We start from the raw sequence: 144,179 nt of genomic DNA, 5'->3' as shown, positions 1-144,179 counted from the left end.
GGTAGAGGCAAGCACCCAGAGACTGGAGCTGACAGGTACTTGCAGGCTCTTACCCCAAAGAAAGAAGCTAGACTTATTCAGGGGTGAGGATATCCTGCATCCTGTGTAGACCATGCACTTAGGAAATCACTGCATCAAGACCTGTGGCATCAGGGAACTGACACTTGCATGTTGCAACTTAGCTGTGTATTGTACTCCAGTGGCTTTTACCAAAACTGCTGTAGATTTATTAGGTTAGGTTACATTCTCCAATGTCTCATGTTGGTATTGTTTGTCATCTATAAGTGTAAAACTTAACTTTGTATTATATTAATTAGCTTCAATGATATTTTGGTCTTTGTTGCTCTAGAGTCAATTCATGTTAAAAGCAACTCAACATTAGCCTGTGACTTATTTATAAATATTGTAAATTTGTTTAGGTAGGAATTTAAGTTGGGAGTGTGTAGGTCTCAGTATTTTTAAGTTTAAGGGAAAAATTTTCTATCAAAACTTGGAATTTTTGGATTAACGTGCTCTTAGGGCTTGAGTTTTAAACCCATTCCTGCATGTGTGTTTAAATGGGGAACAATTAAAAAACTAAAATAAATAAATAATTAAATAAGAAAAATAACGTAACTAGTTTTAAACAAAAATTATGAATCATGCAAAGAAATTGGAAAGTATGGCCAATACAAAACAAATAGTCAATTGATACTGTCTGCAAGGAGTTCAGATTTTGGAATTACAAGACAAAAATTTTATTTTCTAATTTTTAAACAGATTTTATTTATTTGCCAGAGAGAGAGAGAGAGAGAGAGAACACAGCAAGGGGAGTGGCAGGCAGAGGGAGAAGTAGGCTCCTTACTGAGCAAGAAGCCTGATGCAGGACTTGATCCCAGGACCCTCGGATCATGACATGAGCTGAAGGCAGATACTTAACTGACTGAACCATCCAGGCATTCCCAAGATAAAAACGTTAAAACATCTATTATAAATATGCTTAATGAACTGAAGAAAACTGTGTTTAAAGGATTAAAGAAAAATGAGAATATCCCACCATATAAAAATGTTCAATAAAGTGATATAATGGGGGAAAAAAAGACCAAATAAAAGTTCTGGAGAGAAACATTCAATAACTGAAATTAAATAGCCACTAAAAAAGGTCAACAACTAATTTGAACTGGTGGGGAAGAAAATCAGTGAACTTGAAGATGGGTCAAACTGAGATTATCTAATCTGAGGGACTAAAAAAAAAAAATGAGGAAAAAATAAACAAAATGTAAGAGTCCACTGAAACACCAAGCGCACCAGGATGTATGAAAGGAGCAGAAAGAACATTTCAAAAAATAAATACCAAATGGCTCCCAAATTTAAAGAAAAAGAGTAATATGCTTATCCAAGAAGCAATGAATTTCAACTATAGTAAACTAAAAAAGATTCACACAGTCACATCAAAGTCAAACTGTCAAATGCCAGACTTTTCAAAAGAATATTGAAAGCAGTAGAACACCCCTAAAACCCAAATAATCCATTTAAAAAATGGGTAGAAGAAATGAACAGATATTTCTCCAAAAAAGACATTCAGATAGCCAACAGACACATGAAAACATCTCTTAACATTAGGAAAATGCAAATCAAAACTACAATGATACATCACCTCACACCTGTCATAACAGCTAAAATCAACAATGCAAGAAACAAGTGTTGGTGAATGTGGAGAAAAAGGAACTCTCTTGCACTGTTGGTGGGAATGCAAACTGGTGAAGCCACTGTGGAAAGCCGAATACACAATCCTCAAAAAGTTAAGAATAGCTATCCTGTGATCCAAACACTATATTGGGTATTTGATCTATATTGGGATCCATATTGGATCCATATAAGATCCAATATGATCTCATTATTGGGTATTTACCCCTAAATATAAAAACTCAAATTCAAAGGATACATGAACCTCTATGTTTACAGTAGCATTATTTACCATAGCCAAATTATGGAAGCACCTCGTGTCTATTGACTGACAAATAGATAAAGAAAATGTGGTATATATACACAATGGACTATTATTCAGCCATAAAAAAGAATGAAACCAAAATAAAAAAATTTATTTAAAAAAAAAAAAAAAGAAAGAAACCCTGCCATTTGCAATGGCATGGATGGATCTAGAGGTATACAGCTAAGCAAAACAAATCAGTTAGAGAAAGACAAATACCATATGATTTCACTCAAATGTGGAATTTAAGAAACAAGCAATCATAAAGGAGCAAAGAAAAAAAAAAGAGAGAGAGAGAGAAACAAAGAAACAGACTCTTAGCTATAGAGAACAAATTGATGGCTACCAGAGGGATGGATAAAACAGGTGTTGGGGATTAAGGAGTGTACTTACCATGCTGAACACTGGGTGACATAGAGAATTGTTTAATTATTATATTGTACACCTGAAATTAATGTAACTCTGCATACTAACTATATTGGAATTAAAATAAAACAAGACAAAATAAAATAATAAAATAAAATAAAAAGAAAGCAGTAGAACAAAATTACTCATGAGGGAATCCTCGTTTAGATTAACTGCTGACTTCTCATCAAACACCATGAAAGCCATCCAGCAATGGAATAACATATTGAAAGTGTTGAAAGGAAAATGCTGTCAACCAATAATTCTAAGTCCATAAAAACTATCTTTCAAAAATTAAGGTGAAATTAAGATCATCCCAGACAAACAAAAACTGATAAGCTGTCACTAGCAAGCCAGGCATATAATAAATACTAAGAGGAAACCATGAGGCCAAAATGAAAGGGAAGTATAGAGAGTATGTCAAATCCACACAAAGAAGTAAAAAGCACTGCTAAAGGTCACTACATGAAGAAATATACAGTGTAAATATATTTGGCTTATAAATCTTTTCCTCTCCAATTTTATTCAAAACATAACTCCATAGAGCAATAATTGTAAAATTGTTTTGAGGGGCTTAAAATTGATGGCCTTAAAAGGATATAATATCTATGAAAACGTTAGCACAAATGCATGGGGAGATAATATAGCCATACTAGGGCAACGTCTTTGTATACAACTGAAATTAAGTTGGTACTAAGGTGAACTAAAATGATTTGAGTTAAAATATAATTATAATCCAAGGGTGATCACTAAGGAAATAATTTAAAAGTGACACAAAAATATATAGGGGCTAAGCTGGTAGAATTGACAACACCTACTTAATACCAAAGAAACCAGTAACACAGTAATAAAGAAAAAATAAAGATACAGAAATGTAGAAAAAAAAGAGTCATAGAATGGTAAATGGTGTAGTAAGAAGCTCTAGGAATCTATCCCTTCAGCAAAACAACTACCGAAATGATAAAAACTGTCAAAATCAAGGACTTTGGAAATCTGCTCTAGTTGAAAACTTGAAGTCAGCAGTGGATCACTGATGAAGAAAGAGGCTGTCAAATATTGGTAAATGTTTATGCTTAGGATAGTGTTTATCATCTCCCAGTCCCAGCCCTGCAGTTGCCAGTCATCAAGACAGTAATCCATATCCAGCTGTGACTTGTTAGTTCCAGAAAAGCTTTGTCGTCTGAAACTTTAGGTTTATATTTTGATCTGATTGGATGCTTACATAAGAAACAGCACAGTGGGTGATCATTTCAAATACAGACAGAAGTGATTCCCCCTGTCTAAAGAATTAAAGGAAGAGATCACTTGTATTTTCCTTTTGGGTACAGGTATTTAAGGAAACCTCTGTAAGGCCACTGGCTAAACATCTAGATAACAGAGCAGAGACATCATGATTACACATGACAAAGAATACAACACTTGCAAATAGTTTGCAAAGTCACCTTTTAAAGAAACAACAATTTTGCTTATCATGGCGAACAACTGAACTCCCTGGACAAGGGGAGAATCTGATTTCCAGGGTCAGCACATTATGCTAGTCAATATGTCCAGTTAACAACAAGAACAACAAATTACAAAACATTCAAAGAAAGAAAAGCATGGTTTACTCAAAGGAAAAAGAAAAAATGATAGAAATCATCTCAGAGGAAGGTTGGACATTGAACTTGATGACACAAACACTCTGTCTTAAATATGCTCAAAGACCTGAAGGAGATAATGAACAAATAAAAGATATCAGACAACAGTGTATGGGTGAGTAGTGAATATCAATGAAGAGAAAAAATATATATATAAAGAGAACCAGATAGAAATACTGCATCTGAAAAATGAAATAGTTAAAATAAAAAATTCTCTAGAGCAGCTTAGTACCAGATTCTGATACGAAGAAAGAATCTGAGAACTTGAAGACAGAATAATTAAAATTAGCCATTCAGAGGAGAAATAAAACAGATTAAGGGGGGTGTACAGAGACCAAGGCATGTGTGGGACACCCATAAGGTTAACAATATACATATATGGGAGTCTGAGAAGAGAGAAGAAAAGACGACAGAAAAATTTGAAGACCCAAATTCCCAATTATGATGGATGTAAGTCTACACATCCAAGAAGCTCAACAAATTACAAACAGGATAAATAGATTCACATTAAGACACTCTATTTCAAACTACTGAAAGACAAAACCAAAGACAGAATCTTAAAAGCAGAAGGGAAGCAGCAAATAATTGGGGTACCTCGGTTGCTCAAGGAAGCATCCCATTCTTGGTTTGGGCTCAGGTCATGATTTCAGGGTCAGGAGATCAAATCCCATGCTGGGCTCCATGCTGAGCACAGAGTATGTCTGATATTCTCTCTCTTCCCTTGGCCCTCCCCCTTTCTCTAAATAAGAAATAAATCTTTAAAAAGAAGCAACTCATCATGGTACAAGGAATCCTCAAGAAGAACAGCCAGTTTCTCATCAGAGACTATGGAGGCAAGAAAGTAGGAGAATGAGGGTGCCTGGGTGGCTCAGTTGGTTGTGTCTGCCTTCAGCTCAGGTCCTGATCCCAGGATCCTGGGATCAAGCCCTATATTGGACTTTCTGCTTAATAGGGAGCCTGCTTCTCCCTCTCCTGCTCCCCCTGCTTGTGCTCTCTCTCTCTCTTTTAAAGTAATAAATAAAATCTTAAAAAAAAAAAGTAGGGTGATATATTTAAAACAAGCTGAAAATTTTTTAAAAAATCTGTCAACCAAGAAATCTATATCTGTTAAAACTACTCTTCAAAGATAAAGGAAAAAATAAGACAGTCTCACAATAACAAAAGCTAAGAGGGGCTGTCATTATCAGAGTCACCCTACCAAAAAAAAAAAAAATGCTAAAGGGAGTCCTTCTGGCTGAGATGAAAGGACACTAGAGGGTAACTCCAAGTCATTCAAAGAAATAATGATCACTGGTGAAGGTAATTACACTGGTAAACATAAAAGCAAGTATTATTGTTTTCTAGTTTCAAAGCCCTCTTTTTATACCCTATAAGATAGAAAAGGCAAACGCATAAAAGATGAATTACAAATCTATATAAATAGATGTAATTTGTGACAATAACAACACAAAAGAGGGATCAGACCTGAATAGGAGAAGCCTTCATGTATATTTTGAAGCTAAATTGGTATCAGTTCAAACTAGATTATTGTAAAGTTAGCATTTTATCTTTGCCCACATTAACCACTAGGAAAATAACGAAGAAATATGTATAGACACTGAAAACTAAATAAAGAAAGAATCAAAATTCTATATCACATGCACACACATATACAACTCAAACACAAACACAGGCATTATTAGAAAGAAGTGAGGAACTGTATGATGACTAACATAACATAATAAAAAAATAGGAAAAAAAAGAAAAGTGAGGAAGAAAAAAGGTATAAAACATATAGAAATAAATAGTAAAATTGTAGAAGTCCTTCATTGTCAATAATCACTTTAAATTTAAATGTACTAAAGTCAAAATTAAGACAGATTTGTCATAGCATATCAATAGAAAATTATCCAAGTATATGATGCATGGACAAGACTCATTTTAAATACATAGACACAAATATGTTGAAAGTGCAAAGATGGAAAAAAAATATCCCATGCAAATCACAGCCAAGAGAGCTGGATGTTTATACTAATATCAGACAAAATGGACTTTAAATAAAAAGCTGTTACAAGAGACTGAGGGACATTATATATTAATAAAGAGATAATTCATCAAAAAATATAAACATACATGCACCAAACAACAGAGCTTCAAAATATATGAAACAAAAATAGACAAAATTGGAGGGAGAAAATAGTTCTTTATTTCAATATACCACTTTCAATAATGGATTGAACATCTAGACAGATCAGTGAGGAAAAGAAGGACTTGAAGAACACTGTAATAAACTAAACTTAACAGATATACATAGTAGTCTCCATCCAACTTCAGCATACACATTCTTCTCAGAAACACATAGAACCTTCTTCAGGTTAGACCATGCAAGTATATAAAATAATTCTCAATAAAATTCTAAATTAAATCTATAAAATATCTTAAAACACAACAGAAATGCTACATATCAATAACAGAAGGAAAACTGTAGAATTCAGAACTATGGGGAAAGTAAATACACTTTTTTCTTTTTTTTAAGATTTTATTTATTTATTTGACAGAGAGAGAGATCACAAGTAGGCAGAGAAGCAGTCAGAGAGAGAGGGGGAAGCAGGCTCCCCGCCAAGCAGAGAGCCCAATGTGGGGTTTGATCCCAGGACCCTGGGATCATGACCTGAGCTGAAGGCAGAGGTTTAACCCACTGAGCCACCGAGGCGCCCCAGTAAATACACTCTTTTATAAAAAATTTTTAAAAATTTTTTATTAACATATAATGTATTATTAGCCCCAGGGGTACGGGTCTGTGAATCGCCAGGTTTACACACTTCACAGCACTCACCATGGCACATACCTTCCAAGTAAATACACTCTTAAACAACAAATAAGTCAAAGAAAAAATTACTGTGGAGATTAGAAAATAGTTTGAGATGAATTAAAATGAATAAAAATTTCAAAACTTAAATATGAAGCCAAAGTGGGGCCAGAGGGAAATTTATGTCTAAAAATTCTTATATTAAAAATAAATTTAAATAAATAAATAAATATCTCAAATCAACAACTTAAGCCAACACCTCAAGTGATCAGAAAAGAGAGGAACAAACTAAACCTAAAGCCAGTAGAAAGAATAAAGTAATAAAAATCAGACAGAGATAAATGAAATAGAAAATAGAAAAAGAAAATGACTTAAACCAAAAGTTGGTTCTTTGAAAATAACAATAAAATCAACAAATCTTTACCTATGCTAAGAAAAATGAAGGAAGATGCAAATAACTGAAGTTAGAAATGAAAGTGGAGACATTACCACCAACTTTAAAGAAATTAAAAGGATTTTGAAAGAATACTATAAATAATAATACACCAACACTTAGATAATCTAGATAAAATGGACGAATTCCTAGAATACACAAATCACCAAAACTGACTCAGAAGAAATAGAAAATCTCAATAGACTTATTATAAGACATTGAACCAGTAATCAAAAATCTTCTAAAAAAGAAAAGTCCAGGAGTAGATAGCTTCACTACTGAATTGTACCAATCATTTAAAGGAGAAAAAAAAAAAAACACAGAAAATTAACACCAATCCTATTCAAACTCCTACCAAAACTTAATGAGAAAAACAGAAGATTAAAATTATTAAAATTAGGAATAATTAAAGGTATTTCTCTAATGACCAGACAGAAATAAGAGACTATTAAAGGGAAATACAAAACTACACATGAGATACCACCTCACGTCTGTCAGAATGGATAAAATTAACAATACAGGAAACAATTGGTGTCAGCAAGGATGCAGAAGAGGAACCTCTTATTCTGTTGGTGGGAATGCTAGCTGGTACACCCACTCTGGAAAACAGTGTGGAATTTCCCGAAAAAGTTAAAAATAGAACTACCCTATGACCCACCAACTGCACTACTGGGTACTTGCCTAAAGGATACAAAAGTACTGATTTGAAGGGACACATGCACCCAGATGTTTATAGCAGCATTATCAACAATAGCCAAATTATTGCAAAAGCCCAAATGCCCATCGACTGGTGAATGGATAAAGAAGGTGTGGCATATATATGTTATATATAATATATATAATGTATTATACAAGTAACATATATAATATAAATATATATAATGTATATACATATACATATATGTATATATTTATATATTTATACTTATATATAAGTGTATATATATAAGTATATATATACTATATATACTCATATATATTTATACTTATATATTTATACTTATATATAATATATATAAATATATTATGCTTCTACAAATAATATATATGCAAAATGGAGTATTACTTGGCCATCACAATGAATGAAATCTTGCCATTTGCAACAACATGGATGGAGCTAGAGTGCATTATGTTAAGCAAAATAAGTCAGAGAAAGACAATACCAGGTGATTTCACTCATATGTGGAATTTAAGAAACAAAACGGATGAACATAGGGAAGAAAAAAATGAGAAAGGGAGTCAAACCATAAGAGGCTATTAACTATAGTCTCAGGATTGCTGGAGGGGAGTGGACAGGGAATGGGCTCAGCTGGTCATGGGTGTTAATAAAGGCAGTTGTTTTGATGAGCACTGGGTGTTATGTGTAAGTTATATGAATTACTATATTCTACCCCTGAAACCAATATTACACTATATGTTAACTAACTAGAATTTAAATAAAAACTTGAAAATAAAAAAAAGCGAAAAAGAGAAATACTATGAACTACAAGCCAACATATTTCTAGAAAGAACCAAACCATCAAAACCGACTAAAAAAGAAGTGGAAAATCTGAATAGACCTATTATAAGTAGAGATGGAATTAGTAGTTTAAAAAACTTACAAAGAAAACCCCAGGTCCAACTAACTTAAGTACTAAAAAGAAGTACCTAAGAACTATAATCAGTCTGCCACTGTCTTACCCTGGTACAAACAAAAAACAGTATCTATTACAAATATAGATGAAAAATCCACAGCAAAATACTAGGAAACTAAATTCAGCAACACATAATGAAGTTTTATACAACATTACCAAGCAGGAGTTATCCAAGGAATGCAAGGCTAACTAATACCGAAAAAGCAATGCTATATATCATACTGATATGATTAAAATAAAAATCACAAAGTTATCTCAGTAGACACAGGGAAAGCATCTGACAAAATTCAATGCCCATTCATAAAATGCTTATAAAAATGTTCAACAAAATAGGAATAGAAGGAAACTTTTTTTAACCTGATGAAAGGGCATTATTTAAAACTCTCAGCTAATATCATACTTAATGTTGAAAGAGTGAATTATTTTCCCCTATGATCAGAAGCAAGAAATGTCCTTTATCAGGGAAGTACATTCTTGCCACTTCTACTGTACATTATAACAAAGGTTCTAGTTAGGGCAACAACAACAACAAAAATGAAAGGCATCCATATTGGAAAGGAAGAAACAAAATCATCTTGTCTCACAGATGACATGATTTTGTATAAACACACACACACACACACACACACGATCAAAAGTAATAAAGAAATTCAGCAAGATTGTAAGATCAATATTCAAAAACAACTGTCTTTCTGTGCACTAAATAACATGACAAAATAACAAAATAAACAAAATAACATGAAATTGGAAAATTGGAAAATCAATTCCATTCACAATAGGATCAAAAACACTTAACAATAAGAATAAATTTTAACAAAACAAGTGTTAAGACTTGTACACGGGAAACTACAAAACATTGTTGAATAAAACTAAACAAAACAAATGAAAGACATGCTCATGGGTTGTTAAGGTGATAGCACTCTTGAAATTGATACACAGATTCAAAAAAGTCCTTATGAAAATCCTAGCTAGCTTGTTTACAGAAATTCACAATCTGATTCTAAACTTCATAGGGAAATGCAAGGGACCCAGAATAGTCAAAATAATCTTTAAAATTAAGAATAAATTTGGGATACTCACACCTCTCAATTTAAAACTTTCTATAAAGTTACAGATTTCCAGAAGGCATGGTACTGATGAGACAAACACAAATATATATATTTATATATATATGAATAGAATTGAGAGTAAAAGTAAACCAAGATACCTATGGTAAACTTAATTTCAATAGGAAAGCCACAACACCCAATGGGATAAAACAGTCTTTTGAACAAGTGGTGATTGAATAGCTATTCACATATAAAGAAATAAATTGGGACCCCTACCTCACACCATATACAAAACAATGAACTCAAATGCATAATACACAAAAATGAAATAGAATTATAAAATTCTTAGAAGAAAGGTTAAAAATAAATCCCCATAAACCTGGGTTAGGTAGAGATTCCTTAGAAATGACACCAAAAGCACAAGTGACAAAAGAAAAAAATAGATAATATAGACTTCATAAAAATTAAGGACTTTTGTGTATTGAAAGACAGCATCAAGAAATTGTAAATAATCCACTGAATAATAAAAATGAATGTAAAACACATATCTGATAAACTATATGTACCTAGTATATAGAAAGGACTCTTATTACTCAATAATAAAAATAACTCAATTAATAAACAAAGAATTTAGATAGATATTTCTCTAAAAAAGATACACAAATGGCCAATGAGCTAATGACAAGATGGGATATATCATTATTCATTAGGGAAATGCAAATCAAAACCATAACAAAATATACTTCAAATCCACTGGGATGACTTAAAAAAAAAGGGGGGGGGGAAGTCAGATAAGCAAGTGTTGGGTAGCATGTGGATAAATTAGAAGCTTTATACATTGATGGTGCGATTATGAAATGCTACAGCTACTTAGAAAAAGAGTTTGGAAAACCTTAAATTTACTAAAGATACTTACCATATGACCCAACTTATCTTAAGTATATACCTCAGTAATAAAAACATACAGCCACAAAAAAAATTGTACTCAAATGTTCATAACCACAATATTCATAATAGCCCCAAAGTAGGAACACAGATTTCCACCAACTGATAAACGGATAAGTAAAATGTGGTATATTTACACTATACAATGATTTTTGGCAAAGGAATAAAAAGCAATAATGAGTCTTGTTTTGGCTTTTTTAATAGTAGGTTTTTTAATATAGCCATCCTGATGCAAGTGAGGTGGTATTTCATTTTGCTCTTGATTTGCACTTCCTTAATGATGTGATATTGAGTATTTTTTCATATTCACATATCTTCTTTGGATAAATATCTATTTAAGTCCTTCACTCAAGTTTGAATTGATTTATTTGGCTTTATGCTGTCGAGTTTTAGGAATTCTCTACATATTCTGGATATTAAGCTCTTAGAGAGATGACTTGCAAATATATTTATAACTTTTAAGTGTGTTGTCTTTGTACTCTGTTGATAGTATCTTTTGATATATCAATTTTTTAAATTTTCAGAAAGCCTAACATGTCTATTTCTTATTTGATATCCATGCCTTTAGTGTGTCATATCCCAGGAATCACTGACAAATCAAATGCTATGAAGCTTTTGATCTACATTTGTAGGTGTTATATTTAGATTCCTTACCTATTTTAAATTTGTAAGTGGTGTTAATTAGGGTCCAATATTTTCTTTTGTATGTAGATATCCAGTTTTCCTGGAATCATTTGTTGAATAGACTAAGTTTTCCCTCATTGAGTGGTCTTGATACTCTTCAAAAATCACTTGGCCATACAACACCAAGACATATTGTAATTGAATCTGCAAAATACAGTGATAAAGAAAAAATCCTGGTGCACCTGGGTGGCTCAACGTTAAGTGTCTGCCTTTGGCTCAAGTCATGATCCCAGGGTCCTGAGATTGAGCCCCATGTCAGGCTCCCTGCTCAGCGGGAACCCTGCTTCTTCCTCTCCCACTCCCCCAGCTTGTATTCCCTCTCTCACCATCTATCAAATAAATAAGTAAAATCTTTTTTAAAAAAAGAAAGAAAGAAAAGAAAAAAATCCTAAGAGTGGTGACAAAAGAAGTCTCTAATTTATAAGGGAAGAACCATAAGGTTAGCTGCATATCTCTCAAGAGAAACTTGTCAAGCCAGAAATGAGTGGCATGATATATTCAATGTGCTGAATGGGAAAAATCTGCAGCCAAGAATATTCTATCCAGCAAAGCTACCATTCAAATACAAGGAGAGATAGAGTTTCATGGACAAGCAAAAACTAAAGGAATTCATGACCACTAAACCAGCCCTGCAAGAAATATTAAAGGAGATTGTCATCACTCACTGAAATAAAGTTTTCAAACACCAATCTGAGGAGCCATGCAGGGGTACCTCTGCAAGGGAGAGCAGCAGCAGCTGAATCCTGCACATAGCTTTTATTTTATTTATTTATTTATTTATTTATTTATTTATTTATCAGCAAAGACAGGTGCCTCCAAGTGTGAGAAAGGAGTACAAAGGATGGCAAATATCTTGAAGCAGGCTTGTATCTTCCCCTACGTGTAGGCATCCAGGGAGTCAGTCATGGGATAAAGGAGAAGTGGCATGTTTGGACTAGCAATCACCAGGTGCAGAAAGGGGGGACTGAGGATCACATTCTTTCATAGCTCCGAACCGATGCCTTGCCCTTGGGGATCATAGGATCCAGCTCCTACCGGGTCATTATGTTCAACAGCCCAAGAACAGGAATGGTGCTGATGTTTCACCTGCTTCTACAGTCACTCCTTGGGGTTTACAATATATTCTCTTAACCTATGCCTTGCCCCAGGAGATCATGGGATCCTGTTCCTAGCAGGCCACTGTGTTCAATAGCCCAAGAACAGGAATACTGCTGACATTTCATCTGCTTCCACAATCACTCCTTAGGGTTTACAATATATTTTCTTTTTTTCTTTTTTTTTAAAATTATTTAATTTTTTATTTGACAGAGAGAGAAATCACAAGTAGGCAGAGAGGCAGGGAGATAAGAAGGGAGAAGCAGGCTCCCTGCTGAGCAGAGAGCCCGACACGGGGCTCGATCCCAGGACCCGGGATCATGACCTGAGCCGAAGGCAGAGGCCTAACCCACTGAGCCACCCAGGTGCCCCTACAATATATTTTCTAAGAATAACTCCACAGGAGAATTTTGAGTAGAAAGGAAAAACCAAAAGTGACAAAGACTAGAAAAGAACAGAGAAAATCTCCAGAAACAACAACAAAACAAGTAATAAAATGGCACTAAATACATATCTATCAATAATTACTCTGAAAGTAAATGTAGTAAATGCTCCAATCAAATGACACAAGGTATCAGAATGGATTAAAAAAAAATCTATATGCTGCCTCTAAGAGATTCATTTTAGACCTAAAGACAGTTGCAGATTGAAAGTGAGGGAATGGAGGGATGCCTGGGTTGCTTTGCCTTCAGCTCAGGTTATGATCCCAGTGTCCTGGGATCAAGTCCCACATTGGGTGTCCTGCCCAGTGGGGAGCACACATCTTTCTTTGTCTGCTGTTACCCTTGTTTGTGCTCTCTCTCTCTGACAAATAAATACAATCTCGGAAAAAAAAAAAAAGTGAGGCAATGGAGAAATATGTATCATGCAAATGGACATCCACCTGGAGTAGCAATACTTAGACAAACTAGGTTTTAAAGCAAAGACTGACAAGAGATGAAGAAGGATACTACATCATAATAAAGGGGACTATCCAACAATATCTAATAATTGTAAATAATTATGCCCCCAACTTGGGAGCACCTGAATATATAAATCAATTAATAACAAACTTAAAGAAATTCATTAATAATAATACAATAATGGTAGGGGACTTTAATACCCCACTTAAAGCAATGGACAGATTATCTAAGCAGAAAATCAATAAGAAACAATGGCTTTGAATGACACACTGGACCAGATGGACTTAATAGATATATTTAGAACATTTCATTCTAAAGCAGCAAAATATACATTATTTTCAAGTGCACATGGGAGATTCTCCAGAATAGACTGCACGCTAGTTCACAAATGAGGCCTCAACAAATATAAAAAGATTGAGATCATATCATAAATATTTTCTGACCAGCATGCTATGAAACTTGAAGTCAACCACAAGAAAATTTGGAAAGACCACGAATATATGGAGGTTACATAATATGCTACTAAACGATGAATGGGTCAGCCAGGAGCTCAAAGAAGAAGAAAAAAATTACAGGGAAACAAATGAAAATGAAAACAAATGATATAGAAACAAAAACACCAGTAGAAAAGATCAATGAAATTAGGAGCTGGTTCTTTGAAAAAATTAATAAAATTAATAACCTCCTAGCCAAATTTATCAAAAAGAGAAAGGGCCCAAATAAATCAAATCACAAATTAGAGAGAAGAAACAACCATGAACGCTAAATCAAAAACTAATGATGTACCATATGCTGGCTAATTGAATTTAAATTAAAAACAACAAACTACACAGAAATATAAACAATTATAAGATAATTTTATGAGAAACCATATGCCAACAAGTTGGACAAACTGAAAGAGATGGATAAATTCCTAGAAACATGTAAATTACCAAAAGGGAAATAGGAAGAAATAGCAACTTGAGCAGACTGATAAGAAGCAAAAAAGATCAAATCAGTAATCAAAAATCTGCAAACAAAAGCCCAGAGCCAGATGGCTTCAAAGGAGATTTCTACCAAACATTGAAAGAAGACTTAACCCAAAAGACTCCACCTCCAAACTACTAGAACTCATACAGCAATTCAGTAATGTAGCAGGATACAAAGTCAATGTCCAGAAATCAGTGGCTTTCTTATACACTAACAATGAAAATTCAGAAAGGCAAATTAGAGAATCGATTCCATTTACTATAGCACCAAAAACCATAAGATACCTCGGAATAAACCTAACCAAAGAGGTTAAAGATCTGTACTCGAGGAACTACAGAACACTCCTAAAAGAAATTGAAGAAGACACAAAAAGATGGAAGACCATTCCATGCTCTTGGATGGGAAGAATAAACATCGTTAAAATGTCTATACTGCCCAGAGCAATCTATACTTTTAATGCCATTCCAATCAAAATTCCACCAGTATTTTTCAAAGAGCTGGAGCAAATAATACTAAAATTTGTATGGAATCAGAAGAGACCCCGAATTGCTAAGGAAATGTTGAAAAACAAAAATAAAACTGGTGGCATCACGTTACCTGATTTCAAGCTTTACTACAAAGCTGTGATCACCAAGACAGCATGGTACTGGCATAAAAACAGACACATGGACCAGTGGAACAGAGTAGAGAGCCCAGATATGGACCCTCAACTCTATGGTCAAATAATCTTTGACAAAACAGGAAAAAATATCCAGTGGAAAAAAGACAGTCTCTTCAATAAATGGTGCTGGGAAAACTGGACAGCTATATGTAGAAGAATGAAACTTGACCATTCTCTTACACCGTACACAAAGATAAACTCGAAATGGATAAAAGACCTCAACGTGAGACAGGAATCCATCAGAATCCTCGAGGAGAACATAGGGAGTAACCTCTTTGATATCAGCCATAGCAACTTCTTTCAAGATATGTCTCCAAAGGTGAAGGAAATAAAGGCAAAGATGAACTTCTGGGACTTCATCAAGATAAAAAGCTTCTGCACAGCAAAAGAAACAGTCATCAAAACAAAGAGGCAACCCACGGAATGGGAGAAGATATTTGCAAATGACAGTACAGATAAAAGGTTGATATCCAGGATCTATAAAGAACTCCTCAAACTCAACACACACAAAACAGATAATCATATTAAAAAATGGGCAGAAGATATGAACAGACACTTCTCCAATGAAGACATACAAATGGCTACCAGACACATGAAAAAATGTTCATCATCACTAGCCATCAGGGAGATTCAAATCAAAACCACATTGAGATACCACCTTACACCAGTTAGAATGGCCAAAATTAGCAAGACAGGAAACAACGTGTGTTGGAGAGGATGTGGAGAAAGGGGAACCCTCTTACACTGTTGGTGGGAATGCAAACTGGTGCAGCCACTTTGGAGAACAGTGTGGAGATTCCTCAGGAAATTAAAAATAGAGCTTCCCTATGACCCTGCAATTGCACTGCTGGGTATTTACCCCAAAGATACAGATGTAGTGAAAAGAAGGGCCATCTGTACCCCAATGTTTATAGCAGCAATGGCCACGGTCGCCAAACTGTGGAAAGAACCAAGATGCCCTTCAACGGATGAATGGATAAGGAAGATGTGGTCCATATACACTATGGAGTATTATGCCTCCATCAGAAAGGACGAATACCCAACTTTTGTAGCAACATGGACAGGACTGGAAGAGATTATGCTGAGTGAAATAAGTCAAACAGAGAAAGTCAAGTATCATATGGTTTCACTTATTGGTGGAGCATATCAAATAATATAGAGGACAAGGGTAGATGGAGAGGAGAAGGGAGTTGAGGGAAATTGGAAGGGGAGGTGAACCATGAGAGACTATGGACTCTGAAAAACAACCTGAGGGTTTTGAAGGGGCGAGGTGGGAGGGTGGGGGAACCAGGTGGTGGGTATTAGGGAGGGCACAGATTGCATGGAGCACTGGGTGTGGTGAAAAAACAATGAATACTGTTACGCTGAAAATAAATAAAAAATTAAAAAAAAAAAAAAAAAAAAAAAAAAAAAAAAAAGAAGACTTAATATCTATTCTTCTCAAACTATTTCAAAAAATAGAAATGGAAGGAAAATCCAAATTCATTCTATGAGGACAGCATTACCCTGATTCCAAAACCAAAGATTCCACTAAAAGAGAGAACTACAGGCCAATATCCCTGATGAACACGGATGCAAAAATTCTCAATAAAATGCTAGTAAATCTAATCCAATAGTAAATTAAAATAACTACTCACCACAGAGAAGTAGGATTTATTTCTGGGCTGCAAGTGTGGTTCAATAGTCATAAAGCATGATACACCACATAAATAAATGAAAGTATAAAAGCCATATGATCATTTCAATAGATGCAGAAAAAGCATGTGACAAAGTAGGGTTAGAGGGAACATACCACAAGATAATAAAGGCCAGATACAAAAAACCCCACAGTTAATATCCTCAATGGGGAAACACTGAGAGCTTTTCCCCTAAGGTCAGGAACATAATAAGGATGTCCACTCTCACCACTGTTATTTAACATAGTACTGGAAGTCCTAGCCTCAGCAATCAGACAACAAGAAGAAATAAAAGGCAAGGAAGAAGTCAAAATTTCACTTTTTACAGATGACATGATACTCTATATAGAAAATCTGAAAGACTCTACCAAAAAAAATGCTAGAAGTGATACAGGAATTCAGCAAAGTCACAGGATATAAAATCAATGTACAGAAATCTGTTTCTTTTCTATACACTAATAATGAAGTAGCAGAAAGAGAAATCAAGGAATGATCCTATTTATAATTGCACTAAAAACCATAAGATACCTAGGAATAAACCTAACCAAATAGGTAAAGGATCTGTACTCTGAAAACTATAGAACACTTAGGAAAGAAATTGGGGAAGAAACAGAGAAATGCAAAAACATTCCATGCTCATGGATTGGAAGAATAAATATTGTTAAAATGTCTTTAGTAGCTAAAGCAATCTACACATTCAATACAATCACTAACAAAACACCAGTATTTTGTACAGACCTGGAACAAACAATTTAAAATTTGCATGGAACCAGAAAAGACCCCAAATAGCCAAAGTAATGTTATAAAAGCAAAGCAAAGCTGAAGGGATCACAATTCTGGACTTTAAGCTGTATTACAAAGCTATAATCAACAAGACAGCACGGCATTGAAACAAAAACAGACATATAAATCAATGTACACAGAATAGAGAACCCTGAAAGGGATGCTCAACTCATCTTCAACAAAGCAGGCAAGAATATCCAATGGAAAAAAGACAGTCTCTTCAACAAATGGTGTTGGGAAAATTGGATGGTCACATACAGAAGAATGAAACTGGACCACTTTCTTATACCATACACAAAAGTAAATTGAAAATAGATGAAAGACCTAAATGTGAGAGAGAAATCCATCAAAATCTCGGAGAACACATGCAGCAATCTCTTTGACCTAGACCACAGCAACTTCTTACTAGACATGTCTTCAGAAGCAAGGAAATGAAAGCAAAAAACTACTGGGACTTCATCAAGACAAAAAGCTTCTCAGCAAAAGAAACAATCAACAAAGCTAAAGGATGACCTACAAAATGGGAGAAGATATTTGTAAATGACATGCCAGATAAAGGGCTAATATCCAAAGTCTATAAAGAATTTACCAAATTCAACACCACACACACACACACACACACACACACACACACAAACACACAAATCCAGCCAAGAAATTGCACTACTGGGTATTTACCCCAAAGATACAGATGTAGTGAAAAGAAGGGCCATCTGTACCCCAATGTTTATAGCAGTAATGGCCACGGTCGCCAAACTGTGGGAAGAACCAAGATGCCCTTCAATGGACAAATGGATAAAGAAGATGTGGTCCATATACATTATGGAGTATTATGCCTCCATCAGAAAGGATGAATACCCAACTTTTGTATCAACATGAACGGGACTGGAAAAGATTATGCTGAGTGAAATAAGTCAAGCAGAGAGAGTCAATTATCATATGGTTTCACTTACTTGTGGAGCATAAGGAATAACACGGAGGACATGGGGAGATGGAGAGGAGACGGGAGTTGGGGGAAATTGGAGGGGGAGAAGAACCATGAGAGACTGTGGACTCTCAGGAACTAACTGAGGGATTTGGAAGGGTGGGGGTGGGAGGTTGGGGGAGTCAGGTGGTGGGTATTATGGAGGGCACGCATTGCATGGAGCACTGGGTGTGGTGCAAAAACAATGAATTCTTTTACGCTGAAAAGAAATTTTTAAAAATGCAGACAACATGAATAAAATGACAATACAGATAAAGAGCTGATATCAAGGATCTATAAAGAACTCCTCAAACTCAACACACACAAAACAGATAACCATGTCAAAAAATGGGCAGAAGACATGAACAGACACTTCTCCAAAGAAGACATACAAATGGCTAACAGACACATGAAAAAATGTTCATCACTAGCCATCAGGGAGATTCAGATCAAAACCACACTGAGATACCACCTTACATCAGTTAGAATGGCCAAAATTAACATGACAATAAACAACAAGTGTCGGAGAGCATGTGGAGAAAGGGGAACCCTCTTACACTGTTGGTGGGAATGCAAGTTGGTGCAGCCACTTTGGAAAACAGGGTGGAGATTCCTTTAGAAATTAAAAATAGAGCTACCCTATGACCTTGTAATTGCACTACTGGGTATTTACCCCAAAGATACAGATGTGGTGAAAAGAAGGGCCATCTGTATCCCAATGATCATAGCAGCAATGGCCACAGTCGCCAAACTGTGGAAAGAACTAAGATGCCCTTCAACAGACGAATGGATAAAGAAGATGTGATTCATATATACTATGGAGTATTCTGCCTCCATCAGAAAGGATGAATACCCAACTTTTGTATCAACATGGGTGGGACTGGAAAAGATTATGCTGAGTGAAATAAGTCAAGCAGAGAGAGTCAATTATCATATGGTTTCACTTACTTGTGGAGCATAAGGAATAACATGGAGGACATGGGGAGATGGAGAGGAGATGGGAGTTGGGGGAAATTGGAGGGGAGATGAACCATGAGAGACTGTGGACTCTGAGGAACTAACTGAGGGTTTTGGAAGGGTTGGGGGTATTATGGAGGGCAGGTATTGCATGGAGCACTGGGTGTGGTGCATAAACAATGAATTCTGGAACACTGAAAAAAAAATTTTTTTTTAAATTGAAAAAAAAAAATGCACAAGACATGAGTGGACATTTCTCCAAACAAGACATACAAATGGCTAACAGACAAATGAAAAAATGCTCAACATCACTCATCATCAGGGAAATACAAATGAAAATGACAATGAGATACCACACACTGGTCAGAATCTCTAAAATTAACAGCCCAGGAAACAAGAGATGTTGATGAGGATGCAAAGAAAGGGGAACCCTCTCACCCTGTTGGTAAGAATGCAAACTGGTGCAGACACTATGGAAAATAGTATGGAGGTTCCTCAAAAACTTAAAAATAGAGCTACCCAAAGACCCAGCAATTGCACTAGTAGGTATTTACCCAAAGTGAACAAAAAATAGTGATTCAAAGGGGCACATGCACCCTGATGTTTATAGCAGCATTATCAACAATAGTGAAATTATGGAAAGAGACCAGATGTCCATCAATGGATGGATAAAGAAGATGTGGTGTGTACACACACACACACATACACACACAGAGAGAAAGAATGGAATATTACTCAGCCATAAAAAGAATGAAATCTTGCCATTTGTGACAACATGGATAGAGCAGGAGAATATTATGCCAAGCGAAATAGTCAGTCAAAGAAAGACAAATACTGTTTGATTTCACTCATATGTATAATTTAAGAAACAAAACAGATGAACATTGGTGGGGTGGGGGGGGAAGAGAGAGAGAGGCATACCAGCAAACAAACTCTTGACTACAGAGAACAAACTGAGGATTGCTGGAGGGGAGGTTGGTGGGGAGATAGGTTAAGTAGGTGATGTGTACTGTGGAGGGCACTTGTCGTGATGAGCACCCAGTATTGCATGTGTAGTGATAAGTCACTAAATTGTACACCTGAAACTAATATTGCACTGTATTTAAACTAGCTGGAATTTAAATAAAACGTTGGGGAAAAAAATCACTTGGCCATGTCTATCTTTATATAATAAAGATTTATTTCTGTATTCTCCATTCTATTTATAGATCTGTAAGTCTGCATTTATGCCAACCCACACTATTTTGGTTCCTGTAGCTTTGTAGTAAGTTTTATAATCAGGAGGTATGATTCCTCCAGTTGTTTTATTTTTCAGAATTCTTTTGATTATGCAGGGTCAAGAGATTCCACATGAATTGTAGGATATGTTTTTCTGTTTCTGAAAAGAAGTCATTGCAGTTTTGATAAGGATCACATTAAATCTGTAGATAACGTTGTGTAGTACTGACATTTTTACAATATCAAATCTTCCAATCCAGGAACATAGCACGTGTTTCCATTTATTCATGTTTCCTTTCAGCAGTGTTCTGTAGTTTTCATTGTACAAGTTGTCTACCACCCTGGTTAAGTTAATTCCCAATTTTTAAATTCTTTTTCATGCTATTTTAAATAAAATTGTTTTAATTTCCTTTTCAGATTGTTTACTGTTAGCATATTTTTAAAAGGGGTGGGAAGGGTGGAGGGTGAGGGTGAGGGTAAGAGAGAGAGAGAGACAGACAGACAGACAGAAAGAGAATCCCAATCAGACTCCCACTGAGCATGGAGCCCAACCCCGGGCTTGATTTCACGACCCTGAGATCATTACCTGAGCTGAAATCAAGACTCGTAACTGACTAAGCCACCCAGGTGCCCTGACATTGATCAATTTTTGTATGTAGAACCATCTTTGCGTTCCAAGAATAAATTTTAATACTCAGGTTGTCTAATCATTCAAATATGCTGCCAAATTCTGCTTCTTTGTATTTTGTTGAGAATTTTTGCATTGATGTTCGTAATGGATATTGGTTTATAGTTTTCTTGTTTCTCTGGTGTTAAGGGTAATGCTGTCCTTTAGAATAAGTTAGGAAATGTACCCTTCACTTTTTGGAAGGGTTGGCATTAGATTTTCTTTAAGTGCTTGGCAGAATTCACCATGAATCCATTAGGTCCTGGGGTATTCTTTTTTGAAAATGTTTTTATTACTGATACACTCTCATTAGGAGTTTTGGTCTATTCAGATTTTCTATTTCTTTATGATATAGTTTTGGTGCGTTTTGAATTTCTAGGAACTTGTTCATTTTATATAGGTTATTTAATTTGTTGGCATTCAATTATTCATATTACTCACAATCCTGTTTATTTCTCCCATCCAAGTACTAGCTAGGCCCAACCCTGCTTAGCTTCTGAGATCAGATGAGATTGAGTGCATTCAGGGTTGTATGGCTGTAGACTCAATCTTATTTTTTTCTGTAGAATCAATTGGAATGTTCCCACTTCCATTTTTGATTTTAGTAATTTGAATCTTCTCCCCTTTTTCTTTGTCTATCTAGGTAATGGTTTATTAATTTTGCAGACTTTTTCAAAACACCAACTTTCTTTATTAATTGATTTTCTCTATTAGCTTCCTATTTTGCTAATCTCTAATCTCTATATATCATTTTTGCTTTTTTTCTTTTTCTAGTTCATTAAATTATAAATTAGGTTGTTGAAGTACTTTGTAATAATATACTTTATTACATTTTATAATGTAAGCATTTATGACCATAAATTTCCCCTTTAGCACTTCTTTTCCTGTGTCCCTCAAGTTTTGGTGTTTTTTTCTTTGTTTTCATTCATCCCTACATTTTTCAAATTGTCCTTGTGATTTCTTTTGATCCATTTTTTACAAAAATTATGCTGTTAAATTTCCAGAAATTTGCAAATTTTCTAGTTTTCCTTCTGTTATTAATTCCTAATGTCATCCCATTGTGGTCAAAGAAGATATTCTGCATGATGTCAGTCTGTGGTATTCTGTTAAGAAAGCCCTAACAAAATTATACAGATTTTAATCCTAAAAAGTGGGATGTTGCTATAACAAATATCTAAAGAAGTGACTTTGGAACTAATTAATGACTAGAGACTGGAAGACCTCTGAAGAACATGTTAGAAAAAGCCTACACTCTTTTGAAGACACACAATTGGCAGTTATATGGATCTTAAAGGAGCTTCTAAGGAGGCCTTCAGTGGAAATGAGAAATGTGTTGTGCACTGGAGGAAAGGTGATCCTTATTAAAAAGTGACAAAGAACTTGCCTAGATTGTTTTCTAGTGTTTTGTGGAAGGTAGAATTTGTAGGTGATGAAATTGAATATTTAACTAAGGAATCTCTCTATCTCTCTCTCTTTTTTAAGTAGGCTGCATGCCCAGGGTGGAGGCCAATGTGGAGCTCAAACTCACAACCCTGAGATCAAGACCTGAGCTGAGATCAAGAGTTGGATGTTTAACTAAGCCACCCAGGCATCCTTAAGTGAGATTTTTTAAAAAATATTTTAATTTATTTATTTGACAGACAGAGATCACAAGTAGGCAGAGAAGCAGGCAGAGACAGAGGAGGAAGCAGGCTCCCTGCTGAGCAGAGAGCCCGATGTGGGGCTCGATCCCAGGACCCCAAGATCATGACCTGAGCTAAAGGCAGGGGCTTAACCCACTGAGCCACCCAGGCGCCCCCCTAAGTGAGATTTCTAAGCAAAGTGCTGCTAAAGTGGCCAGCTCCTACTTACTACTTATGGTAAAATATCAGAGAGAGAGAATGGACGATGGAGTGGTCATATGTGGCATTTAAAGAAAACAAAAAGAAAAACAAAGCAGAAGAGCATAGAGGAAGGGGGGGGCGGAAATAAGATGAAATCAGAGGGAGACAAACCATGAGACTCTTAACATTTGGAAACACACAGGGTTGCCAGAGGGGAGGGAGGTGGGCTGATGGAGTAGGTAACTAGGTGACAGGCATTAATAAGTAAGGCACATGAAGTAATGAGCACTGGCTATTATATATACAACTGATGAATCACTGAACTCTACCTCTGAAACTAATAATACATTATATGTTAATTCATTGAATTTATAAAATAAAAGAGTAAAATAAAATAATAAAATAAATAAATAAGTGGGGGAAAAAAGATGGAGTTGTCAGGTACCTAGGGGCTCAGTCAGTGAAGCTTCTGACTTGATTTCAGCTTGGATCATGATCTTAGTGTTTGTTACATCAAGCCCCACACAGGCTCTGTGCTGAGTGTGGAGCCAGCTTGAAATTCTCTCTCCATTTCCTGCTCCTCCCCTAAACTTGATAATTTGGATTATTTCCAGCCCAGTCATTTTACAAAAATCAAGAAACCATGTTTTTGAGATAACACTAAGGGTATGGCTAAGTACTCATTTGATAAAGAGATTACAAGTGTTTGTATCCCTCAAAATTTATTTGTATCCCTCAAAATTCAAATGTTGAACCTATTCCCCAATATGGTATTTAGAGGTAGGGCCTTTGAAAGGTGATTAGGTCATGAGGATAGAGCCCTCATAATGGGAGTAGTGCCCTTCTAAAAATGAGACCCAAGAGAGCTCCCTTTCTCCTTCCTCCATGTGAGAATACAGAAAAAAACCAAAACCAAACCATTAACCAGGAAGAGGGCCCTCACCAGACACCAAAAACTGCTGGCACTTCGATTGCTTGGGGCTGTCTGTAGAACTGTGAGATATAATGTGTTATTTATAAACCAAATTTATAGTATTGTTAGAGCAGCCTGAATGGACTAAGACAGGATGTTACTCACAGGTCCAATCAGCAGTCTCAGCAGTAGCTAGGAATAGAGGGATGGAGGTTATACCAGTAGAATATTGCTAGCTTGGACTGAAGGGGACAGAGATGGGAAAAATATAAAGGTAGGCTATCAGACTTATGGGATACTACAGAACTGGATCTCAGAACTATCCATCTGTGAACATATTTTATACTTCAAGAAAAGGGAACAATGACCCTGAAGGTATTCAGAGATCAGTAAGACTGTTAGCTACTATGGGATCCTAAGGCACAGGTCCACAGGTCAAGGCTTTTTTTTCCTCTTGGAGCCTTTGTTTCCTTTTATTCCAGAGGTCAGAGCCATCTCCTGGTTTTCAGTAGGCCAGATTGCTGCCCAGGGCTTCTGTAAAGTCTGTAAAGACTGCCACCCAGGGCCTCAGGGAGAACACACTATCACACTATCAGGCTAAGAAGGTGGGATTACTCCTCAATGGGCCTGCGGCTAGCACTGAGCTAAAGAGGATTAGTCTCCAAGCTTAAAATCTGGTCAAATGTTCCCTCCTAAGTTCAAAGGTTCAAAGGTTCAAACCTTTGAACTTACATGGGACCATGACTCCTTTCTGCATTCTAATTTCTCCCTTTCGAAATGGAAATGTCTAACCTATGTCTCTTCCATCATTGTATTTTGGAAGTAGATAACTTACATTGCTTTCATAGTTTCACAACTGGAGAATTTTGCCTCAGGATGAATCATACATACTTCAAGTCATTTGATTTAGATGATATTTAGTTGAGATTTGGGATTTAGAGTTGATGATGAAATTAGCATGATGAAATTAGATGATGATGGGGTGTTCTGATGAGGATGAATGTATTTTGCATATAAGTACATGAATTTTGGTGGTCCAGAGGGTGGACTGTTAGGGATTGGATTGTGTATTCCCAAAATTTGTATGATGAAGTTTTAATCCCTAATTCCTCAGAGTGAAACTGTCTCAGGAGACAGGGCTTTAAAGAGGTAACTGAGTTACAATGAAGCCATTAGGGTGGCCTCTAATCTAATCTGATTAGTATCCTTATAAGGAAATTTGGGCACATTAAGAGACACATGTGAATGCACACGAGGACATGTGTGAAGACACAACAAGAAGGCAATTATTTGGAAGCCAAACGGATGCCTCAGAGGAAACCAAACCTGCTGACATTTTGATCATGGACCTGTAGGCTCCAGAACTATAAAAAAAAATAAATTTGTTGTGTAAGTCACCAGTGGGTATGACATCTGATTCTGGCACTTATTTCCATTACTCCATGTTGTGTGTCTTTTCATGTGCAGTTTGTCCATTCATATATCTTTTGTGAAGTATTTGTTTAAGTCCTTTGCACATACGAAAAAATCTGGATGGTTCATTTTATTTTTTATTTGTTCATGTTTATATATTCTGCAAAAACATTCTTTGTAAAATATACATACTGTGAATATGTTCACCCAGTCTGTGGTTTGCCTGTTTAGATTCTTAGGTGTTTTTTGAAGAACAGAAATCTTAAATTTTGAAAAAGTCCTCTGTATGATTTCCTTTTATATTTCTAGGGAAATTTTGCCTTCCGCAATGTCGGAAATATATCCTCAAAGGTTTTCATCTAGAACCTTAATGGTTTGGGCTTTTTCCTCTAAGTCCATGAAATACCTCAAAATGTCTATTTAGAACTAGGTAAAGGTTGAGGTCACTATTTTCCATTTGGATGGTGTAGTTTGTAAAATCACAAATCACTTGTTGAAGACTTTCCTTTTTTTTTTTTTAAGATTTTATTTATTTGACAGAGATCACAAGTAGGCAGAGAGGCAGGTCGGGATGGGGGGGTGTAGCGGGTAAGCAGGCTCCCTGCTGAGCAGAGCCCGATGCGGGGCTTGGTCCCAGGACCCTAGGATCATGACCTGAGTGGAAGGCAGAGGCTTTAACCCACTGAACCACCCAGGCACCCCGAAGACTTTCCTTTTGTTTAATTTTCTTGACTCTGGTTGAAAACCAATTGACTATGTAATGTGCGGTCTATCTTAGGACTCTGTTATGTTCCAAGGTATACTTATCTATCCATATGCCAACACTATATTGCCTTATTTTAATTAGAATACAATTTGAAGTTGGATAGTGTAATGTAAGTCCTCCAATTTTTTTAAGATTGGTTTTGCTATTCTAGATGTTGTAAATTTCCAAATCGTATAATCAGCTTGTCAATTTCCTCAAAATGTCCTGCTGGGGTTTTTTAGGGGTTACACTGAATCCATAGATCAAACAGAGATTAGCATCTTAACAATACTGAGTCTTCCAACATAGGAATGTGACATACCTTTCCATTTATTTAGGCATTTCTAAATTATTCACAGCAACTTTTTTACCTTTCAGTATAAAGGTCTCATACATATGTGATTAGATTTGTTCCTAGATATGACTATTTTATGCTTAGATCATATTATTTCAGTTTTCAAGTCTTCATTATTAATATAGAATTGCAGTTAATCATTAATGAACTTGTACCCTGTAACTTTTCTAAATTCACTTATTCATCCAAAATTAGTAGTTTTGAAAACTTCATATAATTTTTGTAAATACACAAATTCTTTCCTTTTTTTTTCTTAATCTTTTTTATTTCTTTTTCTTACCTAGAAGGTAGGGTTTCTATTACAATGTTGAATAGAAGGGGCAAGGACAGATATTTTTGCCTCCTTTCCATTCCAGGGGAAAAGGATTTAATATGAAATCATTAAACATGATATTAGCTGTTACATTTTCATTGATGTCCTTATCGAATGGTAAAAATTCTCTTCTATTTTTGGTTTGCTGGGAGTTTTTGAACTTGAGTGTTTAATTTTGTCAAACTATTCTCATTACTGTCATTTCCCCTTTATGTTAAGTTGGTGAATTATATTGCTGGGATAAACCCACCTTGGTCATGCTATATCATTTTTTTTTCATTGGTAAGTTCTGTTTCCTACTATTTTACATATTTTTGCATCTGTATTCATGAGGGATATTAATCTTTTCTTTTTTCTCATATTTCTCAAGTTTTGTTACTAGAATTATGCTGGCCTCATAAAACAAGGTGAAAGTCCTCTTTATTTCTTTAAAGAGTTTATGTAGAATTCAGTGTTTGTTTTTTTTTAATTCAGTGTTATTTTTAACTGATATATTTAACAAAATTCACCAATAAATTAATCAGGGTTTGGAAGTTTTCTTATTGGAAAAATATGTAATTAAAAATTCAATACTTTAATAAATATGGAAATATTTTTAGATTTTTTTTTCTTCTTGTATTTTTAACAAGCTATGGGTTAAAAGGCAATTTGTCCATTTCATCTGAGTAGTTGAACTTAATGGCATAAAGTTATCCATAATATGCTCTTATTATCTTTAATGTCCAACAAGCTATGTAGTGATACCTTCCTTTTCGTTCTTTATATTAGTATTTGTATTTTCTCTTTTTCACTTGATCAGGTTTTTGTTTGTTTCCTAGGCTGTCATAACAAATTACCATAAACTGAGTGGCTCGAAACCAGAGATTTGATTTCTGGAGGACTGAAATGGAAAATCAAGGCTCCTCTTAAAGGCTCTAGGAGAGGATTATTCCTTACCTCTTAATAGTTTCTGGTTGCTGGCATTCTTTGGTTTGAGGATGCATTACTCCAATCTCTGCCTTTGTCTTCACTTGGCCTTCTGTTTCTATGTCTCTATGGTCTTCTTATAAGGATACCAAATCACCAAATTTAACATGACCTCAGAACTAATTTTTTCTGCAAATATCCTATTTCCCAATAAGGTCACATTCTAAAGTTTTGGATGGACATGACCTTTTGGGAAATGTTACTCAAGCCAGGATATTAATCTTGATAGGTGTTTATCAATTTTTATCATTTTCAAAATCTCACTTTTGTTTTTCTGTGTTTATTTCTAACAACTGTGTGTAAGTTCTCAGTCAATATCATGTCTTCAAACATTTCTTCTGTATCATTCTTTATCTTCACCTTCAGAAACTCAGTTATAAGATTCAAGGCCATTTGATTTTGCCTACAAAACTCAAATACTCTAGGGGGTGCCTGGGTGGCTCAGTGGGTTAAGCCTCTGTCTTCGGCTCGGGTCATGATCTCAGGGTCCTGGGATTGAGCCCCGCATCGGGCTCTCTGCTCAGCAGGGAGCCTGCTTCCTCCCTCTCTCTCTGCCTGCCTCTCTGCCTGCTTCTGATCTCTGTCTGTCAAAATAATAAATAAAATCTTTTAAAAAAAAAACAAACCTCAAATACTCTATACATTTTATTTTCACTCCCTTTTTCTTTTTATTTTCAATTGTCCTGTCTTCCAAGTTTATAAAATCATTTCCTTCTATGTGTAATCCTATCATATTCAGTTCTAGAATTTTCTTTTTTTATTTCCCATAATTTACATGTCTCTGCTGAAATTCCCCATCTCTTCATGTTTACCACCCTTTTTACTACTTCCTTCAGCATTTTTATCATAGTTAATCTACCTCTGATAACTGTAACATCTGGGCAATCTGAGTTTGCTTCTATTGACTGTTTGCTCTCTGGATCAAATTCCTTGCGCCTCTGCGGGTCTTATAATTTCTTGCTGTATGCTGGATATTTTCCATAAAAGAACAATAGAAAATAAAATGAAAATAAATAATAGTTACTGCCACAAAAGGGCATGGCTGTTCCTTTGTCAGGCTCTTAGAGTGGGAAGCTGAGTTAATCTCATCCGTAGTTGAGGTAGAGATGAGCTCTGCAGCTGATTTAGTTTAATTTTAGCACTTGCTTCAAATATTTTAAAAGAAAAGAGTTGCCTTTCAGTGGGGATTGGGATCTGAGCACTGATGAGATCCTGGTGGAATCTTTGTGCTTTTTAGCTAAACTGCCTGATATCCAAACATGGGGACTTCCTCTCTGTACTACATTTCAATAGCATATTTTAGATTTCCTGAAGTATTCTCTTTGTATTCTACTCAGGCTTCCTCAGTAGGTGACTTCTCTCAAAATTACCACGCCTTTTGGAGGACCCAGTTGCTTATACTTACAATGTCTCAGAAATATATTTTTCTTTATTTTAGTTCTGTTCTATGTTCTTATCATCCTAGTAAATGAGTAGTTGACCAAAATTACCAATCTGGCTGGTTGAAAAGAAGTAAGACATACATCATGGATTTACAGAGTTACTTAAGCCAATGTTTACTGAACTTCATTTCACAGTGAGTCTATACAGGACATTGAAGAGATAAGAAAAGTTCTCTTTCTCTTTCACAAATCCACTGAACACTTACAATATATGGCACTATTCTGGCAACATACAATATAATTTAAGTAACTGGGATATGGATAAAAATGGAGCTCCTAAATTATAAAAGATCTCGTTTGATTTCTAAAATCTAAAATTAGAAGTGGACTAGTTCAGGTTCATTTTATCATGTGATTTTTGCCATCTCCTAAAATCTTGCCATCAATATCCATTTAGTGTAAGGAGAAAAAACTGGGTAAGAACATTACCATTTCTCAGAATCTTAATAAAATAATGAACATCCATTTAATTTACATTTCACTGCCTAAAATTCAGTCTCATGCTCATACTTAATTGAAAGGGAAGCTAGGAAATATAGTCTTGCTGTATATTCAGGTCTAAAAAGGAATAGATACACTCAGTTCATAGAACTTACTAATTTGTCAGCTTAAGACCTTCTTTTTTTAAGGATAAACATTCAATACAAAAGTGTTGATTGAATTGAAAAGAAATGTCTTATCTGTTTATCCAAGCTACTGTACTGATGGTGGAGGCAAGGCATATTTTGAGGGAGGGGGTAATTACCTTCCTGTTACTTCAGCCATAAGTGAAGGATAAACACACATTCAAAAATCTCTGCTTATAATCCCCCTTTGAACTTTGTATTTTCATCGCTTCTCGGCCTTTTGGCTAAGATCAAGTGAACTTTGTATTTTCAGCCTCTATTATGCCTAAGGGTTAAGGTTAAATGATGGGATTAAAATAATCTCTTTAATGTGTTAGTGCATATTTTTATTTTTTATTAAATGATGGGATTAAAATAATTTCTTTAATGTGTTAGTGCATATTTTTAAGCCTAATATTCTAGTATGGACCTGTAAATCCAAGTTTCTCCCTATGCCATCCTCCCCATATATAATTTATAAACTTCGATTCTATCAATCCATCTCTCACTACACTGTCGGCCTTCACAACTTGAATTTCAACTTCCCTGATGTATAGGAGTCAGCACTGAATGCTGTTTCTCAGGTGAAGCTGCACCATAATTTTCAGAGGCATGACAGAAATTTTTCATGGTTTGTATCCACATTTTCTTCTAGTGATGCCAGATTTCAACGAATCACTACTTACTGAAATATCTCCCATGTTCACTGCTGCATGATATATGTAAACAGTATTTTATCCCATCTTGTCTTATTAGCCCAGAAGTCTTCAGAAATATTATTTACACAGTCCTATATCTAGCAACTTATTCCTAATTAAGATCTGGTTCCACCATATATCCATTTTTCCTTTAAAAGTGCTCCTTCTTTGTGCTTTAAACTTGTTCTCACTATTTTTTATTTTGGCTACAGAACCTTTTCTTCTAAAATGATAAACCTCGTCAATCTTCAAAGATCCTTTTGGTAAACCTCGTCAATCTTCAAAGATCTTCAAAGATCCTTTTGAGAACCAGTCAACGAGCACCTTCTGGATGAATAATTTGAATATGAATTTTATCTGGGATTTGTAAACCATCCTTTATCTGACCAGGTGGGGATCCAAGTAGAAGCTATCTGATCATTTGCATGACAGAGAGAGAGGGAAAAAAACAGCTTTGATGGATACAGATATCAAAATTATTTTGTGCCTTGTTTTTTTTGGATTGATTTTGTCCTTTAGAGTGGGTTCTACAGAGATCACACCCTGCTCAAAAGACTTAATATCTGCCCACTCGAGACTACTTTTATAAATAATTATAATTTGCTATAAATGAAAATCTAAGAAGCTCTTGACTGCAGTTTGTGGTTACTTATATGAATCATATCTACTGTTATTCACTAATTGCTCAGCCTAATGTATGAACACTAACCTTTGTTTTATGTAAAATACAATTGAAGTAAATATGCCTACAGCTACTTCTCTCATGCAATAGTTATTAAAATCTCATTTCAGAGACTAAGCTTCATGAAACTGTGACAGACCACTTGGCATAGTATTTGGCCTTGTGGCAGGAATCAAGTCCATACCTACAGAAGCACTTGTGCAAAACTTAAGCAATGAAAGCACTTACATGAATTCAGGTTTGTTCCCATTAAAAAGTGGATTCCAAAAGAAAAAAATTTATAAAGACTGTAAGAAATGTATTGAAATGGTTAAACTATTACTTCAAAATCCAATTCTAAAGGAGCTGTTGAGTAATAATGATTATCCAGGGTCCTTGGAAAATGTCTCTTAGAAGAGTGTTCCAAGCAAAACATGGTTTACAATGATTTAGAAAATATGAAAGGCTGGATTTTGTAGATTGCTTGGTGCACGTCGTGTTTCTCTTAAATAAACTAGAAAAAAATCTACAGTGTTGTTGTAGTCCTTTGGTTTTATTTTCTGGGATTAAAAAGAAAGTATAGGCATGTTTTTACATGGTCTTCTTGAAGATATCCTTGAAAATAACTTATCAAATGGCTTTATTCATGTCTCTTGATTATCAGTATTCATCAATATCACTGTCAGCCTTCATTAACTGGTTAAAATTTTCAGAGCAGAATAAGGAACTTTCATGAACATTTCCCCAAATCCCTGAGAATCACAATCATCACAGATACATTTTATCCCTTCATCATAAATCTCTGGAAAGTAGCCGTGTTCGTTCATTGTTAACAGGGCAAGGAGCAGTGTCATAGAGGGTTAATCCATGTAAATTGGCTTCCACTCGTAAAGAAATTTTCTGTAACAGAAAAGAAAATTATATATAGGCTTTTGTTCCTTAAAGACATCTTCAACGTCTTCAACTTTCCATCTTCAAAATGTTCTGAAGAATATTTTTAGGATTGGAGATGTAAATCAATTCTAATGAGTAAAAAGACTGAACAGATGTTGTACTGCCAAAGGTATCATCTGTAGTACCAACAGAGTTAGGAAAACCAAGCTTTTCTACTCAGAAGTTCTTCCTTTTTCTTTGGTTTCTAAAAGGAATTGGTGAAACAAAATGTTGAGGTTGACCTACATAAACATAGGAAGAGTTGATGAAATTGACTTGTTTTACAATCTGATTTTCAAGGCTGAACCCCTTACTAACAACACACTGTTTTCCCAAACACAGAAATGACTTACCTGAGCAGCTCTTCTTATGGCATCCCTGCTTATGAAGTCAATTTTCAAAAATGTTGGAGACTTGACTATAGCATCTTCTTTTATTTCACCTGAGGGAAGTTTGCATAAATATAATGTTGTGTTTTCTTACCTGAAAATCACGGATGTAAGTCAGGAAAAAACCAAAGAAGGAGAAAGACATAGACCATTCTGCTGCAGTGGTGATCATGTGAAGCACGTAACCCTTGAGTGACAATGGAAAAAAAGAATAATTCTTTGAAATTTCATTTGAATGATCTAGAATTTCTCTCAAATAAAAGAACCATAAAACCTGCAAACCAATCTGTCTTCTGAAATTCAAAGGACATGAGATAAACACTAAGGACATATTAATATACTATGGCCTTTTGTCAAAAACTATATATATGTGAGTTTATTAATTGTAACCAACATGCCATACTAATTAAAGATATGAATAAGTGTGTGTACAGAATATATTGATAACACAGAACCCTCTGAACTGTTTTCACAATATTTCTGTAAATATAAAACTGTCTAAAATAACATTTGTTTAAAAACTTAATTCTATTTATCTTTTATAAATAATTCCATATCCAAACTTTCTGGGGGGGGGAATCCTAATTTATTGAACATATCTCAATGTGGTTTTGATTTGAATTTCCCTGATGGCTAATGATGATGAACATATCTCAAGAATTGAAGAAAGGCATTAGGAAAGTCTTCCTAAATGATCTAGCTGTCGTAACTTCATCTAGAGCGAATAAAATTTCCATTTGAAGAACTAAGAACAGGAGAACCTCTACTCTATAATTGGGAAGTTACCGCTTTTCCCGCAGCCATAAGATTCATTAAATGCCACTAAAAATGTTTCAGTAAAAAATACTCATGATAAACTTAGTGTTATTTTTACACTAAAAATAAAGCATTAAATAATAGATAGATTATAACTGAGGGAAACTAGCAAATTATTTCATTCTTTCATTCTTACAAACATGTCCTATCCAGGGCTAATTCTTTAAAAATAATTCAAAATGAAATGCCACTGAGAGGTTTGTGAAAACAGATGAACTTAATTTTGTCATCTAGTTATTATACATCCCTCCTCTTTTTTTCCTCAGGGTCAAAGATGTTATCTCCATTCAGATATCCATTATACTGGAACCTAAATAAAGAGTACGTAATAATAAACTTCTAGATGGTAATTCAGAAAAAAAGTATTCCAATAATAAAAGAGCTCAGATGGGTATGCTGTACATTACATCCATATTTGGAGGAGTCAATTTCTGAGAAAACTCTTTGCCATCACAATTCTCCTTATGTCTTGAAAATGTTCATTGTTGAATTGAGACAGAAAATACTGGTAGTGCTACATAAACTCGATCAGACATAGAAAATAATCCTAATTTAACAAAATGATTACTCTAGAAAAGTATCATTTTTAGTGATGACATGAAAAATACATCAAAATCAACCAAAATAGTAATCTTTAATATAAAACTATGTTTTATAGATTCCAAGTTCTTACTCTGTCCTCAGGGTTCCAATGGAGTTTCTGTACAATATCTGTGCCAAAATTCCCACTGTACAAAAGTGATGAGCAAGTCAGCACTATACAAAAAGTAAGTCAAGGAGAATCTCAGAGAAAACCTGTAGGTTTGTTAGATTCAAAATAAAAATCACTTTAAAGTTCCACAAGGATTACTCATACATTTGTTTCCAAGGTCCAAACCCATTTTCTTAAAGACTCGATATTATATAGTAGTAGTGAAAATTAAAATGTACCCAGAGGATTACTATGAAATGGTTTGCATAGTCAATCCCTCTTTGCTTAGTAAATCAGCAGTACTAGCCTAAGATTCTGCTACATAATTGTTCTCGGGAGGGCATTAACTCATCCTTCATATCTCTGAAGTGAGTATGATCAGGCTGAATTTCATCTTTGTTCCCAGCTCAATTACCGAAATCCTATGTCAAATCTGAATCTCGTCCTTTAATTTAGGGTTAGAAACCCAAGAATCTCCCCCACAAAGTGCCTGCTCACAATATGCCAACAGTGTTCACTTATATTCTGTTATTTAATTCCCTTCCAAGTACAGCTACGTTTTACAGCAAAGGATACTGCTAAATGCACTTACTCCACACCAGATAACCACCAGCAGTCTGATCCAGAAGACTTGTTTGCCATGAATTTTGGGCTGCATTTGGTAGGAAAGGATGGTCTGAACGAACATGTATAATGAGCCCATGCCAAAGGTGAGCACAGCTCCACATACATGTACAATAAAAAAGGCTGTTTTCTGAGAAGTAGAAAGAAGAAATAAATAAGAGAAACTCAAAACATATTGCCAACACAATATTTAAAAGCACAGGCTAGTGATCTCAAAAAAACAGTCACTAAATGGAAAAGCACTATGAATTCCAGAGATTACTTCCTGAAGCAATTCTCTCCCAGAGTACTCTGCAAAAGCCAGAAGATTGCAGTAAACCAGTAGTCACTACTGAAAACATGGCAAGAATTATTCATTTACTAACTGAATAATATGTTTATTTGGGTACCTCTTGTATGTCAAGCACTGTTCTAAGTACTCAGATATATTAGTGGAAAAAACACAAAAATCTGGCCCTCAGAATTTACATTCAAGTGAAGAAGCACAAACAGTTAAGTGGCAAACTTTAGAAATAAGTAAAGTCCATCGTTTGTTAGATGGTAATAAGGGTTACAGAAAAAGGGTAGTGCATGGCAAAGGAGGATCAGGATGGTTGGGAAGCTGGAAGGAGGGTTTCAACTTAAATCTAATTTAAATCTGGGTGCAATTTAAAGGCTCAAAAAATTAAAGCATTCCCTCTTGGTTCTCATCGATTGGTTTTGGATAAATTATACATGAGATTACCGTAAATTCCCAAATTTTCCTCCTTTTTATCAGTATCCATTTACATTTTACTTTTTACTACATGTACCCTCTGCTTAAAAGTGACAACGGTAGCTCTCCAAAAATTCTACAAATGTTTTTGGTTGAACTGCTCTAGTTCTCGAAGCTGATGCAGTCTGTTATTTCGCTTGGTTGAGAAGGCACTGCAGAGCACCTGGCAGAGTGTAGGACGGGGTAACAAGAGGGGAGAGGTTAGGACTTGGTCCCTTCTTTCACAACTGCCTGTGCTAATTCACAAACATAGCACCCAGTTTTCTTAGTTGAAGCTATAGTAAGTAAAAGGTAATAATGTTTTTGCCAAAGCCATTGGTTTTCTTTTGGAGAGGAAGGGCTATTTTGATTCAGTTTGTGGTGTTCTAACTGGCAATAAGTTACGAGTACTGGGAAGAGAAAAAAATGCATTGCTATTACCACTTTGGGTAACAATGAAAAAAAACTTCAGTACCCATAAAACAATACAAAATGGTATTATCTTCTTTTGGGAATTTATCTATACATACGATTAAAGGCTAGAAAAATATAGGCAAAAATGAAATTAACGATTTTAGGGCTACAAGCAGGAATATGGATAAATTTTCCCCTTAAAAATATTTTCATATAGGGTGCCTGGATGGTTCAGTGGGTTAAGCCTCTGCTTTCGGCTCAGGTCATGATCTCAGGGTCCTAGGATCAAGCCCCGCATCGGGCTCTCTGCTCAGCAGGGAGACTGCTTCCCCACCCCCCGCCTGCCTCTCTGCTTACCTGTGATCTCTCTCTCTCTCTGTCAAATAAATAAAAAAATAAAATCTTGAAAAAAAAAATTCTCATATAAATTGATGAAGCTAAATACTGATATAGCCTGATTGATGCCCACCTGTGATCAGTACACAGTTCCAACAACAAAATCCTGTGAATTAAAAAGTAAAAACAGGGGCGCCTGGGTGGCTCAGCGGGTTAAGCCTCTGTCTTCAGCTCAGGTCATGATCTCAGGGTCCTGGGATCGAGCCCCACATCAGGCTCTCTGCCCAGCAGGGAGCCCGTTTCCTCCTCTCTCTCTGCCTGCCTCTCTGCCTACTTGTGATCTCCGTCTGTCAAATAAATAAATAAAATCTTTTAAAATTAAAAAAAAAAAGTAATAACAAAGAATGGAGGACACTTATTACTGTATTTTTATAATTAAAAATAAAGGCATTTAAAACTGGTTTTAACTGGCAGTACTTCTGCTTGGACATTCAATTTTGTTACTTTAGAGACCAGGGAAACAGCAAAAGATCTTGAAATAGGCCAGAGAGTACTCCAGTGGAATGTTAAAGCCTCTGGCACTGGTTCTACACGAATGTTAGTTTTACTCAGCTCTGAAAACTTCCGTAATGACAGAAGTGATGTTTAGAGACAGAAGTTAATTTGTAGAAAACTGATAGAAATGCAAATAATCCATATCTATACAAATGCAATTGTGTCTTTTTGAATGTTATTAATTATCACTCTGTGAATAATGACCAGTTTTACATCATAAATTTGTTTTAGCGTTCCTTATTTGACTACAAACCTGTGGTACCTTGATTTCTCTTTTCAGCTGATTTGTACTACCTACTATTTCCCTCATTAATTAGTAAGTTAAATAACATGTACAAAAGTCATTATTTTATTCTCTTTAAAAATATATCTTTTCACAAAGCAAAGACAAAAACTTATCCTTTGACAAAGACAAGAAAAAATATAGCAATATGTGTGGTCAGGAGAAAATGTCTGATAAAGAACTTAAAAAGTATACACTGAATGGTCTGTAATCTTTACCTATAAGCAGTTAATGAAACTTAGAAACTAATCTTCTGCCTACTTAGCCTTATCCTCTCTCTGAAGTCTCCTTGAAGATAAATTTTATAGGAAGAAAGAATGGCATGTGACAACAGAGGCACACATTATGGAGTTGTGTTGCCACAAGCCACGCAATACCAAGGATGGCTGGTAACTATTGGAAACTAGAGAAGAGGCATGTGTCCCCAAAAGGGAACTATCCCTTCTAACATCTTAGTTTCAGACTTATGGCCTCCTGAACTTTAAGAGAATAAATTTCTGTTACTGTAAGTCACTCAATTTATGGTATTTTGTTATGGCAGCCCTACAAAATTAATACAGATTTCTGCTTACTTATCCTTTCCAAGTTTCCTCAAAGATAAATGTCCTTCGAAGGGAAAAATACCTCTAAGTAGGCACCGAGGATGCTTAGCATGTGTTTGTTTTGCTGAATATTATTATACAGAGTTGTTTTCAAAGAAATTAAATCTGCATTTTTTAAGTCAGAGTTTTCCGAATCACATTAGGTCTCTTTAAGCACCGACAACCACAGCAGTAGCAAAAGAATTTTTATCCATCCTGCTTAGTCCCTTTAGCCTCTTTAATAAGTCACTAAACAATGAGAACATCTTTGTTTAAGTACTACATTAGGTGATGAATATACAGCGATGAACACAACCATTGTGCTTGTAATTAATAGAGAAATAGATCAACTAAAAAATTTTTTAAAACCACAGATAAAAAATTAGACTATAGTAAGTGCTGTGAAGAATTTGTTTCCAGAGGCTAAGAGAACACAAAGAATACAAATAAAGAAAACTCTATATGGGAACAAGTCTATTCACAGAGAAGATCTGCCTGAGGAAGCAGTTTGCATGGAGAACCTGAAGACACCTATAGATCTATTTAGGTTTGGGGTAGTGAAATGTCCAACAAAAGAAACATATGAAATGGAGTGAAATAAACTTGTCTTATTTAAGGAGTAAAGAAAGTCTAGTGTTATGTACAAGGGAGGATATTAAGAAGGGGAATGATGTAGAACGAGGCTGGAGAAGTAGATCATGTAAGACCTTTGAATTAATTAAACAGCTTGGCAGTTCATCAAATTCCTTTTTCTCTCTTGATTACATCTCTTTTCATGGAAGCTTGGAGCTGTACAGCTTTAAACAGGGTACAGGGAAACAGAGTGAGATGTACATATAATTACAAAAGATTACACTGGCTGCAATATTAGATGAAAGGGAGGTAAGAGTGAAGGCAGAGGAAGCATTTAGGTGGCTATGGTACTAGGCCAGCTATGAAAGCTAATGAAATCTAAACTGGTTGAAGAGATGGTAGGGAGAGCAAGCAGAGATGGAAATGGAGAGTAGCCGATGTTTTCAAGAAATGTTTAAGGGGTAAAACCAACAAGTCCCTACTTTAAAACACAGTGCTACAGTCTCTTCCAAGTCAAACTCTGCAACACAGAAGTGGGAAGAGGCAGGGGCAATGCACTCACCACTTAAGCACTAAGTTTATACAAGGAAGGATATTGGGGTACTGTTACAGAATCTGCTTATAAATAGGGCCCAGCAATGAAGCCATCAGTGAAGGATGTGAAGGAAATTCAACAGGTCCAAAGCTACATAAAAAGGGATGTGATCAAGAGAGAAAAAAGGAATTTGACTCAAAATTAAAAAGCCCAGGGACCCCTGTGGTGAAGGTTAATTAGAATTAAAACTAAAAGGAACATAGCAATAAAAGTATATAAACTGTTTTTATACATAAATGAGAAAAAGGCAGAAAGGCAGTTTGCACAGGCCACAATTAGGAACTCCCATTGGAATTTATTGGATTGCACAAACAAGTATTAATTATTAACACAGGTAGCATCTTACGTGTGGAGGTCACTTTGGGATCCATTCTTACCACACAGGGATGAGAGATACTGTTAAACTGGTAAAGGGACAACTGGAACAAAGAATCATTATCCATATACTAAAATTTCCCCAAAACATATTTCTAACACTGAGCTTCAGAAACTGATTAGTGAAGGCAGAATCCTATTTGTGGCAAAGACAGCTAGGTAGCTAGCCACCAAAAGTCCTGTGTCCCTTACACAGTACGGAGTTGTCCCAGGAACTGATGCTCAGCATGACTTCATTTCCCAGTCCCTCTTGTTGTGTCTAGCAAATGTTAGTAGGATGATATGAGTCACTGTAAGGTCAAGGTTGTTAAGAGCAGATGTGATTTCTGCATATTCTCTTTGACTGTTCCAGTTGGCTGGATGCAGTAGACAGTAAGGACTTAGGGAATGCGAGAGCTCAAAGATGGATAGTGTCTGTGCCTTAAATCACTGTGGGAGGAAAGCCATCTATCAGGCAAAAATACCTGCAGTGGATGCATGAATATGCCTCTATATGTGTATTTGTATGAGGGTGTATAAATAGTAATTAGATGTCTAAACTGAAACTCTGAAGACTGCAGAGCCATTAATCAAAAAACACCCATATGCCCAGGACATAGCTGGTATTACCAAAGACTTATCTGAAAGAATGTCAGTTGAAAGGAATGTGAAGAGTTTGCAAATATTTGTGAAAGTTAACCTGTTACTTTAAGAATTCCCTGAGAAAAAGGTGAAAAGCTCCACATCCTCCCTTTACTTCCTCATATGAGGGGCTGAGCCCCTCTAGAAACAGAGGTGATCAATGAGAACATCTAAATAAGAATATAAATAGGTAAATGAGTGTAACTTGTTAGCATATTTTTTTTTTCCCAAAGAGCTTTACTTTTAAGTAATCTCTACACCCAACACAGGACTCGAACTCACAACCCCGAGATCAAGAGTTGCACGCTCTACCAGATGAGCCAACCAGGTGCCCCTAGCCATATATATTTTTTCAAAGTTCAAATCTATAATTGTGTCACTTATAATTTATATCAATTCTCTCTGGTCTTGGAGTAATCTCCAACTAAGTAGTAACGAAGAGTTTAACAGAGCCCTGTGAATCATTAAAAGGTCAGAATAATTTATAGGTTTTCAGGAGTTTACTGAGAATGAATTTTTCTAATTGTGTATGTAGTGAACCCTAAGAAGGTCAAATGATTTAAAGGCAGGGGATTCTACTTTGTTAAGGCAAAGAAACAATAACAGTGTGTAACTGAATGTTTCAGGTTTCCTTTTGAACATGTATTAATTTATGTACCTCAGGAAAATATTTATGCTGGGCTAAAATACAAACCTGGAAGTTTGCCACAACAGAAAGTCCAAAACAACTCAGTAATCCAAGTACAAGGCCAGCCTTGTTTAATTTGATGATACGACTCTCTTCAGGATTCAGGGCATGAACTTGCTTGTAACGAACATAAATGGTTGCAATGCCTGGGAAGAGATAACCCAAAAGACAGCAAAATAATAAGTAACCAGGGAATGAAGTTGCCAACAAAGAGTTAACAAAGGTCACCTAACATAAATCTTCCATGCAAAGTTAATTTGAGAGAAGAGAAAAACCAAAAAACAGAAACAGCTGTTGATTTTAAAGAACCTTTAAGGTTGCATTATGGAACCAGTAATATCTCTGTGTGACTGAAGGACAGTCTCATGGGCCTTACATTTACAAATATTTAGGACAAAATTTAAGAGATAAGTTTGATGTTTTCTGAAAATCTCTAATGATAAGTGTTATATAAAACAAAATATTCTAGATGATTAGCATTAAAATTTAAAGTAATTATTGCTAAAATATGGATAAAATGGGTACTTGCAAAAAACAAAACAAAACAAAAACCAACCAACCAAAAAAAAAAAAAAAAATCAAAAGGTGATTTGCCTCACTCCCATTTCATTTTATTTAAAATTATTATAACTTGGTTCAATCAGATATAGCAGTCAATTACACAGAAAACAAACAAAAACACCAATTTTACGATAGTTGTTATCAAGAAAGGGTCAAACCATTGCAAAAGTATTGCCAAAGAACTTGGAAGTATAGAAAATGAAATAGAGATGTGCTTTTGTAGACATGTTTTTGAAAACTTTAGTCATAAGATGAACTTCTATGCACTGAATCATTCATTTCCTTGACTTCAATTTTTGATCCAAGGAGATAGTAAATACCATATGGAAAAGTGCAAATATTTAAAACAATCACAATTGATGAAAAAAACATTTTAGTTAATCATTAATACAAGTTTGATTCAAAAAATAAATAATGAACAGGAATGTAAATTACAATAGTCCATTCCTTTGGTGTTAGAACATCATTCAAAAATCAAAACACAGTTCTACCACTACTCTTAAACTTCTAAATTGTTTATCCTAAATGAATTTAGTTGGTGTTAGTTGTAGTCAGTGTGTTTATAAGCTTTCTGTCCTCTACTGGTCACTTAAGAAATCCACTTAAGGTCTCAAAAACTATTTGGTTATACTTTACAACTTCTATTTGGATGAGTAGTCAAATAGCCTTATAGATATTTTTAAGGTTTATTTCTATAATTTAGCATTTTTAGAAACTGCCTTTCTTTGAAAAGGAACATATCTGGGATCAATAATTTAATGATAACATTCCCTCAGGTATAACCAGAAAGTAAAACAAGTAACACAAGTGTTTAAAGAAGGAAAGGACAATTTTGCTATTAATTTTGATTTTTAAAACAATTCCCATTACTTACACAAAACTGCGGCAATATTTAACATTGCCCCAAACAAGCATTTTTCTGGAGCTACTGTACCAGTGTCACTGAAAGAAAAAAAAGAAGGTATGTGGATTTCTCACACTAAATATACATGTGTATTTTTTTCTAAGGAGTAAGAAATAATGGATTACTTCAAATCCTGTATCTTTTTACACATTCCTAAGTTCAACTCATATAATTTTATGAGAATATGACAGTTTGAGCTCACAATATTTACCTAGTTCACTTTTCTTTTTTTTTAAAGATTTTATTTATTTGACAGAGAGCACAAGCAGGTGGAATGGCAGAGGGAGGAGAAGCAGGCTTCCCGCTGAGCAGGAAGCCCAAGGTGGGGCTCCATCCCAGGACCCTGAGATCATGACCTGAGCTAAAGGCAGACGCTTAGCCAACTGAGCCACCAGTAGCCCTAATTCACTTCTTTCTCATACCACTTGAAATTACTTTTTTTTTTTTAAGATTTTATTTATTTATTTGACAGAGAGGGAAAGAGAGATCACAAGTAGGCAGAGCGGCAGGCAGAGAGAGTGGGGGGAGCAGGCTCTCCACTGAGCAGGGAGCCAGAATAGGGGCTTGATCTCAAGACCCTGCGATCATGACCTGAGCTAAAGGCAGCCGGTTAACTGACTGAGCCACCAAGGCACCCCAAGATTACTTCTTTTTCAGATAACAGAAATCAACAGAAATTGGGCACCTGGTGGTTCAGGCAGTTAAGCAGCTGCCTTTGGCTCAGGTCATGATTGGAGGGTCCAGGGATTGAGACCCACATCAGGCTCCTTGCTCAGTAGGGAGCCTGCTTCTCTCTCCCTCTGCCCCACCTCCCTGCTTGTTCTCTTTCTCTCAAATAAATTAATAAAAATCTTTAAAAAAAAAAATAACAAAAAATACCTACCCTGGGTACATTAGGGCTGTGTTACTGATTTCCATCAATTGGTCAGGTGTGTTCCTCTGTCCCACCTGGATGTTCCCGAAACACTACAGATCTTTTCACAACTCTGCTTTTGTCATCTGTTGTTGACCCTGTCTATAACTCAATTAATACCTAGTCAATTCCTATTAATTTCAAAAACATTTATCAAGCACCTACTATGTGCCCGACAGTATTTTAGGGACAGGAGTACAGTGGTTAGTAAAAGAGACAAAACCCTTCCCCTCTTGTAACTTCCACATGAGACCAATTTTTCCCTGCCCTCTAGAGCCTTGGCCAACTCCTCTAGCAGAATGAGGAATCACAGAGCACTCTGTCCAGACTTCTGTTAAAATTGCTGATCACAATGTATTACAATGTATCAGCTTACACGCTTGTGTTTCAGGGCAAACACAGATCCCGATCAACACCTACCATTTACTGTGCAAATTTGGGTATGCTCTTTTATCTTTCTATGACTGTTCCTTGTCTGCAAAATGGGGCTATTAATTTCCTCCAGCCTCATCGGCTCAACATGAGGAAATGAAAGTAACAATACATGTGAAGATCTAGCACAGCAGCAGACACAGGGGAGACACCCATTAAATGTTAGTTCCTTTCCCTTCCCTCAAACTACAGTAAAGATGAAAAAGACAAAGTCTTTGGCCACAAACTGAAGAACTAAAAGAAAGAGATAAGAAGGATCTCAGCTAACACAATCTAATTGGAATCAAAAAGAGAAGGAAAGTCACATCTGGTAAGGAATCAATAGTGTTTGGTGAAATTTGGGTTAGGTTTATGAAAAGTAAAGTAACACATATAAATTCTAAGGATTGCTCCTTCCAACTCTAAGATGTATCTTTAGAAACAAAAGATTCTGTTACTCTGATCATCTTCAGGGAGTGAGAATTATGGTTTAGCTGCTTGTTTCTTCTACCTTTCAAATTTCCAAAAATAATGTATATATATTCCTATAATCAAAAAATTTGATTTCCTAAAATTTTATTAGTTGTATTTCAAGAGATGCTACAGTTTAGAAACACCCTGTAAGGAAACAAAAGCATGCATTTCCAAGATGGCTGGCTAAGTGTGCTCCTGCCTCGGCTCTGGAACAGTCTGATACAAACTGGACTACAAGTAAAATCAGCCAAGTCCATCACCTCATCAACACAGCACTCCAACCCAGTGGTCATCAAACTATTTTGATCACACACCATCAAAAAGAAAAAAATAAAAATAAAAAGTCTGATTGTGTTAACTTCAAAATATATGTATTTATCAGATAAGTTCAAATATCGAGATTTAAAAATATACATAGAGATTCTAATTTGTTCTCTTCCCCCAGTACTCATCTCCTGCATTCTATGCAGGCATCCACTACTTGAACAAACTAAGAGAACACCTGAAACATACTTGCTGTGAAATTGTCTTTGGTGTGGAAATTTACATTTGGTTATATCTTTTGGGACTGTTAACAATTAAACCTTTTAGATGGGGTCTGTGAACTGAGAGGAACTTTGCAGAGCATCTAGTCTAACTTAATCATTCTTCAGATGAAGGAAATGAGCCCGAGAAGTAAAATTAAGTACTGAGTTTAAATGTATTAGAACATTGGAGAAAGGTCCCAGGGTAATAATACTAAGGTCAGTAGCAGAAAAATAAAACGGTAGAACAGGGACAGGAAAGGAAGTGTCTAGGGTACTGTCAGAAAATCACATGCAGTACCATCAGAGAACTGAAACTCTGAAAAAGAACCCAAAGGCCTCTTAAATGATTAAAAGCTTTTTAAAGTGAAAGCAGACAAGTTCTTGAAGGGGAAATAAAAATGCTGAAAGGCACTCAGGAATTACTGATGTATGTTCTCTAAAAAGTTACTAAAGAATGAACTGTCTCCTTAAGCTACACATTCCTGTAGCAGCGTGCTGTGATCAGTGGTGATTATTCATCATATTATTCCTGGAATCGGAACCTTCAATTCTAAAATATCTTTGGTTTTTGTACATCTTCCCAAAGTGTACCCAATTTGTTGCTATCTTTTGCTCCATACCATACCACTGTGGGAACAAATGTAGATAGTAACATTCTGATTTCTTGATATTTTTTTTTTTAAGATTTTATTTATTTATTTGACAGAGATCACAAGTAGGCAGAGAGGCAGGCAGAGAGAGAGGGGGAAGCAGGATCCCTGCTGAGCAGAGAGCCTGATGCGGGGCTCGATCCCAGGACCCTGAGATCATGACCCAAGCCAAAGGTGAGGCCCAACCCACTGAGCCACCAGGCACCCCTCTTCTTGATACTTTTAAAAAGGTAAATTTAGCCTTCTGGTTCATCACCCTTTAAAAATTCACTATTTTTTACATTGGAGAGGTTATTTTTTTAGAATGTAAATAAATAAATAAATGAAACAACTATAACAACAAACTATGCAAGGAAATCAACCAAACCATTAATTACCTCTGGATAGGCAGGAGCTGGAGAGGGGCTGAAACAGACTTTCACTTTTTACTTTTATAATCAATCTAGTATTATTTAAAATTTGTTAGGATAAGTATATATTGTCTTTATAACTGGAAAAAGAGTTACAAACACAGCACAAGCAACGGAGTACCCATACTTATATCATTATTAGTTTTGAAATTTCAAAAATATTACTGATAAATTTTGATACTTAATGTGTCAGAAAGACCTATACAATATGTCATAAAGTTTAAAAACAGGGTCTCTAGAGTCAAACTGCCCAAACTGCATTTTGGTTCCACCTCTTACTGAGTCATGAATCCTTGAACAAATAACTTATTTCCTTCTCTCTTAAATGGGGGTAACAATTTTTACTTCATAGGGTAGTTGTAAGGATTGAATTATTTATCATCTGAAGAATGCTTAGAACATTACCTTGTACATAGCAAGTAGATCAATAAATAGTTGTCATTACCATTATCTTTTAATACTACTACTGTTGTTTGCAGCACTTTTGAATTTTTTTTTAAAGATTTTATTTATTTATTTGACAGAGAGAGATCACAAGTAGGCAGAGAGGCAGACAGGGGCGGGGGGGGGGGGGAGCAGGCCCCCTGCTGAGCAGAGAGCCCGATTCGGGGCTCGATCCCAGGACCCTGGGATCATGACCTGAGCCGAAATTCCCTTTGAATTTTAAAGGGAGAGTAATTCCACTTCTATCTTCTGAGACAACCTCAAATATTTATTTGGAAGACAAGACACTTAAAATGTCTTAATTCACTAACTAATTCACTAAGTGAATCATATCCCTGTCTCCACCTTTCTCTATCACATGGAAAGAACCAAATACAACTTCCTTTTTATATTCTTTGTGTTGTTATAATGTTGAACATAAAACCTGAATTTTAAAATGTTAACAGGGAATGTTGGCTTCACTGTTAAAATGTGAATGATACATAAACAGTCTCCTATAAGAAAATACATTTCACTGACCTGATATAAGGCAGAGCAGGGTCAACATGGTGAAGTGTTATGGCCGTAATGTATGAAAATATGAAAGCAGCAGCTGTCCAAATTACTAGAGCAGAAGGGAGGAAACTGAGACCTTGTTGAAACCACCACATCTCAAACAGGTCTTCTAGGAAGAAAAAGCAAATTAGAGAAGATTATTCACAAGTATTTCATCTCTTCTACTTTAGCCATCCACTCCCACTCTTATACTTATCACCATGAGCTATTCCACTTCTGATATCATCCCCCACACCATCTACTAACACCTGCTTGCTTTCAGTTTCTCTGTAAATGGAACAAAACTTCACCCACTTGCCATATCCAGAAACGTTCTTCCTCCCTCAGGTTTCCACACATAATCAAGTAGTAAGCACTGTATTCAAACTTCTAAGTTTCCTTCAAATCTACCCTTTCTTTCCATCTTCACTGCCACTACTTTACCGAAAATACCATCATTTCTTGGCCCGGTTATTATTATAATCTCCCAAATGTTTCTTCTGTAGTATGGACCATGACCAATCTAGACTCCACCCTAAAGCCAGAGTGATCATTCTAAAATTCTGAAATATCAATCTGACTACCTATTCTCCTATAAAGAATATTTCAGGGCCTCCCTGTGCCCTTATAAATTGTCTTTCCTCCTTAACTCAGTCTACAGGGTCTTTGCATTGTCTGATCTCTACTTAACTTTTGGTAATTCATCTCTGGCTACTTCTTTGTTCCCAATTCCTTGCTCTAGCTTTCATCATCATTACAAATGCAAACACAGTGTCTACTCTGTGTCAGCACATTACTAATCACCTTAAATAAATGATCTCATTTACTTCTCACAACAGAATTACAGAGGTTAAGAGCATTGTCCAAGGTCACAGGGCTGGGACTCAGAATTCAAACTAAAGCAGTTCTGTTCCAGCACCAATCACTGTGCTATATGGCTACAGGAAACTTCTTTCCGATGTTCAAATCTGTTATGCTCTCTTGTACACTCACAGACCTTCATGTACACTGTTCTGACTGGGTAACAGACCACCATGCTATCACCCTTCAGCCTCACTACCACCTGCTAACTCATATATTTTCTTTTTTTTTAAATTTATTTTATTTTATTTATTTGTCAGAAAGAGAGAGAAAGAGACAGCACAAGCAGAGGGAGCAGCAGACAGAGAGAAGCAGACTCCCTGCTGAGCAGGGAGCCTGATGTGGGACCTAATCCCAGGACCACGGGACCATGACTCCAGCCAAAGGCAGATGCCCAACTGACTGAGCCACCCAGACATCCCTACTCCTACATATTTTCAAGTACTAACTCTTACAGCTTCAGCTGAGTGTCCCTGCTTTGTTTCCAAGAACACCCTTGACTTCCCCGACCAAGACATTCATCTCACTTAACTGTTGCTTGTTTGCTTGGTTTTATCTTCCTCACTAAACTTTAGGTTCTGACAGAGCAGGAACCGACCGTTTTGTTCACCATTACATTTCCAGCTCCTGCATGAGGGGGAAAAGAAAAAAGAGTACCTAAATACACACATATCACACATCACCACTTTCTCTCTTCAATTCCAGACTGAGGATGTTGTTTCCAAATTCACTAATGATTACTTGATATTAATGTATCTGAATGTATTTAATTTTTAAAAATAAATACAGAAATACCCTCAAGTTATAAGAAATTACTGCAATGCATATGAAAATAATGTCATGTTTAGAGGAGTATCTTCTCATAGTTTGATGGACAGAAATTGAATATTTCCCATGAACTTTGTAAGAACAATTTTTTTTTTTAAGAGCTTAGTTATTTGACAGAGATCACAAGTAGGCAGAGAGGCAAGCAGAGAGAGAAGAGGAAGCAGGCTCCCTGCTGAGCAGAGAGCCTGATGTGGGGCTGGATCCCAGGACCCTGGGATCATGACCTGAGCTGAAGGCAGAGGCTTAAGCCACTGAGCCACCCGGGCGCCCCTGTGAGAACAACTCTTACCTGCATAATTCTCCAATGTGCTCAGCTTCTTCCAAATAATGAAATCTCAGCCACTTTTGACTTGTACTCGTCATTTACTCTGATCATCTGACTTGTTGCTAAATATATACATTAAAGTCTTGCTAAGTTTCTTTTCCTTTTTCCCTAAAGTCACCATTATAGACTTGATCTGAGTAATTTCCTGCTTGAATTATCAAAATCTCCTCCTTTCTGTTTTTTTTTCCTTTTTAGTCTTTAACATTCTATCAATTTTCTTCATCAATCTAGTTAAACGTGATAATTCCTTGCTACATTCCTATAGTGCTTTCCCCAGCATAAGTTTCTGGGACAAAATTCTCAATTTCTACAAATTTTGAATTATTTCTAAAATCTTTAATTCTCCTTTCTTCTCTTTGAAATTATTTTACTTTGGATAATTCTTACACAACATCCTTAGAAGAGTCTAGTTTCATATTTGTTGGTTCCACCGCTTGTACCTGTTTTACAGTTTTTGATATGAACTTGTATTTGGATGACTTTAATTGGGAATATTCTATAAAGCTTAGGTTAATGGTGAATCATTCCAGGGTGGGTCTATATCTATTTTTGCCAGACAGTCTGGCGCTTTACCAACCTGGGCCAACTTTTTTCCAGGTTTTTTAGACCATGTAGATAAGTAAATTTGAACCTTGAATCTGAGTGTTAGCAAACCCTGTAGTTTCAAGTTCTCAAGAAGTAGCTTTACTCACCCAGCTGGACCTGGGTGAAAATGAACAAATTTCTTTGATTCCCCCTTGCCAGGAAGGAGATATTTTTCCTAGCCCACCTTTCACTGAGTAGTTTTTTGAGGATCCTGGCTGAATCTGGGGAAAGGTGGTTCTCCAAGGCCATGGGTTGTACAATTTCAAGTAGAAATGTTTACATTTTAACTTTTATGAACAAAATCATCCCCTGAGACACATTTATACAAACTACCATGTGAATGGTGCCTCTTGGAATTGTATACCTGAGAGGTCAAAGGGCTTTGAATTCTCTCTACCTTGGGTGGGGAGCAAGAGGAGCCTATCACTTGTCCTTAATTGTGCTTTATTTCTGCTATCAGCTAAACCAGAAGACACACTGCTAGTTTACTACTATGATTTCTATTCTCTCTTTGACCTTTTAGCCCTGGGGATTTCCCTTTCTGATCTACAGGCCTACAATGTATTTAAAAGGCTAATATAATTTATTCAGCATTTGGGTGTTCTGGCAAAAGGGATTTCCAAAACATTGTGTCCATCCCTTTGCTAGAAGCATAACCCCCCTTCCTTTAACCATTTTTGTATGCACACGTCCTTCTTATTCTTTAAAATCAACCTCAAATATGATCTTCCACAGCTACCTTCCCTAATCTCTCTGCATCCAGAAATAAGCACTCCTTCTTCTGAGAACACTCTATTTGCACATCTCTTGTGGCTATTGTCTTCTACAGTATGACAAATAAGTAAAGGGTCTTAAGTGGATAAAATCCTTGATGAGAGACTCCACTTCCCTAACCATAGCAGAGGGCCTTGCCCATGGTAATCACAAAATATTTTCTGAATGAACAAACAGCCAAAACCAAATTGATTCTTAAACCCCAAAAAGATTCATGATTTTTCTATTTCAGTCAAGAGCACTGTCATTTTCCAGGTTATCCAGATTCTGAGATCTCATGAGTAACCCAAGGTTCCAAGACAGTATCCTCTTGCCACATGTGGCTATTTAAATTAAAATGTCAGGGGTGCCTGGGTGGCTCAGTGGGTTAAGCCTCTTCCTTTGGCTTGGGTCATGATCCCAGGGTCCTGGGATCAAGCCCCGCATCAGGCTCTCTGCTCAGCGGGGAACCTGCTTCCTCCTCTCTCTGCCTGTCTCTCCGCATACTTGTGATCTCTGTCTGTCAAATAAATAAATAAAATCTTTTTTAAAAAATCAAAATTTCAATGGACTAAAATAAAACATAAAAATTCAGTATTTCAGTCATACTAGGCACATGTCAAGTGCTCAAAAGCCCCATGTGTCTAGTGGCTACCCCAAAGCATAGAGCACATTTCCATCATCATGGGAAAGTTCTATTGGACAATGCTGAGTAGCTCTTACAGGGACTGCACTGACATAGCACAAGTAAAGAAACACACTACTGATACATAATAAGTGGTAGCTTTTAGTACTAACTGTTAAATGGTCTAAAATAATACCCGCTTCACAGAGGTTTATGCAAGAACTAAATGAGTTAATATACGTAAAACATTGTCACAGACGATTAATAAATGGCTGTTTCTCTTTTAGACTGTAAAAGATAAATTACCTGTTTTACAAGCTCGTAAGATATTGGTCTTCAAATCTGCACAAAACTGCACCTTTGTAAATCCTGAAATCTACATACAAAGAAAATAAGAAAATGTTTCAAACCACATTATTTTAAACATGTACAATTTCAAGTCAATGCACCAATATTTGTCCATGGGTAGGACACTATGTTATAGAATTATTATAATAAGTTATTTTCCTTTAAAGAGTCAATACATGTGTTTAATTTTTTATTTTAAATTTAGTTTGGTGAACATACAGGGTTATATTAGTTTCAGGTGTGTAAACAGTGATTCAAAACTCCCATACAGTACCTGGTGCTGATCGGGTTAAGTGTACTAGTGTGTTTTATAATGATATTGTAACATCTGAAATTAAATAATATTTTAAATCTAGGATATCAATTTTCCTATCCTTTCTCACATTAGACACCTTTCACTGACATCAAAAAAGATAAAATAAAAGGAAAAACACTGAATTTCCTCCTATGGAAGGAAAGACAAAATGAGGAAAGGATAGTTTATTATTAAGCAAAATAAAACATTAACTAGTCCGTGTGATGCAAAGGGAAGAATACAGTTGTGAGATCGGCTTTATCCAAGTGCAAATCCTAGCTTTATCAAGTCCCAGCTGTGTGATTTTAGGAAAGTTACTAAGCTTCTCTTAGTTACAGTATTCTGATTTGTAAAGTAGCTATCTCAAAGGGTTGTTCCTTCAAATAGAACAGAGAAAGCATACAATATAACAATGATAGCTGATTTGTCAATTCTGTGCAAATGTAACTAGCCACAAAGATGGGAACAACACTTAATTCTTTACAAGTGTGAATCATCTTGGATTCATATCTCCTCAGGCTTTGAGGGTTCTTGGTTAAACTAACAGTTTAGAAGACAAGCAAGGCTTGAAATGATTTGCCAGTCTCCTAAGGACAACCGAAAAACTTAAGCGCCCTGACTTAGTGAGGAAGACTACTTTTGCCCATGCATTTTCACAGTTGAAAGCTATAAGTGTGGCTGGCTAACTGCCAAGCAAGCAAAGTTAAAATTTTAATGGTTAATGATTTAAGAAGCCTTTCAAAATAAGAAAGAATAACCTGCATCTAGTAGTAAAAGTGCTTAATGAATTATTCCTGCTCTCTCACCTACCTTCTCTGCTTTCTTTGAAGATCCATGAATCAGAACTGCAGTCACAATTCTTAAATTTCTCAAATATTTGAAAGCCACTGGTAATAAGATTAATTCCTTTTACTGTCTCCTCTAAGCGCTGACTGCTAAGAAACAATAAGAAAGTAAATTCTGGATATTCCAAGTAAAGAGAGATAGTCTTAAGCTCTTTTTAAAAGTCCACAAAACCACCAGGCCCAAAGCAAAACGTAAGAGAAAACAGTTATTTTTCTAAACTCTAACCTGGCCTTCTGACAAATGTGATATTCTCGTAACTGTTAAATCTCAAAGAGTCTAGAAGATTAAGTAACTTTTTTTTTAATAAGTTGGATCAAACATTACAAGGGGAGAAGTGGGGGTGCGGAGAGAATCTGATAATGCCACAATAATTACAAAACTGCATTTGGGTACCGATTTATAAATTAAAATTTGGGAGAACTGGAAAAATTATTTCCCCGGTGTGTTTACTGGTTTTCAAATGTATCCTAACGTAAAGAAAGAACAGTGTGAGGATACAAAGGACCAGCCATTTACCTTTCTCTATTGGGCCCACACACCCCTCAGGTGCGCCCAGCGACAGAACTGCGCGTAGTAGACCAGAACTCCGCGTGGTAGACGAACTTCAGATAAACACAAGGTCACCACAGATCTCAATTTCAAACCTACCCCTAACCCCCCTACCAAGGAATCTGAGCCTAGGAGTGAAAACTGGAACGGTACCCAACCGCAGTTTTTGTGGGACTGGGGTGAGGGTTCTCCGTAGCCGCTTAAAACAAAACCAAGGCATTATTTACACGGCTGCTTTCTTCCATGGGCGCAAAGCCCGGGGACGCTGATCTCAGCCGGGGTGTGCCTGCGGCCAGGAAAAGATGCGGGAGGCGGAGCCTGGCTCGGCCCGCACGGGGGTAGGAGGGAAGAGGAACCCGGAGACACCGAGGATGGGGAGGCAAAGGTGAAGCACGGGCACCTGAGCCCAACCCGCCCCCGCCCCCGTCCCCCAGGTCCCCAGGAGCCTCCCTGCGCTCCGGCCACCGGCGGGTCCCTCTCCCGCGCTTCGCAGTATGGTCCCGGGAGGCAGAGCCAGCCCGCACGCGACTCGCGCGCGGGCCACTGGGGTGAAGCTCCAAGCGGCTTCCACTTGCCAAACCCGCCTGATCCCATTCTCTGACCCATACCCCTACAAGGGTCTGGGGCCCGCCCTCATGCCCTTTTTGGCCTACCTTGTGTGGATGACCCCGCCAGGAACAGCCGCCGCGCCCGAAGCCGGCCGGCGGCACCAAGACAGGGAGGGACCTTAGGGCGCGCTCCCGAGCAGCCAGGCCAGGCCTGGGGCGCGCTTACCGCCCCGAGGAGCGCGCCCGCGCGGCCGCTCGTTCCGACCCTGTATCCCTTTACGGCAACGCGAAACTGTCGCGAACGGGCTGCCGCCGATCAGAGTCACTCAGTCGTCTGGAGGCGGAGGGCTTATTTCTAGCGGTGTGCTTTCGGGGGTCGGGGTAAGGCTGCGGGGCTCGGCCTTGGGAAGATGGCCGGGTGTGACGGACGTGTTGGGGGGCACGACTCTCGAGAGGCGTGGAGAGAGAGCTGCATGCTCTGGGGTGGGGCATTGGAATATAGGTGTGTATGGACTCGGCGAGGCGAACGCAGCGCTTCCTCGCGCCGGCTGGCCTCGCGCGCGGGCTTGTGGGGAGGGCGAGGGGCGCTTGCCCCTCTGGCCCCGGGTGGAGAGACTGAGGTGACGAAGTGCTAGTGCGGGAGTCCGGGGACTGCTGAGTGTAGGAGTTGGGAGTCGTGGCGCGGAGAACCTCTGCCGGCCCGGGCTGGGCGGGCGGGGACGCTGCCCGCGTGGAACCGACCGTGCCATGTCGGGTCCACACCCTCCTGCTCAGGTGCTTCCAGGTCCCCAAACCGTGTTGCATTCGGTGACGGGGTGGTCTGCCTTTTGCAATGCGGTGCTCTTGTGGCTGGGCCACGCTTCTTGGTCAGCAACTTTTCTAGAAATATCAGCGTATATTTATTTATAAATAGCTGGGGTTTGTTTCAGCAGTATTCTTGGAAGGAGAAAGGACAGGAGGGTTGCTAGTGTTTGCAAGTTTTCCCAGGAACACTGGATGGATGGGATCTTTACAATTAGCTGTGTTTAACTTGTCTTCTCCAATTTGGTGCTTGGCGTTATGTCACTTGGCTGTTTTGGATCGTTGGTATCGAATATATAATTTTGTTTGAGGTCTCTTAGTTTATTAATGAATCCATATTATGATAGGCAAATTCATAGTTATCTTTCAGCAAATATTAATGTCTTATCTTGTATGTGGGCAGAGAATAAAGATTCAGTTTCTGCACTCGAACTAGTAGGATAGGAATGTGTTCAATGTGTGTATTTAATTGACTAACACCACAAGTTAGACTGTCGTAAGGATATTTAGCTTTACTACTTTGGAACATTGGCAGTCACATAAGTTCCAGTGATTGAAGTTCTAAACGCATTTATTTTGCTGCATATCTGTTCTGTGGTGAGAAAAACTAGTCAGAGCCCCTTGTACAACTTGTCTGCGCAATGCTTCCATTAGAGAAATAAGTGTGATAAGTCTGCCTCTTGTATTAACCTGTTCCACCAGAGGCATCTTTATTTCTTGTCCAGTTAATAGATTGTTCTATGTATTTACAACTATGATTTCATAAATTTATTCTCCTTCCTTTCCCACACCCAATCTCCTCAAATTTACATTATAAACACTTAAGTGTTTGATATCTGTAACTCTAAACTTTGCCATAAGCCAAATTACATTTTATTGCATAGTCAGTTTGTTTTCTAGGCAGCAGTAGAGTTGTTCTTTAAGGTGGCTAAAAGTGCTGGTGATGTTCTTTTGAGGGTCATGCAGTGCTGTGTGTTTTAGGGGAATACCAAAATCTATAAAATACCAGGCTTTTGCTTTTTCTTCTTTTTTTTTTTCTGGGGGAAGTTGTTTCTTTCTTTTTTTTTTTTTTAAAGGAATGCAAGATTTCACTTCAAAACAGTAGATCTAAATTGTATTACACAGTACTGTTTTTGCTTCCAAGTCTGCTGAAAAGGCTTTTGTTTTTGCTAACTTGTTCTATGTACCGCTTGTTAAATAATGCTGAATGTAATCCTGTGATCCTATTAGTTTTCCTTTTTTAAAAAAACATTTTGTAATTTGCTCTGCCTTCCAAATAGTGCTCGCCGTTAGTAATTTTCTTTATTAGTGCCATAAAGGTTGGAAAGAACTGTGTAGTCACTAATTCCCGTGAAAGGACTGTAAACACACTGCTGAATCAGTGGAGTTTAAAACTTGGCACCCTTAGATGTGGGGGATGGGAATTCCGGAATTTCACACTACAGGTTGGATATTGTGTAAGTTTACCTTATGCTCTGCTGAGCAGTTGGAGATGCCTTTTTTAGTGGGATACTTGTCCGATGTTCCCCAAAGGAATAATGTAGGCAGCATGCCATTTTCCTCAGCTGCTATAAGCACAGATGTTCTATGTCATAGATTTAGCTTCACAATTTGTGTGTAATTTTAGTAAAGGTATTCACTAAATAGCTCTGATTATATTTTTGTACCTTTGTTGGGCTTTTCACATAAATATTCATGCCTGCACAAAGAAAATTTTTTTGTTAGACCATATGTACCCCCCTCCTCTGGACTCCCACAGCAGTTTGTTCACAGCACATTATAACTTAGCTGTTTATAAGACTCTCCTCCCTACCCCTTTTAAGTTTCTTGGGATCATGGATGGCCATACTTCAGTCTATCTGTTTCTTCAGGGTCTAGAACAACTAGGTGCTCATAAATAAATAAATAATAATGAGCCATTTTTGTTCCTTGTTCCACAAATAAGTCCTGATTACCTACTTAATATTAGGTATGGTATGAGAGTGTGGGAAAAGAATGTTAGACAGGCATGGCCTCTGCATTCCTGGAGCTTATAGACCAATGTGGGGAGAAGACCAGAAACAATACAACAAACAGAAAAACCCAATGTATTAAGTGCTATGAAATGAGTATTGCAGTAGAGCCAGGTTATAACAGAGAAGGGGAATTTGCTGATTATAAGTGGAAAGATTACAATAGCTATAGGCCTGTGATCAATATTATACTAAAATAAATTCCAGGTGATGGGAAGTTTTTCAGCTAAAATACTCACTTTTACTATTACGATTTATGAAAACACATCCTCAGTTAATAAGTAGGTTGTGCTACAAAATTACAAAAATTTTTATAAGCTCATTGATGACTTTTCAAAACATCAAAATAAAATCTCAGTTCTTTACCATGGTCTGTAAACCTCTGCATTGTCTGGCTTTTCAAACTTTATTTGTCACTCTTCCATCTGATTTGTTGCTGTCCAGCCATAGTGATCTCAAAGGCACCTGAACAAGACAAGCTCTTTCTTGCTTCAGGGCCTGTTATCTTTACTTGGACTAGGTCCTTTTCATCCTCTGAATTTGATATAAATTCTGCTTCTTCATAAATTCCTACCACCTTATCTAAAATGTGCACCCCTAACTATTTTCTGGCTCCACACTTTGTTGTCCTCATAGCACCCATCACAGTGTGTAATGCTATTTGCTTGTTTGCTTGTTTTTAGTTATTTTCCAGCTGGACATGGGAACCAGGAGGATGTCTATCTTGCTTACTGCACTCAATGTTGGCTGAATGCATTTGGAACTTGGAATTCATTTTCTCATAAAAACTTATAACTGGTGGTTTCTAGGCTAGCCAGCAATAAATTTTAACTCCTTACATTAATTGTTTTAGTTCCTTGTAGTACAGCAAGAAAAGGACATTTTCTCTTCACCCTTTTCAGCATAGGCCTGACTAGGTAAAAAATCTCAAGTGGCTAGAATAATTTTTATACTCTTTGCTTCTCCATTCCATATTCCCATCCCACATCGCGTTTCCCTTTTTCTTCATAAAGTTCACTCTTCCTATAATAGTCACCTACCCTGTTGCACTCCTTTGAGATATGCTTGCTTTTCCTTTGCTGAAATTCAAAAGCTCCTCTTTTTTCCTGAGGTGGTTTGAATTGCAATAGCCCCTGGGTCTCAGATGTAATCAGATGAAGAAGAGTGGAGATGGACTTGTAGCAGTGACAACAACCTCTGTGTCTATGTCTATAGGCATGTATTGAAAGCAAAGTGGGTAACTGTAGGTTGGGCGACATGTACCTGAATTTATATTTGCAATCTTGTTGCTAGTAGCTTCACAGAGACAATGTTGCCAAATTGAAATAGTTAAAAACTCACTGGCTTTTTTTCATGTATGAATTAAGTAATGGCTGGATCTATTAAGGTTTGTCAAACTGTAGACTTTTCTAAGAGAGAATTAAAAGGTAAAAAAAAAAAAAAAAAAAAATCTAGGTCAGAGGGGGAAAACACTCAGAAGGAAGCTATCAGTTTATCATATAATCCTGCCAAATGCTCAAACTTAAAACCATTAGGATCAGTTGCTTGTAGTTGTTTAGTGCCAAAAGGAGGCCAACACCCTCAATATGTCACTTCATTTTTACAGTAGGATAATGGAATACTACAGTAATAAAGTATAAATTGAGATGAATAAACTTTTTATTCCCACGTTTAAGTTGAATTCTGTAAAAGCTGATTTATTATAGCTCACCAAATGTGAAGCTGTGTCATTTAATTTAACTACAGAAAATTTGACTCCTATAAAATTAAGTTTTGGGTTGTTATGTCTGTCACTTTCTCTAAAATGATTTTGTAACCAGTTGTTTGACATTAATCAGTTGTTTTGTGATACAGTTGAGTGTGTGGCAGAATTCTTTGAAATAATTTGCCTTGGTTTGAAAATTATTTCAATATTTTTATCTCACACTTTAGGTAAATTGTGGCACTGGTGATTCTTTTAAGATTTTTGAAAATTTATTTAAGGCAGTTGATGATTAAAAAACTGTTTTCTGAACCAATTATTGAGACACATGATAGAGATTTTGGTTGTCACTCTAGATCCTTGGTGACACTGAAACTTTGGAACTTGATGTGTATTGGAATAAAGAGAAGTAGTCTTAGGCATGTTTGATACCAGGTCCATTGTTGAAATGTCCTACTTCCTGTATCACATTCTGTATTCCCATAGTGGAACATTTCTGGGAATTTCATATTGCGTGCTGCATAGCTTTCTACCAGAATATCGAAGTACACCTCTCTTGGTTTGATGCCACTACCCTTTCAGTTCTGTTGAGATGATTCCTTCCCCCGCCTCTTAATCCTCTTATGGCTTCTCTTTCTTCTGCTCCATAACCGAGTTTCCCACAAGTTCTTATTATTTTCCTTTTTTCTTTCTACTTAATCCCTTTAAGAACCTTTCTTTCAAAAACAAACAAAAAAGCAATAGACTTTAGCATCCAGAGTTGATAACTTGAAATTTTCATCTCTTGCTTAAACTCCAGGTGTTTGATCTTGTCTAAAACATACCTACTTAAAATCTACTTTTATGTCTTTCTAACCTCTATCCCCAGATCTCCTTCCATCACCCTCCAAGCCAAAATAACTGGTTTTGTTTCCTAACTTCTCTTTTTTAGTCTCGTGATTTGTGTTTTCTTCTCCTTCTCCTTTCATATCTAATTCCTAAGTGCTTTCCCTTGATTCTCGTTCTACATAGAAATTACTTATAGATTTGACTGTCTTTCACATTTCCATTTTTACCACCCTCTTCTAGGCACTCACCACTTCAAACATTTGAAGTCACTGTACTAATTTTTGAGTATTATCACTACATTTTGCATGCAGTCTGATGAATATATATAACTACAGTCTGATGAATATATATAACTACCCTTTAATCTTGAAAATATTCTTGTCATTTTCTTATGTTGCTTAGTAATTTATAATGATGTTATCGGGTGCCTGGGTGTCTCAGTCGTTAAGTGGCTGCCTTCCACTCGGGTCATGATCCCAGGGTCCTGGGATCAAGGCCCACATCGGGCTCCCTGCTAGGTGGGAAGCCAGCTTCTCCCTCTCCTGCACCCTTGGCTTGTATTCCCTCTCTCTGTGTGTCTCTCTCTGTCAAATAAATAAATAAAATCTTTTTTAAAAAATGTGAAATGTTTGAAGCGTTAGTGTGTAGTAAGTGCCCAATGTTAGCTGTTAACATTAAATTAAAATCTGATTTAAGACCCCTGTTATTCAAGTCATTCCTCTCATATTAATACTGATTTGCTAGCTATCTTTGGGGATGTCTGTGGACCTCAGTGTCATATATGTGAAATGACTAGGTCATTTCTAAAATTTGTTCCATTATATTACTGAAATCAGTGTGAGATAGGAAAAAAAAGACAAGAGCTTTGAAGTCAGACAAGCTATAAGGTATCAAGAAGCATATTACTATTAAAATCCCTTAATATTTTTCACCCGAGGGGGAAGTTATAGGACTTCTTTTGGCTTACACCATTAATAAGAACAAGAACTAAAAGCAGATCCCTGGTGTTCTGATCTGTTTGATACATATTACTGCTACCAGTTTGTTTTCTTTTTAATTTACTGTGGACATTGATATAAATAGTGGCTGACAGGTGTGTCTTTTTCTCTTTTTTCAGGTAAAGACCAGCTTCAAAAAAGTCGTGAAACAAGATAAATTATTCTCTTCAAATAAGACAGCCAAGATCCATGAGTGGGCATCGATCAACGAGGAAACGATGTGGAGATTCTCACCCGGAGTCCCCTGTGGGCTTCGGGCATATGAGTACTCCAGGGTGTGTATTAAATAAATTGTTTCAGTTACCTACACCACCATTATCAAGACACCAACTAAAGCGGTTAGAAGAACACAGATATCAGAGTGCCGGACGGTCCCTGCTGGAGCCCTTAATGCAAGGTTATTGGGAATGGCTAGTTGGAAGAGTTCCCTCCTGGATTGCCCCAAATCTCATCACCATCATTGGATTATCAATAAACATCTGTACTACCATTTTGTTAGTCTTCTACTGTCCCACAGCTACAGAGCAGGTAAGATGGATTTCTTAACAGTTATGAGCACTTGTTATATATACAAAACTCTGTACTTGGGATTTTTAGGTTATTTTAGCTAAAGATAAGATGATTCGACAATTGTTTATCAACTGTTTTAAAATATTTTATCACACATACTATTAATAAAGGTTATAACTACAGTCTGCTTTATACCCTCTGTTTATGAAAATCAGAAGCAAAAGGTACAGTCTGATTCTAGTAGGTAAATTAATGTTATCAGGGATTAACATGTTAAGATAGTCCTTTTAAAATCAGTAAATCTCAACACAAAGTTTTTAAAAATGACTGAATTTTTAAAAAAATTTTAATAGCTGAATGAAATCTTAGAAAAGTTTAAAATGACCAGAGAGAAAAAGTAGTGAGATGGCACAGCTGTAAATCAGTTTTATCAAAAGTGGTTTCCTCTCCATTCCTGTAAGAATTGCTTGAATATCCCTTTTCTCCTCCTATAAATATTTGTGACTGATAGACCTCAGGTATATCTATGTTATACTAACAAAGCAAAGGCATACAAGAAAAAGTCAATAGAATGCAGTTCCTGTTCTGTATTATGCAACAGCTGCTGTTAAGAAGGGGAGTAGTTATTGCTGACAAAGACTTTCTTCCTGGGCCACCTTAAGTAAAAGTCTCTACTGCTGGTCCCTCTTTTACCCTCTGTACCCGTTACTTAAAACCAAAACTGAAACTAGAACTGTTCATCAGAAAAAGTAAATTGATGTTTATCTCTTTGGTTTTAAAATTTCCTTGATAAAAAGGGAGCTAAACAGTAAGGTAAATGGAAGAAAATCAGAAACATTTATTGTGCCTTTATTAATCCAAGTGATCAGTCCCAGGTAACCAAGAAGATAGAAGGTGATCCTCAACTAAAAGGGTCAGAGGTGACTCTGAATCATAAGAAATCGTAATGGTCACAATAGTCCTTATCTTGTTTTAAGCTGGAAGTAATCATTTAAGTAGTCTTTTCAGATGATTTGTTCTTTGTGATAAAATTATCGCCATCCAACTCTCTATTCCTTTTGGTTATCATCAATTCATTTGTTTCCACATAGTGCCCTTAAAGTAAATAGCTATTGAACGTCACAGTTACCTCTAAAACACGTGGGCTTTTTTGTTGTTGTTTTCTTCCAGATGTTCATTTCTTCCTCACCTTGAATACTTTTAATTCCTTTTTTACTATACAAATCCCGTCCATACAGATTGTATGAATATATTTCTAATTTTTATCATTTTCTTAACTATCTTCCTTTATATCAATCAGGAAACTTAAAAACCAGTGTGATTGTTTAAATGTGTCCTGGGATTCTTTATCACATGTCATTTGGACTATTTTATCTGTGGCTTATTTGAGGACCTGATAGCCACTTCAGAGGAACTTGGTCCAGATCACACACATCCTTAGAGATACAGCAGAACAACAGGAAGGTGTGTTGATTCCAAAGGAAGTTTTTCCCACAATCTTAAGCTATTTCCATGATGGGGATCAGGGATTGAGAGCAAGTTCAAAGGTAGCTCAGCCACTTAGGTTATTTATTGAATACCCCAGAGTGTACCAGGTACCATGTTCCCTGTAATACTTTTCTTTAGCCTCTGTGCTTAAGTGATTTGGAATTTTTAGAGTAATCCTTGAATTAGTTTAAATCTTTGAAGAAACTTCCAGAATGGGAACTATTCTAATCACAGAGAACTTCTTAGAATTGCTGCTAGGAGGAATCAAGGTAGAACATAACTGAGCCACTGTTTCGTGCTCTGCTAGGGAAGGTAGTGTCCCACAAAGGCTATGCCTGGATGCTTTATAGCTGCACAGTAGAAATCCTAGTTAGGCTTTAGATCACAGTGCATTAAAATAGTCATAGCTGTCTTCCATGATATGTTCTTATTATCTCTGTGATCTTCAGTAAATTATGTGAATTTTCTAAGGCACAGTTTACTTATCCTTTGAAATTTTGTTTTGTAGTATTAAGAGAAATAAAATTATCCATTTAGAGTGCCTAACATACAAAGCTCAATAAATGGTTATTATTTCATTGGTCAAGAACATTAAGTATGTAACATGTTCTTCCCTACAACCTTCCTCTTATTCCTGATTTCCTCTAAAAATACATATATATGGAATCACAAATTATGTAAGTCCTTATTGAATTTCTTATTTTTTTAAAAAATTACTGTTTTGGAGTCAAAGAGTTCCATAAGTTTATTACCCAGGGACATTCTCATTCATTTTAGGTCTAATTCCTTTGGGCCTTGTCCCAGTGGGTGAATATTAAATTTCATGTCTCCAGGTATTGTGAAGTTTCCATATATTTTTTATGTTACTGATATTTTCTTAAATAGTTTCAGATACCAGTCTTTCTCCTAGAAAAGAATGTCATCGTAATGGTTTCAGCGGAGTTTGCCATTCTTCTTAGAAAATATAGTAGATAAGAAAGGAAAATCAGCCCTTATTTTTCATATTTCTAAGATAGAAATGTAGACTTAGCCCTTTTTTTATGGATATCAAAATGTCCTCAGGATCTGTTTCTGAGACTAAGTATTTAAATCTCATCAGCTAGTAGCTTTGGTCTTAGTTTCATAAGTTAATTTGGAATTTATCTTGCAGTTTGTTAATGTTACATATGTTTGACTTACCTTTACCATGTAAGATAGATGAAAGAAATTGGTGTTAGCTATCTTATACACAGGAAAACCAGAATTGAGCTATGTGCTGTTACCAATAGGAGCTCCCATCAAGTTTAAATAAAACTTTTTGGAATATGATCATACAGAGTTTTTTGTATTAACATTCATTTGTTACTGTTTTATATTGCTATAATTAATGGTTTTGATCTAACTTGCTAAGAAATTTCTTAGATTTTTTCCTTTTAATATACAAGATTGGAAAGAAAATTAAAGTGGCACATTGTGCATAATCTTATTGCCCAGTTAACTCCTACTGACATTGAAAAAGAAAGGGGAAACATTACATAGTTGGAAAAATTCAAACAGAATGGTATAAAAAAAAGTAAAATCTTTTTTACCTGACTTTTCTTTACACTCTTACCTCTAATTCCTCTTTTTGTACATAATGTAAACAAGTTTTTGATATGTCCTCCCAGGGAAAAAAAAAGAAAAAAACATTCTTGCTCAGTATATGTACACATTTGTATGTATGTAAACCCCACAGTTCTATTTCAAAAGCTCCCTAAAACCATGTTTCTTAGAATTTTTTCACCTGAGTTGACTCATATGAGAACATCTCTGCAAGATTTTGCAAGTCAGTTCATTGCCTGATTGTGATAAGATTATTTTCCTATGCTAATTGTTCTCCTCCTACCTGTCAGGGTGTGATGGTTTTCTGAATGATAAATGTGTCCTTTATTGATTTAGTGTATCTTTCAGGCTCTTAAACCAGCTGAGACCACTGCTTATTCCTGAATGAGAAAGCTTTCTTCTTCTTCTTCTTCTTCTTCTTCTTCTTTCTTCTTTCTTCTTTCTTCTTTCTTCTTCCTTCTTCCTTCTTCCTTCTTCCTCCTTCTTCCTCCTCCTCCTTCTTCTTCTTCTTCTTCTTCTTCTTCTTCTTCTTCTTCTTCTTCCTTCCTTCCTTCCTTCTTCTTCTTTCTTCTTCTTTCTTCTTTCTTCTTCTCTTCTTCTTCTTCTTTTTTTTTTTTTTTAAGATTTTGCTTATTTATTTGAGAGAGAGACAGGGAGTGCCCGTGCACAAGTAGGCAGAGAGCAGTATGCAGAGGGAGAGGGAGAAGTAGGCTCCCACTGAGCAGAGGAGCCCAATGCGGGACTAGATCCCAGAACCCTGGGATCATGACCTAAGCCAAAGGCAGACACTTAACCAACTGAGCTACCCAGGATCCACGAGAAAGCTTGCTTCCTAAAACAATTCTGAGTTGTAAAAGAATGGGAACAATGAAGAAATATATAAATATTAGTTTTAGTATTCTGCAGATTCACAGGAGGAAAAAATGATCCGAAGACACAAGACTTTGCTTTCTCTTACATATATGTAATTACTTTTTTACCATTTCCTAGGATTGTGTGTATACTGATGGTTGAAGTTGTCTCTGTTTCAAACTAACACTTTGCCCCCATTAAAATCCAGAGTTTAGACCCCAAGAAGTCCCTAGCTTTCTAGTCCTATTAAGCAGTACTGTCCAATAGAAATTTCGGTGATGGTTGTGTTATGTTCTGTCTGTGTCTTTGTGGTCTGGTGTGGTACACAGAGCCACATCTGACTGTTGAGCGCTTGAAATGTGCCTAGTGTCGCTGAGGAACGGAGTCTTTAGTTTTATTTAATTTTAGTGAATCTACACTAAAATAACTAATCCAAATATATCTAATAATCTAAACTGAAAATAAAATAATAAAAAAATGTATCTAATAATCTAAACTAAAATGACTAATCGTTACTGTGTAGGATAGAGCAGCTCTAGAGGGTTACTAGATTCCTTTAGGAGCAAGAAGTAGTAGACTCAAAGTCTAGAAGGTGGGGTTCTTAGTCACTTGAGATTTATCAGTACAGTGAGCTTGCACATAAAGTATGATTACACAATCACAGTGACTGCTTTCAGGGCTTGTAACTCTGGTTTATGCTATGGTCCTTTTGACAGCTTCAGTGTTCTAAAACATGAGACTTTAAGAAAATGTTTAAGAGAAGATCCTTACCTTTAATACTGAGAACTAAATAGGATTTTGAGAGAAACTTCTTTGCAATGCAGAATATAAATATTATTTGCAGCTCTGAGTAGTTTTAATATGCTGCTGTGAGCATTTAACACTCAGCTTAACTTGATAACCAGTATCTGAGAAAATACCTTGTGATTATAGAAATTTTTTCCTGGCTTGGGCATCAGAAAATAGTGAAAAGTGATATAAAACACTCTTCTACATTCCTAAAAAGATGTCAAATAGAAGCTCTCCTTTTTTAACACAACATTTAAATCTAGTATTAGTGGTTCAATTTCTGTCTGGGAAAAGGGAAATTGTTCCTTGAAAATGTGTCCAAAAATGTTTGAAAAATAATGTTCTAAGCACTCTGTATACTAACTAGATCATCATTTTCCTAGTGTTATTCCAGGAAGAGGTTGAAGAGGTGTGTTGAAAAATAGGTTACATGCTCAAATAAATTTGGAAAATGGCAGCATATCGTGTCCCCCTTCTTGAATATTCACAGTGTGTATTAGCAGAATTAAGGGCTGGAAGAAGTCCTCCGGTAGAGGTCTGTTTTAACATTGTTTGATCCAGTGTTTCCCATGTGAGCTTAGCATGGAATTCATATTCTTCACATAAGACCTGTAAACATCTTGAAAGATACGATTTGGAAACAACTATACTAGATTATTTTTTAGTTGACTCTTAGAGTCTAAATGTAAGGAGGAATGTTATGGAGGTCATCTAGTGTGATCTCTTATATAATCTACATAGTAGTAGTTATCCAGCATCTGCTTGAGCACCCCTACAAAGCAAAGAATTTGATTCTTTTACAGTTCCGATTGTCCCAAAAAGTTTTCCATTACATAGCCCTGGGATTCTCTCCCATATCTTCCAACCAGCAGTTCTTCTCTGGAGAGTAAAGATAAAATATCTGTGAGTAAAAATATATCAGCAAAACATAGTAACGAATGTCTTTATAACTCTTGTGTTTCTGATTTTTTGTTTCACAGGCTCCTCTGTGGGCATATATTGCTTGTGCATGTGGCCTTTTCATTTACCAGTCTTTGGACGCTATAGATGGGAAACAGGCAAGAAGAACCAATAGCAGTTCTCCTTTAGGAGAACTTTTTGATCATGGTTGTGATTCACTATCAACAGGTATTGTTGATTTTTTTAAATGTTAATGATTAATAGTGATAAAATTAATGTGAAAAAAATATTGGAATAAATAAGAGGTTCATGATGTTTTGGTAGTTATCAGAATAAGTGATTTATATCTACTTTTAATGTTTTCAAAAGACTATAAATACAGTTAATATTTGTTCATTATTGGCTGTAAAGGGAAATTTAGAAATTATGTTCTCCTTTAGGAGAACTTTTTGATCATGGTTGTGATTCACTGTCAACAGGTATTGTTGATTTTTTTAAATGTTAATGATTAATAGTGATAAAATTAATGTGAAAAAAATATTGGAATAAATAAGAGGTTTATGATATTTTGGTAGTTATCAGAATAAGTGATTTATATCTACTTTTAATGTTTTCAAAAGACTATAAATACAGTTAATATTTGTTCATTATTGGCTGTAAGGGGAAATTTAGAAATTATGTTAATTTCTACTGAAGTAATTTTTAAACCTAAGTAGTATTCTTTTGGCACCTCTTGTTTTTAAAATCTTAGGGCATAATGGTCATCATCAAAACTCTCATAAATTATAGATGAGTACAATAGTGGGAGACTAGGAAATTCATGGTCTTTATATTTAAATGGATATTCCATGGACATTTAAGATTAGGTTGTAGACTTGGAGTAGCTATGAATCTAAAAAAAGTCGGTCCTGGGGCACCCGGGTGGCTCAGTGGGTTAAAGCCTCTGCCTTCAGCTCAGGTCATGATCTCAGGGTCCTGGGATCGAGCCCCACATCGGGCTCTCTGCTCAGCGGAGAGCCTGCTTCTACTTCTCTCTGCCTGCCTCTCTGTCTACTTGTGATCTTTCTCTCTGTCAAATAAACAAATAAAATCTTTTTTAAAAAAGTCCTTTTGTGAATTATGTAGGCCTTTAGGTTTTTTCGGGGTTTTTTTTGTTTTCAACAGTTACATAGTGTTTACTCTGTATCAGGCACTATTTGAAATCCCTTATAATACTGATATATTTTATCTGGTCATTATCATCGTGTTACAAATGAGGAAACTAAGGTACAGGGGGTGGTTTTCTTTTTCTTTTTGTTTTTGTTTTTTTTAACTCTGGTCTGTAAATTTTTACTGTTCATTAGTATCACTATTACTGAGTTGGGAGAATACTCCAAAAATGCTCAGGTATTTTAATTGTTTTTGAGACCTTTGGTTCCAGTATGTGGTGTAGTGAAAGAAGAAATTGAAATTATGGGGTAAAAGATTACATCCTGCTTTTCTAGTACCTTAGATAACCGAGAGAAAATTGTACATTCATAGCTTGTCTTCTTTTTGCCTCATCTAACATCATTCCTGGCTCAGTTAATGTTGATTTTTCAGATTATTCAGTTTTTATTGTGATCTTTCTCTTGCAGTTTTCGTGGTTCTTGGAACTTGTATTGCAGTGCAGCTGGGGACAAATCCTGACTGGATGTTTTTTTGTTGTTTTGCTGGGACATTCATGTTCTATTGTGCACACTGGCAGACATATGTTTCTGGAACATTGCGATTTGGAATGTAAGTAACACTTAACGGTAATTTTTTGTTTGTTTCCTCTTTCAGATATGGTGAATGTTGCTTTTAGGTATTTCAATATTAGGAATGATCAAAGCACAATTTTAGCTTAACAAATAAAAGGAATTTAAAATCCACTATTATAGCTGCCTAATGGTCTGTTGTTCCATCATACTGCCTAAAAGGAACTATTAGAACCTCCCAGCCAGTTTTTTAAAAATAATATGAAAAGCAGGAGTCCCTCCTCACTCATACCCACTTATTTTTCCCTCAGATAAATTCACTGTATTTTTCCTATTATTCCCCGTAACTCTGTTTTATTTTGACACATGAAAATGTCTTTTCAGCAAAAATAAGATAGTTTATGAGAGCAAATAGCAACTCTCATCTCTAAATATCATAGTTTAATTAAATTTTATTCTTTCCATATTCTTTATGACTCTATAAAAATCTAAGCTGTTGATAATTCAGCTGACATGACATACCATGTAGATTATTACCACCAACAAAATGCCCAAGAACTTAAAAAATGAAATAGCAAACTGCTTTCAAACTTCAAAATGAATGGTTCCTACCTGGTGATCAGTACTTTTCTATAAATATTAATGAGTAAACTAGTCTTGGAATGAGGTGAAGGATGGAATTCATCAACCGGTGTTTAATTAAGTATCACAGATCCTGTTTACACTGCTCAAGTTAGTCTTATTTTTTTCTTGGTGTAGGATTAAAAGACAAAGAACTTGAGAAAAGACTAAATACTTCATGAAATATCCAAATAAAAATCTCTGATTGCAAATGATAGAACATCTTAACCTAGTCTCTTTAAGATGAATCATTAATGGATATTTAAATTTTAGATCCCACATAAACTTAGTTTCTAGGTCTTGTAAGAGCTAGAATGCACAGAAATTCAGCTGTTCTTACAAGTTTAGTTCAAATGATTTTTGTTAAACTTATTTAAATAGAACTTAAGATATTCTTGACTTACAGCAGTAACAATAATTATTAATATTTTGGATATTAACTAAAAGGTATGTCCTGGAGGCTTAGAAAACATTTTTAAGGCCCATCTTAAGGTAATAATACCCTTCGTGACAATAGCGGATATGTGTGTCCAGTTGAAAATTATATGCCTCTGTGTTCTTTAGCAGTTTATAAAATGATCAGTGCTCAGAAAATACTATGGATTTCTGATAGAAAAACAGTAATTGAAAATATTATGTACAGATGTTTGTTCTCAATGTTTTTTTTATAGCCTTTATCTCAGTAATGTTTTCATAGCATTTCTCTGCGATGGTGAAACCACAAAATATATTAGACTTCTAAGAACATGTGGTTCACCCTTTAGTTTTTAGTGATGTTACTGTTTTCAAAAATAGCAGAATTTATAGTACCTGGATTTGATATAGTTTGTTTCAGTGGTTATTATCTCATAGTTAACTTTCAAACCCTTATTTTGAAAGCTTATTGATCATCAGCTTAGAAATTCTGATTAATAATCAGAAAGATAATGATCTTTCCCTTTCAAGTAAAGCAGCGCCAACCGTGTGGTACGGAACTGAAGGAAGGAGGACGAAGGAACCATGAAAGTAGGGGGAGAATATTGTTTTTTTAGGAGCAATTTGATATCACATCTTTCTATTTGCCAGTCCTGGAATGTCCCTTGTGGTGTATTCCTTTAATTAAATATGTATTTGGAGAACTATGAGCAGTTCTGTCTTAACAGCAGTTAAATCATAAGATGCTTGTAGGGCAGTAGCAGGAGATAAAGTTGGAGAAGATCCAAAGAATCAAGGACTTCTGTGTCCTGCCAAGAAATATGGGCTTTTGTTCTGAATCTGTGGGGAGCCTTAGTAGGACCTAACCCAGGGAAATGACAAAACGACAGTTTGGAAAGAACAGGCTGGCAGTATTTGGAGGGTGAATTAGAGTGAGCTGTGACAGAGGTAAGGAGACCCTTAGGAGTCATCAGCATCATTAATGTGAGGAATGCTGATGCCTGAGCTAGTGCAATGACAGCACAATCAGAGAGAAAGTCACAGGTTGGAGAGAGGCTTAAGAGGTAGAAACTGCAGGACCTCATCTCTATCTGCATATGGGGAATGAATGAGGGAGCAGGGACTGAAGTAACTCCAATTCCCCTCCATGGGTGGTTGGATGGAAGGTGGAGAAAGGCCCTATCGGCAGAAGCAGCAATTTGAAAGGGAGAGTTCCACCTAGAATGTGTATCTGAGGGATTTTAGACATCCAAATAGAATGAAAATAGCTTAGAAAACTTAGAAAGCAAGCCTAGAAAGAAGCCTATGAAAATTATTGAACAGTCAGAGGAGGAGGCATACCAGAATAAAAAGCCAGAGATTTCAAAAGAGAACAATGCTAAATGTTGCCAAGACTCAGAATGAGGACAGAAAATTGTACACTGAATTTGGCAGTGTGAGGCCATCCAGAGGTGTTTCTCTGTAGCAGACAGGGTAAAAGCCAGATTGTAGGGGATGACAAGTGAAGAGAATAAATAAGCACACGTTAATACAGGTGACTTACAAAATGTATGGCTGTGGTGATATGAAGGAGCAAGGCATCTGTTAGAAGATAAAATATAGGCTCAAAGGAAGGAGGGTTTTGTATTTATGCAGAAGAAATTGACTAGAGAAGAGATTGAAGATATTTGGGGAAAAAAGAGAGATGGATACATGGAGCTAGATTGTTGAAAATGCAGGACCAGAGTTTAGGGTAACAGGCAGAAGGGCTAGATGGGAGGACACTCTCCCCCTGAGACTCTCATGCTTCCTTGTGATGAAAATATGTATAGAAATATTGGGGACAGTTTGAATTTAATGTCTCAATTTAAATTACATATTACTATTACAAGGAATTGATTTTCATTTGGAAAATTTGAATACAATTTTCTGAAATCCTATATTCATATTTAAGCTGCACTATTTCTTTTTTAAAGTAAAAGCAGTTCTCAACAGTCAGAATGTGCTGTGAGTACTTATTTAAGGAGATAGTTATCAAAATAGCAGTGTAATGGCATATGGAATAATAGCAATATTCCTGAAGAATTTTTTTTAAATGCCATTTTAGATTTCATGTTCTTTTCAAGAACAAAGAGAATAGGCAGATGTATAATAGGCTAAATATTGAAGTGAAGTTTATATGTGTGGAGTAGAAAGTCCAAATTTTATTTTATTTAATTAGAAAATGGTAAGATAAACTCTGAAATGGAATTTGACTAAAGAAGTTTTTTTTAATTCCTTGCTTTTTCTTACTCCTTTTTTGGAGAAAAGTGAAAACAGCTTTAGGTACCTTAGGAGTTTTAAAGTATTTTTATTTTAATTGTTTTATTTTGATGTTTACACACAAGTGAAAAAGATCACAAGGATTTCTTTTTTATATATAACCAATATAGGTTGTTGTGTGTTTAATAACCACATACTGTATTTGCCAAATAAGAGATTTTTGTTTTTCTTAGTCTCCTAATATCACAATTTTTAGTTACTATTAAGTTTGCTTATAGTATCTTGACTAAAAATAGGCTCCATAGTTTAATTCATCTATAAGTAATTTCCTTTCAAAGTCAGATATTATGAGAAGGCCAATGTGATTGGATACATTATCCCTGAAATTATGAGCTAAATCTTTCAGCACTTTGCTCTGATCACAGCTGAAAACTGCCTTTTACAGAGAATATTATTACCTTTCACATCTAGACAGACCCTTGTCCTCACAGTCCTTCTGGACTGAGCTAGTACAGATCTGACTTAGATGAGAATTGCTCATTGGGACCTTTCTAGGTCTAGCTGAGCCCGTTAGGATTTTCACTAGCCTGAATTTGAAAGACTGGGGAGGAACTAGAACTTCACAGAAGGAACAAGTGGGTGGAAGAAAATAAGAATTATGAGTTGAAGCTCATTTGTAAATATTTGTAAAATATTTCTTAAAATGTTTATGGATTATATTAAATGGAAGAGAACATGTTTCCTCTCTTAAGGCTTAAACCCTGTATATCTAGACATTTTAAAATCAATAATTTCTACATATATATATACAGAATCATTTTTGTAAATTAAATTTTTAGAAACTCTAAACAATCTCTAATAAAACTATTTATGCGAAGTACTGGACTTAAAAAAATCCTCCACCCTGAAAAGTAGAATTCTTACTTAAATTATCATTGTGGGGGGAGCATGGGGGAGTGGGGAGGATACTCTTTTCACAAGACAAAAAAATTATAATGAATTGAACTAGATCACTATATCTTGCCTCAAGTGTTATCTCCAAATTATTGTCTGTATATCAGCTTGGGCAAGGCCTATAACTTTAATTTCCTAATTTGTAAATCAGAGTTTTGTATTTGATGGTATCTAAGGTTCCTTCTGTGAGTCTATTAATTTCACAGATGTTGTTTCCAATGTACTTATTACGTATAACAGGCAGAGTATTTATTACATTTTTCAGTTCATGCTTCTAATGTTTCACATTTACATTAGCTAATAACTCTGCTACCACATTTATTTCTGAATTTTTCTTTTCTAGTTGAATGAGAAAAGTCAATAGGCTATGGTCCACTGGTAGTCTGGCAAATCCAGTTCATTTCTTTCCCAAGAAACCTCTAAAGAATAAATATTTGCAGATATCCTATTAATTAAAAACTGTTCATGTTATAATCCAAACTGTCTGTTATTGTATGATCCACTTTTTATGGATTAAGAATTAGGAAACTTCCTACTGAATGCCTGTATAGGGTATTTTTATCTTTAAAAGTTAAAGATTTATCACATAAACTGAGAAGTATCAGAGATTTTCCTTTCAGATTTTAGTTTCCCTGTGTATTTTTTTGTTGCTGTTGGTAATGAGTCAGTCATTAGGACTGTGCTCATTTTAATTTTATTAAGTTGTTAAAGAACATATCTTAAAACACCTATTTATATTAACCTAAAGCCTAGATTGCAGTTTGGACTCTTGGACCATCAGGTAAAATCATAGACCAGTTTCTGTCTTTTTTAGCATTCCTCAGCCCTTAATTTTGATGATATGATTTTGATTTGAAGCCTGTTCCATACCACTAGTCTTTTTCTGTCACCATCTATGTTCCAAAACTTCATTTGTGATTGAATTGGATGTTTTACTTATTTTTACCACTAATAAACTAATCCAATATAGTAAAGAGTTATAATGCTGGTTGGAATTAAGGGAAGAGAAAGAGGGAAAAGGATAAAATTCTGGACTAGAGATTATTAGGAAACAAGACAAGGAATTGACCAGTTTGATTGGGTTCTAATTGTATCCGAAGTAGTCACAGTTTCTCCTTGCCTTTTCCATATACATATGCTAATTCTACTGAGATTAGCACAGGTAGGAGTATGATGAGATGTGGGGCAGTGGAGGGGATAGATTCGTGGTTCTTCAAACACATAGATGACTGTGCACTGGAGCTTCTGGAAAACATTCCTCTCCAGAGAAGTCTGGGTAGGTTCTGCCACGGACGGGACCTGTGTTAAAGATAGTGTGATTATTTGGCAAGTAGTATTCACTACTTAGGTAATTAAGAGTTGACTCTGTCTTTAGTTCTGGTGTTACCAGCTCCCTATTAACAAATCATTTATTCAGTTTGTTACAGTTAGAATTTTTAAACTTTTCTACTATTTTGGTTTGGGTAAGAAATATACATGTTTGCATAAGGATAGTAATAGTAACTGTATAAATTGTATCATTGAATCTTTACATGTTGTTATATGGGTAATGCTACCTTCTAAATCTGTTTTTGCTACTTGTAAGGCTCTTTGGCAAAAGCTCTGAGTAAAGTTATTTTGAAATGTTTGTTTCCTTATGCATAGATTCGATGTTACAGAGTCCCAGATCATAATTATAATATGCCAGCTTCTCACAGGAACCCTGGGACCTTGGTTCTGGAACTTCACGGTAACTGCTAGAATATTCATGCTGTCCAATGAACAGTGGCGTGAACTCAATAAAGACAGCACCTTTGTCATGCACAGAGTAATTGAAATGTAAAAAATAAAAAGCCTTCTGGTGGTATTTCACAGACAAATAGGTTAATAGAAAATAATTTTAATATATATAGGGCAATAAAAATCCACCCTATTAAAATTTTTTGAAAATAATATTTCTGGTGATTTGATGTAAAAAAATTCTCTCTCACCTACTATACCTAATACAATTTTTGCTCTATGTAATTTTTTTTAAAACAGATACCTTTCCACCATTAAATAGATTTTTTTTTTGATATTTATATTTTGAAAACAGAATAAAGCAAGCAGAGTTTCCCTTTAGATAAGTAAGTTGAGGGGACTCTTGTCAGTAGTAGGAGAGATTCTGTGTATTCTCTTAAATCCTTTAGAATATGTTCTTTAAGAATCTAGTACCACTTCTGCTTCTGTTTTCAGTGATCTTCATTTTTTAGAAAATTAATGCTTGAAGCTATTCTCATTTCTATTTGTATCGTTTATTGTTTTCTTCTCTTAGTTGTGCTTTTAAAACTAGTGTCCTTTGCTTTTCATGTTACTTTAGCCATCTTTTGAATACCCTCCTTTTTCAGGTTTGGTTTGTTTTTAATAAACACGTATTTCCTTAGTTAATGCTGAGTGAATAACCTCTCCTTTCCCTCTCATATTAGAATTATAATTTTGACCTTATGAATTCTAAAAGTTCAGAAAGATTTATTAGAAAATGGTTTCCTAGTAGAATAGCCAAGAATCCTTCATATTTCAGTATGAAAGGTTTATTCACAAGAAAAATGGAGCTTAAATTCCATTTATTTTGCATTCATGGAGCATTGGAGAACTGTTCGTGTGGACACCTACAGATCGTTCTAGCAATACAAGGCTGCATTAGGTTTCCTATATTGAATCCCCATGCCCAAAAATGTTCCAGTAATGTGGTAGAAATAGTTAAAGTCTAGTAGCAGAATTCTTTTCTTTTTTTTTTTTTTTTTTTTTTTTTTATTTATTTTAAGATTTTTTATTTATTTAACAGACAGATCACAAGTAGGCAGAGAGGCAGGCAGAGAGAGAAGGGAGGAAGCAGGCTCCCTGCTGAGCAGAGAGCCCGATACGGGGCTCGACCCCAGGACCTTGGGATCATGACCTGAGCCGAAGGCAGCGGCTTTAACCCACTGAGCCACCCAGGCGCCCCGCAGAATTCTTTTCTGAAAAGTATCTTGTAACATTGTAAATCCATTTAATCAGTGGCGGTAATGACGTCTTTGGGGACAGATTAATAATGAGGAATAGTTTACATCCCCCCCCCCCCCAAATAAGCTTAGAATTTGGAAAATACTGAGAAGTACTCTGGGCATGATTTAGAAGCAAAACAAAAAGCCATTTTTATTTGAATTCACAATATATTTGCATAATTATTTGTGGGAGTCCTTCCTAGGGTGGAATAATGTGCATAGTTCAGAATGTGTCACTGTTTAGCACCCCTCTGCCCATAACCTGTCTTCTGGTACTTTCTTCAAAGACCTGAAACTTTACACTCACTGCAATTGTCTAGATTTATAATTTTTGATGGCTCATTTATGATTACTATTAGTTATACTCACCAAAGGTCTTTTTTCCCAGTGTTCTTAGTGAAAATACTCAGAGTATTGACCATATTACTTTCACCTTGTTTGTTTCTGATAACAAAGTACCTGTATTTATAAAGCCTTCCTATTAAAATGTTTCTAGAAACTAATACATTTTAATTTTAACATCCTGAAAAATCTTTTGGAAATACATTCTTTTATCAATTGCTAAGTTGCACAGATTTGCTTTTAATATTTGTTGCTTTGATTTGATCATTGAAATGAGACTGTCATATGTTTCTTTGTGGGTTTTTCTTTTCTTTTCTTTTCTGTCTTGTCTTTTTTTTTTTTTTTTTTTTTACAAAGTTCGGGGGGGAAATAAGCTTAAGAAAGAGTTAGTTCATTATATTTTGTTTCCAGTTAATTTATTAACATTTAAACTTCCTATTCTATTGTTTTTGTTTTCTACCAATTTAAGGAAAGTTGTGTTAGTATGTAAGAAGCATCATCCTATGTGGGCTCCTTAGTGATAAAAAGTTAAAAACTTAGGACAGATTTTACCCCAATTGATAGCAAACTAAAGAGTTTTAGCACTGTCATAGGTACAAAACTTCCAATTTCTTGGAAAAGTCAGTTAACCTGTGTGACTGAATTTCCTCATCTATAAAATGGTGGCTACCTCCTGGGATAGTTGTGAAGATTAAGAGTCAAAATGTAATGTGTTATCTGTAGTGCCTGGTGTATAGTGTTTGTTACCACTATTATTATATTAATTTTAAGACCTTTGTTAGTAATTCCCAAAAGTTTCCAGATTTCTTCCAGAATTCATTGTGCTAAGAAGAGTAGGTCCATGATCCCTTCCCTTAACTCTATCAACATTATTACTAAAGAGGTGAGAGGACTCTCCTAATTCTTCCATTTCCAAGGGTCTGCTGTCCCCTTAAATGTGAGACCTGAATTTTAGTTCCTCTTAGAGGGCTGACTATGTTTTAGCCTTTGGGTGTTTTTGTCTTCCTATTCAAAAACCACTGGATGGATTACTGTTGTTTGTGGTTTTTAGTCTTCTCAAATAATCGAAAGATCCATGTAATAATTCATGTGGTAGATAATACGGTTTTAAATAATTCAGCTTATCTCAAAAATAGATGCTTAGACTTTCTCTGTATGTACCACTTGATTTTAAAATATAGTTATCATTCACTTGTCTGGTTAATGTTACTTAACATTTAGCTTGCCATGCCCAGTTTGTCCGTTATCAAGGGTAGGAAGCAAAATATTGGAAGGGAGTATGATCAATTTCTAGACCACTCTTCATTGCAGTCTACCAAGATTTCACTCCACCCATGCTGTTTCTGGTATAATAAGTGTTCTGGTTATGTATAAGCTCCCTAGAACTTCAGATCCATTTATAGATACTTGCAAATCTGTAGTTAATAACAATCTAATTCTTGAATTGGATTCCAGACACCCTCAGTGAATGTCTTTTCAAACAAAATTCTTCTTTTTAAATAATAAATAGCTCACAAGTCAAGTCATACAAATCTGGGGTTGTTTGATGTTATGAATTTAACCCTAGTGCATATTCTGTGTTAACCAAGGTAATAGCCAACCCAAATTATAACACAATTATATTTACTTACTATGTGTGGTTTAACAAACAAATTATGTTTGCAGGTTAGCTGCAAATAGATCTTTGAATGCATATGTTACATGTACAAGAAAAATAAACATGTCTTATTTCTGATATTAGAGTGAAAATACATAAAACATTCTAGGAAAAGATGGTTAACATGCTTACCAACTTTCACAGAATGTCAGTTAGATCCCTTTACATCCCTCAGTTATTTCTGAGTCTTGTTGGGATTCAAACCAAATGCATTTGTTAGGTATCTCACTAAACACTGAAAAATAAAAAACTCAAAATAAGAATTTTCTTCGTAATTAGTTAACTTAGGTAGTTTGGGGTTGTTACACCCCTGAGTCACATTTTAAACCTGTAATTCTGATGTAATAACTGATCTAGGCTGCCTTTCTGTTGGGATGAAGGCCCCATGAGTTCTTCTGTCCAACTAGAGAGTTTCTGTTCCCTGGTTAGAAGTTAAAATTACTCATATTCATTTAAGATACCTTGATCTCTTTACCTCTTCATCAATAGACCATTGAGACGTTGTTCAGAGTGTTGGGCCCAGGGGATTTATTATGAATATTCTAAGTTATTTTGAGTGCCACATTAGAGCCTCCCCACCAGAAGAATGAGGGAGCTTAGTCTCCACAACTGACTTGCTTCTTTCCCTTTGTCTTCTGTGGCAGCTATCAGTAATCAGAATGTTGCTTATTGCTGGCTTGTGGTAGCAATTTAGTTGGGTTTTACATAGCAATTGGGGAAGTTCCTTTTGTACTTTGATAACCTGTGCTAAAATAAAGTGGAAATAAGAAATTATTTAAAGCAGTACCATTCAGGATATTCAAATACCTTCATGGTTACAGAAAGTTAAGTATATTATCATCAGATTTTCCCCCTCAGAAACTTTTAGGTTGTGGAAATCTAATGCTGTAGAGACCTGTTTTCCCATAGGTCTTGTAAATGAAATCACTCTGGTGTTTTGGATGCTGTTGTACCATATATTCTTTGTATCTTGAAGGGCTTATTTTTGGTATAGTTATGGAGGAGGATTTTTTTGTTTGTTTTTTGAGTAGTCCCAACATTTGGGAATTTTATCACCTATGTTATTATTCTGAAAATAATAATAAGGAAGTGACTACAGAAATGCCAGATTCCTGCCTTTCCTTAACAGTCTTCCTTCAGGATAACTGTCTGTCTTCCCCAGCCGAGAGGAGTGAAATGAGCCCTATCCAAATATATGTTACAATAAGTTCAGCCCACACTAAGAGACTTCTTAGTGGAAAGGTGGGAAGGTGAACTGCCACATAACCAGCTCTTTCCTTAATAGAATCATTGACTTTTTTGTTCATTGTTAATAGCTTCTGCCTCCTGTCCCCTAAGCTTACTCAGTTCCTGCCTCTGGGGATGGCCTCTTACTGCACCTTTTTGATTGACAGTCACGATTAGAGCCACACCTCCAGGAGTGGTGATAGGCAGTTCTCATGATTCAGAGCAGGAGGGGCTCATCCAGGAGTACTGAGTATTCCTCTAAATCAGATAAGCAAACAGGAAAAAATATTCTTAACTACCTACAACTGGTAAGTAAGCTTTCCTGAGCTCTCCCTCCTAACATTAAGGCATTGTTGATCTAAATACAATGACAGTATCTGGATGGGTTTGAAAATTCTATCTTCCAAAATTTCCAAACAAGCTAATCCATAAAATTTTACCAAGGAATCCCATTTGGGGCTTTGTAAAGATCTTTCATGTTTCCTATTCTCTTTTACATTCATCCGAGGTACAAAGATTAATTGCATGAGGTTCCCTCCATTTTTATTTTGTAATTCTATACTTCTGGCCCTTCCCCTCCCAAAAGGCTACTTCATATATCCAGCAAAATGTTGTAAGATGTCTGCCCTCCTCCACCCAAGACAGAGTCGATCATCTTTGACACCTGCTTAGTCTCCTGAATCTGCTACTGAGTGTAATTCCCCTTATTGGCAACACCACTCATCAGGTCAGCTCTACAGATTCTTTTTAGCCTAATTCAGTCCATTTTTTCCCCAATAAATGTGTATTTAAAGAGAACTACATCACTATTTGTTTGCAACTTAATAAGCTTCTGTTCAAAAAACATTCTTGAGCAAAGAAAGCTCAATTTTTTTAGTTGTGAGAGACTGGTTTCAGGTTAGTATTTATTATGGGCATGAAAGCTTACATATCTAGCTCATGTTACATGTTTTAAGTGTCAATTTTAGAAATGGGGGTTTCATTCTACTCTGGGAATTGAATCCCCTTACTGTTGATATCTATTTTTCTTAGACTAATTTTTAAAAAATTTACCTTCTTAATAGATCATTCACTTCGTTTAAAACTAACATACAAAAGGTATGCAGTGTATGGTCTCCTTCCCATCCTCATCTCCCAGCTGTCCATTCCCACACTGTCCTCTTGAATAGGTAACCACTGTTCTTAGTTTGTAATGTATCCTTCCAGAAATTTGTTATGTAATTGCTGGCAAAAAAAAAAAAAGAAAATATTATTTTCCTTTTTTACACAAAAAAGATACCATTTGTACACTCTGCAGCATTCCTTTTCACCTAATATATCTTTGATATTTTTCAATATCACTGTGTAGGGAGCTGCCCCCTCCTTTTTTAAGAACTACCAAATATTCCATTGTATGGAAGTACCAGAGTTTCTGTAACTATTCCCTCACTGAGGGCTATTTTAAAAATTTTCCTATTATAAATAATGCTGTAATAAATAACCTTGTGTAAACATTTTGTGCAATCATATCTCTAAGATAAGTTCTGAGAATTTTAGTTTGGGATCCAATAATCTGAGAATGATGATTTCAAGATTATACAAAGTGCTAGTCTATAGAAGGAAAGGAATACCAGTTTGTGCTTTGCTCCTCAGTCTTTTTGTCCATATTCTTTTTTTTTTTCAGACTTTCAGACTTCTAATTTCTACTGCCCTGTTTTTGTACCAGGTTTGTCTTTTCTTGACTCTAAGATCATTTTCAGCAACCTCAAAACTAATTCTTGGCTGCTTTCAGTTCTTCTTTCCAGAAATCTTAGGGTAGTTGACCTAAGGATAAGAATTTGAGAATTGAGTGAAAAAAATTTTTTTTCAAACCCCCTACCATGGAAGGCATTAACTGAATATAACTAAAGGGCAGTAAATTTTGTAAGATATCAGTGATAATGTTATTTTTGTAAAAACTCACCATTTCCTTCACTTGGTATTACAAAGCACTTGTTTCAAGATTTCATATTATGTAGCAGTACAATGCAGTCCTCTCTGCTTGAGACTCAAAATTTAATACACACATATCCTGCCCAACCCCTTTTTTCTTGTTTCTTGTTTTTTGTTTGTTTGTTTGTTTTTATATTTTTGGTGGGAAAGGTGAAGCTATAGTTTCAGCCCAACTTCAATGAGTCAGAAATTTCTTATGGAAAGGAGGGGTTTTTATTGCTCTGTGAAATTCATCAAATTAAATTAAAAGCCTCTGGATTTTATTTGATTTTGCTCATAACAAATTTTTGACACCTCCTTTTCCCCTCTCCTCAATATTTGAGATTTTTTTCTATTGTGCATGATAGAGGAATGCTGCTAAGCTTGCAAGTAATTAACTTGAAATTGTTTTGAGTAATTCTGCTTTTTTGGCTTTTTGTACCTAATCAGAATTGATGTGACTGAAGTGCAAATCTTCATAATAATCATGCATTTGCTGGCAGTGATTGGAGGACCACCTTTTTGGCAATCTATGGTAACTTTGTTCACATTGTGTATCCCATGTAATGCATGTTGTCTTTCGCTTGTGTTTTCCAGTATAGGATAATCCAGCTAAAGGGTGATATGTAAAATTATTTTATTCTTTATGAAAATGAAAAACCACAGCAGTGGTAGGACACAAACTTCTCTTTAGGGCATGGTGAATTTTATTACTTGGAGTTAGGTGGTACATTAGGTCCATTCCAGGGCTATTGTTTTTGAAGGGTATTTCAATTATTATTTGTGTCCCATTTTACATCTGAGGAAACAGCAGGTGGTACAACAACTTAACCAAAGACAAAGTGATACTTTTTTCTCTCTTTCTGAGCTATATGAGTCTACTAGTTTTTCTGTCATAAGCTTAAAGCTGAATAACAAATTTGGGGTAGTAGATAAACTAGCCCCAAAACAGAACAAATGCTTACTGAAATCGTGCCATAGAATTGTTCCAACAAGCCAGGACTTTGATTTTCAACCTGACCTATATACACAATTTTTTTTCCACAAATTTCTGAAAGAGGGAACGTAATATATATAATATGTGGGCCAAGACTTAGGAACCAGACTGCCTGAGTTCGATCAGGCTCTGCTGCCTGTTATGTGAACACCATCTGTTATTCAACTCTCTGTGGCTGTTTCCTCCTCTGTAAAATGAGGACAATCACAGTACTTATTTCATAGTGTTACTCTTTTTTGTTAAATGAGTAATGCATGTAAAGCTTTTAGAACAGTGTGTATCTAATATCAGTGAAAGCGGTTCTTACAGTTGCAACTTTTCCTTCCAGATTTGAGTCACAGTCGTTTGTAAGCCCTGGTCTGGGTAATTGCTGATCAGTACCAACACCACTTCAGAATTTATAGTTCATTTGGTGTCATCTCACCAAAAGATGTACTAATCCCAAACAAACAATTCTTTAAAAAAAAAAAAAATCAAATTGATTTTAAGGTATAAGGGAATTGACTGAACAAGATCTTTCCCACACTTGATTCACTTTATGATGGTAAATTAGCTACTTGAGGAGGTGTAGTTGACATACTTCCCTGTATACTCATCACCAGAAATTGTTTAATGCCTTTTGTTGGGAGGATAGGGTTGTGAGGAGGGAGGAGATAAAGGAATAAAAATAATCCATAGTCAACCAGGAAAATTCTGAAACTATCCAGTTATGTATATAATATCATTCAAATTCACATCTTTCCTACACATTAGTCTCAAAAGCCAGTAGGGTCTTTAATGAAATCTAAGATATATTCTAGTGAAATCTGAGCTCTGTGGATAGAATATGGACATAGATACATAGAGATTAATAGCTACAGAGAATTTTATTACTTTTACTTTCTACAGCTGACCCTGAACAACACAGGTTTGAACTATGAGGGTCCATTTATAAGCAAGCAAAAAAAAAAAAAAAAAATTTTTTTAAGGTTTTATTTATTTGTCAGAGAGAGAGAGCGAGCAAAGGCAGGCAGAGTGTCAGGCAGAGGCAGAGGGAGAAGCAGCCTCCCTGTTAAGCAAAGAGCCAGTTGTGGGACTTCATCCCAGGACACTGGGATCATGACCGGAGCCAAAGGCAGCCACTTAATCAACTGAGCCACCCAGGAGTCCCACCAAAAAAAAAATAAATAAATAAATTTTATACAGTATAATAAATGTATTTTCCTTATGATTTTCTTAATATCATTTTCTTTTCTCTAACATCCTTTACTGTAAGAACACAGTATATAATACATATACAAAATATGTGTTAATTTATTATGTTATCAGTAAGGCTTCTGGTCAGTAGTATGCTATTAGTAGTTCAGTTTTGAGGGGAGTCAAAAGTTATATGCAGATTTCCAACTGCATGGAGCTGGGGTGGGGTTTGAGCACTCCTAACCCTTGTGTTATTTGAGGGTCAGTTGTATGTTGACTTAAATTTTTTGTATCTCTTGACCATGTTGATTATTATGTTAATAGGCTTTGTGCTTTATACCAAAATCTCCCCTCTTGCAAAAATTTTTTAAGTATCTTACCTTAAACATGTATAAATTGCCTGTAGAGTTTTGTCATACCAGTAACCAAAAAACTGATTTCTTGCTTGATCATTGGAAAACAAGTCAGTGTTGGTTATATATATGATTATCCTTATCAGTATGGACATACATAAAGCTTTGCAAATGAAGTTATAGGCTATACACACATCCTTTTTTTTTTTTTAAAGAGAGAAAGGGTGTAAGATTGGGGGGAGGGGCAGAGGGAGAGAGGATCTTTTTTTTTAGAGTGAGGAGAGAGAGAGAGTGTACACTATTGTTGTGGGGGGACAGATGGACAGAGAGAATCCCAAGCAGGCTCTACGCACAGCAACCAGCTCAGCTCAAGGCTTGATCTCACGATCCTGATATTATGACCTGAACCAAAATTAAGAATCAGACACTTAACTGACTGAGCCCCTATATATCCCTATTTCTTTAGGTGGTGTCTGGCAGTGAATTTGCTTCAAGTGCACTTGTTACCTTTTTTTACTAGGATTTATATCAATGTACTTAACAGAATGATTTTTTTTTCTTTCAAAAGGATCAAATATTTTGTCCTATCTTTATTGATAATTAAATAATATAATCATCCTTTTTTATTATATATTTTAAAAAGTAACCTTAGTTACTGTCAGATCCAAGACTGAAAATCCCCAGGCCCAGCAATCCAGTTCCAGTAGTAGTGAGGTTAGGTTGCAGTAGGGAGACAGATTCCCTTTGTCTTAGTGTTACTGGCCCTACTTTTACCATCATTAAGCTGAAAGAGAAGGGCTTGATTTCTCTGGTGATATTTGGAGGCTCAGAGAAATAGTGTGTACTTTGAGCTATTACCAGTACATACTCCCATAATTGGCCTCAGACCACTGTATTTTTTTCTTGTTACTTAGCCCATAATTCATCATTGAATGTGGTGTTTCAAATGGCATTATGTTAGTTTAGGAAGGATTACATGTAATACTCTCACTTATTTGTGTTCCAAAGTGGAGGAAAGATACCGGTTTAGGGCCCAGATGTGAAATCTTCGTCTCTTTTGAAGTTGAAGGCATAAAATGGAAATTGGTTTCCAAATCATCATTAAAAGTCTTCTACTGATAGGAAGCAGATTTTTGGTAACAAACAAAAACAGTACAAATGTTTTCATATAGCTGATTCCAAAAGGTCAGCTGTTTTGCAAAGATAAGTGATTTATATCTGCTCTTTATGAATTACCCATTTTTTGCTGCTGCTTTTTTTTTTTCTTCAGAGAAGGTGGGTTTTTACCAAAGTCTGTAATTAGTTCTGTTGGTTTTGGTTGTTTATTTTTTGTGTTTTTTCTTTTTTTTTTTTTGAAGGAAAGAAATTATTTTCATGCACAAAAGTCAGTGCACAGGTTAACACATTGCAAGACACGAAACAACAGTCCATAATATGTGGATTTTCTGTATTGCTTTCCTGAAAGAGTATATATATTCTTTTGGAATGTCTTGAAACTATCTTTTATCATATCACTTTTTTTTTTTTTTAAAGGAGAATCTCATCACTTTGAAAGGGACCCACATGTAATCCCCTCATGGTTACTTTCACTGATGTTTGATTCTTTTAAATGTAGTAGTTTATTAAATGCTTACTAAACCGTGAAATACCTTCTGGCATCCAGTTAAGGCAAGTCGTGAAAGACTTCAGGTGAAGTTTCAGAATTCTTTAGGTAGAACTAAAGACTTACTATGTAGTGTAATTTATTTGTGTCTCATTCTTAAACTAAAAGACTGACAAAGTGCCCTTATACTTAAATAATTCAGACATGGTGATTTCTCTTAAACACTTGGTAGACACTGTAATCATTGTTATATTAAATTTTGATGGAAATCACTTATATTAAAAGTATTTATAGTCATTGTCACATTGTTTCGAAGACAGCTAATAGTATCTAATCTCAAAGTGATACATTATATTTCTGCCAAAATTTGCAAAGCATATAAGAACATTTTATTATGCCCCTAAGAAAACTTGTCTTAACAAATTAATAATTGATATTCTGTATTAATCCAAACTGTTGAACCAAAACACATCCATTGTAATCTGGTAAATCTGAGAATTTAAAACTGCTTTTCCATCTCTAACCTTGTTCAAGATGAATTAGATTGGATGATACTATTTAAACACATAATGTGATAGCATGAATCCAGAGGCTTTAGAGCAGACACCATGACTCAAGGTCTAAAAGACCCAGAGCTCTGATAAAGGTGTTTTCAATGTAGCTTTCTTGGTATTTCTGTAGAATAGATGCCCATGGGTTGCTTTAGATGAGTTCCAAGAAGAGGAAGACAGAAGAGGAAAGATTGAGAAAGATAGAGTGTGCCCACCATCCTCGATCTTGGGTGGGAGGTGAAAATGGTAACAATTTTATAGCTTTTTATAAATGGTTCAGTTGGTGCTGAGTTTTAAGGGATTGCCTGGTGAGCCTTGGGATTCCTCTCATTCTAGCTTTCCCTTCACTTTGCCTTAGATTTTCTTGTAGCTAACATCCTTTTTCTTCTTAATATGAGGGTAAGATCTGTCTTCATATTCTCCCATAACAGTAGGACTGCATAGAGAGTAAGAGAAAGGGAGATCTTAATCTTCATTCAACAAGTGTATATTGAGCACTTAAAATAAGCATGGCTCTAGAGAGAATATAAAAATCAGTGCAAACAAAATCCTACACTCAGGAGCTTATGGTTTGGTGTATATAGCTATCCTATATGAAGGAAGTGGAGAGGGTCCTAAGAATGCTTAGGATACCTTCCTCCTAAGTCTATAGCTTGCTTACGTTGTGGCTCAGGCCATTTACTAATTTGCCTGGCTTCTTTAATATTTCTGTGTATTCTTTCTTCTTTCCACAGGCAGGAGTTTCCATTTACCTAAAAGCATTTTCACCAAATTTTAATTATAGTTGTAGTAGTATTATGGCACAGATTACTGCTACACCAGGGTTGGCACTCATGTGATAGCCTGGCCCTAACACAGGCATACCTCTGTAATGGATTAATGCTTTGCTTCTTTTGAAATCTGAGGGAGTATAGTATTTCCCTCTTTGCCATACTGGTCCTTTGTCTCTGGAGGGAAAAGGAAACTAGCCAGGGTATTAAATTTAAGCCAGGTGCATCAGATTAAGATTGCAGTATCCCTAGTTTTCTGAACTAGAGCAGAAAAATCTCTTGGAGCTCAAAGGATCCATGGTGTTGATTTTCTCCTTTACTGTAAACAAGTTTTGTTTTGGGCTGTTGGGTTTAGAAATGAATTAGGGAAGGAAGAAGACCATTTAGGATGCTCCTTTTAAAAGTTCTGGGCTTAATTTTTAATTTGACCTACTTCATTTTAGAAAACTAAACACTGCCATAGTACAGCTTGAAATTTGAACAGTTGATTACAATTTTTTTTTAGAGCTGCACTTTTTTAAGAGGTCATAGAGCTGTGTAAACAAACTGAGTTCTTCAGAGTTTTGAAGAAATGAAGTATCTAAAGATAAAGATTTATCTTTTTTATTTTATATTTTATATAAAATATATTATAAATATTATAAATATATATATATATATAAAATATATATTTTACATTTTATATAAAAAGATTTATCTTTTACCAATTTTACTTGTGTTTTATATATACCAAAAAAAAGTAGGAAATGTGACATTTCCTATTTGGTTTTGAAATGGTATCCCTAAAATGTATAAATAGCCCTAATTAAAATGTTTTCATTATAAGAACCCATTGCCTATTAAACTCTGGGCTTTTGGAATTTTGTACCTGTGCTCATTTGTTTCTGTTAATAGAATATATCACTTTATGTTGCTTTATTTTCAACCCATATTGGACAAAATGTGAGCCTTCTTAAAAGTGGAATGAGAGGTGCAAAAAGGAAGAAAATCTTAAATGATTTTCAAAAATTAGTACAAATGTATTTCATTTGAAGTGGTGGATATTGTGTTTGCAAGATTGAATACATTATCCCAATGCCCCCAGCACCCTCTCCCTTACTTTAGGTAAATCAATCCGTGTTTTCAGTATACTACAAAGATACATTATTTGCTTATTCTGAAAAGGAAACTTAACATGTTAAAATTTTGGATACACAATTGTACCTGCTTTGATGTGCTTGACGTCTTTTTTGCCCTGTATATGAATGTCTCTTGGCTGCCCTCTGCATTTTCAAGCTGCTTGTATCCTAACAGTTGGGAGTTGGGAACTCTTACGAATACAACCTTCGTCTTCCATTCCCTAGTTTGCAGATTTTTTATGAGACTGAGCGCTACCTACTGTGCTAACGAGGCACCTAAGTTTGCAGATTTTTTAAAAATCTAATTGCAATTATTACTAGTCTTTTATGCTCCACACTTTCTCTCCCATAACAATTCATAACAAACTTCAGATTTGAAGACAGAGTTCCAAAAATGTACAGAGAAAAAGGCAAAGTACACTTCATTTATACAAAGTCCAGAAGACAGCCTGTTCCACTGTTGCCAGACTTCTGGGATTTAGTTGAACTCTGCTTAGCTTGTGGCACAAATTAATGAAGTTGAATCAGTAATTTTTAAAAGTTGGTGTCAGAAGTGAGATTAATTTCTATATAGCCTCTTCTCTTGGTTATATCATTTATAATGGAAAGAGGGAAATGTTCATTAATTTAAATATTTGTTAAACTGGAGGGAATGGAGGATATTTGGCATTATGAATCAAACATCTGTTGTATTTTTCTTATTTTAACTTGTATAGATTTTAATTGTTCTCTCTCTCTACCCATTAAAGATTCCAGTGCTGAATATTCAAATGAAAATTTTTCCTGCACTTTGTACTGTAGCAGGGACAATATTTTCCTGTACAAATTACTTCCGTGTAATCTTCACAGGTGGTGTTGGAAAAAATGGATCAACAATAGCAGTGAGTACATCTTAAGATTTCCAGCAATTGTTTATACTAGGACTTGGTTTTGTAATAGCTTTTTCATTTGAATTGTACGAAATACTAGTTAATTTAGAGTTTCTGCTTGGTCTTACATAAAAGTGATATCGAGAACTTCTCAGTTTTATCTGTACATGCATATGTTTATACACTTACATGCATTTCTTTGTGCATGCACACACAGACACATGCACATTTATACACATACATATGTTTAAAAGTATGATTGGGGACACCTGGGTGGCTCAGTCGATTGAGCCCCTGGCTCTTAGTTTCAGCTCAGGTCATGATCTGAGGGTCCTGGGGTCGAGTCCTGCATCAGGTTCCACACTCGGCATGGAGTCTGCTTGATATTTCTCTCTCCCTCTCCCCCTTCCCAACTTGTGCTCTCTCAAAATAAATTTAAAAGTAAAGAGAACTATGATCTGCTTTGTAAAATAAACCTGGCTGTGTAAGTAAAATCCTCAGTTTGGTCCTAACCAGCCCTGCTGCTGCTTTCTTCATTAGCTGGTCTGGTATTCAGTTATAGATACTGCTGGCTGGCAGGCACCGTGAGGTTCTTAAAAATTTGAGCTGATCTGCCTTAAGCAGATCCAAGTAGTATCTGATGTTATTGAGTGTTGTTAATCCCTCCCCTCTCTTTACTCTGCACAGGGAACAAGCGTCCTCTCTCCTTTTCTCCATATTGGATCAGTGATTACCCTAGCTGCAATGATCTATAAGAAATCGGCAGTTCAGCTTTTTGAAAAGCATCCCTGTCTTTATATACTGACATTCGGTTTTGTATCTGCTAAAATCACTAATAAGCTTGTGGTAAGCACCAGAGTTTTTATATTTGTTTTGTTTTTAACATTCATCTTGGTTGGTTTTATGGCCCTAGTTTTTATTCCACAGCTTTCCAAGCAGTTCTAGAGTTTGCTCTCCTCCGTCAACATGGGAGCCATTTTTCTCTTTGAGGCTACAGCTTGACATTACCAGAAGCTCCGTGGACCTCCGCCTGGACCTCTGCGTGGACCTCCGCAGCACTTCTTTCTACTGCAGCTTAATTTGGTGCTTTAGTTTATGTGCCTTCTCCAGTCTTAGTCTGTACACTCAAGGCTCTTTATGAAACGCATCTTTTGGGGGGCTTCGCTACATGGGCTGTCCCTTTGGTGTATAGCTCTTACCCATACTTCTTGTCAGTTTTATAGTTTTGGAAATGCAACTTTTTATTAAGTATTGCTAAATAATTCTTGAAACTTGCGATTTGAGCACAAACCTGATTTACTGTGTAGCACACAGTTGCTCTAGCATGAAAGCGCCTGCATCATGGTTTCTCTTTCATTTGCAGGTGGCTCACATGACTAAAAGTGAAATGCATTTGCTCGACACAGCTTTCATAGGCCCAGCACTTTTGTTTCTGGACCAGTATTTCAACAGCTTTATTGATGAATATATTGTACTTTGGATTGCCTTGGTAAGTATCGTACTGTGTCCTGTTTCATGATTTGGAAGCCACTTGTTTTCATGTTTCTGTCGGCCAGTCCTGAAAGATAGATCATATAATTATCATGATTTGGTATGCCAGAAAAACCACAATTAGGGGACTTGGCAAGAGTGCCTTGTGGCTTCGTCTTTGAGCCATTTTTTTCATTATTCTTATTAGTCCTGCCTTCGTCAGGGTTCAGAAACTCCAGGTTTCTGACTAAAGCAGGAACTGACAAATTACATCTTGTGGGCCAGTGACCTGTTTCTGTAAATAAAGTTTTATTGGAACACAGCCATGGTCATTCATTTCTGTATTGTCTGTGGCTGCTTTCGTGCTAGCATGGCAAAGTTGAGCAGTTGAGATAAAGACAAAGCCTAAAATACTTACTGTCTCTCTGAGAAAGAGTTTAATGATCCTTAGTGTAAAGGAAAAACCCTTGAGAAAATGAAGTTATTAAATCATATGGAGTTGAAGTCAGATCTGAAAAGAAGGGAAGAAAGTCAGAGAAGCCCATCCTTTTTACTTTCAGGAAGCTTAGGGATGGCCTAAAGAGGTCCTGAAAGTCTAACAGTGTCTCTTCTTTCCAGGTCTTCTCTTTCTTTGATTTGATCCGCTACTGTGTCAGTGTTTGCAATCAGATTGCGTCTCACCTGCACATACATGTCTTCAGAATCAAAGTCTCTGCAGCTCATTCTAACCATCATTAATGATGTTAACTCGGTGTTATATAGGAACCTTGTGTTTTCTGCAGGCAAGAATCCAAACATATTGAGGAGAATGGGGTGGATAAGAACAAATATAATTTATAATAATCAATGTTCTATAACTTTTCGTTATCGGTAACACTCCTTAACTATCCTGTGTGAGAATGGGAATTTCAAGTCCCATCCTGTAATTGTACATGTTGTCATACAGGGTTTGGCCCAAGGAAGCATGCAGGAAAATTTGCCATGTGTTTGTAATTATCCTGGATTCAGAATAAAATTGTCCTGGGGAGCAGATCCCCAGTGGTGGAGATTTCTAATGTAGAATATTTACAGGCCAAAAGATGGTTGCTTTATAATTTTAACAAATCATCATCTTTTAGTGATGTCCTTGTTTAGTGTCTTCTCAGGCTTTCTTTAACTAAGGAGCTCAGCTTATGGCACATATCCCACGAGCTTGTAAGATGGAATTAGTGATAAAGACCTTGAATTTGGATTGAAAGGTTTCCTATCTTTACATTGTTGAGGAAGTCATTATTTTATTGCTCAAGAAATGGTATCTCTCATGGGCTTGGGAAATCCTGTTAGCATGCAGAATAATGTGGTAACTTTGTTGATCCATTTTATTTTTTTAAATAAATATATGACCTGAAAGCCAGCCTTTTTCTCAATTTTATTCAGTGGAAAGATAACTAAGTTTTGATGTCATTTTTTAAAATTCCAGCAAAATTTATTTCTCTTCTTTAATAAATAAGGAAATTCGGTCAGCTGCTTTGTCATTATGTGTCCTGCGATCTTTCTATTTTGTTGAAGTTGTTTAACTTAAAACCTAGGAGAACTAAAAAACAGAAAACAAAAAAATGAAACATAGGAGAACTGTGTTCATTTTCCCTCTCGATAAGTTTTGTTGTTGTTGTACTTGTCACCCTTTAGATCATGGCTTCTTTTTTAAAGGCTGTATCATTTATTTTTACGTATTTATTTTTAAAGATTTATTTATTTATTTATTTGTTTGTTTGTTTGTTTAAAAGAGAGAGCACAAGCAAGGGGAACAGAAGAGGGAGAGGCAGAAGCAGGCTTCCTGCTGAGCAGGGAGCCCAATTCGGGGCTCGATTCCAGGACCCAAGGATCATGACCTGAGCTGAAGGCAGATGCTTAACCAACTGAGCCACCCAGGCACCCTAAAATTATGTCTTTTAGGAATCTCAGGCCTTTCTCCCAAATTTTCAAGAAGAGAGGCTTAGGCCTCTCTGGGCAGTTATTGAAAAGTTGTACTCCTGTTCTGGCTCCTCAGTATACTATAGTTTGAAATGAGAACCAGATATCTTCATTAACTGTAATCCAGATCTGTTTCCATGGTGTGTAGATAGTACAGTTGCTTGAATGGAGGGGGACAGCAGAAAACAAACTATTGGCTAAAACAAGATATCTTCTTACTGCTATTTGTTTATACTGTTTCCATGATCCTGGGTGAACAGTAGCTGCACTGCCTCAGCTGGTAGGCAGAACTCTGCTTTCTTGCACTTTTCATGTTTCCATTAATCCCATGTAATCTTGAGTAGCAGTGACAGTGAAACCTTCAATTTCTTGGCTATACTGTTGAAGTAAAGAGAAATCTCTCTCTATTTTTGCTTGCTAGCAACTTCTCCAGCATCTGGGATAGAGAAGTGCATGCAGGAAAATGCCAGGGCACATAAACACATTAAAAAGATGAAAGTTCTGGGGCGCCTGGGTGGCTCAGTTGAGTTAAAGCCTCTGCCTTCGGCTCAGGTCATGATCCCAGGGTCCTTAGATCGAGCCCCGCATCAGGCTCTCTGCTCAGCGGGGAGCCTGCTTCCTCCTCTCTCTCTGCCTGCTTCTCTGCCTACTTGTGATTTCCGTCTGTCAAATAAATAAATAAAAAATCTTAAAGAAAAAAAAAAAAGATGAAAGTTCTGAAAAAGACAAGAGGTTTCTAAAAGTTTCCCATCCCTCACACGGTATTGAAACAGAAGCTGTCATTAGAAGTATAGAGGGAAGGGCACCTGGGTGGCTCAGTCAGTTAAGCCATCGACTCTTGATTTCAGCTCATGTCATGATCTTCAGAGTCATGGGATTGAGCCCCACATCAGGCTCTGTGCTCAGTGCCAAATCTGCTTGTCCCACTCCCTGCCACGCTCGCTCGCTCTCTCAAATAAAATCTAAAAAAAGAAAAAAGTATGGAGGGAAGATGGTTGAGGTGACCACTAAACTCCTTTGGACTCTTAAGATTATAATACTCTTTTCTGGAAGGAGAAAAATGGCAGAGAAACAGTCCCTCTACCTTCAGCTGAGGAGTTGAACCAGGCTTCTCAAAATAACCAGGTAGGAAGCTGGATGTCTACAACTGAAGGCTCCAAACCGGAAATGATGGGCAGACAGACCTATCTATGGAGGCAGCATAGAGCTCTTCCCTGGCTTCTGGAAGCTGAAATGTCTTACCCTTAAGTTGCCCTAGACCTCAGATGCTTCCCTGGCCAGCAGCCTTTCCTCCCAGGTTCTGGAAGGCACACCTTACTAGAACCAAGAACTGTTGCCCCGTCCCAGTGCTGTAGCTATTTCTACCAGTGTCCCCCACCTTCCTATTAGAAGCTCAGCTGCTGACCCCCTAGTTCTCCCACTCCGCACACAGCCCCAGAGTTTGGGCCACTATGCCTAGGTCCCCCACTCCCAGTCCAGTTGACTCTCACATCTGCAGCCTCGTACTCCTGGTTCTCCACACTCCCCAGAGGGGAAGCCAAAGATAACACGTAAACAACAAGGAGATATTCATCTTTATTCTTAGCTTCACATGCCCACAGACTTCTTTTTTATGTGGAGAGACTGAGCCTTTGGGCCACAACTGCTCTCCGTGTTGAGGATTTAGTAATAGTGGTTCCTGGAAGAGGGCCGTCACAGCAACTTCGGAGGCTCCCCAACGCCTGTGCTACTACCGTCTGCTGCTCTGCGTCTCCCATGCAGGACATGCCCCTTGGAGCCCTGCCCTGTGAGCACAGAGCTTGGAGCCTTCCAGAGTCCAGAGAAACTGATTCCAGGGATCCCAAACCCAAGACGCCAGCTCAAAGCAAGACCTGGTTACCAGGACTCAGAAGAAGGCTGTAGATTCTGGAGGCGGCGCACTTGCCAGTCCCACCGTGCTGGCAGGCACCAAAGTCCAAAACTGGCCTGTGAGTCCAGTCCCTCCTGTTGACCACAGCTCTTATTTCACAGTCTTTTCCCTTGATTTCTTGTGTTTCTTCTGTTCCTCATATTCAAGTATCTTCCGTTGGAAGTAGCCTGCGGGTTCAGATACAGGTGTTAGAGGCATGTCGTCTGGCCACGTGGACGATGATAAATTCAGGAGTAAGAATCAGAAATAACCTCTCTGCTCCCCGTGCTCCCCTGCCGCACCTACATTCCTGTCAGGATCCCCCATGTCCTCATGGGCCCCTGGAGAGCCGGGTATTCAGTTGGCCCAAAACTGGGGCTACAAATAGGATTTTTTTTTTCTCAAATAGAATAATTAATAGCAGTTGGCTCCAGATTAAAACAAAGAGCAACTTCCACAAAATGGCATCCGAGAGGCATTTTCTGAGGCTTTAGGTTATTTCAGTCCAACCCCACTGACGACTCTTATCCTGTAGGCCTCCAGAGCCAGGGCCACACCTGACCTGGACTCTCCCTGGGCTTTGAATGATAGGGACCTGTCACCGTATACCTGCAGGAGGAGTCCGGCTCTTCTCCGCTTCCTGGATGAAAAGGGAGAAGAGCTGTGTCTTCACAAACTTCTTCACAAATCGGCGGTTGGCCTTGGAGTTCAGAGCCTTATAGAAGGCCCGTTCTTGGAAGTGGCCTTGCCCGTTTGCCTCCCGCTTGATGTAGGAAGCATAGTGTCCCACCGTCTTGACAAAGAACTGCACAAACGGGCCCGAAACATGCTCATTGAGCTGTTCTGAAGCTGCAGGACACACAGAGGCCGTCTCAGAAGAACCACCCACTCCTGCCTCCAGGTGGCTTCCAAGGCAGGCCGAAAGCTCCCGGGGAGGCAGCTAGGGTCGGGCTCATGATTACTGATTAAAATGGGAGACTGGGTACAGGTTCTCTGACATTGCTTGGGAAGAATAAAATCTCACACTCATACTTGCCCTAGAATCTAGGTCCCTGGGACCAGTCCAGGACTGCTGAGTGAGTCCATTTTGTTCTGGCTGGGGTGGCTGGGAATCCCGCCCTCAGGTTCTGTGGAGAAACCCAAAATAAGGGGGACCCAGGACTTACTCGAGGACTCACTGGTCGTCTGACCAAGGGAGTCCAAAATGTCATCCTGAAGCTTGGGTGGAAGGATCTCTTTTTCGTCACCAACCTAGGAGAGAAGAGCTCAGAAGTCAAGCAGACTGGGAGGAGGTGCAGTGTTTGTACAAGCCTGAGGGGAACATGGAACTTACACCCCACCTCCACCCCAAGTTGGCCACGTGGGTGAGAAGCAACAGAAGCTGCTTCTTGGCTTTCCATGGGACTGTAAACATTAGCAAGTCTCCCCTGCATCCCTGTGGCACAGGGTTTACATCCCTGATCTAGAAGCACCAAAACCAATTGCCTGGTAGTGGAGCCATCTTTGCCAAGAACTCCTCAAGAGAGGTCTTGTTAGCACGGGTTCTCACCCAGGAAAAGCACTTCAAGTTTGTGCGAGTAGCTGGAGCACGGGAGGGACTAGAGCGATGGAGTTGGGGGTGGGCCTGCTGGGTGCCAGAGCCCAGATACTTACCGACATTAAGAAGGTTCCTTCACAAAGATTCACCAACAGGACCTGAAATAAACACAGAATGAATGGCTTTCTCTCTTCCCATCAGAGACCCCAGGAGCACTTAGCATCTGCGTTTTTGCCTGTGGCTGCACCTGTCAGCCCAAGTGGCAAAAAGATCAGCAATTCTCCCTTCCTGCCTGATACCCTCCTTTCTCACCATCTTTGGAAAACCCCGGTTGCCTTCCTGGGAAAAGGTAGGAGGGTGTAGGAACAGGGAGGAGGAGTGCTACGGTAGGAGGGAATGCAACTGGGGAAACCACAGCCAGTCACTCCCTTAATGAAACACTGACCCTAGGAATGGCTTCTATATATGGCACGGTTAGCACATGGCACACATGATAGGCTTTGCACATTTTCTCTCGTTCAATCCTCCCCACAGTCCTGTGGAGAGAAACACTATCCCCATTTTGCAGATGAGGCAAAGAAGTCGCCCAAGGTCCTACAAATAGTAGAACTGGTTTCCAAGCGTAGATGGAGCTGTTCTAGATACCGCATCCCTGTCCTCCCCACGCCTTCAGCTCCCTGCCGTCTTGGTCAGATTTCGGCAAGCACCGGACACCTTTTGATTTTTTTTTTTTTGCTTGCAACAACTTGATGTACGATTGCCTGGGAGTCCAACTTTAAAAACTCCCTGGGAGGGCGCCTGGGTGGCTCAGTGGGTTAAAGCCTCTGCCTTCGGCTCAGGTCATGATCTCAGGGTCCTGGGATCGAGCCCCACATCGGGCTCTCTGCTCAGCAAGGAGCCTGCTTTCTCCTCTCTCTCTGCCTGCCTCTCTGCCTGCTTGTGATCTCTGTCTATCAAATAAATAAATAAAATATTTAAAAAAAGAAAAAAAAAAAACTCCCTGGGATCTTTGGGCCTTCCCGCAGGAAATAGGAAGAGAAGGAAATGTGCCAAGGGCAACAGGAACGGGGAAGGAAAGGCAGTGAGGAGACCATGTGTCTGCAGGCTGTACGAAAGGCTAACACAGGGCTGGCCTTTGAGTTCATCACTGCCGAGGGGCCCTCTGTCTAGACCTGACACTATAAATTGGCATCCTGCTGGTTAGATTCCAACCTGCCGATCTGTTTCTTGGAGCCTCAGAGTACTTTTAAATAATTGGAGTTGGTTTCCAATATTTAAATTGGAAAATTTCACATCAAGTTTGCTTTGGGTGCTTCTGAAAAGTCAGTGGCTCTAACGCTGGTTGGTCGATGACGTTTCTAAAGGACCGTGTTCGGATGGAACGGAGGGCAGCTGCTTCCCTTAGGCAAGGTCTGTGCTCCACGGTTTACCAGGATCCCCCAAAGCCTGGGCTGGCCATTTAAATGCCTGCTGGGCCTGTCTTTTCCTTTAGACTCTGGTCTTGTCAGTACGGTGAATGCTCCTTCTACGCTCCCTTCTTCCAAATAAAGGAAAAGAGCAACCGGAAAGTGTGCCAAAAGAGAGCGCAGGCAGTGTAATCATTCATCATCAGGGGAGAAAAGCTGAACTAGTTCAGGCCTGAGACCACTTGAATACTCAGGCTCGGATGCCTTTCTTTAATCAGGGAAGGCTGTTCATTTCAGGGAGCTAAGAATGTGCATGAAGAATTTTTTTGTGAAGTTCCCCCAAATCTTTCTAGTATTTGCCATATTACTGTCTATGGAGTAATCCCTTCCAGAGCTTTGGTGGGCAGAGAATCCCCCCACAGCCACAGTGGGCCCTGGCCCTCCCCCGTTCCTCATCCCCTGCCCATTTCACAGAGCGGCTGCTGAGGACTAAAATGGGCCAAGGCTCTTGGATAGCAGGAGCTGCAGTCTGGCTGGCCTTGGGGTGTCTTCCTGCCTGGCTGTCGGGGGAGGAGCTAGAACTGCATCGTCAGCACGTTTCATAATTCCTAGGGTTGGGACATTTTAAGTCATTGCCAAACATGGGGCTGATACTCTGACCCAGTTAGTCACATGGCAAAGACTCCCTCAAAGGGCCCGTCTACTCAGCACTTCTGAGGAGGGTTGGGAAGGCCAAGGAAGCGAGGAAGGGAAACAGCCTGCTTCTTTACTTCCCAGCAACACTTTGTATAAGAAGGGCTTTGGTTCTGTCTGGGGTGCTAGGTTCCCTCATTGCCTGTGGGGCCTAGAATAAGTCAACTGAGTTCTCTGGACCTCCGTTATTTCTTATGGAAGTGGAAGGAGTCCTCCCACCAGGGCTGGTTCCTGCCTCTTCAGTAGCTTAAGACGAGATCCCACCTCTTCCTTTGGTCAGCCCTTCGTACAGGTTAGCCAATGCAGACAGACCTAAGGAATCCTCGTAGCTTGAGAGTATAGTAAGTTGATCTTCGGAAAGTGGCTACCGACAAGTCAAATCAGAGCGCACGTTTTGAGTTGTCTTTCCAACACTGGAGATAGCTTTATGCTACCAATGCCCATTTTCACAACCGACACTTGTGGTGTGTCTGGGGCATTGCAAAGAAATAAGATGACAAAATCAAGTGGGATCTGGACCTATATTCTCCTTGGCTGAGTGAACTCTGAGGTAGTCAGAAAGATAACCTGGGTTACCTGGGTGGCGCAGCCTGTTAAGCATCTGACTCTTGATTTCAGCTCAGATCATGCTCAGGTTCGTGAGATCAAGCCCCACATCGGGCTACATGCTCCGCTTAAGATTCTCTCCCTCTCCCTCTGTGCATCCCCTGCCCCACTACCACTTGCATGCACACACACCCCTTCTAAAATAAATTAAAATTAAAATTAAAAAACATAACTCCTGTTACATAAATCTGCATTTTTCAAGACTCATAGTTTGTAGGAGGGCTACATTAGCTCACTTGCAAGGAATGCAAATGAATTCTAATGGGCTGTGTGTTGTATAGACCAGCTGTGCCTGTCCATTCAGATGAGAGACAGGACAGCCCAGAGCCTGCCCTTTGGCACTAACTGACCTAGGACAGCTGGATGACCCCTGCATGAGCTGCCACTTACACCCAAAAGGAAATCGTTCAGCAGGAGGAAGCAGCCGCTTACTGAGCATCAATTATGTTAGGCTCCAGGCTATGAGCTTTCCATAGGTTATTTCCCCTCCAATCCCTAGCTAGCACTTGAAAACCACTGTCCCCATTTCTCAGATAAGCAGCTCAGGCTTAAAGAGGTGAAGCAACTTGCTCCGAGTGACACCGCCGTTAGCCGCAGAGAGCCCAGGTCCGATTCCAGTGGTCCTGGCTCCGAGTCACGCCCCCTCCTTCCCACACCGTACCTCTTCCATGGGGCTCTCCATGACCTGCTGCTGGAAGCGCATTTGGACTCCGACCATGAAGGGGGTGGGGCAGCAGACAGTGTCCAGGAGTCTCTCAGGGACAACGGGGATGTAGGTGTGTGCCCAGCTGAAGGGGTAGAGTAGTGCGGCAGCAGCATGGATGCACTGAGACAGGGTGCTAGGGACAGGGCACAGAGAACACGAGTCACAGAGGTCCCCCGCGCCTCCACCCCTGCGCAGCGCCCACAGCCCCTTCCCCACGGACCGTAGAAGCCAGTCTGGGAGCTGTGCAGGTTGCTGGGTAGCTGGGAGGGGAGGGACGGAAACCAGGAGAGGCTGAGGCTCCTCTCATCAAAGACAGGGCTTCTCTCTCTCTGATCTTTCTTTTCCCCGTTAGTCTTCTCTCTCACCCCCGCACAAAACTAGTGGCCCCAAAGAGGAGGAAAGAGGAAATGCCTTCACCCAGGCAGATCACTGGGTGAGCCCATCTATAGGCTCGCCACGGCGCTAAGGATGTGGATACCAGGAAGTCCAAGGCGCTGACCCGGCTTGACAAACTCACAGCGTAGTTAAGGAGACAAACATGTAAACAGTGGAGCAGAGCAGAGAGGCCAAGCCCCATTTCCTCCTCGGGGCTCTCCACCCTCACCCCCAGCCTTTACATCTCACAGCTCCCTCTGGCCCTTCGAGGTTATTTCAAGTGAACAGGTCAGTGCCTGAGCTAGTCTGGGAAATTCCTAGATTCCAGGAACCTTTGCCCGGCGAATGCCAGCCGGAAAGTCCCAGAGAGGTGAGCCCTCCACCCTTCTAGTGAAGCATTCCCTGTGTGATCACGGCCTCGGTCAGGGGCTCAGGCGGACTCCTCACCCCGCCCTCCAGCACACACACCCAGCCCCGCTCTCTGTCCTCTCCACAGCCTCTTCATGGCTCTTCGTTCCTCCAAACAAGCCTCAAACCAAGGCCAATAACGGATGCCGAAACCCTGTTTCAGTTCTTGGTATGGAGCTCGTACTTCCTGAGTTAGAAAGATTGGGTTTCTGAGGATCCAGCCAAGGCTGAGGCTGCCTGGAAGTCCCCTCCCTGCCTGGGCTTCAGGGCCCCGACAAACGCAGTGTGGGAAGGAACTGGGGAGTCTCGGGATCTCCCTGGAGAAAGTGAGCACCCGAGAGGCAAATCCTGCCAGCCTGGGCTGGGATCCAGATCAGTTGGCACCTGGAATCACCTTCACTTCTTGAACACTCATCTCAGGGGAAAGGCAGGAACCCCAGCTCTAGCCACAACAGAACGTTCTCATTTTTCTACAGGGTTGAAAGTGGAAGCACTGTTTCCAGAGCAAAAGATTACACCACTTCCCTTAAGGATTTGGCTCAAAACTAGTGCCTTATTGGTTATCACTGATTTTGCAAAAGGTTCAACCCACAGCCCTTACTCCCTGCCCAGACTTCCTTTCCTCTAAAACCCATGATATCCACCTGACCCTCTGGCCTAACTTTTGAGTCCCTAACATCCTTTTCTTCTTCTTCCCTAAAAGACAGAACCAGGGATGTCAGACCAATCTCATTGGCTTTCTCCTTCCCCACACAGCCACAGAAGGTCAGCCTCCCACTGTTTTCATGCTATTTTTCTCCACCATTCTGTCACATGTCTCCCCAAGTTTTCTCACACTTGAAGCCCCTAAGAGGCAGAGACCAAGTCATGACAGTATCCTTCTTTGACTATGCCCAGAGATATAGTCAACAGAGAACTTAATATTAAGGATAGCAGCTAGCTTTCGCACAGCAAAGGAAACCATCAATAAAATGAAAAGGCAGCCTACTGAACGGGAGAACATGTGTAGATGATCTAATCTGATAAAGGGTTCATATCCACAATGTATGAACTCCTACTACTTAGCACCAAGAATCATCACCATCAGGTGATTAAGAAATGGGCAGAGTACAGTGTGGAGATTCCTTAAGAAATTAAAAATAGAGCTATCCTATGACCCTGCAATTGCACTACTGGGTATTTCCCCAAAGATACAGATGTAGTGAAAAGAAGGGCCATCTGTACCCCAATGTTTATAGCAGCAACGGCCACAGTTGCCAAACTGGAAAGAACCAAGATGCCCTTCAACAGACGAATAGATAAAGAAGATATGGTCCATATATACAATGGAATATTATGCCTCCATCAGAAAGGATGAATACCCAACTTTTGTATCAACATGGACGGGACCGGAAGAGATTATGCTGAGTGAAATAAGTCAAGCAGAGAGAGTCAATTATCATATGGTTTCACTTACTTGTGGAGCATAAGGAATAACATGGAGGACATTAGGAGAAGGAAAGGAAAAGTGAATTGGGGGAAATCAGAGGGGGAGACGAACCAGGAGAGCCTGTGGACTCTGAGAAACAAACTGAGGGTTTTGGAGGGGAGGAGGGTGGGGGGTTGGGTGAGGCTGGTGGTGGGTATTAAGGAGGTCACGTATTGCATGGAGCACTGGGTGTGGTGCATAAACAATGAATCTTGGAACACTGAAAAATAAAATAAAATAAAATGAAAAATAAAACAAAAATAAAAATAAAAAGTGTTCGTGTAGTAATCCTAAATTCCAGGAAAAAAATGGGCAGAGGACCTAAGTAGACATTTTTCTAAAGAAGACATGCAGACAGCCTAACACGATAAGACGACCCACATCACAGATTGTCAGGGAAATGCAAATTAAAACCACAATGAGATATCACTTCACTCCAGTCAGAATGGCTAGTCTCAAAAAGACAAGACATGACAAGTGTTGGCGAGGACGTGGAGGAAAGGAACCCTCGTGCACTATTGGTGGGAATGCAAACTGGTGCAGCCACTGTGGAAAACAGTATGGAGGTTCCTCAAAAAAATTAAAAATAGAAATACCATACAACCCAGTGATTCTGCTGGGTGTTTACCTGAAGAAAACAAAAACACTACTTGGAAAAGCTATATGTACACCTATGTTCATGACAGCACTATTCACAATAGCCAAAATACGAAAACAACCTAAGTGCGAAAGACTGATGAATGGATAAAGAAGAGGTACGTACAGTGACTATTATACATTATGTGAAATAATGAGATCTTGCCATCCATACCAACATGGATGGACCTCCAGGATATCACGCCAAGTGACTAAGTCAGACAGAGAAAGACAAATGCCATGTGATTTCACTTCTATGTGGAATTTAAAAAACAAAACAAGGCAAACAAAAGGAGAAACTGACTCATACATACAGGGAACAAACTGGTGGTTGCCAGAAAGGAGGTGCGAAGAAGGACAGGCAAAATACGTGATGGGCATTAAGAGGTACAGACTTCTAGTTATGAAACAAAGAAGTCATGGAGATGAAAAGTATAGCATGGAAAATACAGTCAATAATATTATAATAATATTGTATGGTGACGTGTGCTGACTACATTTACCTTGGTAAGCATTGCATAATGTCTAGAATTGCTTTTTTTAAAAGATTTTATTTATTTATTTGATAGAGAGATCACAAGTAGGCAGAGAGGCAGGTGGGGGCGGGGGGGAGGGGAGCAGGCTCCCCACTGAGCAGAGAGCCCAATGTGGGGCTGGATCCCAAGACCCTGAGATCATGACCTGAGCCGAAGGCAGAAGCCCAACCCACTGAGCCACCCAGGTGCCCCAATGTATAGAATTGTTGAATCAATATGCTATACACCTGAAATTAATATAACACTGGATGTCAACTATACTTAATAGAAACTAATTAAAAAATAAAAATACATGAAATAAGTAAAAATAAAGAACCCCCCCCCAAAAAATCCCAGCTAGCTCTTACAAGTATGTGTGTGCCTGCTAGAGTGGTAGGTACCTGATGTGTGCCCTATTTCATTTAACCCTTGACACAGCCTTATGAGGAAGGTACAATCGTGATCTTGATTTTATAGATGAGACCATGACTTCAAGAAGTGAAGAAACTGACCTAAGGGGAAGCACATAGCTAAGGTAGAAGAATATATTGGATTGGAACCCTGTTCTGCTGATTTCAACACCTCTGCTTTCAACCACTACAGGATACTACATACCCTAAGGTCAAAGACCAGGTCTAGTTTGTCTGCATCTCCCTGATGTTTAGCATCTGGCAGACAGTTGACACACAATAAATGTTTGTTGAATGAGTGAATAATGGATGGATGAGATGTGTTTGCCCTTAAGGATGATGGGCTTGACCTCCATACCAACATAAGCCTTCTCACCCTGTCCTGTGCCCTCCCTCCCTCCCTAAGCCATCACATCTGCACCTGCTCTGACTGGTCTCCACCTCAGCTGTCCCAGGAACACTTCAGGCCCTGCTCAGAGATAAATCAGGAACTTTCTTCAAGCGCAGGAAGCAATCAAGTTTGGAGGCAGAAGCAGGGGAATTGCAACAGGTGTTTCTCTACAAGGCTTAGTACAAAATCAGACCTGGAGGCAGGAGGGTGAGCCCACAGGTCCTACAGCCTGATTCCCTCAGAGATCCCTCTGGCCTATCCCCTGAACCCAGGGATGCCAGGCAGCCCAGGAGAGCTGCTCGGCAGCTGGACCCACCTGAGACCTTCTGCCAGAAAGATGATTCTTCTCTCCAACACCGCAGATGCAAAGATCTGAAGGATCTGCTCGACACTGAGACAGTTCAGCAGAGACCTAAAATCCACGTGTTCTAGGTGGGAGTCCAGGGGCCGCGTCAGAGAGATGAACTGCAGGGGAATTGGAGAGAGGAGGCATCACCACGCTGAACAATCGCAAGGTCCTGCGTTCTGGGCCTCCGCCAGCCTCCACTCATTTCTCCCCACCTGCCTACATCGGATCCCGCCCCTCCCCTCCTTTCCCTCAAGCTCAGAGCTATGCGGACCCATCCCCAGCCTGGACCACAGGCTGTGAGCCCCCCTCCAGTGTGCACACTTTCTGCTTGAGGGCCTTCCCAGCTCAGGCCCCCCTGGGTCTGAGCTCCTTCCCCCTCCCTCTGTCTCAGAGGCCCCCCCTAATTCGATGTGTGTTTCCCATCATGTACCCAGGCAGCATCCCATTTCTTCCCTTTCATCACTGTCACACCTTTATAAATTCTGTACTTCATTTGTGTGTTTACTTATTTAACATCTGTCTCCCCCACTAGACTTTAAGCTCCAGGAGGTCAAGAATCACATTCATTGTACTCACCACTTTCCATCCAGCAAATAGTACAGCTTGGAGCATGGCAAGCATTCTATGCTTATTTTTGGAGAAAGGGAAAAGCCTCGGCCCTTATTTTTATGTGGGGGAGTCAAAGTTCAGAGGGACACACCGATCTTCCACAGTCCCCAGGGTCAGGCCTGGGATGCTTACAACAATGTCCTACTTGTGGCCTCGGTGGGCTTAGTGCCTGCAACGGTAGCATCACCGTGAGGCATGGGTGGGGACGCAGGGAAGGGGATGGATGATAAGAAGACACATGGAGGCCATCAGATAGAGACACTGGACACACACGGGAAGATAGGGGGGAATAGGGACAAGTGGCAGTTTGGGGGCTGCGGGCAGCATCCATTCTAGCACCAGGAAACTCAGCTTACATGTTTCGCTATAAATACAAGTCTTGGTGACTTGAGCAGTAAGGAAGTGCTTGGGAGGATCAGAAACCATGGGTTTGATTTTCAGTTCTGTCAACAAGTCCTGTCAGGTCCCTGCCTGGCTCAGTCTGTCTCAGCTAACAGGGTGGACGGCAGGACTAAGAGAGCGGCACCCCCCAGAGGCTGCCCTCTCCAGCCAGGGAGGGGCTCACACCCTCAGTAACCCACCTCGGTGCCCGAGTCGGGGATGAAGCTCTTGAGGGTGACGGTCTTCCCAGGAGCAGGGAAGGCCGCCTCTCGGAGGCCCTGCATGAAGGGGTAAATCACCGCCATGGAGATCTGGTCCCTCTTCTCCACCTCATCCAGGATCTGCAAGGCACGGGACCGTGGGAGGCAAGGCTCAAAGGCAGCCACTGGGAGGTGGCAGAGGCCTTCCCCCCTCCACTACCCCACCAACCCAACCCCTGCCCTGGTCCAGCCAATCCTTCCACCAACTGCTCCCCTCTCCTCCCTGGCAGAACCCAGGCTGCTGTTGATCTGCTGCAAGAAACCTGCCGCCTTCTTCCTCTTACCCTCTTCACCGGTCCCCATTCCTCCTACCACCCCATGTAAACTGCCTTCCCCCCGGGAGTCCTCCCAGGGTAAGCCATCATCCATGACGGCACCATGTCCAGTCAAGCTGGATGCAGTGGGAGCCTGGAAGCCTGGGCAGACTCCATCCCTCAGAATCCTGTGCGGAGGAACACTCCAGCAAGCAAAGGCCAACAGCGTCACACCCTCATCCTCCCAAGGGCCTGCGGGCGACAGAGCACACTGAAGCTCTTTTGTGGCCACCAAGATGCGCCCCGTCCCTTCTGAGGACCTGCTCAGGTGTCGTGGCACTCCAGTTACTCCTGCAGGAGAAGCCCTAGAGACCTCTGCCCTTGGAGGGGTCAGAGGGAATCTCGGAAATGCATGTTATGACTCCGTATGGTAATTGCCTTCATATTTGCTCAGTGTTCCACGTTTCTCCTGTCACTTCATTCGAGTCTCACGCCAGACCCTGAGTCAGGGAAGTGAGGGATGTCACACGCCTTTGCCAGATGAGGAACGGGAAACTCCTGCCTCCTAACCTGGGGCTCTCCCTGCTGTCCCGCGCTCCAGCTGCTTTCTTCCCTGACCCGAGGTGGGGCCTGGGCTCTCTGCAGGGCAGGGGAGACAGTTCCCTGGGTTCAGTGCCCATTTTTCTCCAAAATCAAGTCGAGCCCAAGCTCCTCTCTGCCTTGGTTTGCCCGCCAGTGCTGAGGGCAGAGCTCCGCTTGGGGCCCAGGGAGCACAGACAGGTCAGGCAGCCAGGCAGACCCAGGAGCTGAACAGGCCCAGCAGGCCCTGGGGAATCCCGCTGCACCTGTACCTTGGAGAACAGGCCGAAGCAGCCAATGCAGCTGATGATGCAGTACACTTTGGGGAGGCGAGGGCCACGGCCGGTGGGCTGGGGAGGGACAGAGAGGCTCCCTCAGGTCCACCGCCTTCCCCAGGGCTTCTCCCTACTGGGGCTGATGGGGCGCAAGGCCAGAGGTGGGGGCTGGGGGACTGGGGAAGTGGGGTCAGAGGGAGAAAGGCGTGGCCGGGCAGAGGTTCTGTACATGGCGTGGGCAGCAGGGAGGCCAGAGCAGCCCCCAAAGTCAAAAGCAGATGGCTTCGAAGGGGCCAAACACTGCCGCCATCAGCGCCAGCACCATCTGGGGTCTGCAGAGAGAGGGAGCAAACGTGCTGTGGAGATGAGGGACAGGCTAGAGGCAACAGCACTGTACAAGTGACTTGGAGAAGCCTCTGGAGACCCAAGAATCATTGAATTCCCGTCTCTGCTCCAGGAGGCTCCAGGGGCTAAGGCAGCTAGGCCTGGGTACGGAGGCTGGAGGGAGGATCTGGTGGGAACCTCCCACAGGACGAGCTGTTGGAAGCCTGGGGACAGCGGAGACCACAGCCGGGCCAGCAAAGGTCCCCTGGGTGGGCAAGGAGGGGCCTGCATCCCCATACTGCAGGGGTACAGAGGGCGCTAACATGGCAGCAGGGGCTGGACCGGGCTCTCCAGGCAACCACCACTGCCAGGGAGCCGTGGCTTTTGCAGCTGAATCTTGAGCAAGCCCAGCTGTGGAGCGCAGTGGGCCGCAGAGAGGAGGGGGCAGTTCTGAGCAGCACAGACCAAGAGGCGCCTGCAGTAGCCAATCTTCCTGCTCCCGTCCACGTTGGTCAGGACGAAGGAGAAGGTCTCCCTGAGGAAGAGAAGACACGTGGTTTGCATTTACTCACCGGATCCTAAGAGAGGAAGACGGTTGGCCTCAGACAGATGCTGAGGGGGGTCAGGAGGGCAGCGGAAGCTGCTGATGAATCATGAGAGTAATAATCACATCAGTAATTTATTAAGTGCTTATCGGTAGCCAGCTCTAAATATGCCCCCTCATTTCATTTCCAAAACAACCCGTTGAGGTGGATTCAGTGGCTATCCCCTCTTTAAGGACAAAGGCGCCGAGGCTGAGAAGGTCGTTCTTATCCAAAGTCATTCGACTCAAAAGTCGTTGAAGCAAAATCCAAACTCAGGCAGCCAAATGCCAGGGCTGATGCTGAGGGGGACTTTGCCACACCACCTGCTCAGAAGCCAAAGGCCTTCCATAAAGTCCAGCTTTGGCCAGAAGCAGTCAACACGGGGCAACCGTCATTCCCAGGACAGATGAGACATTCTTGCCCTTCTCTGGACACAGGTGACTGACAGGTCAACCTGGTTGGCCCAGATCGTTGGCCCTGGAGGACTCCAGGCAAGATGTTTATAAGTGAGTCGACTCCAGTCCCTCCCCTTCAGGAGGGAAGCTGGTGAGAAACTGGCGTAGACAGTGAGGGAGGGAGCCACAGGGCCCGGGGAGCTCGCACTCTTCTCCCCCTGTCCCAGATTCCTCAGTCGTAGGCCTGAGCAGTTACCTGGGATACTCCGTGAGTGAGGCCCACTCATTGCCATCTGGGAAGCAGAACAAGGGGATGGCCCCGAGCAGCCGCTCCTCCTCTTCCTGTTGTCCTCGAAGCAGGTTCTCCCTCTAGAAGGAAGAGGAAGAGACCAGGGAATTGTGGAGGTCACAGCCGGCCGGCAGAGAGGGCCTCACGGTTGGCAGACTTCTTTTGTGGCTCTAGGGCAGTTTGAGGATAAGCCTTCCTGCTGGCATGGTGGCTCAGAGTGTGCCTCTAACCATCCCTCCCCACAGAAACTTCATTCTGGCGCTGGATGCACCCCAAGGCTGAAACAGCCCCTCCTAGGCCAAATCTACATGAGCCCAAGTTAGACATCAGGACCCTAAGGACCCACGTAGGCAAGAAGGGAGCCAGGGGCTTCACTGAACACAGAAAGGCCCAGAGGCTGCCTGGCCTCCTGGGAGGGCCATGTGGGAGAGCTACCACAGCAGAGCAGAGTAGTGACCCATTCAGCTGTCGAACCGTTGGGGTGCACAAGAAGGACGCCCCATCCCCACCCTTGACCCTACCCCCGGAGCAGATTAGAAGGAGCCTGGTGTTTGGGCTGCAGCCGCAGACTGAGCCTGCCCACCAGCGGAGAGCTGGCCCCACCCTCTCCTTCCCACCCACCCCAGAGAGGGGATGCCGGCCAGGAGGTCTGGCGGAAGGCAGGCCTCTCTACAGAGAAGGGTGGCTGAGGACAGAATTTGGAAGAATGAGGAGGCCCCCCAAAAGGGGCAGAAGAACCAGCCTCGTTTCTCTGCCAGGGAGCCCAGGTCAGTTCCTCACAAAGAAGCCAGACCTAGATTCTGTGGGTGATAACAGGAAACAGGGCTGGGCCTGAAGGAAACAGGAGCACCAAGCACAGGGCGCTCCAGACTCAAGCCCTGGCGGGGTGGAGTGGGGAAGAGGGCATCCCTCCCCCCACCGCCTCTCCAACACCCAAATCCTGTCTCACCCTGCCCCCCTCCTTCCATCCTTACCTTGGGAAACTGGTAGGTGATGGTGGGCTCATAGTCAGGCCCCGAACTCTTTTTTTTGAGGGAAACCACGAGGAGGTATTCAAAGAAGTGTTGCCCTCCAGCAAAGGCGGGCAGACAGTGCTCCTGGGGCCTTTCTGGCTCCTTTACAGGGTCCCTTGGATTATCCTGAAGAGATCCTGAAACCAAGACACCAAGGCCCACTTGGTATTTCAGTGGCCCGTGCCCCAAGGGGTCTGTGTGGCTCCAGACAGCGTCGCCCCTCAAGGCCGCCATGCCGACGCCGAGATCCCTGGAGCCTGCCCAGTGACTTAGCGCCCGGAGCACGGGGAGAGCCACCCGGACGGTTTTCATGCCTGCCCTGGGAGATTTCTGAAAGCACAGGGAGCCAAGAGGAGAACAGAAACCGCTGATTTGGAAGCCAAGGAAATGTACTGGGGAGCCACTCTGGAGGCAGAGACTGGGCCCATTCAAAGGCGCCCAGGGCAGGACCCGAAGCAGGAAAGCCTGGGTGGACATGGACCTGAATCAGAGCAGGTCCCAGGGCCATGTGTCTGTGGCCACACTGGCCCCCATGGCTGGCATGACCGGCTCTGCAATCTAATAGGGGAAGCATCCTGGCCTACGCACACAGGGGACCAAGTGGAGGTCAGGCTATAGAGACTCTATGTGGAAGAGAAGCAAGAAGGATTTCAAGGAGGAAACAGCCCCGTGGGAGATGGTCACCCTAGAAAACAGGAAGTGGGCAGTCCAGTCCAGACCTGCTCGGAGTCGAGGCAGCCGGCTGCGGAAGAGCCTGAGCATCCCGCCTACCACTTGTCCTTCCATCTTCTCCAGCCTGTGGGGGGCATGGAGCGTCTCCCCTTCCTCGGACACAGTCTGGCTACAGAAAGTCTAAGGAGTGGCTGCCGCTTCTGTCTCCAGCCACAACTCCATGAAGCCACGCCAGACGCTGCCTTCCAGAGAGGGGAGAGCGGCTTCCATGCTGAGCACCCAATGATTGAGCAAGAAGGATGTGACGGGACCCAGGAAGGCAGCTGAACGCCCGCGTTGACAGAGACAGCATCCTGGCACTGCCGCTCTGACCTCAGCTCCTCCCAAGAGCCCGGGGTGTGGCAAGAAAAAAGGTCATGAGCAAACACCTCTAAGGCCCAGCTGTTTCTAGGCTAAGGGCTTTGAATCCTGTGCTGCGGACTGTGCCATGGGTTTATGGACACCCTCAGGACAGTGAGGAATGTGCAGCAGCCAAGCAGACTGGGCACAGGAACCTCACCAGCCCCAGGACAGGGATTTTTGTATTCCCGTAACTTTGATTCCCGACCTTTCACATCTCAACTTGATTCACTATGGCCAAAAAACCCTGCGAGGCCCCCCTGCTGCACATGGAAGCTTCCAGAACTTCAGGACTGCAAGCAAGCGCACGGCACCGAACCTTCCCCACAGCCAGCATGCCACTGCCTCTCCTGATTAAGATAAATAGACTCGGCTCATTAATTCCCTACATGGAAAATTTTTTCTAGCCAGAGAGTTGTGGAAATCGATCCAAACCTTAAAACCCTCCTCTCCCGGACGTAAAAAAGAGAGCAAATCCATCTCTGAGCTGGTGAGTTCCTGGTATGTCAGGATGACCTACAATGGTGCATCTCTCACCACCTATGACATATCCTTTTTCTTTTTCTTTTTTTTTTTTTTTAAGATTTTATTTATTTGACAGAGAGCACAAGCAGGGGGAATGGCAGAGGGAGAAGGAGAAGCAGGCTCCCCACTGAAGGGCTCCATCTCAGGACCCTGGGATCATGCCCTGAGCCGAAGGCAGACGCTTAACCCTCTGAGTCCCCAGGTGTCCCCCTGCAATATATCCTAAGACCGACTTCTCTCTCGGGACCCACTCCAGGGCTCCAGCAAAGAATCCCTCCTCCCAGATAGGAAGCACTGAGTCAGGACATCCCCCCCCCCCCCCCCCCCCCCCGTGGCCCACAGTAGGGGACTGGTTGCATCAGCAGCCTGAGGCGCTACAAGGTGATCCTGGCCCCACCCCCAGTCCTGCTCTGTCTTTTTTCCCTGTTGGGTCAGGTCAATAGTACTGCCCAAGCTAAGAGCAGAGCAGCTGGCCCCTTGAGCTCTAGTGGTATCTCAAGGCTGTGTCTGGAGGCTGGGGAAAAGAGAAAAATAGCACTAAGTCACCTGGGAGTCTCACATAAACTTCTGAATGAGTAAATTTGTGGGCTAAGAGCCAGGAGGCAAAAGGGTTTGGTGGCCGTGTCTGTGCTTCAGCAAGGAATTAGCAGTCTTCTGGCAGAAAGTGGGTTGCTGGAATATGGGGAGATGGCGGCCTTGTTCTTAAGAGCTCCAGACCAGGCTTTTGTGGGACTAGTAAGAGCCAGCACTCGGGGATCTAGACATGACTCCTGGGGAGAACCCCAATCACAGTAAATAAGGATGTTGCAAAAGCTGTAATGGTGAGGACAATGACCCAGAACACTCAGAATTGTCGCTACGCCTTACTCAAAACGTGCAGACTTGTTCACAATCCTCACCACCTGTCTGAGGAACAAGTATTGTCCTGATACAGATGGGGAAACTGAGGCACAGAATAATTCAGGGGCTATTTAGGGACTATTAACAGAGTATGTTTGGCGTAAGAATTATGAGAGTTCCGTATCTATGCTCCCACCTTCTGGATGCAGTACACACCAAACATCCCACCAATGTGGGGCGCCTCCTATTTGCAAAAGTCTTTGAGAACCCAAATCTTTTCACTGATCGTTCCAGAACCTCAGGAAATTATTCCTTTCCCTAAACACTTTGGGTTGCATTTTCAGCCCATTTCCTCCTGCATTATCAGGAGAGCCTGGAGAACAGCAAAACTCACAAAATCAAACAAAAGAAGTTATTAGACTTTTGGGCTGCAACCCAAGAAATCCAGAAAAGGATTGCTTTCTTCTTCCTTTCAAAGAGGTTTATCAACAAAAGAGAAAAGCAGAAAAGAAAACACTCTACCCTATTAATATAGGCCATCTCATTTAATCCCCAGGGCCCTGGAATGAAATTACTATCCTGAGTTTTTCAGTTGAGTAGGGAGCCACCCTTTCCAGGGAAGTCAGGAGTCTGGTTACACTTGTTCCTGCACCAGGAAACTCCTCCCACAGGCACCCGAGTAAAGTTACAGACCCAGCTAGAATATAGGTGAGGGAACTTTCTGGAACTTTGATTTAGAAAGCTGGCTCTTCCTTTTCTAGCTCAGCAGCTCCCAACTCTGGACCACCCCCACTGCCACGTCTTCCCACCAGGATGACTTACACATGCGCGTACACACACACACACACACACACCCTCTTATCACACAATTGCCCTGGGGACAAAAGGGCAAAAGAAGAAGGGGAACTCCCTAGAAAGGTGGAGGATGGTATGGAAGATGAAAAGGGCACACTCTCCTGGCCTGACAGGTGGCTGACCTCAGAACAGGTAATACAGGCTGCTCATCTCACAGCTACTCCCATGCCCAGGTAGCTGCTTCAGGCGCAATCATCAGCCCAGTTTGGGGGCTGGGGTGAGTGGAAACAACTGGAAGGTCTCTTCTTGGCTGCAAAAAGCAGAACTCTTCCATTCACATGGATTTCTGAGAGTTAAGGGAGCCCAGTAAAACCAGGCCAGTAAGTCTCCAGAGAAAAGAGGACACTAAGGGTGCCAGAGTGGATGAACTCTGTTCTAATCATTGTAGTCTGGACCCTGTCCCCAGTCTGGTCTCTGACCTCTTTGCCTTGAAAGGACCAGATACTGGAAGCCTGTGTTTAGGGTGAACAGCAAGGTCTGCAGGCGTGGGGCGGTGGGGGGGGGGGGGTGTGTAGGAGTGATGGTAGAAGGGGCACTGATCTCATTCCCAGATCTCCCCCTTTCCCAGGCCTGGAGTAGGAAGGGGTCTCACTCAACTTTTTGACTGCCAATGTTAGACAGCTTGGAATGGCTCCAATTTACTCTCTAGTTGGCTACTTTCTCCTCAGTCGGTGGGACCGCTGGGCAAGTATCTAAGGGTTACTGCTGCCCAGCCACAAGACTGGCTACTAGCAAATCGAAATAAATGTTTGTTGAATGAATGAAAAACATGAATGAACAAATAATGGCGTTCTTGCAAAGCCCAGTGCCCCTGCTAAGAAGAAAGGGATCGAACAGTGACTTCTAATTGAAACCCCACAACCCTGTAATTATTTTCCCCTCACCTGGGGGGCCCGAAGCGGGGTGCTGGCTGGTGTCAGGAGCCACGGGAGGCATGCCCTGTCTGGTTAACACACTCTAAGGTAGCAGCAGAGCAGGTCTGTCCCGGGTCTGCTGGGGGCCAAGCTCTCCCCCGCCCCGCCGCCGCCCGCAGGTGGGGGTGGTCACGTCGGGGAGCCGAGTTCCTGTCGAGCCCAGCGGCTGGGCGGGGCGGGACTGAAGTGGGGGCTCCCGGAGGGCGCCTCGAGCACACTGCGGTTGCACCACAAGCTTCCTGGCTGGAAGGACACGTGGCCCCGGGGCCCCACAAAGGCTTCCTTTGGCCCGCCACCACCCCCTCGCCCCCAAGGGCCCGGCCGCTCTTCAGACCTCCGACCCCGCGGCCGCCTGGCCCCGTCTCCTGCACCTGCGTCCCCCCTCCCGCTCACCTGGCGCCAAGCCTGCGCTCCTAGTGGCCCTCGGACTGCCGGTGGAGCCGCCCCCCCGCGCCGAGCTCCCCCCGCCCCCCGCCCCGCCAGCCTACTGGCCCGGCCTCCGACGTCCGTGCCGCTCCCGCGCTCCGGCCCCGCACTAACCCCCGCGGCCGCGCTTCAGTCTCAGGCTGGCTCGGAGGCGGCGGCCGAGCCCGTCCATGGCCCGGCGAGTGCCCAGCGCCGGTCCCGGGTCCGCGCCGGCCCCGCCCCCAAAGCTCGCCCTTCGCGGGCCCGGCACTTTCGCTTTCACGCGGGGGGAGGCCGAGGGCACAGGCCCGGGACGAGGCGGCGCACCTTCCGGACTGCGGGCCAACCCCCGGCGCACCTGGGCGGGCCGGCTCTGCCCTCGGCCCCCCGGCGGGGTGGCGCGTGGGTGACAGAGGGCGCTCGACGCGCGTCCGGGAGGGGGCGGCGCCACCGCGCTCCCACCCTCCGTGGGGCGCCTCGGGAAGTTCGATTTGCCGGAGCCCGCAGTCCCCAAACGCGCGGGTGCGACGCGGTCGCGCCCTACCTCCGCGGAAGGGCTGGCAGTGCCCACTGGGCCCCCCTCTGGGCACCCGTGCCTCTTCCAGGTGGCTCCAGACTTACCCGAGAGCGCACAGAATTCTCGGGGTCAGCACACGCTTCCACCTTTCATCTTTCCCCACCCCGCAGCTGCTTTAGCCTCTGGCCATTTCCAGATCTTTTGCCTTCTGTGTCCTTGCACCCGCAGGGCACGTGTCCCTCCCTCTTTTCCCTGTTTCACTTCCGTAAGAAGCAGCGAGCCAACGGCTGCCCTTTGGGCTTCCAAGGAGGGACAGGAGAGGCGCTTCCCTCCAGAGCGTTCTCTGGCAAATTAGCAATGGGGGGGGGGCGTGGGTAATTCCTGCCCTGCGGCCCCCACAGAGATGTGAAAGCTGAGGAACAGAAAGTTCTTTGTAGACTCTTCTGTGATAGGAATATAAGGGATGATGATGGTGGTGGTGGTGACCATGATGATGATGGATGATAATGATGATGTCAGTTGCAGCTGTCTGCACTCGGGGTCTAATCCCAAATCCCATACAGCCCTTCAGTTCCTCCTCCACCCTTCTTATATTCATTGGCTTCCAAACACACAGAGACTTCAGGCTTTAGTGGTCAGACATGAAAATTTGCATCTGATAAGCCCCACTGGCTTGTGGGCCATCTGCAGGCTCCCTTCTCCCTCCCAGATGGGCCTCTGTAGGGTGGGAAGTGTGGAATGTATGCAAAGTCCATCTGAGGTGTCTTCATTCACAGAGGTTTTAGTCTCAGTTTTAGTGTGGGAGGCAATGGGCAGAAGAAATAGCCAGAAATACATCTGGGATCTATAGAAACGACCCTCAGACTTACAGCTCCTTTCCCTCTCCCATGAATGGCCTCCAGGTACCTCTTCTGTCACAGACAGGGTGGGTGAGCAGGAGTGGAGAATCCAGCCCTGGTATTAAACTGTCTAGTCTTTGCCAGGAGGTTCTAAAAGTTGTCTGTACTCTGGGCCTATGCAATTTTGTACTTAATTACACGGTCGGTTTCTGTTCCCTATTCTCTGTGTGTTACACCCTCATGCAAGGACACATCTCTTCCCTAAGTATCTTCTCTTCGCTTCCCTGGTATCCTATGCTTCTCTGTGTAAGTATTGTGATTGTTCAGGATCAACTTGTCCAGTTGGTTGAATATTATTGTGCCTTAGTTTTCCCAACCTATTTTACGGTGGTGCTAACCAAACTACTTCCTTCCTTTAAAAACAGAGGAAGAAATACGGGCACGTTCACACTAAAAAGGCATGCATGGAAGTTCATGGAAATCTGATCTGAAATAGCCTCAAACTGGAAATAATCTCGAATGTCCCTAAACAGTGAAATGGATGGACTGTGGAATATTCTTACAACGGAGTACTATACAGCAGTGAAAATGTAAGTAAAACCCCTGCTGCCTGCAACATGGTTACATCACACACACGTGATGTTGAGCCAGAGGACCAGACACAGAAGAGCACATAATTTAAGGTTCCATCTACATGGAGTTAAAAACAAGCAAAACTAATTCATGGTATGAGAAGCCAGGATGATGGTAGATTTATGACGGAAAGAGGAAGGAATGATTGCAAGAACACCATAGGGCTTCTGGGGTGCTGGGAATGTCCTAAGGCTTTACCTAGTGGCAGATACACAGATGTGTTCACTATGTGATGATTCTTTGCATTGTACATGTCTATGCATGTACATTTTCTATATGCATACGAGTTTAATTTCATTTTATTCATTTTTTAAAGGATTTTACTTATTTATTTGAGAGAGAGGGAGTGTGTGTGTGTGTGTGTATGTGTGTGTGTGTGTCTGAGCTGGAGGGAGAGGGAGAGAGGATCTGAACCAGACTGTACTGAGCAAAGAACTCGATATGGGATGGGATCCCACAACCTCAAGATCATGACCTGAGACGAAACCAAGAGTTGGCTACTCAACTGACCGAGCCACCCAGGTGCCCCTATATGAGTATAATTTAAAGGATTCTTAAAATACTCATAAGGACCTAGGGTGACATAAATGAAGGGATAAGCCAGGTGAGAATGAGGAAGTACAGACAACACTAGGAAAGTTAATTGAAATGTTGGGTTAAAATGGAGAAGATAAGAAGTTGTTTATAAGCCTAGCGATGGGAACAAACCAGGATGGAATGTAAAGTAAAGAGAGTGGCAGGTGGATCAAAGTCTGAGAGGAGGGGAGATGGCCTTGGCACAAGACTGACTTCAAAAGGGAAAAGAGAACTTTATTTGAAGGGGAAAGCAGGATATGAGAATGGGTATGAATGCTGACTGCTTTGTAGATGAGAAAGTAAGAAGTTAGAGGATAGAACAAGACACTTCAGTTTCTACTAAAAGTTTTTTTCTTCTTTTCTTCCTGTAGCTGCCATTTCCCACATTATTCCACAGGTTACTCTCCCAGAGTCTGGTGGTGGAGCAGAAAGAAAATGACATGGGGCACCTGGGTGGCTCAGTGGGTTTAAAGCCTCTGCCTTCGACTCAGGTCATGGTCCCAGGGTCCTGGGATCGAGCCCCGCATCCAGCTCTCTGCTCAGCAGGCAGCCTGCCTCCCCCTCTCTCACTACCTGCCTCTCTGCCTACTTGTGATATGTTTGTCAAATAAATAAATAAAATCTTAAAAAAAAAAAAAAGAAAGAAAATGACATGAGCCTTTCTTGGAAGTCTTGAAAGGAAGTTCCAAGGGAGTTTTATTCACGGAGGTAGCGTGGCAGAATGGAGTGACATTGGACTCAGCCCTACCTGTCGCTTACTTGCCCCGAAGCCTGAGGCTGGCATTTCCCTGAGCCTCACTCTCCTCTGAGATAATAAAATCACCTTGCAGTGGGGGTTGCGAGCACTAGAAAGAATACGTTGTAATCCAGATGTCCAAACCTCATGCCCCAAATCACCATAGCCTGCACTCTGTCTCCTTTTATTGCAGAAGTACTTACTATCTTACCAAGCTCCTGTTTCCAGGGAGTCCTGAGAAACCCTTAAGAAGTATTTACATGTTCTACAGACCAATTCTGGTAGCTGCTTGTCATCGTCATAGGGATCCAAACTACTGCCCTCTCCTTCCACAGTTATGTCCATTTTCCTCTGTTCTCCCCCGTGCCATTTTGCCTAACCTGGAGATTGATCCTACCTCCAGTTCCATACAGTGATTGTTAAGATCAGGAAAGTTTTGTTAAGACTTTGCTGAAGGCTTAGTGATATGAGAAGGATATTGCCAAAGAGGGAACTTAGAAGCCAAGTATCACTGCTCTTGGGGTCTACACCAGGGTCCTCTCCTGGATACTTCTCTGCCTGCCTCACCGCCACCCCCCCTCCCCATGCTCCAGAGACCAGATGACCTGAGTGCAACGGAAATGCTCTGGAGTCCAGCCCTGCCTCCATACTCATTTGTTCTAGAATGACCGACAATGACAATGTTTATTACCTTCAGGGGAGAATGCAGACCCATACACAGGACGTGATCAATCTTGCCCCTTGGCACAAAGACACCGGAACAAAAACAAAATCAAAGACCACTCCAAAGGATGGGCTAATACAGAATAACATTATCGATAGTCCTGTACAATTCCTCTTCATAGCTTGAGGTAAACAGAAGCTCAGCCATCTAGCCTTCAGACCATCTTGGAGTTTGGGCTTCTGATCTCCTGTGATAAATGACTTGGACAATAACCAATACATCGACCAGGAAAAAGCCATGGTGGCCAGGATTTGTAAAGGACATCTGAATAATGGAAACAAAGATGACCTTTTATATTATAGCAGAGAGCTTCTAGAGCCAAAGTTCTCAATCTCTCTCTTTCAGACAAGAGCCTGTGTCTCTATTTGCATAACCTTGACCAAACCTTGACCCTCCCGCATGTAAATCAGATCCTATTACAGCCTCAGTTCACACCATTGCCTTTGTTTCTGCAAAAGCACTTGTAACAATTTATCGTTACACATATATTTCTGAGATTATTCAACTATTCTCTCCTTTTCTAAAGTTTTCCCCCAAGAAACATCAGTTGTGTCTCTTTTGCTTAACTCCATGTCCCAGGTGCACACGAGGTAATCAGTAAATATTTGAGGGATTAAATGAATGGATGAATCAAAGGACAGTCTGCCCTTAACTTCCATTTCTGAAGAGACAGGAAATTACTTGAAATATTTTTGTTCTTCTGGGTTCTACTCAGGGCGAACACTTAGGTTGCTTAACATCCATTCTGCCTTTTATCGTTGCTGGCAGAGTTGTATCCCGTGGGCGGAATCTGATCAAAGAAGTCCCAGTCTCCTTTCTTGAGCTTCATTTATAGTGGGCAAGCGACTCAGCTCTGACCAGTAAGGAGACATCTCTTCGGGTCAAGGGGCGATCTGCTGGGGACGTCTGGGACAGGTTTGTCTAGAAGGGATGGTGTTTTTCTGCTTCTAGACATCACTAGGTTTGAACATGACAGGAGCGGCTGAGATGAAGCCAGCGCCTGCGCAGAACAAGGCCAACATGCTCTCTGAGTAAGGGGGCAGGTGCCTGGTGCGGCTGGCGGGAACCTGCAGGTGCTTCAGCTCTGGGCTTCTTGTTACCCAAAGGAACAGTTCTCCTCACAAATTACAACAGTGAGCTTTCTAAATGCATCTAACATGTCATCCAACACAAATACAGATGCATGTAATTTGCAAAAATTATAAAACGTTCGCAGGACAATACCACTCCTACTCCCCGCAAGGTGTTTCTTCTTTTTTTCTTCCATTCTATTATTGCAGTTTTAAAAGGACATAATTGAGTGGGGCTCCTGGGTGGTTTGGTTGGCTAAGCATCCAGCTCTTGATTTCTGCTCAGGTCATGATCTCAGGGTCATGGGATCATCAAGCCCCTTGTCAGTCTCCTTACTCAGTGGGAAATCTGCTTCAGATTCTGTCTCTCCCTCTACCTGCCCCCACCCTCTTTCTCTCTCTAAAACAGATAAATTTTGAAAAATTAGAAGACATAATTGAGGCACCCTAAAACCATTATACCACCCAAAAATGTGTGTGACCTACTGTGTAAAAAAATTGGGGAGTTTTCTGGTACTTTCCTGCAAATTCTGGAGTCAGACTACCTAGTGTGGTATCTCAGCTCTGCCAGTGACTAGCTTTGTTAAATAGGACATGTTTCTTAACCTCTCTGTGATTAGGTTTTCTCCTATCTGGTGGGAATAAGAATCGCACCTACTTCCTAGGGTTGTTTTAAAGATTTAACAAGTCAATACATGCAAAGCACTTGGAATGGGGAGCCATTAAGAGGTCTGAACAGAAAACTGACATGATCTCATAAAGATGAATAAAAGCATGGTCCCTGTCCTTACAGAGTTTCCATTCATATGGGAAAGGTATATTAATACAGAGGTACTGGGATTAAGAAAAACACACAGCTATCTTAGGGACATGAAGGAGAAACATACATTCCAGCCAGAGAAATAAAGTCTAACCTTCAGGAGGTAGGACTGGGACATAAAATGAAATCAGAAATTTCTATTTACTTAAAAAATAGACACATTTTTAAATTTCAGGTATATGAAAATTGAAAGAAAAGTACAGGGCAGAAAATTCCTGTATATTGCCTCACCTTCACCTTCACACCATTTTCCCTATCGTTAACATCTTGCCTTTGTGTGCTACATTTGTTACAATTGGTAAGCCAGTATCCATACACCATTGTTAAGTGTTAAGTGTCCATAGTTTACTTTGGAATTCACTGTTAGTCCCATACATTCTGTGGACAGTATCAGGTGGAATGTTTTCATTGTCTAAAAATCCCCTGTGCTCTACCTACTCATTCCTCCTTCCCTCCCTTGAAATCCTTGGCTGCCACCGATCCTTTTACTGTCTCCATAGTTTTGCCTTTTCCAGAGTTTCATAGAATTGGAATCATACAGTATGTAGACTTTTCAGATTGGCTTCTTTCACTTCACGATATCTACTTACTTTAAAAAAAAAAAAAACTTTTTTTTTTTTTTAAATGCAGAATACATTCAGAAGAAAAAGAACGAATAGAACGAATAGAATTTGAAAGTATCTTTTTGGCACTATTCAGGTCTCTGAGAAACCGATAGGCAGAACCAATTTTCTTTCTTTTTTTTTTTATTTTTTTATTTTTTTATTTTTTTTAAAGATTTTATTTATTTATTTGTCAGAGAGAGAGAGCGAGCGAGCACAGGCAGACAGAGTGGCAGAGGGAGAAGCAGGCTCCCTGCGGAGCAAGGAGCCCTATGTGGGACTCGATCCCAGGATGCTGGGATCATGACCTGAGCCGAAGGCAGCCCCTTAACCAACTGAGCCACCCAGGCGTCCCAGAACCAATTTTCTTATAAGCAACTGCTCAATAGTATTCGTTGAACAAATATGAATAAATTTCCAGCGGTATGACTACAACATTAACATACACAACACATATTTGTTGAACTGAGCTATAATGTTAACCACTTGATTACACTTAGGAATTTCTCAGTTCTCCCTGGCCATTCATTCAACAGGAACAGACAACTCTCGCGGATTGAACTCTTCCTATGTGCAGGCACTACGCTAAGCATTTTATAAATATTACTTCAAATCAGCTTTACTAATAATCCTTTGAGCTCGGTATTATTATCCCTGCTTTCTTTCTTTCTTTATTTATTTATTTACTATCCCTGCTTTATAGATGAAGAAACAGGCTCAGAGATGTTAAGAAACTTGCCCAAAGTCACAAAGCAGGGAGAGTGCACCTTTCTTTTACATTTAGATGAGAATCTTATCTCTAGGTTCTTAGGGGCAGAGGAGGGGTGGGGGTGCTCTGCCCCGGATGAGTATATCAGCAGTTGCTGTGGAATCTTCTGTGAAAGCCCAGTACTCAAAGTCTTCTACAATGCTCTCAATCAGATACCCTGTGTGATTATAATCAGGCTAGTCTGCTCACTGCTCCAAAAGTGCCCTGTCTTCCACTCTGACGGATCCCCCCATACTATTTGAGGAGGGTTTTTGTGTGTTTTGTTTTGTTTTGTTTTTTGTTTTGTCGTTGTTGTTTCCTACATGGGACAGAGGCTCATCATAAGGTGTCACAGCTGCTGGAAGTCCCGATATATACATGATACCTCCAGAGATAAAGCAGACATATAGCTCTGTAAAGCTGGGGAAATGAGCCCACCATCCACCACTGTAGAAGGAAAGAAGGGGACTCAAAGATTGGGGAGGGCTTGTAATTCATCAAAGATCATTAGACATTTCCACCTACAATTAGAAATGATAAATACCTGATTTTCTCCAATGCTTCCAAACTTCTGACCCAATAAACACAATCTTTCCAAGCAGGTGTACAAGTCTTAGAAATCAAACATATCAGCCTGCTAAATGTGGTAAGCAGACGGAGCATAACCAAAGAGGCATCGCAAAGACAAATTACTTTACCTGAATGAATACAATTTATGAAGGTACTGATCCTGTATTCATTTCTTTATTGTCTCCCTGCTTCTTTGTACAATTTCCCAGAACTACATTTTTTTCTCATCTGACAGACTTAAAAACCACCTCAGTGTCACGGACAGTAACTGACATTTCAGAGTCAGGGTTTGGTTTGAGACTCTGGGTGGGGAAACAAGGCTTGCACAATAACTCCAAGATCCTTCTAGAAGAGCCCTACCCTAATAAGCTGAACCCTTCTTAGAGTCATAAAGTCTTCTCAATTCTATGCCTGTCTCAGAATATAGTGCATCCCCTATCACTGTTTTGATTTCTTGAATGGTAACCTTTTATAACACTTTTACCAAGAAGTTTTCCACATGAATTTTAATGGACTAATTTGAATCCAAACTCTTCTCCTGAATTGCAGTGAAATATTTCTACTGCCAGCTTGAATTCCATACCCTCCCTGTCCCCCTGCATCTCACTTGTCTCATTAACCACCATATTCTGGTCATTTATTGACAAAAGAAGCCTAGCATTGTAGAATGTCGGGAGGGACTGTATCTCAGGCATTCCTATGCTCCATGCTGTCCCTGTCACATGCTGGGCCCTCAGTGGACACAGTCGTGACAATAGGAAAATCCCCACCTTGAGAAAATGAGAGTCTGCCCACCCCTGGCCTTCCTGGCAGGGGCAGGAGGTGCGGTGGAGGGGTGTGTGTGGGAGGGGGGGGATGGTGGGGAAATCTTGTCACCACACAATTAGTTAGTGGCTGTCGGGATCAGAACCTGAGATGGCTTTATCCAAGTGTGTCTTCGATCTAATGAATAACTATCTTCTATTTTTTTCCTTTTATTCACTTAATAAGCAAAGGCAACAGAGAGCAGCGAGCACTTAGTACAACCCTAGGACATGAAAATCAGTAAATATCGTTTCCTTAACTTATTAACATCAACACCCAGTCATCCACATTCACTCTAATTACAAAGCCCAGGAAGTTATGACCTCTGTGCCCCCACAATTCCCCTCCCCTGCTTCTGCCCAGCCCAGGAAGGAGCTGTGCTGAAAAACCGTGACCGTGGTCTCTGCTGGAGAAGCTAAGGAAATGATGAAAGGCTTTGAAAGACAAGCATGTGAAGAAAGGGGGAAGGGAGGGGAAAAGTTACAGTGGGCAGGACTTGGAGGGAAGAGAGAAAGCTGGTTGGGTAGAGGGGCTAGGGGCAGGGCCGGCATCACTGTCACAACCATGAATCCCCACCTGGGTCTCAGAGACTGCTCTCTTCTCTTCCCTTTTGCTCCTGCAGAGAATATCATTCCATCTGACGTCTTGGTCATAGTTAAAGAGATGAGGCACATAGACGTGTACGTGTGTATGGACCGATAGACACACTCACGTAGGTGCCCACGGGTCTGTTTAACTACAGGCACCAAGTTCACGCATGTTTGGGAACCAGACTCTACTGAATACAGCCACTCAAACTCGGGGCCCTTGGGAGCTTGCGCTCTTGAAATTAGATGCCGACTCAAGAGTCAGGGTCAGCCTCAGCGTCGACAGGTATCCTTACCAGACCCGACTGAGAGTTGAGAAGGGCCAAGCCCACTTCACCATTTCTCCTCTTCTCAGCTAGCTTTACCTGTCAGTCTAACACCTCTCCCTGCAGACGTCCTTTGCTGAGCGTCCCCTGTGTCCCGGGCATGCTGCCCAGGGCTATAGACCTGAACTTGGCTCCAAGGAGGCACCATCTCAGCTCTGAGAGTTTTCACACCCAACATAACCTGTGGGCTTCTTGCAAAGCCCAGGGGAGACTTGAGTTGTGAACATGTTTTGAACAAGTGGAGTATCTCAGTCATGTTATGCCGCGTACTTTGGTGGGGTGTGTAACGGGGCTCACCAGCAAGGTTGCTGCCGAGAGGAAGTGAATGTCGCAGACCTTGGCCCCCACTGGACCACAGGAGAGGTGGGAGGTCTGAGCAGCAATCAAGGTGTGAACATGTGGGAGACCATGAGCGTCAGGTTCCCAGGGTGAAGAGGGCTATGAAATTAAAGCTGCTTTGGTTTGCTTTATCGGTTTTTTTCTTTTTGTGATGTATGAGAAAAACAACAACAACAACAAAGGAAACCAAATTCAGATTGGTACTTATTTTATGGGGGCTCAGATACCAGCCCTTGGCTTATCCGGAAATTGAAAGTATCAGTTGCCCTAGTGACAGAGGCCTGGAGACCTGGGGGTGGAAGGTGGGGCCAAGGTTGTTTACCAGCTTGCTCTGGGGAAGAAGGTGAAACCGTCACCCACAGCACTAACCAGAGGAAACTGCCTGTTCCCCAGGGTTGTCGTAGAGCTTCCTGCCAGAGCATCTGACCCTGGAGTTTTTACGACTGAGGTGGGCCTTTGTCACAAAGCCTTTCCATAGATGGAGACACCTGAAGGTTTGTGAATGACCAGCCAACTGCCTCCAGCGCAGACCCAAGCTCCTTCAGGCTGACTGGGGCGGGGCTGCAGGTAGAGACAGAAACAGGCTTTTGTTTGATTCTGTGGCTATTTTTTGTTTCAGGCTTTTGAATTTCTGTGTAGAAACCCTGGCTCTACCACGTGAGAGCTACAGGACTCCTTCCCTGCAAAATGGGGACAGGGTGTAATGCCTGCTGGCTGAGGGTCATGGAACTTTGTCTCCCATCAATCTCATTTTCCCCTTCCCTTTTCAATTCCCAAGATCCCTCTACCCTCCTCTTCTGTGGCCAGCCAAAACTTGAAACTCTTCTATATGTGGCAAAGCAGCTTTGCTTTCTTCGTGTCATGTGCAGCTCTCTAAGCCAGATCCTGGGACCTAGCTTTTCAGAATTGAGGGCTAGGTAAAAGCATTGCTGACGACAACAGCAGAAGTTTTCTAAAAGGATTCTGCCTCCAGCTTTAACAGAACATGCATGTCCCCCCTCTCACTACACTGGTTCTGCACTCTGCACTTCCTGTGTTTCCCAAGAGAACCTACAATGAATGAGAGGAACAAACTGACAGCCAAACCAGCCTACCCTCTTCTACTTCACAGATCTCCTCTCACAGGCTTGTTTCTTTAACAATCCGAGACCAACCACACCCACCCTTCCCCACTACACGTTTCTCTCGTCTTTCTTTCAAGCAGCTTATTTGTGAAGTCTTTCAAAGTCACTACGCCATCATGCCGAAATACATGGTAGCCATGTATGTTTATCATACACGCTTGCCAAACACAGGAAGGGGGAAAAGTTGTTTTGTAACAAAATTGCAAAAAGCGATCCATCAATGATAGAAATTGTCAGTCACTAAGCTAACATTCTTCGTGAAGTGTGCCCCTTTCACTCTAACAGAACCTCATGTGTTTAGCTATCAGCGGAAATCTTTTGACTCTAGGGAAAGAAGACCTCCTGCTCTGGCCTTAAAGAATGAGTTGCAATTGGCCTAGACCACAAATAGATCTCATTCTCCAAAGTTTGGTCTCATGACCTAATGAAAAAAAAGGGGAAGTTTGCTGGATGTGGCTTCCAGGAAAGCTTTTGCTTTCTTGGGTTAAAAGAGACCAACTCCACTGGCAGTGTCCCTTTTGTCTCTTTGTCATTTCTTCTTTCCTGGAATACTGATACTATGCCTGGAAGTACAGCAGCCACCTTGGAACCATGAGGCACAGGTACAAGGGCAAAGATACAATCTGTCAAAATATGGTTTCATAGAAAGATAGCAAGAGTCTGAGATATTGATGGTAACCTTGAGTAGTGGACCAACGTTGGTCCAACAAGTCATGTAAAATGAATACGCCTCCATTTGTTTATGTCACTGGAATTTGTGTTATACATACCTAAATGCAGTCCTAAATGATACATGGTTCTTGCTCTTAAGAAATGGTTAGTGGCTCAGTGTATACAAGTTGACGTCACTCTTCTTTCTATATCCAGTGCATGATGGGGTAGCCCGGTGATGGGTATTAAGGAGGGCACATGTTGTGATGAGCACTGCGTGTTATATGCAATTAATGAATCATTGAACACTACATCAAAAACTAATGGTGTACTATACAGTGGCTAACTGAACATAATACAAAAAAATAAAAAATAAAATAAAATGAAATAAATTCAGTGTATGAAAAAATCCTGTCTGCTCTACCATCAAAATATATCCCCGGGGTGCCTGACTGGCTCAGTCGGTAGAGCACAGGACACTTGATCTTGGGGTCATGAGTTCGAGCTCCACAAGGGGCATATATAGCTTACTTAAAAAAAAAACAACAAACCCTACAAAATATATCCCAGATTTCAACCATTTTTCATTGCACTGATATTAACCTGGATTAAGCCACCATCATTTCTCACTCAGAATATTTCTAGCATTCACTCAATAGGCCATGGCCTGAGTCTAATCTTCCCCCTCTACCATCTGTTCTCCACACAGCAGCAGAGAGATCCCATTCAAAGGCAAATCAGATGGTATCACTTCCATCATCACAACTGTCCAGTGGTGTCCGGGTTTCCCAGAGGAGAAGCCAAAATCCCGAAAGTGACCTAAAGGGTACCTGTGTGATCTAGCTCCTTTTTTTTTTTTTTTGTCATTTTGTTTAGTTTCCATCATTCTGCTTTGAAGTTCTACTGCTGTTTTTTTCTTCAGCATCTCATCTACTTCTATGCCCATCCAGTGAGTTTTTCATTTTGAGTATTTCATTTTTCAGCTCCTGAGCTTCCTTTTTTATTGGGTTTCTCTCTTCATTGTACTTATGTTTCCCTTTACATCCCTGAACGTAGTTATAATAGTGGCTGCATGGTCCTTGTGTGGTAATCTCTGTCACTTCTGGGCCTGTTTCTAGACAGATTTTTTCCCCTTGGTTCTGAGTCACATTTCCTGTTTTTTTTTTTTGGCATATCTAATAATCAACATTGGATGCCGAACACTGTTATGTTGTCGATTGTTCGGCGTGTGTGTGGGCAGACGGTTCATTCACTTACTGATTGACTCAAGCATTTTGCAGCTCGTGTTTAAGGTTGTTGGGGAAGAGCTAGAGCTTTCTTTAAGGGCCAATGTGTCCTTTACTAAGCATTGCACCTTTCGAGATCCCGATGGAATTTCCTAGCTGCTCAACCAACACTCTCCACCTGTGAACTCACTCGGAATTCACAGTCTGGCACTAGGTGTTGCCTAACATCTGAAAACACCGTTTCATAGATTGAATCTAGATTTCTAGTTGACGGCATGAGGATTACTCAGTTGTAACTGGAAGTGGCCGAAAACACTTCATTTTTTTTAACGAATTCTGCATTTTTTATTTCATTTTGCCACTTTTGCCATCAGATGAAATAAATGATTAATAACGATGCTGTAGATGGAGATGAAGCTGGCAACAGGTCTTTGGGAGATGGAGCTCAAGTGAATTAAAAAGTTATGAAGAGCAGAGAGACCCAGAGTACCAGAATGGAGTCCCCAGGTCCTTCCTGTGCAGCAACCCCCAAAAGCAAGTATGTGTTCAGTCTGTGTAAGAGACAGAGTATCTCATGTTTTGTTTCTTCAAGTTTTTACTTAAATTCTAGTTAGTTAGCATGATATGCTAACATTGGTTTCAGGAGTAGGATTTAGGGATTCCTCACTTCCATATCACACCCAATGCTCATCACAAGTGCCCTCCTTAATCCCCATCCCTCATTTAGCCCATCCCCCACCCACCTCCCTCCATCAACCCTCAGTTTGTTTTCTGCAGTTAAGAGTCTCTTATGGTTTGCTTCCCTCGATCTCTTTTTTTTTCCCCTTCCCCTATGTTCATCTGGTTTGTTTCTTAAATTCCACATATACGTGAAATCGTATGGCATTTGTCTTTCTCTGACTGACTTATTTCCCATAGTATAATACTCTCTAGCTCCGTCCCCATCATTGCAAATGGCAAGATTTCATTCTTTCTGATGACTAATCTTCCACCGTATATATACAGCACATCTTCTTTATCCATTTATCAGTCGATGCACACTTGGGCTCTTTCCATCATTTGGCTATTGTTGATAATCCTGCTATAAATATAAACATCAGGGTGCATGTATCCCTCAGAATTTGTATTTTTGTGTTCTTTGGGTAAATACCTAGTAGAACAATTACTGGGTTGTAGGTCAGTTCTATTTTTAACTCTTTGAGGAACTTCCATATACCACAAAAACTTCTTAAGTGTGCATTAAACGAACATTTTGGCCTCTGTGCTAATTTCTAGGATACCAAGTTGAGTGTGAGTCCATGGGCATGTTGGAGGGGAAGTGAAACTCAGAGTGGGGAAATAATTTGCCTAAAGACAAAGCTGTTGTGGGAGCTAGGAGTAAGGCCCAGGTGTTTTGTGCTCTTAGACTGACCTTTATGCTCAAACCATATCACCTTTTCCTGGCTTAGCTCCTCTGAGCACTCCTCCCCACCCCCATTCCTGTGTTCTAACATCTGCCATACTGACTCCCCTCCAACACCTTCCCCTACCTTCTTTCAGACTAGCTGGGAAAGGTCTTTCAAGCTCAGTGCATCAGACCGTTTAGAAAGACCGAGACCCACTCCGTCTCAAGCCAGTGGGATGAACTTCCTGATTCTCCCCATTTTGACATCTGCCCCAGATTTCTCCCCAAGGCCCCTCTTACCAGCTTGACACAAGATGAGACCATGTGTGTGAAATTGTGTTGTGACCAGCAACACTTAAGCAAATAGGATTCATCAAGAAATAATTAGAGTAGAAGACATCTGCTTCTGTGTGTCAGGCGATGAGGGGATAAGGGTCACAAAAGGCCCCTTTTCTCCAGAAGGATTTGTTCCAGGGACTTGCTGCCCAGCCGCAGGGGTGCCTTGGCTGCTGGTTTCCTCAGGGTCCTCTCTGAGGCAGATACCCTTTTTCCAAAGGTCATGCACTTACTAGAGGACTGAATGAGATGGACGTACAAGCCTCGGGCATTTTAGTCTGAAGCAGGACCACTCTGATGGGCAGTGCTTGTTCTGGAGCTCCTGGCCAGGTGGGCCAAAGCTTTGTCAGGGCTGCATCGTGACTCAACTTCTCCCTCTGCCCACTCCTGCCTCCTCCCCAGCCTTTCCCAGGTGACAATTCCGGGTGAGTAATCTGTGCCCAAGTTCTGGCTCCACATCTGTTTCCAGAGAATGCAACCCATGACTCCAGGAACCATCGGTGTGCCATATAGTCCACCTTTCCTGCGGCCATGGCCTCAAGGTTAGGCGATGGGTGGTAACACCTAGGACCTTCACCCTGATTCAACAGGTGTGGGCTCCTCATAACTTTCCACCTTCCTTCTTTACGAATGTGATGGAAAATTGAAGTGAACCTCCAGAATGTATTGGAAAATAATATCAGATATTTATTGAGTGTACATTCTGAGCCAAGACATTATGCTGCCCACAAGTGATCACATTTGATCTCCACAAATGATCCCACAGAAAAGGTAACCCTATCATCCCCACTCTGTAAAGACCTTCCCTAGCCTCTGTCTGTGAGGTGTCGGGGCAGGTGCGTGGGTAGGTGATGAGCAACAATCTCCGGGTCCTTCCAGGGTCCTGGCCCCTTTTTCCATAGCATGAGCCCCTGACAGTGGTTTCCTTCTCATCTCTGGCTGGTGCTTACATCCTCCCTTTCCTCCTTCCTCCCCCAGCTCTCAGTTCTGCCCATCTGGCAGCCCCTGCACTGGCCCCACTGGCAAAGCAGCGGCACTTTCAGTGCCCAACCCCCACGCTTGAAAGTAGGAACATGAGAAACTCTCAGCCCACATCCTGTATCGGAGCGAAGTTCTCACAGGTGGTTCAACCCAGACAAGACTTTATGCAACATCTTTCAGCTTACCGACAATCTGGCAACCACCAAATCTGGGCTCCCAAGAGGTCACTCATTCATTCATCCATTCACCAACAATGAACTACCAGCAGTGATGGCCCTACTGGTCCAGGGGCCAGCTGGCTGGAAGAGACAGATGAAGCACCTATTCATTTGTTCATACGCTTGTTTATTTAACAATGACCTACTGAGATCCTATTTTGTCTGCAGCACACATCCTGACAAAATGGTGGGTGCAAGGAGCAGCCTTGACCTTGTAATCCTCGGGAAGGGAGAAAGGTTATTGTCCATTATTCAACTACTTTACTGTATAGCCCATTCCCACGCATAGTGTTCAGAAGGACGTACAAGAGGTTTTTAGTTCAGGTGGGATAGAACCCCTTACGCAGAAGGGGTTCTCAGAGAAAGTGGGCATCTCCTTGGGTTGGTTCCTCCCTAGTTCTATTTGGGTGGGGTCTTTTCAGTTGGGCTATCTGAGTGTCTCACAAGTACATTCTTCTCACCAAGGAACAAATACTTCTTTCAGAAGCTTCTCTCTCCTCTCTTCCCTCCCAGTGCTTTGTATTGTAGACCAGCCTTTCTCAGCTTGCTTCCCATGTGTTTCCAAGGCTGACATATGCTGAAAAAGCCCATCCCTTCCTCTGCCTAGAGGCACATAAACAAAATGCCCCTTTCTGTTATACCAAATTTAGGCCTGAACCAGGTCCCAGGAAGCAACACGGGGAGGTGCCAAGCCTTAGGAATGCATGCGTGTTGGGTCAAGCAAGGAAAACCCATCTTGCCATATTTAGAACAGTGTTCCTTCCTCTTTTTTTCTGCATTTTCCCCTTCAACTTTTCCTGTTGTTCTTCCCCTACGTCCTCCTTCTTTTGGGTACGTATTTCCGCAGTGAGCCAGGTAATAGATTCATTCCTCTCTCCCTACTAATCCTTCCAACTTTTCGGAGACAATCCCTGTCCCAAGAAAAGACTGAAAGGCTGGGGGCGACGGTACCCTCCCAGGAGCCTACCAGGTGTTGAGCGCCTGCCAGCCACTAGAGGGCGATGCTTCCCCCGACCTCTGGTGGGGGAGGCTGTCTCCCAGTCCTGGCAGGGGTTGGTTTGCAGGCTGGGGGGTAGGGGTGGGGGGGTCCCTCCAGCCAGGTTTCTGTCTGGACAGTGGAAGTGCCTCTGTTGCCTCGCTGACTAATAAACTGCCATCTTCCATTTTTCTTCGCTGCTTTGGCAGAACAGGCTTCTGAATTTCCTCCTCAAGCAAATCACTAAAGCATATGGTTTCTGACCAAATCTTGGGTTAATAAGTAAATTTTTCCCCACTTTTAGGATCCAAGTCTCCCCTGGGGTTTCAGAGCTACGTCTTGCCTTCTGAGGCCCCTGTAAATCAAGGTGACCCAGAACCGGCATTTAAATCTGACCTTATTAACCAAAAATGGATGTCCTCACATTTCTGGCAATCTGACATTTCTCAGTTGCTGTGATGCCCCTAAAGGCCCGTTGGCCACTCTTGCTCCCCGTGTCTGCCCAGGGAGACCATTCCCGCCCCCAAGACTTCACAGATGGCTGAGCACTGAGTATATTGCTAACTTTTCTTCTGCACCCTGGCAATGCCCAGACCCTCTTTCCAATCCTATCTCAAAGCTTTCTTTCTTTCTTTTTTTTTTTTTTTTGAAGTTTTAATTAAAATTCTTGTTAGTGAACATACAGTGTATGATTGATTTCAGGGGAACAATATAGTGATTTGACACTTCCATCCAACATTCCTTAGTCCCCATCACCTGTTTCACCCAGCCACTCACCCACGTCCCCTCTGGTAACCACAGTTTGTTCTCTGTAGTTAAGTCTGTTTCTTGGTTTGCCTCTCTATTTCTTCCCCCCTTTGCTCTTTTGTTTCTTAAATTCCACATATAAGTGAAATCTATGGGTTTTGTCTTTCTTCGACTGACTTATTTCTCTTATTGAAGCTCACTTTCCAGAGGAATGGGGTCTGATCCCTGCCAGAGCGCCCCCTCATTCCATTCACCAGTCTCATCCCATTGGGACTGCTCTGCGGCTGGGATTCAATCCTCTGCTCCTTCCTCCTGTGCCTTTTTTTCTTTTCTTTTTTTTTTTTAACAGATTTTATTTATTTATTTCACAGACAGAGATCACAAGTAGGCAGAGAGACAGGCAGAGAGACTCATGACTGAGCTGAAGGCAGAGGCTTAACCCACTGAGCCACCCAGGCATCCCTAAATTCTGATTCTGAGACCTCAGAGTAACCCAAGGTTTCAAGACAGTATCCTCTTGCCACATGTGGCTATTTAAATTAAAATGTCAGGGGCGCCTGGGTGGCTCAGTGGGTTAAGCCTCTGCCTTTGGCTTGGGTCATGATCCCAGGGTCCTGGGATGGAGCCCCACATCGGGCTCTCTGCTCTGCAGGGAGCCTGCTTCCCCCTCTCTCTCATATGATTTCACTTATATGTGGAATTTAAGAAACAAAAGACCAAAGGGGAGAAGAAGTAGAGAGGCAAACCAAGAAACAGACTTAAATATAGAGAACAAACTGTGGTTACCAGAGGGGAGTGGGTGAGTGGCTGGGTGAAACAGGTGATGGGGACTAAGGAATGTACTTGTGATGAGCACCAGGTGTTGGATGGAAGTGTCGAATCACTATATTGTTCCCCTGAAATTAATCATACACTGTATGTTCACTAACAGGAATTTTAATTAAAACTTCAAAAAAAAAACCAAAAACAAAAACAAGCAAGCTTTGAGATAGGATTGGAAAGAGGGTCTGGGCATTGCCAGGGTGCAGAAGAAAAGTTAGAAACCTACTCAGCCCTCAGCCATCTGTGAAGTCTGAGATCATGACCTGAGCTGAAGGCAGATGCTTAACCATTTAAGCCACCCAGGCGCCCCCTTCCTCCTGCGTCTTGCATCACTCCTGCCCCTGTCCTTCCCAGGTTCCATCAGAAGTCATACATGAAGACTGACCGTTTGGACTGGATAAAAATATTTTTGTAACTGCATAAACACAACATAAACAAAATATGAAGGAAAAAATGGGAAAAATTGAAAGAAACATGAGAGAGAAAGATCAATACATGTAATACAGAGAGAATTCCTAAAAAGTAATACAAAAAAGATGGACAATCTGATAGGAATGGGCAGGCCACTGAGAGTAGCAATAGTATTGGCCAAAAATACACACTTTAATTGTGCAAACTTGAGTTTTAATATAAGTTAAACTTTAATTTTAATATAAGTTAAAGTAACTTGCTCAACCTTTAATTTTAATATAAGTTAAAATAAGAAGGCATCATTGTTTAATATAAAAAGTATAAAAGACTGAGAATACCCATTATTTGTTAGAATGAGGGTATTAGGCATGCTCTATACACTGGTGGAGGGAATAAAAACCGAACCACATTTTGAAGAGTAGTATAGAAATAATAAGTGCATGTTCTCTTTTACAAACTCATTGTGGAATTTAGAAACAACTAAATTTAGAAACAACTAAAATCAGTGGGAGATTGTAGCCATTAAAAGGGCATTAACTTGATATATCTAGATTGATGACATGTAAGGCTGCTTTATCTTAAATTGTCGAATGTGTGTGCATAGAGATAGACACAGAGACAGAAAGAAGAAAGTTATGATATATACTAAACCATTAACAGTGGGTTGTTTTTTTTTTTAGAGAATGAATGGTTACTTTCATTTTCTGCCTTACATACTTTCGTATTCTTTAGAGTTTTTTGCAATGCACATTTGCTACAATTATATTTTTTTTTTCAAATTTCGAGTATGGGGGAAAAGGGAACAATTTGTTTATGTATTTGTCTCTCCCCCTAAGGACATAAGTTATTAGAAACCAAATCATATTTATATTTATAAAGTAGCTGGCATGAATACTCCATATATATATATATATATACACACACACACACACATACATATATATATATATGAAATACTCCATGTGAATATATATTCATATATAAATATATATTGTTAGATTAACATATACAACAATGTATATTTTATATATATATATTTTTAGAGAGGCATGTACACAAGCCAGCAAGAGGGTTGAGGGGGAGGGAGAGAGGGGCAGAGGGAGACGGAGACAGGCTCCATGTTCAGGACGGAGCCTGATGAGTGGTTTGATCTCACAACCCTGATTTCATGATCTGAGCCTAAATCAAGAGTCAGATGCTTAACCAACTGAGCTACCCAGGCACCCCATCCATTCATACATTTTGAGTTGATTTTCTTGTACACATTTTAAGATTGATACTGTATTTAAGCATATACTTCATTCCCTACAGTATCATATTTAGTTGTATTTTCATATTTGCCTCCCTAAATAGAGTCAAGTTCCTTGACGCAGATTAGATGCAACCCTTATAAGCTCTTAGCAGCTCATTGCCAAGTGTGGACTTCCCATAACGTTTGCTGTACTTGTTGGATACTGAATGATTAAAAGTCTTACGCCCTCTGTAGACTCCAACCCCCCCAACCATGTTCTCTTCCTCCTCTCCTCTGGGTGATTGGGAAAGAGCTGAAGTCTGGGAAGGAACGTCTCCAGTTCAGGCTTTAAGTTGGGATAGGCGAGCAGAAGACCTTACATGGAACAGAGTCCATAACTTGAACCTGGAATGCAAACCGTTGTCATGACCTTGAAGGTAACACAATGCTGGCCAGGCTGGGAGGTGGGCAGAGAGCTGGGCAGAGCGGGACATGGCAGCCTGAGGGAGACCACCTTCACATATTTGGGCTGATCCAGTCTTAGCTCCTTTGCAACCATCTGCCTTGTTTTCTTATTGATTACTCTGGTTTGGATGGGTTTCCTATAGACCTTTAAAATAATAACTGTAATAATTTTGACTACCATTTATTGAGTGCAGTCTGAGTTAGGGGGTTTTATTCACACGTGTAGTAGGGTAAGCATGGAGTCCGCCACAATCCTTCATGACAAAAAGCATCAGTTCTAATTTTCTAAATCAGAATAAATCTGATCCTATGCCCTTAACTTGCTGGACTGATGAGAAATCCAACCTCAATCATTAGGAACGCTCATTCCCCCCACCAACAGCTGATCGGACTTTAGCCCACACATTCAGGAGTTCAGGAGTTCCCACCGTCGTTGTTGCTATGCTCTCTGCTCAAGCCTACCTGTTGTCCTAGAGGCAGGTGCTTTGGCTGACCCTGTTGTCCCTGAGTCCTGGGTATCCCATGGCCTCTTGGGCAGGTAGGAACTGTTGATGACCCACCAGTCAGGCCAAGATGGTCAGAGTGGAGGAGCAAAGAGCTGGGGCTCCCTGCAGACAGACACCTGGAGAGGACTGGCCATGCTGTCCTGGAGTAGGGCCCAGAGCAGTTTGGAGTCTTCTAGACTAGGCGCCTGGGGAGCCACCTTCCAAGTCTAAACACCTACATTTTAGTTACTCAGTTCAGGCCTCAGGTTACTAATAACTTGGGCTTTGAAATATTTGTTTGTTTGTTTCCAAGCTTAACTTACAACACAGCAGGCAAGGTGACTTCACTGCGTGCTTCCTCTCCAGGAATTCTTGTGTGGGATTCCTGGAGATTCTATGAGGCCTTCCAAATCTCCCCCTCCGGGCCTTCCCTTGACTTCCTCTCAGACTTTGGACTTGGCTTTGTTCTCCAGCAGCTGCTGACTTGTTCCCTGAGGCATGTGAGCTCACACACAAATCATTTTGCTCCAGCAAGTGTGGCCTCATTTGTGCAATCTTGACCCTGTGGTGTAAGGCTGTTCTGTTTCTACTCTTTGTGGGGCCCAGGGCAAGGGTACAAGTAGAGGTCTGCATTTCGTATGTTTAAATATTTCAAAGAGCTAACTGTTAAAATATGATTTATACTTCTGTGTTAACAACAGGATTTCACAACAACCGAGAAGATCAGGTTTGAATTTAGCATTCTCCGACTCCTGGGAATTCTGTTCGAGCCTGTGTTCGGCACTCAGCCCTCAGCCCCCGGGCAGTCCCCCTCTTCTCCCTTGCAGCTTCTCACCAAGCTGGGGCTTCTGTCTCTGTCTCTGTCTCTCTCTCTCTCTCTCTCTCTCACACACACACACAAGATCCTTTGGGACAAGCATGGGCACACCAGCCTTGGGGTCCACACTCAGGATGACGGGACCAAGGCAAAGTCCTGTTCAGCCCTGACAGTGGGCACCAGGCTGTTTGAACAGGAATCCTGAGACATGGTTTAGAAGAGGAGAGATGTGAGTTCCAGGTGGCTATGCCCTTAGCCCTGGAGTCTCATCTCACGGTGACGGTGCAGCTGGAGGAGGACCAGAGCAGAACCACCAAAAGCAGGGGGCAGCCAACTATGGCCCATAGGTCAAATCCAGCCCATTGCCTGTTTTTGTAATACACTTTTTTTTTAAGTTTTTATTTATTTATTTGACAGACAGAGATCACAAGTAGGCAGTGATGCAGGCAGAGAGAGAGAGGAGGAAGCAGGCTCCCCGCCGAGCAGAGAGTCCGATGTGGGGCTCGATCCCAGGACCCCAAGATCATGACCTGAGCCGAAGGCAGAGGCTTTAACCCACTGAGCCACCCAGGCGCCCCTGTAATACACTTTTTGAGGGGAACACAGCTATGCCCAGTTTTTTGCCTATGGCTGCTTTCTCTCTACAGTTGCAGGGTTGGGAAGTAACAACAGATACAGTATGGCCTGGAAAGCCTACACTATTCCTTGATAGAGCTAAGTTCGCAATTCCTCCTCCAAAGCATGGTGCCCTGAGCAGTCACTAAGGCTAGTAGGGTGTAAGGCTGTTCCTGGGTCCAGACACCTTCATTTCACCATCAATTCCCCCGATTCTCTCACTTCTCTTCCCTTCCTTTTCCTTCTAGAAAAATGATTTTTTTTTTAACCTACACTTCGAACCCCACTTTCAGAAGTCTATTTGATCCTCACAGGTTATGAAGGAGGTCACACAGGCCCGATTTGCAGTTGAGCTGAGTGGGGCTCAGGGAACATCAGGCCCAGAATTTCACAGAGGAGCCGAGGGGGATGGCTATGCGATCTGAAGGGGAGTGAGAGCCAGGTGCTCGGGGATTTACTTCCGAGGGGCTTAGAATAAAAAACACGAGAAAACACGAGATGTACGCACTACAGAACAGGGGCGGCAAGCGGTGGTGGAGCAGGGGAACTCAGTCCTCAAACCCCGCTAACACTGCCTCAGTGCTCAGATTTTCTTATGATAAGGTAGGCATTCCCTGGCACATGTGTCTGATCTTCTAACTGTTTTAGTGGTTTTCTCGTGTCATTGTGTTCCCAAGAGGCAGAAAGGCAGAATAATCAAGAGCACAAGTGGGAGTCAGACTGCCTGGATTCACGTCGTGTCTTTGTCGCTAGCTTTCTGGCTGTACAGTCCTGGGCCAGTTTACTTTCTCTGTGCCCCAGTTTTCTCACCAGTCAAATGGGGGTAACAAGAGGGCTTACCTCCCAGAGCAGCCGAACTCTCAGTATCACTCTTCCCGGGACAGGCAGTTGCTGTCATTTTTCTGGATTATTTTTTCCCCAAATCCTTGGCACTGTATTCCACATGTCCCAGGAGGTGTTACCCACAAGGGACTCATTGTGGACACCGTGCCCTGGAGTCTGCCACATGCAGCACAGCCTCCCGGCCACCTCGGAGCTAGCCACCGATATACCTGAAGGGACCTTGCGCCCATTAAACACTTAGCACATTAACCGATGACAACCGTGTGCCAAGCATTACGTGGGATGCTTTTCATTTATTATTTATATAACCCTCACAACAAATAGCAAGAAGCACGAATATTAAAGTTTTAAAAAAACATTTTTAAAGTTGGGGGAACAGGCGCCTGGGTGGCTCAGTTGGTTGAGCATCTGCCTTTGGCTCAGGTCATGATCTCAAGGTCCTGGGATCGAGGCCCGTGTCAGGCTCCCTGCTCAGTGGGGAGCCTGCTTCTTCCTCTCTTCCCTGCTCCTGCTCTATCTCGCTATCTGTCTCTCTTCAATAAATAAATCTTAAAAAAGAAAATAAAGTTGAGGAGACTGAACCACAGAGAGGTTAAAAGCTTTCCCTAGACCACAGACTGGTGAGAGGCAGAACCTTGGAATGCCTGATCAGATAGGTTAATGACACTTTGGTCCAGATGGGAATCCAGTGGGCAGGTTGTAAGGTCAAGCTCTCAGGACCTGGGTGCATGCTGGACGACATCATGGAAAACAGAAATTCAGTCCGCTTCCTGACTCTGCCACCTTACTAGTTAGGTTGTCTTAGAAAAATGGCTTAAATATCACTTAAAGGTCAAATGACATTGTGGTTTCCTGCTAGTGACCTCTTCACTGTGCCCTGGACTGGAAGCAAAGCAGGGGAGCTGGGGTGAAAATGGAACCATGACCTCTTATTTCCAGCAAGGATAGGTGTGGTGTGGAGAAAAGAAAGGGAGGGGCAAGGGAAAGGTGGCCCGAGCAGAGCAGGGCACATCTGAGTCAAGACTCTTCCTCCAGCACCTGCCCCAGGTCTGCTTCTTCCTCCTGAAAGGAGCCACCAAGGTGTGGAACAACGGCTAAGAGATACCCTATGCCTAGAAGTGGGACCAGTGGACTGTGTATGTCCACCTTAAGAGCTTCACCCTCAAGGCAAGGCCCTCCACAAGGCTCCTTTGGCTCAGTTGGGAGAGCTAGAGCGCCCCCTCAGGGAATTTGGTGAATTACAATCCCAGAAACACCTGAGAGAGGTAAGGCAAGGTGAGGCAAGACCCAGGGAGGCCCTAAGTTTCTTTCTTTAAAAAAAAAAATATTTTATTTATTTATTTGAGAGGGAGAGAGACACAATGAAAGAGAGAGAGCATGAGAGGAGAGAGGTCAGCAGGAGAAGCCAACTCCCTACTGAGCAAGGAGCCCTGTGTGGAACTCGATCCCGGGACTCCAGGATCATGACCTGAGCCGAAGGCAGTCGCTTAACTAACTGAGCCACCCAGGCACCCAGGCCCTAAGTTTCAAGGAGAACTGATGACCCAGCTGCAGAGTCTGGCAGTTGGAGGAGCCCCTCTGGGCAACCTCAGTTGGCTTCCTTCCTTCCCTCAGCTCCTGCACCTTCCCATCCCCCCAACTCCTGGGCACTCCCTTTTGGTCTCCTCTCCTGCTCTGCTCTGGTCCTGATCCAGCTCAAGGACAAGTGCCGATCAGAGTTTCTTCCCCTTCCTTGCTCCTATCCTGCTTATGGCGAATATATACAGGAGGCAAGAGATCTTTGAGCCCATTAGGCTTCTGCCCCTGGTCTTTGCATGCTCAGGTGTGGGTGATAACTGCTGACCAACGTGGGGTCTTTCTCCCCGTACCTCCCCATCTGGAGCCCTATCTCTTTGCCCAGACACCTGCTGTGTGAAGGGCCCTAAGTCTCTTATAACACAATAACCCACCCAAGCTCCAACTTAGACAAGCCTTCTCAGAACATGGTTGGTAGTAACAGAAGGCAGGGGGAAAAGGATGCTTGGAGTCCAAGACTCATTCTCTCTGACTTGGCAGTCCTAAAATCTTTCCTTAGAAACAAATATGCCCGTGAGTCCCTCCAGGCCACTGTGAGAAAGCCACTCTCCCATTCCCTCCTCCCCATGATTAGATCATCCCCCTCCCACCATCCTCCTGGACTCATATTCATAAAAATAATTCTAAGAGATAGTGTTATCCTCCCATTAAATGGAGGAACTGAGGCACAGAGAAGTTAGGGATTTGTTCAGGGTCACACAGCTCAAGGCAGAGCTGGGCTGTGAACTTGGGTAGCAGATTCTGGCCCAGAGCACTTAATCTCTGGTTCAGATGGGATGTTCCCTTGGTTGAGTGGAACCTCCAGCGACCTTATGGACACAACACTCATCCTGGGAAAGGAGTCCATCTCTGAACTCACAGGGGACATTTGCTTTCTCTTCAGGTTGCTGAGCACCCATCACTACCAGGGTACCAGCTCAGCCCCCATCATCACTGTGGCTCCTGGGGTTGGAGTGTGGGTGATGGAGGATTCTGTGCCAGGAGGTCCAAGAGTCTCTGTCCCAGCACCCCCATCACATCTACATGAATGGGCACGCCTATGAGGAGACTTGTCAGATAGGCCTGGTCTTTGAGCCAGCTGCTCTTGCTGTCATTTGTCTTAAGCCATTCACCTGTTGAGTCCACTGGGGACTATAGGATGGAAGGATAATTAGATGGCGTTTTTGCTTCAGAATGCCAGCTGTGTCTTTGGATTTATAAATCTGCACATTTTTGCCCTGCATGTAACGGAGAAGCCCATCTACCTGCTCTCCAGAGTTGGGGCTGGAAGGAAGGCAGAGCAGTGGCTGGGACGTCTCTGAGCGTCTCTGTGGCCCGTCCTGAGGACAAGGGGAAAGGAAATGGGAGGCTCTGGGTGGCAAGAGAGATCAAGTCCTGCTTCCTTCCCACAAATATGCCTCCAAAGGGTCTTACAGAAGGACCAAGAAGAGTAGCTGGACTCAGGACACTTAATTTACTGCCTCACCTCCTTCAAGAACTCTTCCTTTCCCAAGTTTGTATCTCCCAACTCCAGGGCTCAAACCCCACTGCAGCCGTACTGGTAGACTGGGAACAGAGCATGATGTTGGGGAATCCGAGCACTCCACTTCCACACCTGCAAGGTTGGGAGCAAAGATTCTCAGCACTGATTCCAAAATTACTTTTAAATCAAGTCCTTATCATCTCTATTGGCAGACCACACCCAAATGTACCTTTCAGTTCCCTCAGGGAAGGCACCAAGAAAATAAGACAAGACACATCACAGCAAGGGTGGGAGGTCTCCCTCCTACTGTGTTCAGGACAGCTTGGCTTCTGCCCGTCCCCAGACCAGTGTCCAAGCTGAAGAAGCTGAGGAAGAATGCAGCTCACCAAGCAAGGAGATGCTCTCACACTAACCAGTCCCCCAGGGGCGGAGGTGGAGGGTCCTGCCGCTTATGCTCGCTAGACAAAAGCAAACAGTAAGGGGAGTTTTTCTCTTTCCCCTCTCCTCAGCTGGGGTGCAAGCGGGATGCACAGCCATCTTGGTTTGCTGAGGGTGGTCCCGGCTGGTCACTGTGGTTCCAGCCTCCCATTCACTTATCAATTTGGCTGGTTTTTCAATTGTATTATAAGAATGATTTTGTTACTAGTTGGATCAAAATGATCTAGAATGGATTCGATAGACTTCCACTTATTACTTTCACTTTCTGCCGTGTTTCATACATAGAGCTCTTCCTTTTACATGAGGTTGCATCCAAATGTTCCTGAAGCATAACCAATTTTCCCTTTCCTGCCCCTTTTGGACAGACCTAAATTATAGTGTCTTGCAGTGACCACTGGCAGGGGGCTTGCTGATCAACGGACAATTGCTGGAGTGGAGGTGACTGGGGACAGCTATCTGTCTGCTCTCCAGGACTGGCTAGGGAGGTTCTGGTGACCAGTTCACCTGTGCCAAGTCCCCAAACATGCATAGGCTGCGAGGTGCACAGAGACCTCCTGCCATCAGTGATGGGATCCATGGGAAATGTGGGAAATTGCAGGTTGGGGGGATGTGGATGACGAACAGGGACACGGGCCAAATTAATGTTTCCTTTTTTTCTGTTCTTGTTGTGCATGTGTTTGTACAGGTATAAAAATGAAGCTCCATTTACAGAAAAAACTCACAAGGTTTTAAGTAATACCTCATTTATATCCAAATCGTCAGATGCTTCAAATAGAAAAGCAGATAAGTTCATTGTAACAATGGGTGAAATTTTTTCACCCAGGTCATGAAGTTAAAGTAAGGCTTTTGGTGGTTCGTTTTGTCAAAGATAAAAACATTAGACGTTATTATAAATGCTATTGTGAAGTCAGTGAAAAAACTTAACGTTGAAAATATTTTTGGTGATAATAATAAAGTCAAATATTTGGGGTGCCTGGGTGGCTCAGTGGGTCAAGCCTCTGCCTTTGGCTCAGGTCATGGTCTCAGAGTCCTGGGATCAAGCCTGGCATCGGGCTCTCTGCTCAGCAGGGAGCCTGCTTCCTCCCTCTCTCTCTACTCGCTGCTCTGCCTACTTGTGATTTCTCTCTGTCAAATAAATAAATAAAATCTTTAAAAAAAGTCAAATATTAGTGGAGTATAACATTATGTGAAAACAATATTTTTTTCTAAATTAAAAAAGCACACAAAGGAGAAATGCCCAGGGGATTGGGTGGAGGCCACAAATCACTCACTGATGTGTCCAAAACAAACTGTGACATTCTATCGTGCAAAATAAAAATTGTCAAATTTTCAAATATTTTTAGATACACTGAGTAACTGATTGATAGCTTTAAAGAGTTAATTGGTAAAATGAGGTCATTAGGGTTGGCCCTAGTCCAGGATGACTGGTGTCCTTACAAGAAGAGGAGATTAGGACCGAAACACACACCCACAGGGGACCATGTGAAGACACAGGGAGAAGGTGATCCTCTACAAGCCAAGGAGAGAGGCCTCAGAAGAAACCAATCCAGCAGACACCTTGATCTTGGACTTCTAGCCTCCAGAACTGTGAGACAATAAAATTCTGTTGTTTAAGCTGCCCAGTCTGTGGTATTTTGTTACGAGCCCTGGTGAATGAACACAGAAGGTATCAGCATTTTCAAAATAATTAAGTATGAAGAGCGACTTTGAAGATTTCAAGAAATATTATGAAAAAAAAACTAAAAATAATAAAACCATATTGAAAAATTCTTCAGAAAATGCCAGTGATACCGAACTAGGAATATGGATAAGAAACTGATCAGTTTGTCATTATCAGCAAGAATAATTACTCATATCTTTGTTGTTGTTGTTGCTTTAATCATTTTATTTTATTTTCATCATAAGTATACTCTTTAATTCCCCATCTCCTATGTTACCCATCCCCCTAGGACCCCCGCCCCCATAACCTTCAGTTTGTTCTCTATAGTTAAGAGTCCATTTCTTGGTTTGTCTCTCTATGTCTCTCTTTTCCTTTGCTCATCTGTTACATTTCTGAAATTCCATATATGAATGAAATCATATGGTATTTGTCTTTCTCTGATTGACTTATTTCACTTAGCATTATACACTCTAGCTCCATCCATGTTCGTGAAAATGGCAAGATTTCAATCTCTTTTATGGCTGAATAATATTCTGTTAGATATATACATCACATCTTCTTTATCCATTCATCAATTCATGGACACTTGAGCTGCTTCCTTATTTGGGCTATTGAAAATAATGTTGTTATAAATATAGGGTATAAATATATGGGTGCATGTACCCCATTTGAATTAGTGTTTTTGTATTTTGGGGGGTATATGCCCAGTAGTGTGATTACTGGTTTGCAGGGTAGTTTGTATTAAAAGATTTTTAATTTTTTTAAAGTTTTTATTTATTTATGTGAGAGAGAGAGAGTGAGAGCATGAGAGGGGAGAAGGTCAGAGGGAGAAGCAGACTCCCCATGGAGCTGGGAGCCCAATGTGGGACTTGGTCCTGGGACTCCAGGATCATAACCCGAGCCAAAGGCAGTCATTTAACCAACTGAGCCACCCAGGTGCCCTATTTTTAAGGGTTTTTTTAAAATTTATTTTTTATTTTTTTATTTTTAAGTTTTTGAGGAACTGCCATACTGTTTTCCACAGTGGCTGCAATATAGAACAAGAATAATTACTCAGATTTTAAAATTTTGATTTACTATGCAGATATGTATTATTTTTTAGAAAAAAAATTTTTTTGAAAATATTTTAATGGAAATATTTGATAAGTTTATTTGTATAACAACACAATCAAAATTAACTCTTTCAAAATTTCAAAACTCTTTCAAAAATGACAAAATTCTAATGTCCCTTTCACTCTCCAGTGTGTCTGGGTTTGGATGATGGATTATGTGAAGGGATTCAGAATGTTGGTCAGACATTCCATTAGACACTGAATGTTCTCTTACTTCCGCAGAATAGATCTGCACCAAGTGCTGACCCAGCCATTTTGTAAGTGAATTACAAAAGGAAAACTTGAACATATCGTGAGGTCCAGGATCTTTGGCCCAGGGTTTCCCCAGATGCCCCCGTGATCCTGTGATCGCTGTGGCTTGCCCTTTAGCCATCTGTACATGCGTCTGGATTGCTGTCTTCCTCCTGAGGGTCCACGCACCAAGATGGCTCCTTATCTCATTGCCCGGCTATGCGGGCAGGAAGTCACCCTTGGTATTCCCCAGCCCTGGACTCCAAGGCCCTTCCTGCTGCCTTATTTAACCAACACTTACAGAACGCCCTATATGCAGGCCCTGCGCTCTGCATTCAAGAAACATCAAGTTCTTGGGGCACCTGGGTGGCTCAGTCGTTAAGCGTCTGCCTGACTCAGGTCATGATCCTGGGGTTTTAGGATCAAGCCCCACATCCAGCTCCCTGCTCAGCGGGAAGCCTGCTTTTCCTCTCCCAGTCCCCCTGCTTGTGTTTCCCCTCTTGCTGTCTCTGTCTCTCTCTGTGTCAAATAAATATATAAAATCTTGAAAGAAAGAAAGAAAGAAAGAAAGAAAGAAAGAAAGAAAGAAAGAAAGAAACGAAACGAAACATCAACTTCTTGAATCTTCACGAGGACCCCCTGAGGTAGTCATGGTGATTATTTCCACTTTACAGAGAGGAAACTTAGTCCAGAAAGGCCGAAAGCCTTGCCGAAAGTCATACAGCGGGAAAATGCCTGTCAAAGCCGGCAGTGTGGCTCGGGTGTGCATGACCTTGCCCCACACTGTGCTTTCCTTTGGCCCAAGTACACCCCGAGACCCACCCTCACTCCCAGCCCGGGCTCCTGTCTCTGAATCTTACTCAGAACGAGAGGAGAAAGCAGAGTGGAGCGGGTCAGGGGGCGCCATTCAGTATTTTAGGAGCCCCCCTGCCCTCTGACTTCAGTACACCCCACCCAGATCCTGGAGCCCTAAGGCCTCCTCGTGGGGCATGGACCCCGCAGGCGGCGCGGGGACAATAGAGCATCGCCCGCGAGTGACAAGCCCCTCGCGGTGCCATCCCGCTGGGAGCCAGCCCTACGCTCCCGCCCCGCCTGCGCTGGGTGACCCGCCGGGAGCTGGGTCGCGACGGCGATGGTCCCCAACCCCAACGTCCTTTCCCCTCGGGGCCGGGGCCCAGCCAGAGCGACCCCTAGCGGTGTTCCGGGAGAGCGCAGTTGCTGGCGCTCCGCGCTGCCTCCTCTCCCCTCCCTGCCGCATTCACCCTCCATCCCCGCAGGTGGCGGGATCCCGCCACCCCACATCCCCTCGAGCTGAGCTGAGGGGATGGCCGCGGAGCCGAAATCTCTGCTTACAGAGATGGAAGTGGCCGCAGGAAGCTGCCATGCTGGCAAGGCGGGATGGCATAGAACGCGACAGGGTTGGGTGTGCCCGACGAGGAAATCCCCATCGCCGTCCCCGAAGGAGGCGATTCACAATTAACGGTAAAGTGACACTCAGCGCATTGGAGGTGTCGGTGATCAATGCCTCTTGCACCTCCTAGTCCTCGCAGCTACCTGCGCCCTTCTCTCACCCATTGGCTGGGTGATCTATTGCAGGGTGATCTATTGCCAAAGGTTGTCAGGAGTTTTTCAAATCCTCTGCAGGAGCATCCAGCATCCCTGAGGCGGCTTGAGCCTTCGAACAAGACAGATGTTGGCCAGAATCCAAGGGAAATACTGCGCTTCCAGACGGCTGGTTGGATCATCAAGTCCTGCTCAGGAAACTCACCAGGGAAGTGCAGACCCCCGCTCGCACCCACTGCCTGCCATCTGTGGTTCGAAGGACTCTTAGTGGGCCACCACGGTGTAGCCAGGGGCAGTCACCACCATCCCCAGCAACAGGGGGCAAGTGGGCGATGCCCTGGGTTTTTAAAACCTCCTGGTGCAAAGTTCCACGTGCCCAGATCCGAGGCAGGCAAGTATGTGGGACTAGGTGCCCAGATTTTGCGCCACTTTTCCACCTCACTGATACTTGCTCCACTCTAGCTTCTCACTCCTTCACTCCTTTTTTTTTTTTTTCCTTCTTCTTCTTCTTCTTTTACCGAGTTATTTGGATCTGACAGATGGCTGGTCCATCAGCTGAGGCATTTCACAAAACGGGTTCTAAATAACACTAGGTTTTTGCAAGCTGGTAATAGACTAAACACATTTGGGGAAATGCTATCCTGTATTCATGTTGTGTGTGGGCCACAGATTTGATTCTGTATTTCTCATAGCTAATGAAAGATAGAAAATGAATTGCACAATTTATAATGTCCAGAAAAAAAAACCAACAAGACAATTTAAAAAAAAACTATTTTAGATTCTAGGAGAAGAAATATACTTTCCCCCAGGGTTTGTAAAGAGAACGCTGTATAATGTTAGGATGAACACTCTTAAAATAAACACAAGGCCTATTTTATATATGGATGGTCCTTATGGCATCTCTCAGAAGAAAGAGAGGGCCTAAGTTGAAACTGTAACCAATTACAGCAAACCTATGTGAAGCCTGTAACAGAAAAGCCATGTTTGAGCTCTCTGCTGGGCTCTCTAGAGCAGGGCTTTCCAATCCCATAGCTACTAGTCACGGATGGTTATTGAACACTTGGAATTTGTCTAGTCCAAACTGAGATGTGTATGTATATAAGTATGAAATACACCCCAAATTTGGAAGACTCACTAAGGGGAAAACAAAAGTAAAAAGTCTCAATGACTTACATATAAATTACATAAATCAGTAGAGAAGTCCCATGATGAAATGATAATAATATAGATAAGTTAGATTAAATAGAACATATTAAATTAATTTCACCAGTTTCTTTTTACTTTTCTAAAGGTGGCTATTAAAAAATTTAGAGTTACATATATGGCTCCCAGTATATTTCTATGGAACAGAGCTGCAACGTTTCTTAAATCACATATGCTAAGATATCAATAAATATGCATGACCAAAGGATGCCATAGTTTAACAATTTGGGAAACACTGCCTAAAGTTAGCCTTTTCTTGGTGTGTTCCGTAGGATGGTAATGTAACAAACTTGAAAAAAATTCTTCCATAAATTAACACACTTGGGAAATGCCAAA

At 40.5% G+C, this 144,179-nt stretch overlaps 3 protein-coding genes and 1 long non-coding RNA gene across 20 annotated transcripts; 2 read left to right on the top strand and 2 right to left on the bottom strand.

Annotated features, from left to right (window-relative positions):
* Positions 1 to 29,495: 29,495 nt before the first annotated feature.
* Positions 29,496 to 53,245, bottom strand: DRAM2 (DNA damage regulated autophagy modulator 2). Of its 8 annotated transcripts, none has more exons than XM_080801613.1 (11): positions 53,074 to 53,245; positions 51,836 to 51,960; positions 50,689 to 50,758; positions 47,799 to 47,893; positions 46,391 to 46,535; positions 42,013 to 42,080; positions 40,584 to 40,723; positions 34,776 to 34,953; positions 34,182 to 34,264; positions 32,787 to 32,879; positions 29,496 to 32,270 (listed from the first exon to the last, which is right to left on the bottom strand). In XM_080801613.1, the coding sequence occupies exons 5-11, from the start codon at positions 46,519 to 46,521 to the stop codon at positions 32,163 to 32,165; spliced, it is 801 nt and encodes a 266-aa protein (XP_080657739.1). In that variant the 5' UTR covers positions 46,522 to 46,535; positions 47,799 to 47,893; positions 50,689 to 50,758; positions 51,836 to 51,960; positions 53,074 to 53,245; the 3' UTR covers positions 29,496 to 32,162. The 8 variants fall into 8 exon arrangements, with proteins under 8 accessions (XP_080657739.1, XP_080657742.1, XP_080657740.1 ...); XM_080801616.1 differs by having other exon boundaries at positions 46,391 to 46,532; positions 53,074 to 53,227; XM_080801614.1 differs by having other exon boundaries at positions 51,836 to 51,957; positions 53,074 to 53,226.
* CEPT1 (choline/ethanolamine phosphotransferase 1) lies at positions 52,756 to 89,964 on the top strand. Of its 5 annotated transcripts, none has more exons than XM_080801607.1 (9): positions 52,756 to 52,805; positions 59,429 to 59,837; positions 65,510 to 65,657; positions 67,046 to 67,187; positions 73,022 to 73,106; positions 86,873 to 87,004; positions 87,680 to 87,838; positions 88,356 to 88,481; positions 89,081 to 89,964. In XM_080801607.1, the coding sequence occupies exons 2-9, from the start codon at positions 59,499 to 59,501 to the stop codon at positions 89,198 to 89,200; spliced, it is 1,251 nt and encodes a 416-aa protein (XP_080657733.1). In that variant the 5' UTR covers positions 52,756 to 52,805; positions 59,429 to 59,498; the 3' UTR covers positions 89,201 to 89,964. The 5 variants fall into 5 exon arrangements, with proteins under 5 accessions (XP_080657733.1, XP_080657731.1, XP_080657730.1 ...); XM_080801605.1 differs by lacking the exons at positions 52,756 to 52,805; positions 73,022 to 73,106 and adding exons at positions 53,254 to 53,349; positions 80,006 to 80,090; XM_080801604.1 differs by lacking the exon at positions 52,756 to 52,805 and adding an exon at positions 53,254 to 53,349.
* A 2,007-nt stretch (positions 89,965 to 91,971) lies between these two features.
* DENND2D (DENN domain containing 2D) lies at positions 91,972 to 112,124 on the bottom strand. 6 transcript variants are annotated; one of them, XM_080801600.1, is made up of 13 exons: positions 111,512 to 111,731; positions 110,942 to 111,214; positions 106,728 to 106,903; positions 105,721 to 105,833; positions 104,951 to 105,020; positions 104,159 to 104,236; positions 102,994 to 103,134; positions 101,771 to 101,919; positions 97,207 to 97,384; positions 93,957 to 93,998; positions 93,470 to 93,554; positions 92,913 to 93,152; positions 91,972 to 92,491 (listed from the first exon to the last, which is right to left on the bottom strand). In XM_080801600.1, the coding sequence occupies exons 2-13, from the start codon at positions 110,991 to 110,993 to the stop codon at positions 92,415 to 92,417; spliced, it is 1,401 nt and encodes a 466-aa protein (XP_080657726.1). In that variant the 5' UTR covers positions 110,994 to 111,214; positions 111,512 to 111,731; the 3' UTR covers positions 91,972 to 92,414. The 6 variants fall into 6 exon arrangements, with proteins under 6 accessions (XP_080657726.1, XP_080657724.1, XP_080657729.1 ...); XM_080801598.1 differs by lacking the exon at positions 111,512 to 111,731 and adding an exon at positions 107,486 to 107,709 and having other exon boundaries at positions 110,942 to 110,975; XM_080801603.1 differs by lacking the exons at positions 110,942 to 111,214; positions 111,512 to 111,731 and adding an exon at positions 111,998 to 112,124.
* Positions 111,905 to 114,421, top strand: LOC308341562. The gene is made up of 3 exons (XR_013966718.1): positions 111,905 to 112,021; positions 113,158 to 113,322; positions 114,313 to 114,421. It is a non-coding gene; the product is annotated as an uncharacterized lncRNA (long non-coding RNA).
* Positions 114,422 to 144,179: the final 29,758 nt, after the last annotated feature.

Source organism: Martes martes, assembly GCF_963455335.1.
Source record: "Martes martes genome assembly, chromosome: 4".
Taxonomy (NCBI): Eukaryota; Metazoa; Chordata; class Mammalia; order Carnivora; family Mustelidae; genus Martes; species Martes martes.
The sequence above is the reverse complement of the archived record's forward strand: the minus strand, read 5'-3'. Positions and strand labels throughout refer to the sequence as shown.

Excerpts from the sequence above, each read along its gene's own strand:
- DRAM2 (XM_080801613.1), bottom strand. The coding sequence starts at position 46,521 with ATGTGGTGGTTTCAACAAGGTCTCAGTTTCCTCCCTTCTGCTCTAGTA. Across the intron at positions 34,265-34,775 it reads TGGAGTAAGTGCATTTAGCA|TGCTGACTTGCTCATCACTT; the intron begins GTATCCTTTGCT and ends CTTTTTGTATAG. Across the intron at positions 32,271-32,786 it reads CTTACATCCGTGATTTTCAG|AAAATTTCTTTACGAGTGGA; the intron begins GTAAGAAAACAC and ends TTTCTGTTACAG.
- CEPT1 (XM_080801607.1), top strand. The coding sequence starts at position 59,499 with ATGAGTGGGCATCGATCAACGAGGAAACGATGTGGAGATTCTCACCCG. Across the intron at positions 59,838-65,509 it reads GTCCCACAGCTACAGAGCAG|GCTCCTCTGTGGGCATATAT; the intron begins GTAAGATGGATT and ends TTTGTTTCACAG. Across the intron at positions 87,005-87,679 it reads AAAATGGATCAACAATAGCA|GGAACAAGCGTCCTCTCTCC; the intron begins GTGAGTACATCT and ends TACTCTGCACAG.
- DENND2D (XM_080801598.1), bottom strand. The coding sequence starts at position 107,552 with ATGGAAGGACAAGTGGTAGGCGGGATGCTCAGGCTCTTCCGCAGCCGG. Across the intron at positions 104,237-104,950 it reads GCTACTGCAGGCGCCTCTTG|CCCACCGGCCGTGGCCCTCG; the intron begins GTCTGTGCTGCT and ends GTCCCTCCCCAG. Across the intron at positions 93,555-93,956 it reads AAGGAACCTTCTTAATGTCG|GTTGGTGACGAAAAAGAGAT; the intron begins GTAAGTATCTGG and ends CTTCTCTCCTAG.